General features: G+C 37.4%; 9 protein-coding genes across 15 annotated transcripts in view; 2 read left to right on the top strand and 7 right to left on the bottom strand.

The window, feature by feature from the left end:
• The window catches only part of nedd4l (NEDD4 like E3 ubiquitin protein ligase), a 43,234-nt gene extending 33,743 nt beyond the window's left edge, over nt 1-9,491 (top strand). For all 6 annotated transcript variants that reach the window (XM_079256551.1, XM_079256550.1, XM_079256547.1 and 3 more), the window contains 12 exons: nt 281-346; nt 762-991; nt 2,617-2,738; nt 2,882-2,952; nt 3,188-3,283; nt 3,379-3,452; nt 3,570-3,630; nt 3,843-3,902; nt 4,308-4,415; nt 5,893-5,989; nt 7,491-7,563; nt 7,682-9,491. In XM_079256551.1, the coding sequence (XP_079112677.1) occupies nt 281-346; nt 762-991; nt 2,617-2,738; nt 2,882-2,952; nt 3,188-3,283; nt 3,379-3,452; nt 3,570-3,630; nt 3,843-3,902; nt 4,308-4,415; nt 5,893-5,989; nt 7,491-7,563; nt 7,682-7,784 (1,161 nt within the window). In that variant the 3' untranslated portion in view covers nt 7,785-9,491. The remainder of the gene's footprint in view (nt 1-280; nt 347-761; nt 992-2,616; nt 2,739-2,881; nt 2,953-3,187; nt 3,284-3,378; nt 3,453-3,569; nt 3,631-3,842; nt 3,903-4,307; nt 4,416-5,892; nt 5,990-7,490; nt 7,564-7,681) is intronic.
• A 5,524-nt stretch (nt 9,492-15,015) lies between these two features.
• alpk2 (alpha-kinase 2) lies at nt 15,016-26,665 on the bottom strand. 2 transcript variants are annotated; one of them, XM_079256768.1, is made up of 11 exons: nt 26,628-26,665; nt 22,118-24,069; nt 19,550-21,041; nt 19,305-19,452; nt 17,423-17,550; nt 17,290-17,334; nt 16,896-17,194; nt 16,576-16,664; nt 16,269-16,486; nt 16,132-16,180; nt 15,016-16,022 (listed from the first exon to the last, which is right to left on the bottom strand). In XM_079256768.1, exons 2-11 carry the CDS (start codon nt 23,888-23,890, stop codon nt 15,815-15,817), a joined length of 4,449 nt encoding a protein of 1,482 aa, XP_079112894.1. In that variant the 5' UTR covers nt 23,891-24,069; nt 26,628-26,665; the 3' UTR covers nt 15,016-15,814. The 2 variants fall into 2 exon arrangements, with proteins under 2 accessions (XP_079112894.1, XP_079112893.1); XM_079256767.1 differs by lacking the exon at nt 26,628-26,665 and having other exon boundaries at nt 22,118-24,120.
• Nucleotides 26,666-32,504: 5,839 nt separating this feature from the next.
• On the bottom strand, nt 32,505-37,933 carry oacyl (O-acyltransferase like; the record flags this gene model as incomplete). The annotated part of the gene is made up of 15 exons (XM_079256817.1): nt 37,828-37,933; nt 36,764-36,897; nt 36,591-36,673; nt 36,366-36,497; nt 35,976-36,172; nt 35,688-35,900; nt 35,508-35,610; nt 35,334-35,435; nt 35,070-35,235; nt 34,902-34,981; nt 34,709-34,819; nt 33,522-33,645; nt 33,082-33,268; nt 32,712-32,854; nt 32,505-32,609 (listed from the first exon to the last, which is right to left on the bottom strand). The coding sequence occupies exons 1-15, from the start codon at nt 37,892-37,894 to the stop codon at nt 32,505-32,507; spliced, it is 1,947 nt and encodes a 648-aa protein (XP_079112943.1). The 5' UTR covers nt 37,895-37,933.
• Nucleotides 37,934-41,125: 3,192 nt separating this feature from the next.
• Nucleotides 41,126-48,794, bottom strand: znf532 (zinc finger protein 532; the record flags this gene model as incomplete). Its single annotated transcript, XM_079256262.1, has 8 exons — nt 41,126-41,629; nt 43,581-43,710; nt 44,323-44,435; nt 44,524-44,838; nt 44,978-45,140; nt 45,679-45,855; nt 46,050-46,231; nt 46,503-48,794. The coding sequence occupies 8 exons, from the start codon at nt 48,792-48,794 to the stop codon at nt 41,126-41,128; spliced, it is 3,876 nt and encodes a 1,291-aa protein (XP_079112388.1).
• A 13,233-nt stretch (nt 48,795-62,027) lies between these two features.
• Nucleotides 62,028-63,014, top strand: grp (gastrin-releasing peptide; the record flags this gene model as incomplete). Its single annotated transcript, XM_079257036.1, has 3 exons — nt 62,028-62,181; nt 62,636-62,865; nt 62,961-63,014. 3 exons carry the CDS (start codon nt 62,028-62,030, stop codon nt 63,012-63,014), a joined length of 438 nt encoding a protein of 145 aa, XP_079113162.1.
• Nucleotides 63,015-65,030: 2,016 nt separating this feature from the next.
• On the bottom strand, nt 65,031-67,574 carry rx3 (retinal homeobox gene 3; the record flags this gene model as incomplete). Its single annotated transcript, XM_079256739.1, has 3 exons — nt 65,031-65,477; nt 66,858-67,093; nt 67,319-67,574. 3 exons carry the CDS (start codon nt 67,572-67,574, stop codon nt 65,031-65,033), a joined length of 939 nt encoding a protein of 312 aa, XP_079112865.1.
• Nucleotides 67,575-73,325: 5,751 nt separating this feature from the next.
• On the bottom strand, nt 73,326-78,295 carry cplx4a (complexin 4a; the record flags this gene model as incomplete). The annotated part of the gene is made up of 3 exons (XM_079257087.1): nt 73,326-73,553; nt 76,089-76,176; nt 78,132-78,295. The coding sequence occupies 3 exons, from the start codon at nt 78,293-78,295 to the stop codon at nt 73,326-73,328; spliced, it is 480 nt and encodes a 159-aa protein (XP_079113213.1).
• Nucleotides 78,296-80,849: 2,554 nt separating this feature from the next.
• On the bottom strand, nt 80,850-93,346 carry lman1 (lectin, mannose-binding, 1). Its single transcript, XM_079256130.1, has 13 exons — nt 93,121-93,346; nt 92,086-92,240; nt 89,302-89,409; nt 88,963-89,024; nt 88,512-88,611; nt 88,270-88,393; nt 87,889-87,947; nt 87,591-87,723; nt 86,836-87,023; nt 86,541-86,617; nt 81,793-81,955; nt 81,407-81,531; nt 80,850-81,318 (listed from the first exon to the last, which is right to left on the bottom strand). The coding sequence occupies exons 1-13, from the start codon at nt 93,338-93,340 to the stop codon at nt 81,282-81,284; spliced, it is 1,551 nt and encodes a 516-aa protein (XP_079112256.1). The 5' UTR covers nt 93,341-93,346; the 3' UTR covers nt 80,850-81,281.
• An 11,281-nt stretch (nt 93,347-104,627) lies between these two features.
• ccbe1 (collagen and calcium binding EGF domains 1) lies at nt 104,628-139,182 on the bottom strand (the record flags this gene model as incomplete). Its single annotated transcript, XM_079256570.1, has 12 exons — nt 139,069-139,182; nt 138,761-138,973; nt 138,586-138,666; nt 115,690-115,742; nt 115,420-115,554; nt 114,130-114,267; nt 111,790-111,899; nt 110,426-110,534; nt 109,844-109,974; nt 107,835-107,870; nt 105,267-105,302; nt 104,628-104,885 (listed from the first exon to the last, which is right to left on the bottom strand). Exons 2-12 carry the CDS (start codon nt 138,862-138,864, stop codon nt 104,628-104,630), a joined length of 1,191 nt encoding a protein of 396 aa, XP_079112696.1. The 5' UTR covers nt 138,865-138,973; nt 139,069-139,182.
• Between the last annotated feature and the right edge of the window lie 4,997 nt (nt 139,183-144,179).

The following is a 144,179-nucleotide window of genomic DNA, read 5'->3' as shown; positions in this document are numbered from 1 at the left end:
TGTGTCACATCGGGGAAGTACCAAAAACTGCAGGATGGAAGCTGATGAGGACCGGAGTTGGCGACTCATGATTTACATTGATCCTTTTTAGCACTGAGTGAATAGACCAGCGCTTATTGCATTGAATGTTTGAATAGTATTTTCTCACTTGTAAGTTGCAGTGTATAAAAACGTATACAAAATGATTACATGGATTGTGTTACCAGCATACGTCAGACTATTCCCAGGTGTTGTCGGTTTTTGACGATGTCTTCCCTCCTGTGTTTTGTTATGAATGCAGGCCGTTCCGTACTCGAGAGAGTTCAAGCAGAAATATGACTACTTCAGGAAGAAGTTAAAGAAACCGGTAAGAAATTATTCCTGCTTATGAAAATATCTGCTTAATGTGATGCCAACTGTGGCCCAAATATCGCGACTTTGTTTCCTAAAAAGTCCCTTTTGACTTACTTTTGTTTTGCTCAGATATTAAACTCAGTCACCACGTGACTGTTTGTAGCACAAAAAAAAATCATTTCAAGTTATTTCTATGCTGTTAGTTTCACTGCTAAAATGTGGTTTTGATTGAATAATAAAAATAGTTAATGTGAAACTACTTTGCTCTTTTTTACCTTTTGTTTTTTCCTGTTTGATGCCTTGAAATCTATTTCTTTGTTCTATTGTATTGTTTTATTCTGACTTAAACAGGATTATGTGCAACACAAGTACAATTTCTATTCCTAATAAAGCAGAAGTTACAGAATTCACTTTGTAAATGATTTCAGGCTGATATCCCAAACCGATTTGAGATGAAACTACACAGAAACAACATCTTTGAAGAGTCATACCGCCGAATCATGTCACTGAAGAGGCCAGATATTCTGAAAGCAAGACTATGGATTGAGTTTGAATCGGAGAAAGGACTGGACTACGGCGGTGTGGCCAGAGAGTGGTTCTTCCTTCTATCTAAGGAGATGTTCAATCCCTACTATGGCCTGTTTGAGTACTCTGCCACGTAAGTGTCTGCTTTTTTGTTTGTGTTTGCTGTAAATTTCCGTGTGATAGAGAGATTTAAAGCTCTACAGGATATCACTCAGAACAAAGTGTTTCCACAAAGCCAAAGCAGTAAAAGGAGAACAAGCTTTAATGGAAACATCCTTCTCTGCTTATGTATTTGCTTGGCTTTGTATGCATGCTGTTATGTGCTTTTCCTATGAGACTTGTTAAGGTTTCCTTTTACTTTGATTAACTTTTCCTCTTATTCAAAAAGACATCTTTAAACAAAGGTTTCCCACATGTATGACAATGAAAGTGTCATATGTTTTGTTCCTTTTCTTGACATCGTCGTCGGCTCATGACTCAGTTTTCTCTCCAGTTTGCCCACGAGAGCTGTTGAAAAATAAACAATAAACAATTAAAACTTGTAGCCTTTTTAAGTAAACCATCCAAGTTGGTTTTATTACTTTGTTTAAATGTCACGTGCACTGTAACATTTTCATTTTTAAGCCATTTTACAGCAACAAGTAGCAAAGCTACTAATGGTTCCAAGTCATTACTAGAAGTTTTTTGCCTGCACTTTGATTTAATTAAATGTAAAAAATATTTAAACTTGCTTTTAGTGTCTCACAATACTTAAACATGAACCAGATGAGCTTCAAGTACATATTGTGGAGGGGGCTGGAGACATAAGGCAAGAGGTGGGAGCCATGTGCAGACCACTAGTCAAGCTAGTGGCCAATGCAGAGACAAGAGACAGGACAAACAACTCCATACAGACAGGTTCACATTCATGTGAACCTGGAATAAAGCAGGTATAGGAAGTGAGTGAATGAGGTTCCAGGACATAGGCTCAGCAGTATTGGCTTGGCAGGTTCTACTCTGATGCAATGCTTTAACACTTAAAGACAGGCTGACTGGACGCTTGGAATTGTGAGGCAGGTCAAGTTTATTTAAATAACACTTTTCATGCTTGTGACAATTCAAAGTGATTCACATAAAAAAATTAAAAAGCTTGACAGATGATGCAAAGAAAGCATTTAAAGTAGTAAAATACAGCAACAAATAGCAAAAATCACAATAAAGTCATAATAAAATCTTAAGAATCATGAAAAGGATGATGAATTCAAAGTTACTCTGCATATTTTATGAATAGGTATGTTTTTAACCTGGATTTAAAATATCTGCATTTGGGGAAGGTTTAATCTGCAGTCCCAGTTAACTCTAGCAGCCACCTTCTAGTTGAGCTGCAGACATTTTGTGCTCTTTTCAGGAAATCCCATTAAGACCATTACAGTAATCCAGCCTACTGAAGATGTAGATGCAATAACATCACAAGATCAGACATGCAGTAATCAGATGATTTGATTGGCTCATGTTTCTGTTGCTGAAAAAGAAAAACTGTTCTGAATTTTTCAACGGAGCCGTGGTAGCTGTTGATACCTGTAACATGTATGTGGGAATCTGGCCTGAGGAATGTCTGGCCAGGTCAAAGGAAGTATGTGGCAATTGCAGAAATTGCTGTCTGTAACCAAAGAGAGTTGGAAACAAAACTTAATAAGTTGCATGCTATTGGTACTGCTCTGTGATGTGAACATGACTGGATAAGAATCCTTCCTGTGTTCTCTTCATGTGTCTATTCAGGGACAACTACACTCTCCAAATCAATCCCAACTCTGGCCTCTGTAATGAAGATCATCTCTCCTATTTCAAGTTCATTGGGCGTGTGGCAGGAATGGCTGTGTTTCATGGAAAACTGCTGGATGGTAAGTTGCTCGATGCTCTAGGTATTTTTATAGGACTGAAAACATGTTGTGAGTAAAAATCCTCCTGCATGGTCAACATTTAACATTAACATTTTTCCTCGTAGTGCGGTCATGCATCACAGTCTTGTCTTTGTTTTCCGCAGGTTTTTTCATTCGTCCATTCTACAAGATGATGCTGGGAAAACAAATCTCTCTTAAAGACATGGAGTCTGTGGTGAGGTCTTAGTCCTACAGTACCAGTACCATAATATGAATGACAAGTAGTTTATTTGCATCAACAGCAATGTAGTGGGTCTAGAAGGGTTAGTCGATTAAAGGATTTGGTAATTCTGTGTCCCTGAGTTTGGCAGTCAGTATGTGCTCCAATGTTTAAAGCTAAGAATGAAGGCCTACAAGTTCACAAATTAAAGCCAATGACAGATTTAAGCATTTTGTGTGGCTCTCCACAGGACAGTGAATACTACAACTCTCTGAAGTGGATTCTGGAAAATGATCCCACTGAACTTGACTTGAGGTTTTGTATTGATGAGGACAACTTTGGACAGGTTTGCAGACCTTGAATCACTGTTTGTTTTTAGATATAAAGATTATCTGCAACCTTTTTATGTTATTAATTTTTGTATTGAAATATATTTTTCAGACATACCAGGTGGACCTGAAGCCCAGCGGCTCAGACATGGTGGTCACAAATGAAAACAAAAAGGAATACATCGAGTAAGATTTTTTTTGTGATTTAAAAAATATAAATATGAAAGCTATTCTAACAGTGACAGGAAATATACAGCTTTTTTTTAACACATGCTTCTCAATGATTTCCCCCCTGTCATCCAGCCTGGTCATCCAGTGGAGGTTTGTCAACCGGGTCCAGAAGCAGATGAACGCCTTCTTAGAGGTATTTATTTGCAGTGATGATAGTGACCACTTGGGGGCATTGAAACAATATGTTATCAGTTTTGTGGAAGATGTAGAAACATTTTTTGTTGCTAAATAGAATAATTATGAACTATTAGACATGCCAATAACCTCACTGTATTTATGCTTATTTGGATTCACTTTGCTTGAATTGAAAGAAATAATACAGACATGGTTTTGTTTATTTTTCAGGGTTTCACTGAGCTCATTCTCATAGATCTGATCAAAATCTTTGATGAAAACGAACTGGAGGTAAGAATACTTCTTTGGTGAGACTTAATCACTGTTTTTATTGGTTAGTCAAAAGCAAATTATTCAGAAAAAATATTTTGAAGTAGAATCTGAAGAAAAATTGACACAAACCCATTTTCTTATGAAAATTTGTTTTATTCTGTTTTGTTTTATGTATACTGAAATTGAAGCTGTATTGTTTTAAGATATCTCCTTAAACCTTGAAATTTCTCATAATCTTAATGAGCAATCTATGAATTAGGACTGTGATTCACTTTTAAATTTCCAATTTAATTAGTTAGGTTACAGGTTTTGTAGCAGAATTAATTTGAATGTGATATAAATGTATGAAATTATTGAGATGAAAGATGATCCTGTCTGTAAAAGTGCTATTTCCTTTCTGCCTCCTCCTCTGCTTCCGCGTAGCTGCTCATGTGTGGTCTGGGTGATGTTGATGTCAACGACTGGAGGCAGCACACTGTTTACAAGAACGGCTACTGTCCCAACCATCCAGTTATTCAGTGGTTCTGGAAGGTCTGTTTCATATCTATACTTGGATTCTACATACAACAGAAATACACAATCTTTAATTTAACCCTGTTTGCCCAAAAAAGGGAAAAAATAAAAAAAAACAAAAAAAACCCCACTGTGAAATATAAGTTAAAACCATTGACTGATTTCTGAACTCACTGATGTATAAAATACTGTGAGAGTTTCTTCAGTAATGAGTAGTTTCTGAAGCAGAATACTTTCAAATTTTAGGTTTAAATGAAATTTCAGCTGCTTGTACAGAACTGATATTGCTATGTTTGTTTCTCTGAGCTCAGATGTTGTAAATGAGTGACAGGTCTTATCTGCACGTTAGGACCTGGACTCTTTTACTGCTAAGCTTTGCAATTCTGATGTAAGCGTACTGTGGTTTGGTCTTGTCTTGTCAAACAAAGAAAGACCTTTCTTGGATGCTCCGTTATGTTGCTCCAAAACAGGCATAAACCATGTAATTCAGAATTGAGGCTTCGTGTCGGTAACTGACAAGGATTGTCAGAAATTGTCCTATTTTCATGAAGGGATTTTATTTCTAAAATGTATTTGCTTTAATCACAGAACTGCTGTTAATAAGAGATGTTTATTGAGTTTTCAGCTTTTTCCCCTGTATTGGGAGGTTTTTTGTCCACTCTTCAAAATAAAATTAAGTTTTCTTTTGCTTTTTATATGCCTTTTTACAACTTTTGAAAGTAAAAACAATTCTAACATTGAAACAAAATTTAAAAAACTGAAAATAGATATTTAAAACATTTTTTTAAACTATTGATTTTTTGCTTCTTCACGGTTTTAAAAAGGCAAAAAGTTAAAACACTTGACACCAAACTTTATTTTGCGTTTTATTTATATTTCACATAGTGTCTCAGCTTCTTTAGAAGCAGGTTAGTTTTTTTTGTGGAAAGATAAGTTGTGATAAATACTTGTTCCTGTCACTTTTACCTCCACATGAAATGCAGCAGGTTTACCGGCCTCACTTTTGAAGATCAAAGTCTGTTTGGAAGACCAGACTTGTTTGCTGTGTTGAAAGAGCCTGAAGCATTACCTGCCCTGGTTATCATCTTGACTTGAGTGTTCACACACTCACAGACTTCAAATATTCTCATGTTTGAATTGTTTTGATCACTCTTTTTGTTTTTTGAGGATTTTGTTTTTCATAAGAACATAATAGATAATGTTAATAGATAATAATATATAAGATAATGGATTTCTTAGCTCTGCTCTCAAACCTCAACCATTACCATTAATTGCTTTAAACTGACCCACTCAAAACTTGCCTACATTTTTTAAGATTTATTCAAAAATGTGATCCTCACATTTAGGATATTCCAGGTCCGCTTGTCAGCAGTAAAAGCTTTGCATGATTTCGATCACACTGTGATCTGTTCAGTTGATTAAATTATCTGTGTTTTAAGAGAATTTAATTCTTGTCAAAAGTAAGTCATTGAGACTTTATTTCTCCTCATTTCAGGTTGTTCTGTTGATGGATGCTGAGAAGAGAATCCGACTCCTCCAGTTTGTTACAGGAACATCGAGAGTACCCATGAACGGCTTTGCTGAGCTGTATGGTACGTGACCTTATCAGATGACTTCAGGTTCTTTTAATTCCTGCTTTCATAACCATTTTGTCCAGGCTAAGCCTGAACTTTATATAACTGTGAGACAAATATTTCTTTTCTTTTTTTTCCCCCTTTTTTTTTTTCTTTTGAGAAATGATAAACCTCCACTGTTGGTGCTGTAAGAATCTATTTACTATGATTGTACATATTGAAAAGAAGTTATCAATGATATAACAACTGTAAAAGGGGATTGTAGACAGGCACATGCCATGAGCTTTTGGGTTAAGTAGGCAGACAGTTGCAAATTGCGACAGACACACTAATAATCATTTATATTTGTAGGCAGGTGCCAAGTGCCTGCTTAATCTAACAAAATATAGATTGTAAAACACCATTAAAACACTTGCAAAGCTTGTTAACTGATTCCACATCAGTCCACAGATTTTCCCAATATCCTTGATATGGCATGACAACTAGTTATGTAGTTATTTGTTCTTTAAAGTTCATCAGACTAGTTTTTTCCTCAAAAAAAAAAGAAAAAAAGACGTGGAAATAGTTTAAGACTCTCTAGCAGGACCATCATGCCAGTGAGCCTGCCAGCTAGCTTCAGAGCAAAGCATTAATTCACTCATTCTACTGGAACGTACGTAGACCATTAGTATAGTACAGTAATGTAAAAAGGCAGCGCAGCAATCTGCCTTTTTAAGTGAAGTATTTTCTTTTGGGGAAACACTGTGCATGCGCAAACACACATTTTTACAATGATATGAGAGGAAAAGGCAGAGCAGAGTGTGCCTCCATTAGAGGGTGTGTCTTTGACCAAAATACAGTGAGGTAGTTGTGCAGCTTCTCTGCTTGGCCATGAGGAGGTGCTGTTGAGCCGTCTAAATTTAAGCTATGAAAAGCACTAAATGCCATCACTTTCAAATTAATTGGTGCTGCAGGTTATAAGAAATCATTTTAAAAATTATATGAAAAAAATTAAAGAATGTAAAAAACAAAACAAACAACAAAAAAAGCTAATTATTAAAATAGAATTATGTTGTTAATTCCTGTCTGCTTATTGCTGCCTACGCTGACTGCACATCACTGATTGTAGATGACCAAAATTTGGATTGAGACTCTTCTATTGATTTCCAACTTTTCTGTATTTTATTTCTCCACCTTATCATCTCCTTTTCCACAAGCAGCAGGCCAAACATAGGCAACAGCCTGTCCAGAAGCAAAGGTCGCTTTGGTCATGTACTTGAAATACAAACAAATTTCTATGATAACTGAATGAAAAATGCGTGATAATAAGCAAACATTGCTTTATGTACCCGTTCTTCTGGTTTGCCTCTTTTCAACCACAAGATTGTTATTTTGTCCTGGCAGCAGGATGTGGTCTTTACATTGTTGATGAGTGCCATATTTTTTGCCCTGACGAAGGAGTCCTTTTGTTACGGCTGGTTTCTGGCATCGGTGTGGTGTATAACAGCTCCTTACGATCCTTTTCTTTTCTTTGTTCCAGGTTCTAATGGTCCTCAGCTTTTCACAATCGAGCAGTGGGGAACCCCAGATAAGTTGCCAAGAGCTCATACGTGGTATGCCACTGTTGCATATACATGCAAAATTAACAAGACTGCGACTCTAGCTGGTCTTCTGTTCATGTTTACTGTTTTTTTTTTTTTTTTAAAGAGTTAATCCTGTTTTCTTTTCCAGTTTCAACCGCCTGGATCTGCCAGCCTATGAATCATTCGAGGACCTGAGAGAAAAGCTCCTAATGGCTGTAGAGAACGCACAGGGTTTCGAAGGGGTCGACTAAAAACAAAACTACCCATCGACTGCATTTGACAATGAATCAAAATAAAAAGTCACAGGGAAACCAGCTGCTGTAGCAGTTCTGTGCACGCATGTTGTACTGTAATGCCAGAGTATGAGCCACCTCCACAGCACGGTGGTTTGTGACTGTACAGCGATTTGTTGAGCCAATATGCCTATGTCTTTATATCTTTTCAGCGTGGTTAGATCACTCTGTAAAGGTGTCCAGGAAAGAAAGGGAGTGTTGCACTGTCTGAATGCTGAAATCTCTTATCTGCAGGCACGAGCGACAAATGACAGGATCTGGGCCCTGATCCACTGTTTCTTTCCCCTCTACCCTCCTCCTGTGAAAATCTTCAGTGCTGGAAAACACCAATGCATTTCAATAGTTCCTTTATGTACACTATAGCACAGTATTTGAGCACCCTTCAGTGGAGGGGTTTTAGCATGGCCTTAATCTGGCTCCTACATGCACTAAGAAACTGCAATGGCACTATGATCACAACTCTTAAAATCTTAAGACCAACACCAGATTACCTTAGGAATGCTAGCCAATCACATTTCAGGAAATCGGCCACACCCCTCCGTAGAGCCTTCTCCGTGTCATGTGATCAGATATTGCCGCTGCAGCCTTGTAGAATGATGTTTTGTTTTTTTTTTGTTTTTTTTTTTTAGCTGTTAACAGACATTTCAGTGCTGGGGTTTAAGATAATCCCCAAATATGATTTTTTTTTTTTTTTTTAAAATATGTTGTCATCTGGAATATTTTTTTCCTTTTAATAATCATTTGTATGACTCTTACAGGAACGTACTCAGTGTATTTGTACTGATGAACAATGTCCTTTAATATTTTGACAACTATATATCACATGGTTGTGTGAAGTGCAAATCTGACTCGTCTGGGAAATGATTAATGCATATCATTTGTTACAGTGATAGCAAATGTGTTAAATACAATGATTTTTATTGTAGTGCTTTAAAAGCAGCATGAAAATTGTACCTTGTGTTTGCTTTGACTACATATTAATTGGAAGTGTAATGGGTCTGGACGTTGTGAAGGAAAAAGTTCCAACTGGGGTTATTTTCTCTGATTACATTATTTTCATGCCTGTTGCTGTTCATAAATGCTGTAAATTGTTGTTGGAAAAATACATTTTAATTAATTTCATGATATATAAATATATGTATGTATTACATTTAACAGAAGTATTACTGATCACACTAAAATTAAGCTGTGCGTGTGTGTGAATGAGAGAGAAGCTGTGATTGCCACTGAATATAAAACAGCACGTTTCTTACAAAGGTAAAAATGTTCTTTTTTTATGTCCTCTCTCCTTTTCTAACACTATTGAACCTAAAGGGCACTTTATAGATCACTCTGAGGTCATGTTGCCTGAAGTATGTTATTTGAATGTGTTTTTTTTTTTTTTTTTTTTTCCCCTCCCATTGAGAGCACTCACTTGGTGCAATATAAATAGTCTGTAAATCTGGGCTGCTGCTAAGGTAGAAAAAAAAGTGGAGCTGAGACTTCATGTCTTTAAGTTTTTCCCAGTTTCATCCATTGTGGCCTCTTTCTCTGTATATAGCGCCCTTATGTTTCTTCCCTTCTGTGATCTCATCATTCAGACAGACTGACTGCATTTTTTTTAACTGGGTTTTCTTTTTTAATGGATGGGAAAATATAATTTTTGTTAACAATTCCACTTCTTTCTGCAACTCTTTGTGGTTCATTTAACTTCAAATAAAATGAAACTTCTCAGACTGTGTTGTTTGAGTTGATTGAAACTTACTAATGAATGAATCTGGAATATTCTTAGAAGATCCAAACAACTGTTTCAGTCTCCCCAATACTAGAGTTAAAAAGCAGCTAGAGTACAATTTCTGACACTTTTTACATGTAAATATACACTACTCACAAAAAGTTAGGAATATTTGGCTTTCAGGTGAAATTTATGGAAAATGCAATATGTTCATGCTACAGTGATATCATAAAAGTAAGACATTTAAGTAGAAGGATGCACTACTGATTTCCTCATCTCAAAAAATTCATTCAACACAAAAGGTAACAACAATGGTAGTTACACCACAACAAAAAATTTGAACGTCTTAATATCTCGTCATGTGCCCTTGAGCATCAATTACAGCTTGACAACGACGTCTCATGCTGTTCACAAGGCAACTTATTGCCTGCTGAGGCATGGCATCCCACTCTTCTTGAAGGGCAGCCCTCAGGTCATTGAGGTTCTGGGGTGCAGGGTCTCGAGCCTCTATACGACGGCTCAGCTGATCCCACAGGTTTTCAATGGGATTCAGGTCTGGAGAGAGTGCAGGCCATTCCATTTGAGGTACACCAGTCTCCAACAGCCGTTCCCTGATGATGCGGCCTCGATGAGCAGGAGCATTGTCGTCCATGAAGATGAAATTAGGCCTGTGCTGTTCATGTAGGGGCACAATCACTGGATTAATGATGTTATTCAGGTAGTATGGGCTTGTCACTGTACCATTCACAAAGTGTAGGGCAGTTCTGTACCAAGTGGACACCCCTGCCCACACTGTAACACCGCCACCACCAAAAGCTCGCCTGGTGACAACAGTGGCTGATGCATAGCGCTCTCCCTGACGTCGCCAACATCGTTGCCGGCCATCATTTCTGCTCAGTGTGAATCGACTTTCATCAGAGAACAGCACTGAGGCCCACTGGTTCCTCGTCCAGCGTAAATGCTCCCTGGCCCATGCAAGACGATGATGCCTGTGCCTGGTGGTGTGGTCAGGTACCCGTGCAGGTCGTCTAGCACGCAGACCACGCTGATGGAAACGGTTTCCAATGGTCTGACGTGACACTTGGGTGCCTCTCACCTCTCTTAAACGTGCCTGGAGTTGAGTGGCATTCATCATCCGGTTTCTCAGGGCAGTGTTCACAATGTAGCGGTCATCAGCACGGGATGTGGCCAAAGGACGTCCACTTCTAGGCCTTTCTGTGACTCTTCCAGTCTCTCCATATCTCTGTTGCAACCTGCTGATGGCACTCTGTGACACTCCAAGCTCAGTGGCCACTTCTGTCTGAGAACGTCCTGTTTGAAGCATCGCAATGGCAAGGGACTGTTGTTCCATTGTTAGGTGTCGTCTTGGTCTCATGATGTCAAAATGTGAACAGCATGATGAGGACAACTGTTTAAACACCAGCTCTAATTGAACCAGGACATTTATTGGTCAATTCAAGGATCACACACCTGCCGTGATTTTTGCCGTTAAGCTCCTTGTTAGAGAACAGCAACTTGTGCAAAATTTATTGAAACATTTAATAGTTGGACATGAGCATTTAAAAGCTTAGAGAAGATCACATTAAGTTCACCTGTACAGGTTTAAATGCATTTTAGGCTTGTTGTGAAATTTCACCCAAAAGCTGAATATCCCTAACTTTTTGTGAAGAGTGTATCTCGGTACCATTCATTCTACCACTGCAATTACAATACTGAACCGTTACAACTCATTCATAGATTGTTTAGGAGATGGTGTAACGTATGTTTAAAAAATTTGTTCTTTAAAGTTCATCAGACTTTAGAGAATCCTTAAAATATCAAGGAAATCTAATGGAGCATCCCAGTAAACTAAATGGTGGAGCAGAAGCACATACCTGCCACCATCCTTCAGTGATGAGCCCATTCCAGTCCTTTCAGTGACCTCAATAAAATTAAAACCACTACTTCAGAGAAGCAGATTTCATGTTGGGGGGGTGTGGGACATTTCCTAAATGAAGCAAATAAAGCGCATTGTTTTAGTAGTGCAAATACTAAAGCATTGGCTAAAATAAGTCAGCCAAGAAAAGATGAATGAAAATAACATTTTATTCATAGCAGCAATTAGTAGTTGTGTTTTATGATTTATTATTTGTTTTGCAGGATCTTTAGCAGTCAGGTCAGGCAGTGGTTATGGAAGACAACTTAATTCACTTTTTAATTTTTTCTTTTTTTAAAAAATGTTTTCTTTAAAAATAAAGACATAAAACTTACATGAATATAATAAAAAATAAAATGTATAGTATGAAAAAAAATCCTCTCCTAAGAGCCAAAACTTAAATATTAATAATGAAAAAAAGTATTTGAAATGTGTCCGTAAGTTTTCCCAAGCTGGTTTACATGTGTTGGCAAGGATTGACTGAATTAGCGATGTTCTACATCTAATCACTTCCTGCTCTACCTTTGCCAGAGTACTTGAATCTTTCTTAAACTTCAGCAAATGTGTTCTCCCAATAGCCAGCTTTTTAAAAAATCTTTTCTTTATAAAATATCTTACAATCCCACACATGCGTCTGAGAAGGAACCCTATAACTTTCCCACATATGCATCCTGTTGTACAGTTTTGCCCGGACATTAATGAGATTTACAACTTTTTCTGTTTGTCTCTCTGGTGTGTGTGTGTAGGTGCACATGGTGTGGTGAAGGGACCTCAGTTCATTCACACAGGCAATCTAAGAGTTATCAGCTCCAAGGACGAGCAAATAAAAACCACCCTACCTGCCCGGGGACATTTTATCAAGCCCTCGTACCCTCCATCTGGTCACAAACAAATCAAGAGCCAACTCTTCTTTAGTGCTAAAATATTCCACCTGCTCAGATGCTTAAAAAAATATGTAAATAAATAAATGGATAAATAATATCAGAATTATTTATGAATGGCGGGGCAGTACTTGTAAAGGTGAGACTTCAGTGTCCATTTATGTCTCTGTCAGACCTCTGATTCTGGTATGTCACAATAGTGACCTTAAATGATGAGATGTTTGAGTTGTAACAAAAGTAAGATCATATTAGCAATAAGGGTTTTTCTTATTTAAAACATCTGTATTTTTTTTATTATTATTATTTCTGAATGAATTTTAAAGGTGATTCTCTCCTATTATTGATGGAAGCACACCAGTTTCACTACTTAAAAATTTGGTTGGAATATGTGTTTGTGTCTTTTCAGGATGACTGCAAATGATTTCTTTCTAACTTTAATTAGTGATGCTTTAAAACTTGAGCTTAAACATAATAAAAAACAGAAACATAATAACTATTAACACAGTGACAACATTGTTAATGTGCTGTGATGTGGGGCTTATATATAACTGATTGGATTACTTTTATCTCTGTGAAACATTTTTTCTTTAGTTAAAACTGAATATTAAAAGTGAATATTTAAAGTAAATATTTCCAAAATATTTCTTCAGCAGAATTCTGAGTTTGCCACCTAAAAACCATGTCAAGCATACTGCACGACTTTATCAAACTCCGTATTCCAAATTTGATCTTCTATTGGAAACCGTCACTTACGTGATCACATCTGCTGCATTCAGCTCACTTTGAGTGAAAGATCACTTTAAAGGCTCCAACCAGGGTTGCCTTTTGGTCTCCCCCTCCTCCACCCTTCACCCTCTACCTCTGGTCAGGGTCGATCAATACTTCCCTTGTAGCTTATCACTAATATGCAACTGGCTGTTTGTCCAAACTCTGCTCTGTCTACATAAAGACTTGGACGGGACAGTGACTAACCAAAATGTACCACGTATCACCTCATGAACCCCACAGCTGCGGACGCACTACTGGACTTATATTGACTTTAACAAAGACACAAAGGAGCGGAGAGCTGAGAGTTGCAGCAGAAAGGGGAGCAGGACACTTCAGAGTATGAATGAATGAATGAATCTGGAGACCTTTAAAACATGAGGTGAGTTCGGATCATTTTGTATCAGGCCTGAAAGCTTTAATAATGTTTTTTTTTTTTTATCACAATTTTCAAGTAAAGAAACATATCAGAAATTAACATCGTCAGGGATGATTTAAGGATCCTTTTGTCAGTTTACATGTTTTCTGTGAGTTATTAAAAGTAGACACATGAGGCCTGTGTGACACATGGTCTGAATCAACTTTATTTATCGATTATATTTTATAAAACTTAAGCAAAAACTGTTTATGTGGTTCACACAGTTATTATATTCCTTTGCTTTTCTCACACTCACAGTACGTCTCTCGCACTCTTCTACATGCACAAACAAGCTCATACAGCTGCAGTCATCCCCACAATCAGTGAAAAAAGAAAAAAAAAAAAGAAGAAAGGCAACATGACCGGACTTTGGACACATTGAATAAGCCTCAAGTATTTACTTGTCACAATTTTCTCTGAAGCTATCAGCATTCTTTCCACAAAGTGTGATTGTTTTCTACCAGAAAATCTAATAAATACACACAGATAAAAACCAGGTCATGCCACTTTAAACCTTTTTTAAACTTTATTTTCTTTTATCCGTTGTTCTCTTTAGTGACTAAACACATCCAAATGCTGTTTTTCCTTTATTTTCCCAGGTCATCCATCCATCCACCAGCTTGTATTAACCACCTCTTCATCTCCACATCTACAGCCAAACATTGTCCTCCAGAGCTATGGAGTGTGACAATGGTGTTTGTTTTCTGTTTATCAAACGCCATTATCACACTATATAGCTACAGTGCGAAAAGGGCCTCAGTGTATTCCTTCACTTCCTGCTCTGTGTAGTTAATATTCCTCTTTTCACCATGTATCTATTTCTAACCTTCCGTATAATCCATACTTTCCCGACATTCACACTGTAAAGCCTGAACATGTGGCCCCATATGTCAAAGGTGGCAACAGCACGGGACAAGTTACACCAGTGAAGGAGAGGCAGAGATAGAAATAGACATAAAGTGTGTTGAAACATGATGTCGAGCCTCTGAGTGCAACCTATTTATTTTTGCATGTGACGTGCTAATTTGATGCCGGGTTCCTTTGCCTGTAAGAATAGATAAAAACATGAGGGCATTTGTTTCCATGTTGTTGCAATTGCATGTGAGTTTTCAACATGTAAACAGGACATCATATTTATGTTAATGGGTTATATGATTGCACTTATGCTGTCATGCATTCAATAAATAAATAAATAAACTGTTGTTGTCTGTTGCTATGGAGTGGAGTACCACACTATAGCCAATCCTAAGAATTAAATATCATCTAGTGTTCAAGTTTCATGACTGTTCTCAATCTCAGACCTATTACCTCTATCATGTCTGTCCAAGTACAGAATATATGAGCTGATCTAACTTCATGCTACAAATATCAGAAAGCATTTGGTATTGATAAAACCTCAAAGACCTGCTATTTGCACTCGCATTGGGCACAGCCTCAAAATGAGCCTCGTATCAGCAGTTTGGCTCAGGTATTTAAAAGGCAACAGCAAGAGGGGGACAGTAAAGAGACTGTATTTAAATAGCTGGAATACTTCAGAGATCATATTGATGTCAGGTCAGTGTGCGATTACTTTGACATGCCATTCACTTCACATCCACTAACTGCTAGTAGCTTAAACCAGCACAGTGTGGATATCTTAAATTATGCCATACACTTTAAATAAATATAACAGGAATATACAACCCCGATAATATAATCATGCACTGAAAAAAGTCATGTTTCTCCTGGAAAATAAAATCTTTTCATGAATTTTAAATTCATAGTTTCTTTGTGTTTTCCCCCACAATATAAAAGTTCTCTCAATCTTGAGCTCCACTAGACAAGAAGAATTATAATAAAAATAAAGCATCATTAGCCCAAATATACTGTATTTCAATACACAAAAATAACCCACTCATACAGCCTACTTCAGAGACATTTCCTCCAATCAATCAATGAATAAGTTCATTAATTTAATGAACTAACAGCTTGAAGATATCACAGAAGTTAAAAAAAGAAAGAATAAAACATCTGTAAGGAAAAATATTGCACTCCATCAATCAAGCGGTCTAAGACATCACAGTTAATTACTGCGGACAAACTCATTAAGTGTTTCTCAGTATTTATATTATCCCAAGTTAAATAATGACACAAACCCATTGCAGTTCTATTAAACTGATTGCATGTTTCTTCATGTGTTCAGCTCAGATTAAACGCCAGCTGGTTGTGTGCCAGCTTCCTCGGTGATCTGGCATCCTGCAATCCAAATCTGGGAAGATCACCCCCTTTTCTACTAGTCCAAGAATTCTCCTGCTATTATGACTTGCCCTTCACTGTTGAACCGAAAGTCTTTTTCTTGGTTGCAGCAGAGGGTTGGGGTTTAGGTTTTGGAGCAGCTGAAGCTTTTTTGGCCTTGGGCTGCATAGATTTGAGCCCCAGGATCTCACAGTACCTATTACACTGGTGTAAAGCTTTGAACTGGTCAATGAAGGAGGTGGAGCAGTTTCCTTTGAATCCCTTGTAACTGTAAAGAAAAGCAATATTAATTAGTCACTTAGTCTAAATTAGTTTGCAAGCGTATATTAAAAAACAAACAAATAAAAATAGATCTTGAAATGGATAAAAATACTCACCCTTTCTTACAAGTGGCTATTCCTACATCTGTAAGCCTCATGCCCACTCCTGAGAGAAAATCAGAATCATGTTTAGCTCCGTATTATAATTTAAAGCAATCATTTATATGAACAACATTTTTTTCTGTTTTCCTGACCTTGCATGTCAGTAACCAGCAGGTTTCCCTCTGTATTTTGGTAGACCCAATGCTGGAAAGCACAGCATTTCTGTCCTGCTTCAGAGTCGCATCTCATCAGGTTGATCTCTTTGCCATCCTTGACTGAATACTTGACAAAATCACCAATCAGCTCCTCTTCCAGTGTGGCATAGGGGATGTCATTGGATGGGCGGTGAACCAGGTAAATGGGAATGATCCTGAGTGGGTACATGAAGAGGGAGGAGTTTGATAACAGGACATAAATGTGCTGTGGGGGGGTTTACAGCTGTTTAAACGTGCCACTCACTCTGGGATGTCCCCGAAGGCTTCAACAGACTGAGCAGCGGCGGTGTATGCCTTGATGTACTCCCTCGCTGTGTTCTGGACCTGACACTCCTGAAGAAACCAAAATCCAGTTATTAGCTGATCCTCATTGTATCTGGATACATGATGACAATCTTAAAAAAGCCAACAAAACTTTACAGAAATATGAAATGGCTGAATTCATCCTTGTGTGTTCTTTTGTTGCTGTACTATGAAGTAAACGTTCACACAGAAGCTGCAGTGTGAAATGTTCCATTATTGTCTCAGGCCATAGCAACTATATAAGACCTTTGATGTTCTTACCTCCACAGCTAAACTGAAGTTCTTCTCAACAAGCTCGTCATTATTCTTGGTCCCGTAGCTGATAGCGTTGTGCACCTTGAGCACACAGGAGTGTCCTGACACCAGCAGGGGTATCTGGCCTGCCTGCAGCTTGGTCCTGAAAGCTCGCCGATGCATTCCCTCTCCAAAGTGGACCTTTTCGGTGACGATGCTGATGGGATGTTTTTCTCCAAAGTATTGGTCTGAAAGGAAATCTTCTTTGAACAGGAGCTTGGAACAGTGGGCATCCTCTTCCTCACTGCAGACATCCACAGGAGCAGCTGGTAGAAGAAGATACAAACACTGTGTCATCTGCCACATATTTTTGAGGTCGGCTGTGCAAAGCAGTAAAACATCGTCTTAGATCTTCACTCACATGAAACTGTCTTTGGAGAGAGAGGGATGACAATCTCACTGAGAACTGGAATATAATAATAAAACAAAGATTAGTTTTGAACTAATTGTTTTCTTGTTGGGTCATTTTTCTAGAGCTGACATATTTCTTTCACCTTCATATGTGAGCAGGTAATCGAGGGTGACTGAGCTGTGCACGCTGCTGAGCCGACACTGGTACCTGCCCAGGTCTTTGTGAGAAGCGCTGGAGATGGTCACCGACACTCTGCTCTCGTCCCCTGCACTTAATAGACAAATACGTTTTACAAAAACATCCATCTTGGTGATAAAATCATCACTTTGGAGAGAAAATGTCCCATTTACATCACATTCATGAATTATTCTCCAAGGTCACCTTTAGTGAAAAAGTTCTTAGAAGATGTAGGTTTCATGACAACAGAGATGCACGGATTTGGAGAAAATAATATATATAAATGAATAATTTGACATTAATGAATCAGAGTTAATTTCACATACTTTCTTACAAAATATCTTTTACTGCATATAAACTGAAATGAATAACTTAAAATGAAAAATACTTTTATAATCCTAGAGGGACAATGCAAACTTGCAGCACGACAGAAATTTAAATTAATTCAGTAAATCAAACAACTGTTTCTCCATCCCGGTCCTCAGGGACCATGGACCTGCATGTTTTAGTTCCCACCAACTCCAGCACACCTGATGCAGATTAATTGAAGCATACCTGTCAACTTCTGAATTTTAAAACAAGGGAAATTCTTTGGTTACCGTCAAGATGGTTGCAGGGGTAGTAAGTCACCTGTTCCTATATGCAAGCCTACTAATGAGCCATTCATTTGAGTCTGGTGTATTAAAGTATGGATTGGACACATGCAGGGCAGTGGTCCCCAAGGACCAGGATTAAAAAAGACTGGGTTAAACCATCTGACTTTGTGTTTACAATTAGCATAAATACATTTGATAATATTTCACTCATTTTAATTCTCTGTAATTTAAATCTAAACTATGCTGCTGTCTGTGTCAGTGTGTCAGGTTATACAACTTGCCATTTTAATCTCCAATGTCTTTCTTTTACAAACAAAATGAAAAAAAAAAGAAAGAAAAAAAATCCAGTATTAAAAACAACTCATGTTATTACTGGATATATTTTTTGTTTTTTAACCAAGGCAGTGATTTTGAAGGTAGAGTGGTCATGAGAAGTCATAGTGATCATCCACCAATCATAAAGTCTGGTTCCTTCTCCACATGTATATCCCCTTTGCCATGATACTGAGGCTCACATTAATGTAAGTGGAAAGGCTGGAGTTTGCTTAAAAGCTATATATATATATATATATATATATATATATATATATATATATATATATACATATATATATATACATATATATATATATATATATATATATATATATATATATATATATATATATATATATATATATATATATATATATATATATATATATATATATATATATATATGTGTGTGTGTGTGTGTGTGTGTGTGTGTGTGTGTGTGTGTGTGTGTGTGTGTGTGAACTTGAAGTGAACAATTTTGAAGTATTTTATATAAGAAAAAAAAAATCTCTCATGGACCTAAAATTGCAAAATTATTACTAAACCTTTTTCCTCATTCAGTGATTGTGAATTCATGAATATGCTAAATTGGCTGCATACACCACATTTCCCCTTTCTGGCATTGGTTATCAGATCTCCATGGCTTGTCAGCTCTTCCTCACTTTTTGACCAAACCTTGTCCCAGCTGCTGACCTCTCTTTGTAAACTGCAGCTTTTCCAGTTTCTTCAATATGCATGAAATTAAGCTGTACAGCTCCACCTTGCAAGCAACTGGTTCCACCTCTACAACTGTTTGCCCTCTCCATTTAGATACTATAGGTGTTGCTCTGTAGATCTGCAGAAGATACATATTACTAGCTTGTCAACATGATTGTTTGGGATTGCTTATGGACATGTTAGCAAGGTTAGAAAACCCTGTAAGCTAAAAGTTAATACCTTCTTTTGATCTCAGCCAGGATGGTTCCATCTCTACTCCAGGTCACAGTGTAGTCCGAGAAGACAGCAGAGAACTGACACCACAGGCACAGACTCTGAGGGTCCCCACTCACTGACTCTGCCTGGATTGGCTGCACCACACTTGGATCTGCAAAGATTGTGATTTTATCATGAATCAAATCAGTTTACGCTGGTATCAAACAGGAGAAGAAATCTGTCCTGAGTTGTTTGACAAGTCCCCTCACCTTCCTTTGGCACAATGCTTTGTTTGACCACCTCACTGTATGTCTTTTTACGAGTGGCTCCAACATCTGCCTGGTTTCCTTCTCCTTTGACCACAACTGAAGCATCCGTTTTTGGAAGTTTAGACTCCAAAGTGCTGACAATTTTCCCAAACGCATCTCCAGAAACACGTCTCTTTTTGATGGTTTCATCATTCCGGGGACTCGTAAAGCTTTTTGACTTGTGGTCTTTGAGATCTGTGTAATGTTGAGATTGCTCTGCCTGCAGCACTTTAGCCACTGGCTGCTGAGACATTTTCTCTTTGCTAACTGACTGATCAGAGTCCCTCTGAGCTTTCCCAGCTGTACCACACAGCTTGACCTCGAACATATCAATCCTCCCCTTTGCAGTCTTTGGTTTGGCTCCATTCTCCACATTAGCTGATTGCTCACCTCCGCTCTTTACCGTTGTGTTCTGACCATGTTTCTTTTTCTTCTTGCTGTGTGGCTTGCTTGTCATCTTCTCAGTCCCCACAACAGTCTCAATTAGCAGCTTAGCCTCCTTGACCTCAGGCTTACCTGGACTCTTCTCACTACTGTGGTTTTCCCCTGCTGTGGGGTGGCTTTCTTGCTGTTTGCTGGTGTTCTGTACGGAAACAAGGTGGGATATACTCTCCTGCATTTTGGAAGCTTGCTCATCATGATGATGACCAGCTGATTTCTCCTTTTTGGAGCGCGCTTTGCTCTCAGAGGGATTCTTGTGAGTCTTGTGAGGCATCTTCAGTTCAGCCCAGTCAGAAACTGAATCTGTAAAAATGGGTTTCACAGCACTGGAGACAAATGGATCATTCAGATCTAAAGTAATGCACGCAACTCTGTTCTCTTCTGAGTCGATGAAAGGATCCTTGTGAAAAAATGTGAAGTTAGCAAGTGTTCGGCTGAGATCTGTAATCTCCTCCGTTCCTGTTTTTCTTGCAGTAAAGAAACTCTCTGAAATGTCGTCAACGATGGACTCCTGTGTTGGATTCTTAACAGTGCTTATTGTATCCTGCTTTATATAATTCAGCGCGTCATCACCTTCCAGAGATGGCTTGTCAGTAATTCCATCTGGCGTTGGGCAGAGCGTGCGGAGTCGTACGTGATCACAACTAAAGCTGTCATTGAAAGACCTTTTTGTACAAGACTTATCTCCTTCTAAACTGCTGTTCAGCCAATATATGAGGGAGGAGCCACTACTCAGAGGAGCTAAAGGCATAATAAACTCAGGAGCCCCCAAATGTGGCTCTGCTTGACATGCTCCATCAAGATCCGGCCAAGTTTCAGCTGACACGTGCGAATGCAGGTCAGGTTGTGGATCCACACCTGGAACATCTGAGGTTGTCAAAGTGTGTGCAGTGAAGAAATTAGGATCTGTTGTGCACTTGTTGCATTCACAATCAACCTGCCGTGTAGTCACTGAGCCCAGCTGGGGGACACTGTGTTCATCTGTCACTTGACACAATCCATCTCGAAAGGGCTGGAAATTGAAAACAAACAGAATTTACAATGTATGTATACTTTAGGAAATAATAAAATTCTGTAGCTGGCCATTTCTTAAACTCTTCTTATATTCCACAAGTCAAAAACCATGAAAGTAATAGTTTTTATGAAATGCTCCTTTAAAGTCAACAGCAGATTATTAGTTTAAAGGTGGATTCTTTTCTATTTAATGTTCCTGCTCAACACGTACCTTTCTATGGAGCTGGAAGCGGACATCTATGAAACATTAAATACTTGTATATCCAGTCCCAAAGTCCATAAGTCCTGCATTCGCTTCAAACTTTCACTGCTGCAGATTTACTTTGCACACCAACCGAAGCAAGTGAAAAGCAGTATTCCCGGCCCGAGGACCTGTCAGCGTCTAGATCTCAGGTTTTTTAAGGGAGATGTGGTAGGAATGGGTGTGTTAAAGGGGGCAAAAGAGAGATAGAGCAAGGGAGGATCGTGTTTCAGATCTCAGCTGTGCTCTCCTCTCAGCCCTCCACCCTGACACGCTGCAGATGCCTGCTATTATCATTGAACTCTCAGCTATTATTAGATGCCATTTCTGTTCATCTGAAGTTTTCTTCTCAGGCTCTCCTGTTTCTTCAAACACTGATCGTCTGTCTGTCCGTCTTTGAGATGGGAGCCAGTAACACATAATGTACATTGGCTGCAAATCCTGACTGGCTCCCACCCAAAGCAACCTGACAGTACTGGTGAGTTTCACGTGAGTTTGCAAAGATGGATTAGTCCCTAAAGGTACGATAGCAATCACAAGGACAAGAGCAGGAATGTCTCTTAACATTCTGGCAGTGCTTTTAAAATGCATAACAGGGTTGCCAAAATGCAGTCTGTTGCTGTTTTCTTCGGGTGAATCTTTGCTACGTATCTCATTGTGAGCTGTGTGTCTGAAGTGAGAATGTATTTGCATGTATTTATGAGACGAGCACATAAACAGAACAGCAAAATATTCACGTTTCATATCTTTTTACTTATATTTACTAAGTTTTGTCAGCTTCATAATAGCAGAAATAGTAACCAATTAAGGTTATGTAATAGATAAAATCTTACCTTTTTATATGGCAGCTCTGCAGGACGGCTCCAATCTGTATCCTCAGTTATATTCAGTAAAACTGGACGGTCGTCTGCACTAGTGAAAATGGTTGATTCAAAAGACTTCATGTACCCATCAAACTGGGAAAGATCCACCCCACAAGATGAAATGAACATATCATTGTGATCCACCGTGTGTTCTCCAGGAGAGGCCGTTGCATGGGATGAGTTCATGGATGAGCGGTGGGGAGTCGGGTGTTCTTCCTGCTGTTTCTGAGGTTTCTCATCTTTTGTGGTTCGAGCTGGATGACACAAAGGCTCAATGCTTTTGGTGTCTTCTCTGTCATGGAGTTCAGATCCTGCAGCTTCGAGGCACAAAGAGAGACAGCTGTGCCGAGAGTGGATGGAGTTCTCTGGGATATTTTGAGTCATCAGAGGCTGATCCTGGACACCCATAATTTGCTGCGCCTGTTCCTGCTCTGTCTTTTCTAGATCTTCTTGCAGTTTCTCAGACTCTATGTGAGTAGTCACCTCTTCTAGAGCCTGAGTCAAAGCATCTATTTCCGCTCCTATCTCTGTGAAAGCAGCTGTGATGTCTTCTGGTGGAGCCTCGATGATCCCGACCCAGTCTGAGAGTGCACTTGCCCAGCTGTCCACTGATGACCACCTCTCAACTGGTGGCCCCCAACTTCTAGTGTCATCACTCAACCAGCCAATCGTCTTGCTACCATCAGGGTTGTAATCTGACACACGCGTCTGTTCTGAGAGAAAAGAGGTGTCATATGAATCTGAGTGACCTGTCTTGTCTAAAACCTCCAGATCTTCTGTTTCCTCGCTGGTTAGATACTGGCACGCATCGAGCCAGAGCTCAACAGGACTGTCACTCTGCTGTAGATGGTAGGTTAAACTGTCGACCTCTGCATTCCCTAATCTCACATCATTTACGGACATCAAGTCCACCACAAAGGCATCCGGAGTAGGTGCTCTTAATTCTTCTTGTTGGCTCACCTCTGACACACTGTCCTCCATGGCTTGTTCCTCACTGGAGCCATGATGACATTGTGTCACAATGCCTGCTGAGTCACACATCAGGACATGTGTATCACAGTCATGGCTTGCCTTTCCTCCTCCAGTTTGTGATAATAGCTGGTATTCAGAACATGTAATATGTGGATCTACATTTTGGCTCAGGATGAAATCATGTGAGTCACTTTCAAAAATATAAAGGTCAGACACAGGTGCAGCAACTGTATCGCTATCTAAACTATCTGACTGAGGTGACAACGATCTACATAAAGGAGTGGATTTACTGGGCTCAGAGCTGAAGCTGCAGCTGGAAACTGGCTCAGTGGTAAATGGATCGACCAAACTCTCAACAGTCCCCTCATCCCCAGAAGATTCAGGTGTAATAATTCCCTGCATGACCGAGGAGGAGAGCAGAGGCTCTTGTTTTAAACAAAACTCAGTAAAAGCAGACTGGAGTGAAAGAGGATCATGAGAGAGCTGAGATATAACAGGTAATAAAGGTTCTGATGAACTCGAACAGGAATGAACCCTGAAATCATTTTCTTTTGGTTCTGAACAGGCAGAAACTCCATGTGAAGTATTACAGCTGAGTGACTTTAAACTGTCTGAGTCGGGGCTTTTCTCTGGAGTGGAAGCATTTAGTGTCGATGAGTCAGTCGTGTCCGAGAGCTTGCATACAGACAGCAAAACAGAAACAGCATCTGAGTCCTCAGTTTGAGAGTCTGTGAGAGTCTGGCTATCTGCACAAAGAAGCGACGAATCCATCAGGGTTCTTTCTCGTCCTTCTTGAGGTGATCGTCTGAGAGCCGACTCCAGCTGTCAAACAGCTGCTTTGGGACAAATCTTGAGGTTAAGTTCTTTGTACAAGGATAGATTCTTTGCTCGTCTTTTTCCTGACATCATTTCACCTCTGAAGGAATTGCTTGTATTTGGAGGCTGAGTTCCTGAAAAGTATAAAATGTAATCAACCTACATGATAAACTCTCAGACTCGATGATCAAAAGACAATTTTTCCTCTCTGATCTAGCTGAAATAAGCCCCACTATCTCCCTCTAGCTGTCACTTTTTCTGACATGTTTATCTAAGCTGCAGCAGATGGCTAATTCTATGGTGGCTGGGAAGTGCAAAACAAATTAAAATTTCAAAAGATTTCAAAATTCAAAAACAAAATTACATTTTGAAAACCATTTCACAATATAAAAAACATCGTTCAATTTCAAAAACCAAGTTTGAATAAAAAAACAAACAAATTTAAATAAATAAAATAAAAAAAAACCCACCAGAAATGGCACAACGGTAGTCCAGACAAAGATTTCGTGATCATATCATATGAGTGGAGCTGGTATTGTAGTGGTTTAAGCACAGTTCTATTGTTTGGGTGTTCATGGGATCAACTCTCTCTTTTCCATTTTGACAAATCATGTCAGATCATTGCACTTCCTCTTCTTACTGTACCGGTTCCACTCACACTCTTGGACTACAAAATTTAGGTCTGTGCAACGAAAAGATGTCACCACTGTGTTACTTCTGGTGTCCCTCCCTTTCCGTGTAAAGCTGCCTTTTGTCAATTTGTTTCTGGATTTGTAAAAGTGTTCTGCCAATTGTAGATTGTCTCGGCTCTTTTGAAAGTGTTTCCTGAAATAATTTGTTTCCTCAAATTGGAATTTGTTTTCTTAATTCTATTTTGTTTTCTAAAATGTATATTTGTTTCCTAAAATTATAAAAATGTTTCTTGAAGTTTAAATTTGTTTTTAAAAATGTATTTGTTTTCTAAAAAGGGAATTTTTTTTAATCTAAATTTGTTTTTTAAAATTTAAACTTTGTTTTTTTTTTTTATATTGTGAATTAGTTTTTAAAATGTAATTTTGTTTTTTAATTTTGAAATGTGTTCTTTGAAATTTTATATTTTATATTTTTTACTTCCCAGCCACCGTACAATTCAGTGGCAAGTTACATCTATTTCAGGGATTTTAAAAAGCCCCTTCTCACACATTATCACTGCAAACCTTCCTTTTGCTTTAACTATTGTTGCTAAAAAGTCTGTGGCAGATGTAAACTAAATGTTTCCTGCTATACATTGCTGAGTGATAGTAAAACATGTACTTCTTATCAAGACATTAGATTCATACCCAGGTCCTGCATATAGAGGAAAATAACTGCATTTAAAGCATTAAATTGCAAACATCTCTTATTTTAAAATCTAAAAGTAACTAGTAGTTACAATTAGAAAATTACTTTTAATATATCAGATTATTCTAGCTGTAACTTTTTAGTTTTAGGGCTGTGCGTGTCCACATTGCTATGTTTTTGTTTCCTTTCTTTAAAGGCAAATTCAAAATTATATTGTTTAAAAGCTTGTTCAATTTTTATTAAATCCATACTTGCACTGATTGTGATCTGTTTTTATTTACATCTATTTTCATCAAGCGTCCAAAAAATGGGGTTACACGAGCAGAGCATTCATACGAAGTGTTGAAGCGGGGGGGGGTGGGGGTGGGGGGGTGGGGGGTGGTTGCACTATGATATATAAGATGAAAGCCAGTGGCAGAGACACTGGAAAAATACCAGCACATCTTCCCCCATGACCTGCATTTGTCACATTCCTGCTTCATGAAGGACATCCAGCTGAGCGCTCCTGCCTCTGATGTTTTTTATGAAACACTCATCCAAATACCTGAAAGTACCTGACTTACACGAGCAGACGAAACAAAGCCAAATTGCAAAATGTAAAGTTCACTGAATACACTGAAGTACTTTCCTTTAAATGAAGTCTCTTTTTTTATTTACAGTATCTGGTGCAGTAATCACAGAAGTGAATTTAATTTTACACATCCAGATAAATCTACTATTGTCCAGATTATACATTTATAAATTTTAATCATGTTCAGATCAGTAATTGTTTTATGATTTGACAGAAAGGTCACAATCTGCATGGACAAAAAAAAAGCAAAAAAAAAAAGCAATAAAGCTGTCAGCACCTGAAAGCAGTGAAACATAATTTACTTTCCTCTTGACTATTGGTGCCACGATGGATCAATCTTCAGTCAGATGCCCCCCACCCCCGATCCACCACACCCACCCCGTCCTCACACACATCCCGTCTTTAGCTCTTGTATGTTTGTCTGAAAGGTAAAAGCTTTTAACACGGATTTAAAAACAAACTTCCTGAAAATGTAAACTGTCTCAAGAATGTCAAATCGCAAATAAAAAGCTGAAAGAAAACAAAATGTGTTCATATTTGTTGTTCTAAACACAGGACTGAGGGTATGAATGCTTATCCTTGACCAAGTGAGTCATGTGAATCATGCAACATGGCAGAGTTTGCGTCAACCTATCAGCAACACAGACAGCATTTCCCATTCCCAAACAAAGCCACGAAGAAATCAAAGGGCACCTCACAAACAGATCATTACTGATAAAATATATTATCATCACTTGAGACATTAAAACAGTTGCTGCCCGGTTTGTGAAGGGTATTTCCAGTCATGCAAACAGTACGTACCCTTTTCATAGCCGTGTGGTTGGAGATATAGACCTATGATGTAGGACATCAGTATGAGCTAAGGCAGGGCCGGCGGTCTCGGGGTGTGAGTCTAATTTTAGATGTTGTCCCCCCGCTAGTACAAAGTCAGTTACTTGATATTGCAGACATGTGCCGATCTTGTGCATTTAAAACTTGATATCTATATTTACAGTCTTCTCTCATGGATGACCTACTTAATAGAACAGGTTTTTTTTTATTATCATAATTATTTAAGAAAAAACTTTTTGATGGGAAAAGTGAAAACAAAGTGCACAGAAGGATAAAAATTTTATATAAAATTACAATTTAAACTCTAATAATTACTTTTCAGATATCATATTGGCCAATATGCTTATAACTAGTTTAATTATGGAAAAGCGAAAACAAAGGAATTAATCAAAGATGAAAGAATGATGGTTTTGTTTTCACTGAAACAGTTAAATAATGGCAAAATTTATGTCTGGTCAAACAAAAGCTTAAACAAAACAAAGAAAAAAAACAACAACAAAACCCCCACAAGCATAACCATGGACTGTTTTCAGCATGCAGAGCGTACTAATGAGACCAGACATCATGTTGAGACAGTTCCAATTAGCCCACAGCGGTGGGACAATGATCACATCCAATTTTTGACTCTTGCTTGGCTGGTTTCTCATCTCATAGGTGTGGAATGGAAGCAAATCCCACATGGGAATAATTTCCCAATAGTATGATTTGTTCAAAGATTGTGATTTAATTAGGAAGTGCACAGCTGCTGTTTGACGTCACAAAACCTACAATGCTTTTACTTTCTACACTTAGTAGTGTCCACAGGCACTTTGTTAGGTTGTGAAAAGTACCTTTAATTGGCTTAACTTGGACAAAAGATGTGCAACAATTAAAAATAGGACTAATTGGGTCAGAAAACTTTAACACTGACACTCAGGCAGTTTATTAGCAAATTTATTTAATCCGATCATATTAGAATAGCTGCAAAGTACCGTAACTAAAACCAAGGCCAAGAACAGAATACTAATTGACCAACAAAAAAACATCAAATGTTATAACTGCATTGGGGTTATTGTTTGACCACTTTGTGCTTATATAATGTGTTCTTCTTAGATATGATGTGAACAATAACACATGCTGTTCATATAATATGCACTTGGATATGGTTGTTATTATGTCTCACACTTAGATCAGGATCATGGGTATTGAGAAAACGTGTGCCGGAACAATACATAGACAGCTGATGATTTAATTACTGATAACTGTTTGTGGACACTGAAAAGAGACAGTATTCCTGTGTGCTATAAATAATGTGATAGAAGATTCTTCAAGTGAACACATAGACAGCTAATTCAAAGCACATGAAGCTCTCTGAGACAAAAAGGCTTATTTTGGGCTTGAGACTCATTTATCAAGGCTTAATGAATAATTTACATCGGAATTATAAGGAGAAGGGCATCTACACACAAGCAAGAGATGGCAACCAAACATATTGCATAGTGGTCACCCACAGCACTTGTACAAATGGGCATTTACAGACATGTCTGCACAAAATACAACACGTTATTTGTAATCCATTTTCAGCCTTTGCAAAAGGACACATTTACTTAATCTCTAAAATTACATTTAGCATGGGAGTGGTATAAAACTTCTCATCCAACTTATTGCAAGAACATAATATTAAATTTGAAATTGCAAATATTCCCAGGGATGTGTACTATTCAACCACATGTTCATAAGCTAAAGCGTTCGTTGTCTGTTTTATCTCAGTTTTTAAAAAAAAACAAAAAAACTTTTGTTCATTTTATGGTTGCACTGAGCGTGTCACTTAATGGTTAGCCACTTCAGTTCTCTAAGGGAATTTTATCAAGACCAAAGCATTTATTCTTTTTCAGTTACCTTGTCTTTTTTTGCACACACGTTTTCATAAATGACACTTTTATGAGTGAAAGACATATGGCTGTTATATCTTTGTTCCACAACAGGTGAGAGGAGCCCATTATTTTACTGCTTTAAAATCAGCACATTGTAAATTCTAGTTCAACAACAGAGTCCTCCAATAAAACAGCAATGCCTCAACTCTTATTCCAAAATAAATAAACCAAATAAACTATTTGCAGCTACTACATATCAGACAAACAGCGCTAATTTGAGAAGGCAGTGTGAAGTCACTGTTTGTGTGCGTGTATGCGTGTGTGTGGTCTTGGTGCAACAAGAGAGTAGTCTACATCGTGGAGGTCATTCAGCTTCGCGGGTCCCACAGGTTTATCAAGATATTGTTTTAAGGTAAAGGTTTGGAGTTTAGTAAAGATAAGGTTTAAAAATTCAGCCATGATTGTGATAGTTGCAGGATGAGAGGATATGATGCATTTTACCAACAACAACCTCATGATGAAGGGAAATACAGATTGCATTTGCATACACAACAGATCAGTGAAAGCTTTTAATGAATGACTAGAAGAAAACAAACAGTAGACATTGTCATGTCCTCTATTTGTGCCATTAGGTAACACAGTGACCACACCTGTTCTTGTTGTGCCTTGTAAATCTACCAGACATCAGAGGGAATATTATTAGACTACTACTATGTGTCGGAAGCGTCCATCAGGCTTTCTTTCTTTCCTCAACATTATACTTAATTGTACTTTAAAAAGAAAACATTTAAGAGTTTCACATGTTCATGAATCTTTGATTATTACAAATCGTGTTAATCATCAAGGCAAAGCGGCGTTTGTAATGCGTCACCCCCTGAGTCTTCCATTCACTGAGTCACCACACAACACTTGAAAAGGACTAATGATGCAATTGTTGCAGGATGTGCGTATTTAAATATATGAGTTCTTCTCAGAAGTCACATTAAAAAAACATCTAATGATTGAGATAGCTTTTAAATAAGAAATGAGTAATCACCAATTATCTTGGAAAAAAACACCATATATTGTATAGACAAAACAGACAGCATTAGTGTTATCAGTAGTTTTTTTAACCAAACTAAATGTTTGTCGAAGTGTAGCTCTTTTTTCTCACCCAAAATAAGGTGAAATAATCAAATCACCGCTGTTGTGGAACATTAGTAAAACTAACAGTCTCAGACATCTTGAGCATGTTGATATGAGGTTTTAGAGAGGACCTGGCCTCATGGACCCATGTAGTCATGGAGAGAGAAGTATCATCTTACCAAAGCAAGATATATTTGTACACCATGTTGTTACACAGACTGTCTCAGCCTGGCGTCTGCACTATTTTCCAAAGCTACCACAGTGCCAGGTGGAAAACAGTGTCTGCGTAATAAGTGAGATGGCGACACATTTTTACTAGATGGCTAGAAGAGAAAAACAATTAGATAATGCTGGATTAATATTGCACATTAATCCAAAAAGTGATTACACAGTCTAAGTTATGAAAACAGCATGACTTATAGACACAGCATGGACTGAACTTGGAAAGGATGTTTACGATGTCGTGGTCTTTGGTCTTTATTGTGTCAAATATGATAAAGTTTTAAACGGCCTCACAGTAACTTCCAGTAAAATACCTTTGAATTCTGTTGATTTTATTTTAGATAAAAATAACCACAAATGGGTTGTGGTTTTTAACTTTCTGACTAAACCAAGCAGCAAGTAGAGGAAGAGATTTCTTTCAGGCTGTTCACCAGAGATTTGTCAGCGTAATGCAGCTCATATCAAATCAGCCAATGTGATGGGGTGAAAACATAGCATCTTGTCTTGTGTCATAATAAAATCAGAAGCTTTGTTAGGATCCCATCAATTAAGTGAGCAAAATTGCTGTAAAAAGGGTTCAGGCATCAGACCTGTTAATAGAAGATGATTGGTGGGGAGTGAGATATGACTCAGAGATGAGAAAGCTTTTATTAGTGAGGCAGCATTACTGCACTTACATCTTAAGAGTTTTATTGCCTGGTTAAATAAAAGTTTGAAAAAATAAGTAAGTACTACAAAACATTTTTAGTGGCGTAATGGTCCTTTCCAATATTTACAAATTCCAGAGTGAAACTATAAAACTAGAAAAATTGTTAATTGTAATGCATACATGGATAAATCTTAAGTGTAGAAAATTAATTTAAAGAAATGTGGAATTATATGTAGGGATGTGTATCTCCTGCGATGGACTGGTGACCTGTCCAGGGTGTACCTTGCTACTTGCCCAGCGATTGCTGGAAGAAGCTCCAGCTTCACCACGACTGGATGGATGGATGTGTATCTCTTCATTAAAAGAAAAGTCAATAATATATAAGTCAATAAGTTTTCTTTCATTCATTCCTTTTCCAAACTGCTTAGTCTGATTAAGGGTCATGGGAAAGCTGGAGCCTATCCCATCAATCATTGGTTGAGATGCAGGGTACACCCTGGACAGCTTGCCACACCATCACAGCTAAAATTTTTCATTAATATCTGTGTTTTTTTTTTTTTTTTTTTTTTTTTAAATTGAGGAAAAGTTATTTCTACATAAATGGCAAAATTATAATTCAGCTACTAGAAATATTTAAGAAAATATCAGCAAATCACACCATTATCTACATATTTTTTCAGTGTATTGTTCTTGTCTTAAACTCACTCAGATATATCACGAGTATTCAGATCTGTCATATTGCCCTGGTACTTATGCTGCTACTCCCCCCATTGTTTCTATATTTATATGAACACCAAATAACTTCAAAACATTGGATTTGATGGTGCATTGTAGACTACATTAGCACTGGTTGTCTATATGCAATACTTCATCTCACAAGCAAAATGAGGGATACACAGTGCAACACTTTCACCAATAGATCTAACCTGACAACCAGTTGGGTGAGCCATTTACTGCTTACATGAATGGCAACTCTGCTAATTTGGGGCGTATAATTATCAACACGGGGTGTCCACTCTTACATTTTCCTCTGACTTTGACATTGTCCATGACTGCATCATATCTGTAGTCAGACACATACAGCCTGATTTTAATGGTTTAGGACACATTTATATAGGTTGTGTGTAACAATGTAATTTTATGTTTGATGTTAAGAGGATTTCAATTTTTGCTGGAAAAACTTTGCACCTTTCATGAGATATCTGGAATATATACATATTTTAACTGCAGCTTTAATCTGTCACTAATACTATATGGACTTTATTATCAAGTAGCTTTCATGATGCAGATAGTCCTCATTTCTGAACACACGTGCAACTTATTCTCTAAAGGGATGTAGGATATCATGCGATAGTGTGCTTATTAAATACTTTTATAAAAGCAACTATTGTGAGAAAAAGGTTTTGCAGGAGTAGAGCATGAATTAATTAAACATAAATGACTGATCTCCTGTGTAAGTTTATGGATTGCAGCATAAAGGAGACTGACAAAATCATTTTGACAAAAACTGTCCTTATAATTTGGGATATTGAATCACACCTCTACAGGTGTGATTCCAGCACCCAAAGCAAGGAAGGCATATCAGTTGTATTGGTGTTGTCCAATAGAAATTAAAAATAGCATATGCACACCAAAGACAGGTTACAGCACAATGTAGAGATTAATAATTTTATAGTCACACACACTTGTGTTACTTCAGGGCAAAGCAGTAATCAAATCCAGTTTCTCTTTGCACAACCAGGCAAGTCAGTTCTATTCATATGAAAAAGGGACACATGACTCATGCAAACTTTGTTTTAAAGATTGTTAGAACTGCAAGGTTTTCTTAATTTGTCAACAACTAGTACATTGTCACTTATTTATGGCATAAAAATGTAGCCTCAGCAAGTGATAATTTTTAATCATACAGGAAAAAAATTGAAACTAGCAATGGCAGAGAAAATAAATCACAAACAAAGAATAAGTGATATTTAAAGCTTGGTGGGTGCTGCCTTTTCTTTAGATGCGGGTCCATTTCAAGAAGAGGTAGGGCTTCTCAACCAACACAGTGAGGATGTAACTCACCACCACTGTCAACACCAGGTGACCAAAGAACATGTACATCTAAAGAGGACAGGTCCAAAGTGGTTGAAAGATATGAAGAACTGTAAAAACAGCCAAGCTTCCTGGGTTAGATTTAAATGAACAGATTAAATGTTTACTTACAAAATTGATGTTTGTGTAGTGGATTGGAGTCTCTTGCAAGCCATTGTAGAGGATGATGAAGACAGGATGTACCAGATAGCAGGCAAAACTGATGTTTGAAAGAGGAACCCAGAAACTCAGTGATAAGAATGTCTTGATAAAACCTGACAACAAAAAAAAAACAGACATACAAAAATAGAGGTTGTACAAATTTCTTTAAATGCACCAATTTTGCTTTTGTATACCGTTGTAAAGTTAGTACACCAATGATCACAGAAGAAAGTAGTGTGTGGTTTGCATACTAGATAATGTATTGTCACAGGACTCACTACCATGTTGAAAATTATTTTTTTTTGCAATGAAGATGGGATTTAGTTAATCATTACCCTACCACCATAGCCTTCCTCACAGGCCAGAATGATCCAAGTTACAGTCAATGCCCAGAGTGGTCTGTGAAGGCCCTGATACAGAGCATGTGGAAAAGACGGGTAGGTTGGAGTCTCCTTGAGGATGTAGGCCGATCCAACCAAGACAGCCATTAGTGACAGACAACAGAACCAACCAAGCGCTGCCAGCCTCTGGAACAACAACAAGACCAGAGAAGCACATGTGAGAATGATGAAACATCTGGCTGTACCATAAAAGTTAAGATATCATGTAGTGATACTTGAAAGTTTTTTTAGCCACAGAAATTAAAGAATTTCTGCAAAGAAATTACAATAAAACATTAATATTCACACAAGTCCTAAAAGTAGATGAAGAGCACATAAATTATGATCATTTGTGAAAAAGGCAGTATCAAGGTTTGTTAAATTATCCATGTGATCTCACCGTTTGTGTCAAAAGCTGTTTTTTCCTTGTTGTCAGATATATTCCAGTCAAGATGCCTATTAGAAACGGCCCATATCGTGTATAGGGTTTCACATAGTAATGCAAAACATAGCCCTCTGATGTCCTACAACAAACAAACAAACAGAAAAACACTACATTTAAGGAAATCCCCTTGACATTAACATAGAAGAGCTGGCTGGTTCCACCTTAATTTCATGCAGTCTTGAGACTTTTTTTTTTTTTTTTAACATGTGACCAGGAAAATGAAAAAGTGATGAAGCAATTAATCAAAATATGCAAACATCAGTAGAAATACAATATGCAAGGTTAAAAACCAGAGCTTGAGAGAAGACAGACAGACCTTAAAAGACCATTCCCCATATAGCAGACACCTTTGAGCCTAATCAGCACATCTTTTGGCACTTATGACTGAATTTTCTGGCACTGACCAGCATTGTGGAGGCCAGATGTGGTCCAGATGTCAGTAGCTACCTTGGATGTGGATTATTTAATTTTCATTTTGGGGTATATGTGATGTCATATGAGTGAATCTTTATGCAAGAATTATAAAAAGAGTGTGCAAATTAGGGGTTGCAATTCAAATAGAGGGAAGAAAGAAAATGTTTTTTTTACTTCACAATTTTTAAATAGTTATTTTTTTCCCTTCAAATATATAAAAATAATCCATTATACATTTGTCATTTTTATTGATCTTTTTAATCATCTTGGGCATTATAGCAGCAGAATGATGGTCTGGCTACTGCGCTGTTTTTTTCCTAATTGAAAACAAGAAAAATGACGAGCAAAAAAAAAAAAAGTTTTGTTTTCTAGCTTATAGAAGAATGAAGTTTTTTGGGAAATTAGCATATTTTGTTACTCAAGTGTAATAATCAAAAATCTGTTTGAATTGAGTATCAATTATGAATCGAATTGTCACCCCAATAAAAATCAGAATCTAATTAAATCATGGAGTTGTTAGATTCACATCCCTAGTGCATATAAACACGCAGAAAATGTACCCAGGTATAAAGCATTGGCTCTCTGAGAGCCACACATAGTCAAAGCTGCAACTCAAGGTCAAATAAAACTGCAGTTATTTGGGCCAAACAAAATTTACTACGTGGGTGACAAAGTCTGGCTTCTTGGAAGCTAAACAAAGAAATAAGATCATAATAACTGAGATGTACATGGTAGATGGTTCGAAGACTGGCAGCTGCAGGACTGCTGTTACTACAGTACTGGCCACAATGGTCATCAGCAGGAGACCTACTGATGCAACAGCAAACACACCTCTGTTGCTGATAAAAGAGAAGAATGGATAAGATTATATTGCTGGAGCCGATGTATCGTTCAAAATAATATTGAAAAGTGTGGACATACCGTCTGTAAAGATACACCAGTACAGGAGTAGTGGTATAACACTGGAAGTCTAAAGACAGGTACCATGTCCAAGGAATACACTGAGGAGACAGGAAATTAAATCTTGTGAAATCAATCAGCACTAAATTCAAGTATATGCAGCATCTCTGAAGCACTGGCTAAACTTACTATTTCATGGACTGGGAGGAGATTGCTAATCAGCAGTAAGTTAGCCCACCAGTATGCCTTACAGTCCATCATTGTGTCTATAAATGGAAACCAGTAAGGTCCCCATCGGACCAAAGCGATCAAGCTCATGGTTAGACACATAATGAACAGATGCAGTGGCTGAATTCTGTAATTTTAAAAAAAAAAAAAGAAGAATTTGTTCAGTTCCAGATCACAATCCAACATAAACAAATATCCTAATTTTGGTCCTCCAACCAAAATCACCTTTTAATCCTCTTGAATAGATAGTTTGCAACCAAACTGGTGCTCAGTCTGTTCTCAGCCTGGTCGATGGAGCTCAGCAGCGACTTGGCACTCAGCAAACCCCTGAAAACCCAACTCAAATTTACCACTCAGGACTTGCAATATACACTATTGTAAACCCATCATTGTTCTCACCCAAGCAACAAGAAGGTATCTACAGCCAGAAAAACAGGCCCACTGATGGTAAGTACATATAGTGGATTGCTTTCAACAGTTTTCTTCCAGGTTTTATAGTTATCTGTAAACAAAAAGTTGTATTAGTTAAGTATTTATTGATAATCAAGAGATGTACTGAAATTCTTTGCCTTTTCATACCCAGATTGCTAATTACTGGGAACTGAGCAGAGTGGCCACATATGATCCACAACAGGCTAAGAACACGGATGCCATTTAGTGAGGAGAAGCTTCCACCAGGGATGGATGAGGAGCTGCGGAAGATGGCCTGACTGGTAGTTTGCAGAGAGAAGGCCTGAAGGCACCCGTACACACAGTTTCGAGAAACGCACAGTTGTGCAGGGTTGATGTTGTCTGCAGAAAACAATGCTCAGTTAGCATCAGTCTGGACATTAGCAAAGTCAAGTGTATGATGAACATCACACGTACTGTTTTCCTCGGATGTGGTGCAGTTCATTTCACTGCTGAGGGAGCCATTGGTCCTTATGGTTCCGTAAAGGTTGAGGTTACTGTTCAAGTTAGTAAATTCTGCTGTATGGCTGACCTCCTTACTTTGTTCAGACTTTACTATTGCTGTAAAAAGGGTAGCTGCTAGAGGAACTGCTAACATAACACAACACACAAACCTGCACAAGAAAAGAAACCCTCTTTAAGTGAATGGTGGTTGTTTAAAGCAAAAGCACAGTGAACTGGTCACATTGAGAAAATGTGTTTACCTTAAAGATACAACTGATGAGTAGGCCCTACATGTATGTGTGTGCATATTATACATACATACAATATATATAAAAATATAAAGTATTTAGATAATTGACTTACAGGCATGTGACTTCAGATGCATCAGGAGCAATTGTGTCAGATAAACAGTGAGTCATAATCAGCCTCTGAGACGACTGATTGATGAGTATTGAGGGTAAAGGAGGAATGAGGGACCTCTGATTAAAGTAAAGTCTGCCTGTTGAAAAGTGAAAAAAAAAATTACGTAAAAAGCACAAACACATGCAATACAAATAAATACAAAATGTAAAATTTTGTTATGAATACTGACCTGACAGTACTAGATTTTTTACATCCTTTTCCCCGCAGGAGTTAGGAACACAAATTCCCACAAAGTACTGGATTTCACCCTACACCAGTAACAAATGGCAGGAAAACAAAAAAAAAATCATCATCATTACAGCATATTATTGTATTTGTGATGATTGTGATGGATTTACCTGTTCCAGGAACACCTGACAGTACTGTCCAGAAAAGCTGGGACCAATTGAAGAGCGGCACTCCTGTACCAAACCAGGTTGGTTGATATTTCCTCCTTCTACATTGCTACCCATCTTCCCAAAAGCATCATACACTGGCAGTGCACAAGAAACAGACATTTTGTTATGAGCCATGAGCAACATCTAAAATGTTGCTTCTGGATAAATCAGGTGACTGTTTTGCAACACCTTGGCTAACTGCATCAGCTTGTTAACAGCTAACTTAACATAGGGTGCTTAAATAACTGAAGGTGTTGAATGTTTTTAGCCAGGTGCAGATGTTTATTTTCATAGCAATGACCCATTTAATGCATTTTATGTGTATGTTCAATAAGGTTGCATATAATTTGCCTTGCACATTTATCCAAATTTACCAGTGAAACTTTGTTGTGAACAGATAGTTTGACATTTGGTTAATGGAGGATGAAATGAGATTTAAGAGAAAAAAAAAAATTCTACCTTTGCTGTTTGAACATAGTAACACCATGCTGAAATAAGTCTGTCCATATAAATGACAGCCTCAGATGAAGCATGAATGTAAAATTGTTTCTAAAAGAAAAAAAAAAAATTATGAAACTTTTGGAACTAAAAGTATGAGAAAACGGGTGTCTAAAACCAGTCTTGGGTGCATATTTGTTATTCCTTCTGCAAAACACCTGAATCAGATTAATGGATCTACATGTTTGGGCAACATTTAGCAAGTTGTAAAAAGCCATTGAATTGGAATTAGGAGCTGAGAAACATCTAAGATCCCTGAGGATCAGAAGTAGACTGAGGATAAAGGTATCTTCTAGGCCTGAATTTGGCTCCATTGCAAACTTACTCATAATTTGCACTGATTAATGATAGGAATAACTCAGTACATTTAATGTGCTTTAAGTCTTCAATACACTTCAAACAGTTAAAATGTAAAGAATAATTAGCTACCAGAAATCAATTCTGTACAGGAATAAAATCCATATGTGTAGACTGAAGGCCCAGCCTTCAATTCTGGTCTATTAGAAAGTTTTACAAATAAAACTTACTGAGAACTGCATATTCCTTTGGCTTGTCCTGGTTAATTTCCCAGAGAAAAGTGTTTGTATCTTTCATGCATCTTTGTGACACATTGAAGGCCTTTGAATTCTCCAGCGCTGCACCACCTCCTACCAACAACAATAATACAGCCCAGCCGACAGCCATGTCAAAGTCAACTGCATCTTTTAAGGAAGCGCAGTGCTTAAATAACAGAAAGGGACACGTCATCAGGCAGGGAGTAGCATGAAATTCATCTTCTTCAGCTGGATTAAAAAACTCTGGCTTGCCTCCACCTGCTTTTCTACATTAGGTGTGAACAAGATTTAGTTAATTGACAGAACAAAAAGATACAAGCTGATGAGGTCACTATGTAGAAGTAGCATTACTGAAGTTCAACCATGACAATCATCGCTGACCTAAAAAAGAAAATTGTTTAATCAAACAGAGCACCAAAAATGACTTATGAGGTAGTAAGGCTCATTCACGTCAAAGATCAGCTCTGGATTTCCAAAGAGGACAATTCGAAACAGGTGTGTTCATTCATTTGCAGCCAATCAAATGCAGGGTTTTTTTTTTTTGTTTGGTTTTTTTTTTTAAATTATTTTACAAAAAATATAAATAATTGAGTGAATAAATTAACCAAATGCATTTTTTAGAGATGACAGCTTCTATTTGTTTTTTTTTAAAAAACACACTAATGTGTTTAATAAAAAAAAAAGTCAGACCTCTTGAAAATACAATACCACAATAGACTGGTCACTAGAGGGGGGAGTTGTCTCAAAAACCTACATGGAGAGTCGTGATATTACCTAGCAACAGTGAAATCTACAAATACACATACACACAATAATGTGTATATATATATATATATATATATATATATATATATATATATATATATATATATATATATATATATATATATATATATATATACACACACACACACAGTCTGTAAAACTCCATGTCTTCTAGCAGGTTTTACTTGTCTTCTAGCAGGTTTTACTCATTTCAATCTAAATTTCGGTTCCAGAGGACTAAAATGATGGATGTTATATATCTGTATAAAAACATTTTTTGCTCAACTGATGCAGTAGAAATTTGCAAAAAGCATCTGGAGTACCAAAGTCTCACAATTCACACCAGACACCAGTCTATGATATATTTACAGACAGAGACAAGGCAGGGACAGTCAGATTTTAGGAGTGGTCTATACCCCTTTAACTTTACCCTCAGTTCATACATTATAACTGTGACTTGTAATATTACTATTAGGTTTAGGCAGTGATATTTTACATTTTGGAAGGCAGACAAATATAACAATGGCGTAATGTCGCCTTTTACAGTAAATATAGTCATTTTCAACAAGGAAAATGTATCATTTATTTATTTTTCATCCCTTTCTTGCTCTATTAATCAATAGCAGCAATTTTCAGAACTTTATACTGTGCAAAACATATACCAAATTAGGTAATATGCTCAGTGGTAATGCACGTGGTGTTATGTGTTGTGTATGGCATTCAATTTACTGGAATGAGATAATGAGATAACTCTTTATAACTTGTTGAATTTTTGTGCTTTTTAACGCAGTAAAAAATATATCACATTAAAGCTAAATATATGAAGATATTACAGGTCAGTAGAAGATAATAATAATTTAGCTGCAAATATGACAAGTATTATTGTTAATTATTAATTTCTCACTGCCACGAACACCTCTTATTCAAGACAAGGAATGGCAAGATTTTAGAGACTCTAGCATTTAGCAGAAACAGCACTAATAATTGTCAGCAAGAAACCCAAAGTACAATTAACCACAAGAAGATTTTCTCTTACACATCCACAAGGAAGGGCTGATGTCTCATGTGCAGACGACATCAGATTGCTCCTGGCTGGTTTCTTCATTTATTGACATAAAGAACAACTTTGTACACAAGCATGAGAAATGCTAGAAATGGCAGCAGCAGCAGCAGCAGCAACAATACACATTCTAAACACAATTTACAGACTGCTTCTCTCATGCAGTTTTACAGCGCCAGACATTTGTCTAGTCAGCAATGTGGAGAAACAAACGTTCAAAAGTAAATGTGGTTTTCTGGAAATGCTTTAAAAAAAAAACTTAAAATGACATTGAGAGGGTTTTATATTGAACTGGCTAAGTGTGTGTGTCACAGCTTCTCAGCCAAGTTTACATTCAAAGATGTCTTCTTTTGCTTTATTCAGCTGATTCCTGCCAGTGAACATTCATTATTTATTATGACTCCACAGAATTTCCAAAACTAAAAAACAATATTAATATAAATACTAAAAAGGGAAATATGTTGAATGATACTGTTATATGGTTTTGAAAGATGGAGTCATCACAGTTTTGTTTCTTTGTGCAGTAATGACAAGTTTTCGTTGATAATCTGTGAAGATGATGGTTGTCCAAGAAAGAGCAAGTGCCTTGTGTCTTACATTTCAAATATTAATATAAAGAAACTTTTCATAAAGTACACTGTCATCTCAAAGAGCTGCCGTTTGGAATATATTAGGACAAAAATGAAACATTAAGCCAAAAAAGTTTCACAATCTTCTACAAAATATGTTTTCAAACGCAAATTTGGCAAACATTAATCTTTTAAAGACATTAAATGTTCAGCAGAAACCATCCATTAACTTCTTTATATTCATTTGATATGTAAATCATAACTTGATGCATTGCAGCTTTGCTTCCATTTGATTGTCCGGAAATCTTCTTAAATTTTTGTTGCTTCTACTTAAAGTTACTGCATGGATTTGGTTTCTTTGGATCAATTGTTTCAAACATGAACCAAAGTAGTACCAGGGTCTTAGAAAGAAAAAAAAAAAGCTTCAGAGAAAAAAAAACACTTTACTCAGGAAATTTAAAAGCTGAAACGAAGGACCTCGGTCAGGGAAACTTGAAGCTCCCTCAGTTTTATGATCTTCCTAGCACACATTCGTCGGACGAAAGCAGCACTGATTATTCACGACACTGTTGATTATATACATTACATTTTCCAGTCTTAGTGAGAATATAATGGTGGAGAGTTAAAAATAAAGGGCTCTTCTAAAAAAAGTTCTATTCAAGGCCTATATAAATGTCTATCTGTACAAAAACTATCTGGTTCCATTGACTGAAAGACATAAAGGGACTTTGATGTAGGCTATATTAAATATTCTTGTGTGTATTTTGTACTGTATACATATTGTTGGACACTATCTTCATGTATTTACAGTATAACCATAGATATTAGAGGTACCGCAGGTTTAATAAAGTTATGGAATGATTACAAACTCTTTGCCTCACTTTTCGGCTGCACTCAGTCTCTTTGACTTGATGAATGCCATCCCGTGTGTCCTCATGTGTGTATTTAGGTTTCCCTCTGTTTCAAACATCTTCCCACACACTTTGCACTTAGTATTTGGTGTCCCATCATCATTTTCATCTGTAAAACCTAACTGGTTCTCTCTTTGACTCTCTTCATTGTCTTTGCCCCGTCCATTGTATCGGCCGAGACCTTGCGGCTCCTTCAGTCGATGGACGATGAAGAGGTGTCGGGCCAGTGAGCGGTGGGAGGTGAAGCACAAGCCACACTCCTGACATTGGAAGGATGACCTGTCTGATTTGTGCTGGGGAATGTGCTTGTGGAAGGCAGCAATATCCTCAGTGGTGAAGCCACAGACAGCACACTTGTGGATTTTAAGAATATTCACTTTGAGCCTCTTCAACGGCTGTGAGTCAGAGCCCCTGGAGTTCAAACCTGGAGACCCCTCATCTTCCTCTGGCTTCCTTTTAGGACTTTGACTCTAAAGAGGAGAAATAATTTAACTTAAGTAAGGATTTCAAATCAGCTCTAACTTGCTAAACAACAATATAATGAACAAACACACATCATCTTACAAAAGAAAGTGACTGCTTTCATAACCACATACTCTGAATACTAGCTGGTACAGTACAGTATAGTGCAGTGCATACTGCTCACTATGTTCATGTTCTGCACTTAAAATGTGAGCTTGGAATAAGCCATTCATGTTTTTGCACACAACATTTTCAGGTATCAGCATTTAGCTGCATTGAATGCTTGTAGGAGAAATCTTAAAAATGTGCATCTTTATGATATAACTGTTGCATCTACTTAGCTAATGAAAAACAAAAATAAATAATAACTAGAAACAGCTATTATTGAAGTAATAGCAACTGTGAATGCCTATTTGTTGAACTATGCTGAATGATTGAAATGAAATTGCATAAGTACAAGAAATTTTTAAAAAAAAGCACCACTGACATTTTTTTCTAATTGCCCCACATTGGGATTGAACCCATGAACTTCTGTATTGAAGCACACTCACTTACTCACCAAACCACCAGTACTCTTAATTGTACTTTGGAAAAAGCATTCACATTTTTTCCAATTAGCATGGGAACATCTTTTTCACTTCCAGCAGGGTGTAATTAGCGGGATTGCAAAAACATGTGCAAGGTTGAACTAAAGTCCAGTAAAGATGTGACAGACTTTGTTCAATGTGAAAAACTTTTCTTTTAATGTGTTTAAGATTTATCAAAGTGTTGAAATGTTGCAGGGAGGATTGTTGGGACAAATCCTTCATGTTTGACTGTGACATTTGCAAATAAATTCCTTAGCTCCTTGAAGTGTGCAGCTGAGACCAATAGCTCACAGTGAGCAGTCTGCAGAACTGCATGCCATCACACAAACAACAGCTGACAAATGACAACAGAGCTACATGTTAAATGCTGCATTTGAACCAGTGCCTTGTATGTGTACCTTTGTACCGGTGCACAAAATGGACCAATTGCTGAGCTGACTTCCCTTTTGTCCAATCACAGGAGAGGATTTTAACATTTGGCAAAAATGTGAATAACTTGAAAAGTTTAAATGGTAGACAGACCAAAAGTCATAGCATATATCTGAATGAGCTGAACAGTTTGATATTTGAATGGTTGAAGTGAGCCAAAAGGTGTAGGAGAAGTAGCGTGCCAAACATTTTGCAGGAAAGACAATGGGGACGGGAACTTGATGAACTGGACACTGCAAACTGGTGCAGAGCTCCGAAACCCTGTTGAAGCAGTTTTCAGCTCATTATGCAAAAACTGACCAATCGCTGTGCTGAATTTTTGCAAGGTTCAAACCACATTTGGTTGGAAGGACTTTCATCCAATCACAAGGCTGAATTAGTTTTTTACAAAATGCTAAATGTCTCAAAAACTACAAAGATTTGAAACGACAAAAGTCGCAGCACACATCCCCCGAAGGAGCTGCAAGGTTTGAGATGTGAATGATTGAAGTGACCTGAACGGTGCAGGAGGAGTAGCACGGCAAAGTTTGGCAGAATAATAATAAAAAAAATGGCCGAACAGAATCTCAATAATGTGAATGCCCCATGGGGCTTTCACAATAAATACACATTTTTTCAGATTTAAGACCCCTGCAGCATATTGCATAATAGGATGGCTAAAACAGGTCAAATGTGTAATGGAAATTTTCCCAAATAGGTACACCATCTGGGTACGCTACTACCAATTTTACAGTAGTTTACACACTAAGAAGTATAAAATTTTGGCAAAGTATGTACTACCAGTAAAGTATGTGGTTTTGAAAATAATGAATCAGAAAACAAACAGAAAAAACAATTAAACAGTTAAACAATGTGCTTCCCTCCTCAAAAGCACTGCAGCAACTGATAGAATAATGCACTTTCACTGCAGGTACATTGCTTCATACTCTCAGTCTTACTGTACCGTTTGCTTGTCAGGTGCTGTCCCCACATTATTGGTCTTTCCTCCAGGATTTTTAACCCTGTGCACCAGCCGAATGTGTTGATCCAGCAGCACTTTTTTAGTGAAGGGTTGTGTAAGACTGGGGCAGTGTCTGTTAAAGAACAATAACGTACAGTCACAATTATAGCAATTATGTTGTTTTAGATCATATTGATGAATACAGAATGCATATATTTTTATCATCTGTTTTAAAGAGTTTTTCTTAATAATTCTACAGGAGTTTATTGAAGCAAGGGAAGGTTTAAAAACAGCCTTGCTCCTTCTGTAAATGTGAGGACACAGTTTATTTATGTTACAGTTTTCAAGCTCATTTCAAGGTGGCCATCCGGAGTAAGAATTTGATCACATCTGTTCTGACTTCTACATTTTTTTTATTCATAATGAAACTTACTGTCATGTTTTCTCCACTGATGATTCCTGTACTGCTAGTTAGCTGCCCCTTCCACATGTGTTGATCCTGTATCTCGTCGGCATCCCCTGTTTGTGTCCAGGTATTTAAGCTCCTTCCTTACCTCACATCTCAGCTAAACTGTTTGTGGTTTTTTATATCCTCATGTGCATATATAAATATAATTTCTTGCAACCTGAACCAGTTTCAGTATTTGAGTCCTCTCCATACCTCGTCACTTATTTTATGTTGGCTGTGTGTGAAGACTTTTTGAGAAAGTGTGGTTTTGTGAGTGAACTTTGAGTGCATACTTACGGGCAGGTGTAAGCCTTCCTCAGACCTTTGTGTTTGAGACGGTTGTGTCGACAAAGACTGTGAGAGGAACTAAAAGACTTGTCACAGTGTCGACATGGATGTTTCTTCAGTATCTGCAGTTAAACAAGGAGGATATGTAAGTTGGGGGGGGGGAATACCATGGGACATGTAGCTAAATTTTCCACTGCTGTACTTTCAAACCTTGCCATGTTCCCGCCTCATGTGTGTCACAAAAAGCTCCCTCAAGCTGAAGGGGCTGTTGCACTCTCCACATATGTATCCTGAGATGGAAGGGCTCTTTTTGTCGGCTGAACAGTTACTGTTGGTTTTCTTCAACGGGGAAGGTGAAGGCTTTATTTCTCCCTTATCTTGAACGTTGATGTGCCCTCCATCTTTGTTGTTGTCATTAAGGGGGCTAATGCAGTTAGTGCTGTTGGAATTGGCCTTTGTGCTGAGCGGAAGGTTGATACCTAAGTTTGGTGGCCCTTCAATAGTCCTCAGGGTGCCATGGATGCCCTGAAAGGAACAACATAAGCTATAAATCATAACTGAAATCATAATTGAAGTGTGGTGAAACAAAGCAAACATAGTTTCAAATTAATTACAACTTTAAAGAATTATTGTAAATGTAGAGAAGGATATGTAAAATGCCTACCTTAATGTGATCCAACATGAGCTGTTTCTGTGCGTAATGCATGGAGCAGTCAGGGCATTTAAACACAGAAACTTTATGATTTACAACATGCTGATCAAAGTGTGAGTAGAGCAAGGACTGCAGAGTGAACACGGTATCACACATGGAGCATTTATAGATCACCCTGGAAGATAGAAATCCTTTTATTGGAATAATGTTGGAGATTCACAGAGATTATAAGGAATGCTAAAATCTTTCCGTTCACTGCATGTTGAAACCTAAATTTTAAATCACAGCCAAAATGGACATCTATGCAAAAACAGCTGATACTAAGTGTGTCGTCAGCACCACCAATGGTGGATGATGTACGGTAATAAAAGGTTGCCACGTGGAAAAAGACAAACCCATGCTAAGCTACCGAATCTAAAATCCATAAATCCTGCTAAAGAAGAGGCAGCAAGGATGATTTTCCACATAAAATGAAATTGGACATGGGTATTTGGTCACACTTTGGTGGGCTTGTGGGTGAAGGAAAAAGCATGTGTTTGTGTGCTGATGTGTAATTTAATATGTTCAAAGGGGAAAAAAAAAGAAAAAGAACCAAAACTTTTAATTACAGCTAACTGAATGAATTCTCTTTGTATATAAAATTGAATCTTCTTTAGACTTTTTTCTTTTAAGTAAATGTTCCAGCAGATATACAGCAGCATAGAAAAACTTACTTGGGCTCTCCTGCCTTCACTCCAGGATGTTGAGTATATGCATGTGAGTGTGTTCCAGGGGCAGACTTGAAGGCCATGGGGCAGAGAGGGCATTTATAGAAGATCTCACAGTGAGTACTCTGAATGTGAGACTTCAGAGTCACAACATCAGCAAAGATCACACTACAATGGATGCAGCTGGAGAAAGAGAGAATGGAAACGGAGAAAAAAAGTTTTTTTAAAAAAAAGTCCAATTTATATCCCTTAGATAAGTAAAGTCCATTTGATATATATATATATATATATATATATATATATATATATATATATATATATATATATATATATATATATATATATATATGTGTTATATCATTCTGAAGTAGACTCACCGGTAGCCAACTCTGCGTGTGTAATGCAGGCAGTTCTTGGTGACATGTGACTGGAAGTGAATAGAGCGACAACTGGCTCCACACTCAGGGCAGATGTAAGGAGACTTGTGCTGGTGGATTCGATGGTGTGACAGAAAGCTGCACTGATTTGGGAGGAGCATTTGGCAAATGGTGCATGTTTTCTACAGGAGAAGGAGAGGATATGGAACCATCAACAAGCCCTTGTTTGCATTATGTTGCCACTTCAACAATTACACAAAGAAATTACACATGTGAACAAGAAACATTTGGTCATATTTGGTGCAATAGGTCAGATGAAACAAACTGTCTTAGCAACATGAAGAATTGTTATGTTTTGCTTGACTATTTATTTGTGTCGTATATCACCTAAATTGTTCATCAATAAAGCATAATACCAGACAGCGAAGCAGTTCACAAATCAGATACACACACCTGACCACTGGACTCTGGTGCTTGTTGATAGTGCATGGCTAGTGAGCTGTCATCTTGGAACATTTCATTACACTCCAAACATTTTAAGCTGTGCCGGCACAGCTTTGATGCATCATCTTCCAAAGGCATAGCTGCCACAAGAGGAGCACTGCATGGAGCTGAAATGACAGCGACTTGATCTCCACAACTTGCATTTTTCCCTTGGGTTTGACCTGCAGATGCCTGTGCTTGAGAGGTAGAGGTGGTGAAGGTGACAGCAGATGGCCCAGATAAATTTGATGTACTAATCATCTGATCTGCAGGGATGGGTTTCAGGATTAAGTGTGAGCACTGCATGACCACCCCTTTGTCTTTATGGCCTCTGGCATGAGACAAGAGGCTGCATTTGTTATAGAACACCAGACTTTTGGCACAGTGGTTGCAGGTGACCTCAATTCGCACACTACGGCGTTCGTAGTGCTGGGTCAGGCTTTTCTCAAGAGCAAATGAATCTCCACACTCCAGGCACTTGTAGCCCCGTGAGGGTAGAGAAATACAGGCTGAGGTTGGTGGAGTGAGGTTTGGGACATACATTGGAACAGGATTCATGCTGCTCAGGACTTTATTGAAGGCATCCACCACAGAGCTTTGAGAACTAGTGAACACTTGAACCCTTGAGACCTTCTTTGAAGCCTGGCCAGGGAGAACTATCTGTTGTTTGACTTGTGCTGATTGTTTCTGTGGTTTTTTGGATGAGGACATGGCCTGTTGCAGATCACAGGCAGCAGAGGACACTGTTTGAGGCAGGAGATTGAGGTTACTAAGATGGACTGTCTTTGACACAAGTTTAGCATTTGCTAGAGTGGATGCAGGTACCATGACAGTCTGTTGCTGGATAGCATTAGCAGTTTTCAATATGGCACTGCTGGCACTTTGCACTGAAGCTGCAGGGATGACTGTTGCTTTTACTGTGGTATTGTTTGCCAGCTTAAGGTTAATAACTTGTGAACCAGCTGTCTTGACTGCTGAGACTGGCAAGAAAGCTGTTGCCACAGGCTTGATAGTCATCTGCTTGGTTATTTCAATAGAAGAACCTCCACTAGTGGTTACTACTGTAGCTGGTAGTGAGGACCTTGTGGACGATGAGAACATTGCACCAGTCGTTGCCATGACACATGGGCTATTCTCTCCTTTTTTCATCCCTTCAGGATCAAACTCTGGGAGGACTCTTGTAACTGTTCGTTTGATCTGTCCAGATGAGGTTTTGATGGTTTTAATCCTCACCTTTGGAATGACTGGGGTGGTGTCTGGATTTGAGGCAGGGGAGCCTTTGTTGCTGTTCTCACTGGTGACACTGGAGGGGCTGTCTGGTTGCTTTGTTAACAGCTTCTTTGCAAACTCTAAGGCTGACTCCTGCTCCTGGGGTCTCTCTGGAACCTTGGGATTTTCTTTGGTCTTGACAAATTCTATCGGTGTCGTAGCAAAATCCAAAGCAGCCAAGTCTCCAACAGAAGCCTTTTTGGCACTGAGTGCTGCTATCGCTGCTATGCAAGATGAAAGTTTTGTGGAGGACTTGGCTTTTCCTTGGGAGGTACTGGACACCTCAACAAGCCCCGGTGACTCTCTAGCATTGCCGCACTCTTGACTGTGAGACTTGTTGACCGTATTCTTGAAGTTTTCTTCATGTATAGCTGATGGAGAGTGATTATTAGATTTACAACTTCTTTCTTTTTTGTTTGCTCTTGGTTTAGATGCACAATCCACAATGGGAGATTTCTGGTCCTCAGTGGACCTGATGAAAGTCTGAGTTCTCTGTTTTTCCATCGGATCATCTACCTCAATTTTTTCGTCATCATCAAACTCTTCAGCACTAGAGATTGGGCTAAACTGATTGAAGGTAGATGATTGTTTATTCGCTCTATGTCCCTCCTCTCTGGGAGTTTTCCATTCATTCTTTGTGTAATGAGCACCAGGTGGTACAGTGGACAGGGGACCGTTATGAAGTCCATTGCTGACAGAACGTGATTGGGTAGGAGAGTTGAAATGTCCATCTTTTTCTGATCCAGTCCCAACATGTTCACTTGTGTCCATGTTTTTAATGTTTTTTACAATGACACTAACTCCAGAATCAAGTGCATTTGAGGAAATGTGGGAATCTTCTTCACTGGCAGGCATTCCACCACTGGCTTGTTTTAGTTGTCCATCATGTTCATCTTGGTGTCCAGATTCAATAGCGGCTTTAGGATCCACCATGTCAGGGATGTCGAAGGCCGCCAGTAGGTCATCAAAATCTGGCGTCTTCATATCTCCCATGTTCCTTCTCCTGTCTTTATGAGGAGGTCCCTGGAAACACATACATGGGAAAAAAATAAATTATTTTGCAGTTATTGCAAAAAGCATGCGCTATAGCTTTAATTAACCTCGAGTGAATCTGATTCAACAGAGTTTGAAGTAGTCACGCTGAAACATACAGATGAAAACCCGTTCCTTTCAAAAGTCATATAAAAATAATATATATATTAGAGCTGTGACGATATGCTTTTGTCCTGATTCAATTCGATTTTTTTGGGTGCTGATTCGATTTAAATTGCGATTCTCACAATATTGCTGACTTTTGTAGATTAAAAACCACAAAAATGTATGACCCCTTTTTTTTTTTGCTCATAATTTTTCTTGATTTCAATTAGGAGTAAACAACACGGTAGCCAGATCATCATTCTGCTGCTATAATGCCCAAGAAGAAAAGTAAAAAAAATCAATAAAAATAATAAAAATGGCAAAAAATTCCAATGTGGATTATTTTTACTGATTTGAAAAAAAAAAGATTTTTTTAACAAAAAAATTGATTTTAAAATTTTTAAGAAAAAAAATCCCGATTTTCGATTAGATTTTTCCACCCCTAACATCTATCATGTAGTTATATGTCTTGATAAAAAAAAATAGAAATATTCACTTTCATAGCAATCTGTATCTTTCTTAAAGTTTATCTTATACGCACGCTGGCAGAAATATTTGGTCCTCTAACATTAATTTCCAAAGGCAGTCGAAAGTTTCTATGATGAAGAGTTTCATATTAAATTTCAGAGTAATCCTGACAGCAGATGTTTGTGTCATGGTGCAGATTCAGATGTTTGTTAAGCTCTGATGGAGACAATGATGATCATCAGCCCTCTTAAAACATTTGCAAATACAACAATTTAGGCTCCATTGTGAAGTTAATTTATTTAAATGTACACCATATTCAAACATAAATTACAAAATTGATCCCAAATAAGGCATTGAAACATAATTTCTGACTATTTGAAAAGCAATTCTAAGTCATAGCTGGAGTTACACAGATCAATATTGATGGTATCAAGATGTGCCCAGTATGGATGCTAATGATTTATGTATCTGCCATTGATAATGCCTATGTGTGTTGAAGTTTTATGCTGAGAAATGAAGGCTGCAAAAAAAGTTCTCTCTTGGAAAAAAAATCATAGTTTTTTGATGAAAAATAAAAACGCAAAGCCAAAATCATAGTCTGTATGTTTAATATAAATTCCTGTCACTACAATCTATGTTCTTGTATTTCATAGACTGTAGACTAATGAAAATTGTTGTTCAATGAATTTTTAAATAATGAGTAGATCAGACACTAAATGGATTAAGCAAGTCCATCCATTAGCTATATGTGCTTTATCCACTGCTAGGTCTTGATCCAGCTGAAGCACATCACAGCTGCCAATGCTTGAGAGGCAGGTACCCTATGGACAGGTCACTAGTCTACTAATGCTTACATTCACACTATTTCTTGGGAATAGAATAAACAACTAACCCAACATGCATGCTTTTGGAGAGAAGCTGGAGTACCCAGACAGAACAAACACACATACACAGGGAGAACATGCAGACTCCACACAGAAAGGCCCCAGCCAAGGTTCATTCCAGAAACCGTTTTGCTGTAAAGTGACAGTAATCCACTGTCTAGTTACTCATAAAGAATAATTACAATGCCCAGCAACACTGCTGGATTTTAAACATAACAACCTGTGTGGGAAAGATTTTGTTATATAGAAAAGTAATTTGGGTTTAAGCAAAAAGCAGTTGCTTAGACTTTTAGCATTGTTTTGTTTATGTCATTTTTTACACAACTTTCTTTTTAAACTTATCGATGTCTTCCTGTGTGTGCATCTCTCTTAGTACTGGATTCTTCTTACTGTCCAAAACATGCATGTCAGAATAATGCATTGTTCTAGACCCTTGAGTGAGAGTGAGTATACATGGCTGTTTGCGTCATTTGTCTATGTGGATGAGAAACCTGTTCACAGTGTACCATCGCTCACCCAATGGCAGCAGGGAAAAGCTCCATCCAAAATGGATGGATGTGTTTGATGTTGCTGTTAGAGCTTTCCCAGTGAGTCTATAATGGTCTATCAGCAGTTTTTTAAGAGAAATCCAGAGGCTGAAATTATTTAACCACTTCACCATTCCCTATTTTAAATGTTCATTCATGCATATGGAATTTTTGTTTTTATCAACTATTTAGTAGCTTTACACACCAATACTCTCTTGTTAAGTCTTAAAGTCGTTTGACTTTAGGCATTTAAACTAGCGCTCACACCTTAGGTTTAGGAACGGGATCTTCAGTCAGAATCAGATTCAGAATCAGAACCATTTATTGTAATTGAACCAGCGTCCTGGTACAACAACATTTATCCAGTACAACCCATTCAAGAGCAGACATACAAATACATATAAACATAAACAGGATAAGGCAGACTGAAGCAGCTGCTTCAGAGCAGTGCACCTTTTGATGCAGGAGGGGTAGAAAAGATAACATGAGGAAAAGAACTCTGGTTCTACGAGCCACTGTTTTCCTATACCTAGAGATCCTAGGTGTAGGAAAACAATCAATGTTGAGCCTAAAATAAAGCCTCCCACAAGGTCTGAGATATATTAGAAGTTAGTTCATTTTTCAAAGGAAAACGATAATAGACCTTTCACCTTTACAAATTACACATGAAATCTGAAATATCTTATTTTGAATATTATGCTGTATGTCATTCTTAGTACAAAAACGAATGATGTTTGTGAATGTTTCAATCTTTGCCATGTTATGATACTCTAAGTTTGTGACTTAGACATGATCATACTATTTTTGCTGCTGTAGATTGTCTCTCCTATGCTGATTTTAGGTGCTCATAATGCAGATTTAGCTGAATCACAGGAAAACATTGCACAATACATGCTGGTATAATCTATAAGCATGTTTGTAAAAAGGTTGATCTAATCACAGGGAAATGGACACAATCTCGACAGGGTAATGTGTAAGTGTTATTTTTTTTCCTCCGAAGAAAAACACAAATCCATGAAGCTGCTTTGCTTGTATGTACAACTAAGCCTGTGCTGCTGTTTGATCCAAATGTATGGCAACCACAGCTGCACACACAAACCCACAGTTGATAGCATCCATTTTGGTTTCAAATGCAAAAATGCTGTTTCATTTACTACAATCATGAGTTTGGCATTACATAGATGGCAGATGGAATGAGACTTGTTATGAAGGGAGAGGGCAGACAAAAATTGCAGTGAGGGTAGAAAAAAAAAATGGCTCCTGAGCTGTGTGAAGCTGCAGCAGGGAGAGGGAAAGGCCTGGTGGAAAGAACAGCAAGTCTCAGCCACGACAGCAAGACCAGTCGGACGTAAGAAGTAAATAAAGGTTTAATGTAGAAAAATAAGAAAAATACACAAGAGAATGCCTGTCAACAACAGTTTAATGCACATGCACTATTACAGTATGTAATATACACTCTGTAAAAGGCAGCTATAATCTAAGTAAAATGTATGAAAATAAAAGGTGGAGACATGCAAGTGAATCAGCAACTCCTCACCCTCTTGCCTCCGTCTCTCCTCAGCCACTAGCAATTCCTTCTTTCCTTCCTTCCTTCCATCCTGTAACAGAGTCACAACACTACTAACCCACAAAAGCCATTTACCCCACCCTGCCTGAAAAAAAAAGTCTTCCCAACCAGGCAAAGGCCCAGAATACGGGTCAGGTTACATCCAAGGATCTGGTGAATAATGGTGGTCCTGGTAAGGATCATCTTCAGTCATTTTCTGCACCATTTGCAGCTCTGAGACATAAACAGACACATAGATCATGCTCCTCTGTGTGTGTGGGTGAGTGTGAATATGTGAGGCAGGCTCTCAGCTGCAGATTCACAGACTCGCAGCCAGCTACGTCCCCCCCTGCCCTCGCTCCTTCCCAAGTCTCCTTGCTCCTCTTGCAGTGAGCCATGCTGCGTAGCCCTCCGACATTCAGTCAGCAGTGAGCGGCAAAAGCGTGTGTGCCATGATAGGCAGTGTTTCAGCTGTTAAAGGGCTGCCATGGAGCAGCCAGGGCTATCACTATCCCCCGTAGAGCACAGACACGGCATTGTTCCTGTCAGCCCTCAGTCTGCCTCAAACCGGTTTCAACTGGTTCCGGTCACCCAACATAAAGCCCTGAGCTGCAGCACGGCCTCAGAATCACACAGGAAGAAGCCGTGTGCCCACCTCCCAGGAAGCACTGCAACATTTCTCACTGAATTTGGTGAATATTATTGACATGAATTTGTAAACAGGGAATATATTATGTATTACGTTGGAATTACATCATGAAAACACAAATAACAAGGCAAAGGAACATAACATGTTAACTTAAAATGGCAGAAACAGCTAAAAAATATAGGTTTAACCAAGTAAAGAACAACACTAAACCTTATACATGTTTTTAAAAGCCAAGACTAAATGATGTGCAAATGCACTTGTTATGATGAAAATGAATGATGATTCATGCACTGCAAGCAGGAGGTTTAGGTATTTGTGATGGTTGTAAAAACTCAGCCTAGGCCTGTTTCTAACCCTTTTCCCTCAGTGCTGTCACTACAAATATCACAGTGGTCACTTTAAAAGCCACACACCATCATGTACCCCCCTCAAGTAGCTTTAGACTCATCCCTTTAGTGTAAAAACAAAGAATGTAGGCACACCACAACAATCTAACATGATCAAATTCAGCCATTCATGCACCTCCCTTACTAGATTTTCATCAAACACACGCCACTCTGCCCCACCTACACCTCCACAGAGACGCACATGAACATAAACATGCTCTGTCATGCATATATAGAGGTAAATATGGCATACCCTTGTCAGATTTTTTTCCACTCTGAGAGATAATCAATGGGAGAAATTCTTCCTGTAGAGGCCTCAGCACCTGCCTATAACAGCCCCAACCACTTCAGCCTCCATCCTTCTCCTTCCCACCTCCCCTTCTCCCCCTCTTCCCTTTCCTCCTTCACTTCTAGATTTTAGTTCCAGTCCAGGCCTTGCTTTCTCCCGAAGCCCCTGCCACCACCACCACCACCTCCACCATGGCCGTGCATGAAGGACGGATGGAGAAAAGGGGCAGTGTTCAGCAGGCGAATCAGGCCTTTTGTCTCAGTCTGTGCAGTGGGGTGAGGGGACTCTCCACTCTGGCTCGGGAGCAGCAGCAGCTGGTGCAGAGAAAGAGGAAAGAGAGGGAGGGAGACAGAGACAGGGGGAGGTGGAGGAGACGGAGACGAAATGGAGGACAAGGAAATGAGCCGAAGTAGATGATAAGGGCTTCAATTTTTGCATGCTCTTTATTTGTTAGGCCTTTAGCTTGGAAAAATATCATTGCAAGATTTGTGCTTGAAAAGGATTAACAAACAAGTCCAGCAGCATTAAACAATCGCGAGCATAACCAATAAATAGCCGTTCCCAGTGATAAGGCCCAGCTGAACGCAAAGGTCATTGAATCTCCTGCCTGCTTTTGTGTTCTTTAAGATGGAAGAGCAGAAACATGGGAACCAGCTGCCTACAAAATAGTCACATGATAACATGACAAATATGCAATACATAAGACTTTTGACATAACAGGATACAATTTACTCTCACATGTAGTAATTTCACTCCATCCTTTGGCAATTTTCATCTGCAAACATGAACTGTATTCACCTGTGTTCTTCTAGCCTACATGCACTGAAAGAACAAAACAAGACAAAAAAGCACGTATGAGCAAAATGACCTTGCAAATTCATATATTTTATAACCTACCTGTAAAGAGGACTGCAGAGAGACGTTTTCAGTAGAAATAGTCTGACTCTCATAGACCTGCTGCCAGTCCTTTTTTCATCTTGGAGAGCTACCAGTGGTAGCTAACAATGCTGCAGCCTAAGCTCATTTTCATTACTGTAACTTACTACACCAGGTTTATTCACCTCATCACACACATGGATATTAAAACCCTGCAAGAGCTGAAGGTCAGCATGATTGTACACATGATAAAAGGCCCTTGTGGTGTCTCCTGCCTGTCTAAATTATGACGAATTCAGTGCAGGAGGTTGCTCCCCACCCCTTTCAGAGTCTCATGACGTCATGCTGCTTCCATTCATTCTCTTGTATAAGAGGGGCTGCTAAAATAGCTAGTCAGTTTTTTTTCTTTTTTTGGCAAGATACATCACATCACATCATCAAGATACATCACATCACATCATCAAGATACATCAAAACCTTACCATTGGATATTGAAGAGAGGAAAAAAAAAACATTATTGTTTGCTTATTTCACCAAATATCAATAAATGACAAGTAGATCATTATCACTGACATCCTTTAAAAGTAATCAATCTCTTTAAAATAAATCAAGAGGTCTATATGTTTTTAAATCACCACCATAGCACATCATATTATATAATCAAAAAGTACAAAAACAAAAGCTTAGACATTAGTTTTATTTATTTATTTATTTATTTGTTTAATTTTTTGCCCCTTTTCTCCACTGAAAGCAGCCATTCCCACCCTTTCCCCAATCTGAAGGGGAAAAGGATGCATCCCACCACAGACCTAGAATTAAATTTATCCTCATATCTGTCAGGAAGCTCCAGATGCCCAAGTTAATACTTTCATAGCCAATGCTTTACAAGAACATCATGCTTTTCAACAAAACATCTTTACATCTTAATTAAATTAAATGTATCATTTTGGAGATATGTGTATATTGTGATGTACAAAATGAAACTAAACTCATTCATAGCATTTCATTTTAATGATGGAATATATTCAGTATATATAAAGGATTAAATTGATCTTAAATAGGAAAAATATGGAGACATTAACCCTTCTAGAGGTTAAACTTGCACTACGAACACATGATATTTTAGTGCACTTGTACTTTCTGGTTAAAAGGATACAGTACTTTTAAAGCAACAATGACAATATGAAGCAATACACCTTAAAATACCTTTACTGCCTTCCAGGAATTTGAAGAGGGAGCTGTCAAATGATTTCACAGTCAAAACAGTGATGACAAGTAACAATCACATAATGGAAAACCATTTATTTTAATTGACACTTTCCCAGTGAAAGACCTTCCTTTGATGTCTCTTTTACTTTTCATAAAGCTGATATTATTAAAATCATGAGAGCATCATCAGACCACTTAATGTATCATGTGAAACTGAAAAGAATAAATGAAATGACTATAAAATAGAAAGGTCATTATTATCACAGCTCAAAAATAGAAAGCAATCCTTTATGGGGGTACATTTGTTCTTTAAATATATTAAATTGCCAAAAAGACATGTCGTTTCACAACTGTTTTCACACCAGTTATTGACAAATGAAGATGTCTATGTAGATTGAATTAAATTAAATTAAACTGAATTCGCTTGATTTTTTTAATTTCAAAGCAAAGCACAAAGTGCTTTACACGTTTGAAAACAGCCCAATCTCTACTTCATCCCCCATCTGCGCCCTTCCCCACACATACACACCCACACACATCAGACATCAGTAAATGAAATAGCGTCTCTCTCCATTGTCATGAATGTTTCATATAATGAATTAGGATATTACACATATGGCATTTACACTTAGTCATAATACTTGACTCATCATTTTGCAGCTGAATCTTGTCTAAACTCACCCCACAGCGCCATCTGCTGTTTCAAATCCTAAAAAGCAAAAAAATCTCTGATTACTTTCGTAGTTTGAATATTTCCTTCTTTTTCACTTTTATGAACTGCAGCGTGTGTACTTCTGGTGAGTAATAGTTCAATTACTTGAACATTTCACCAGCTAATTACTCATCAAATGTGCTGAAAGCCTTTACTTTGATTGGTTTAATTGTGTTGCCTGATCATTTTCTGTCCAGGGGATCAAGGTGAAGCAATCAGGCACAAGAGGCTGTCTGCAAAGTTATGAGTTAACTGAAAACCTTTGTAGTCTCTCATTGTGCGGCCATGCTAAGTTTATACCTTTGTGTTATTAAGAATCGTGTATCTCAAATGGGCATGGATACACATTCCTTTTGTTTCTTTGGTTTCTTCTTCTTTTCTTTTCTTTTTTAAAAATCCTGTAGTTTCCAATAACAACAAAACAACAAATATTTCAGATGGCACTGTGCAGTACTTCCTACCTGTTGCTGCCCTTTGAACATAGGTGACTCATCCTGCTTTGTTAAGGTCATCCTTGGATAAGGATGTGATATGTTTCGAGCCATATATACTCTCTGATATCCTGCGGGGATGTGTGTAAGGTTGTGACCTGACAATACCCAGAGGAAACCCTCAACCTTTTCAACACAAAATGTTACTTACTTGTGTGGACTTCGTATCTGCTCGCATCTTTCCCTGGCTACTTGTACGTCAATAACGTCATGAAAGGGATCAGTCAAGTATGAAAATTTGACACAGACTCATGCTTGGGTGCCTCATTGTGAATGAGGACTGCTTAAGTCACATTGTTGACCTTTCCAGAAGCCCAAATACTCTGTAAAATACCATTTGCATAAATGATTTGGACCGTGCATCATGGGTTATCAGGTACTCCTTTGTTAAATCAATGTAAGTGAGTCCACAGCAGGTGTTGTCAGAGGCAGAAACAATCCTCATCATCATCATTATTAGTGACTATTATTGTATCTTGAATGAGCATTTTAATATATTCATGTAAAACTGATGTAAGTACAAAACAGTAAGAATTAAGCAAAAGAAAAGATGGTATAAAAATAAAAACTGCAAGAGGTCCTAAAATGTTTCTCATGTTGGATTATTATACATTATTATGAGAATCATGATTTAAATCTAGTGTGAAACTAATATGAAAATCCATCATGGACATCTTGAGTTCTTAGCTGCTGTTTCTAAACTAAGTTCTAAGGTGAAAAGGAAGGAAAGTATTATTTAGAGTTTATTGATTAGTCAGCAGATGTGTTCCAGCACCAGGTGGTGTACATTTTATAAATTCTTTTGTACAGATTAATAGTTGGTGTAGATGTCTGCAGTCTACATCTATACTCATCACGTAATTTGTGGAACCAGGATTTAGCCTCAGGAGTCACTCTACTGTTTACCTATTGGCTTGCCAGTGGAAAATGAACATTTCTGTGAGCCTTTAAACTTAGATTACCTTATTTTTGCATGCTCTTGTACCCAGCAGGAATCCAAAAGCCCAGTGTACTAACCTTTCCTATTTATATTTAATTTTACATCATGAAAAAGGCACATTTAAAAGATGAACAGTTTGAGTCTTTTATACTTTCAAACTGTTTATAATTTAACTTCTAATTTTATAAGACTTTCATTGGACTTGAGAAACTTTTGGTTTTGAGATACAGCACACATTGACAGCTGTGTGTCAATCACCAAAAGCAAGAAAGTTTCAGAACATTGAAGAGAAGACTTGGTTTCAGAGATCACATTACAGAAACATACAAACATCTCCCATTACAGAATGACACAACACTTGGTTTGTAAAATGTTTCTTTTTGTGTGTGTGTGTGTGTGTGTGTGTGTGTGTGTGTGTGTGTGTGTGTGTGTGTAAATGTTGATCTGTTGGCTAAAATGTTCCATGATCTCTGTTGGGTTTTTCACCACACTGTTACAGTAAATCTTCTAGCAGGGTACTATCATTAGTATTGTATGTTATAGTAATTAAAGAGGTACTCCGGCGATGAAGGTGGGAAAACTAATAGGGTATAAATTTAAAGTGAAGGGCAAAAAGCACAGAACCCTGTAGAAAAAAAACTGTTTGTGACTAAGAGAAGTCAAATTAATGACTGTTCACAATAAGGTTTTAGTTTTTTTTTTTCTTTTTTTTTTGCTAATATGACAACACTACCTCAATGTATTATATCAAATCAGGCATATTTCCAGTTTCAAAACCACTTTGAGTTCATTGTTTTGGCTTTCAGAAATCTTGATTCTCTGAAATCAGTCATGATGTGGATCGGACTGACAAAGAGCAGCTATAGAACATGTTCATCACAAGAGCTCCATACTAAAATACGGTATATCCTGCTTTATAGTCTACCTTCTTGTGAGGTCATTCATATTTTGCATGATGAGTGTTATGTTGTTAACTAGTTATTATGATCATGAACTTGTTTAGAAAAATTTTTCTGTGCAGTGTCATTTTCACAGAAAAAATAGAACCTGACACCTTTACAATAATCAGTGCGGTTTCAAATTTAAGAAGCTTCATCTGTAACTTTTAGCAAATAGCCAGCTTGATTTTATACAGCGACTCCCATTCAGAGGTGTATTATCCAGGTGCCATGAAGTAGAAGTCCTGCAATGTTTTTGGATCTGTGCATTTTACAGATTTCTTCCCAGAGCTGTGTCCTTTTAAAACAAAACAGAGAGCACTTTCTAATCTTTTACTGGAGTTAACTATTTTTTTATTGCTTGTTTTTATTTCTTACAGAGTGACTGCTTTGTACTTCTAAAGGTGTTGACCTGTTGTGACCAGAGTATTCTGATTTTATGATTTTTCTTTCACTTATTTCTGTAATTTTCTGTAATCCTTTTTGTGTTAGTCCAGTTTGTATTGTCCTTTTGCGCCTATTATTGTGTTTTAATTTTTGTTTGGATGACCTCTATTTTACTGCAAATCAAACCTACCTTACCTTCGTGTATCAATAAAGTGAACTTTTCACCTTTTAATTACTGGTTATAATGTTAAAAAACTGGATGTTTAAAGGGTTTAAAGTGAGAATTTAAAAGTAATGTATTTCTGTAGTAGGTTTAAAATGTGAGGTCAACATGTTTAGTGTGTTTGAAGGAAGGGTAGTTCTTACAGTGTGCTTAAACGGAACAAAATGCCATAATGCTTTTCTAACTTCAGCCAAGTCATTTTAAACCCATCGACTAAAACCAAAGTAAGTTTTCTCTGTACAAGTACTTCAAGAGGTCATAGTGTGGCACTACTAGACCCATCACTAATATCATACATACATGTGAAGATTTTGAAAAGTCTTTACCTAAACAAGTGAACTCTGAAACACCAGATAATGTGCTGGAAGTCGCATGTTTTAGTTGTGAACTAAAGATTTAGTAAATCTTGCTGGATCACTGTGCTCAAGACTACAACTAGACTCCTTCTGAGATCTTTTCTCATCATGCTCCAGGTGGTTAAGGGAAACAAAAAATTACAAAACCAACTCAGAACAAAAAAGACTGTAAATTATGGTCTATTGAGACAAATAAAATGTGTCTGCTCTGTCCCCCTTGTTTAAAAGAACCAAGATTATTTTCTTGTGAAAATCCATTGATATTTTTTGTTTTTGTGCCAGATGTGACCAAATTTAGAGAAGAAGACAGAGCTGGAAGGCAGTCCTTGAAATCAGACTTGACTAAAGGACATGGGTTCACTCTAAGTGTGTGCTATAAGAAACACACTAGCTGTTACCAATGACTACTACTACTACTAATAATAATGATAAGAAGAAGAAGAGGAGGAAACAAGAAGGAAATATTAGGATGTTGAGATGTGAAAAACACTGACTTCAGGCCGCTCAGACGGACTTAAATGGTAACATGAGGCACTGAGACTCATTACCAGCTTACTCACGATTGAGTGCTAATATTAATTGGATGTCTTTATGTGCTTGTCATTGGTATGTGTTCATATACAGAACCATTTTGGGTATCACTCCATCCTATTTGTCTTGTCGGGAAGATAAGGATGAAGTCACAATTTCCAATCTATGGATGCTCTGCAATTTGTAATCCCCAATGTACAAACTGAACTGGGAAAGAATGTAAGTATGTAGCTTATCAGCACCTAATACTTGGAATAAAGGACAATCCGAACTTCTTAAAACCCTTGTTACAGGTTTTTTTTTTTTTTTTTACTAGTTTTGTTGACTGTGGTGAAATCATTGCAGTCTGTGTGCACATGTTTTATGTGAGAAAGTTTTAACATTGTCCATGTTCTGTGTTGTCTACTGTCTTATTGTAACTCCCTGTATGCTGCTGCTCTCTTGGCCAGGTCTCCCTTGGAAAAGAGATCATTTATCTCAATGGGACAAATAAAGACTATTGATAATTAATTTAATTGATAATTAATTAAACCTGAAGCTACACACTAAAACTATTATGATTTTATGTCTATAAAACAGTGGAATAACATAAATAATATATTTTGGTGTAAGGGCTGCACAAAGGTATTTCTCTCTGAACATCCAATGTTGGGCTGCTTTGATTCAAATGAATGACTTGACTGATTAAAATTGTGACAGAGAGGTCATGATGATCTTGCAGGACACTCATCAGGTCCTTTTTGTGAATACCTCGAAACCCACACAGACCACAAGCATGTCCAGCTGTTTCTCAGACTGAAATGCTGGTGGTTTATTGTGAATAACTACATTTTAAAAAAACAAGGTAAAGTCAGGCTCTTCAACTCTTTTGAATGATATTTAAAAAGAATAAAATATCCATGTTGAAGGGATTAATGCTACAGGGCAAGCTTAGAATAAGTACATTTCTTTCTTTCATTTTGTTTCTCTTCTCCCCTCCATCTGACTGTCTAACTGTTGTGGACTGCAATTTTTTTTTTTTTTTTTTTTTTTTTAAACATTTTTAACACTCCTATCTCAATCAGCCAACTATAGATGCTTACATTTGTATTTACAAGATGTATTCCACCCCACTGAGTTTCTACTGTATCTCACCTCACCAGAAAAAACCTAATCTACTAAATGAAGAGGAACCATAGTCTCGCTTTAATTGTTTTTTCTTTTCCTTTTGTTTTGTCAGCAGAAATATTCAGTTGTAGTATTTAAACAGGACCATTTAACCGTGTTACCTCAGTAAATAATCAGCATATTCTGCTTCATACTTCCCCATCTCTTGCTGGCTGAGATGGAAACCAACAAGTCCCGTCTATCAGCGTGAAGTGATGCAGTCACCTCCACATATCTGGTCGAACATCGGCGAGACCTGATCATGGACTGCAAATCCTAATTTGCCGTTACTTTCTCATATTGGCGGCGGTTGCGTGGCACTGACGTACAGCTGTGTCAGGAGGGGCATTTAACTTTGATCATTAGTCATTTCTATCTAAGGCATCAGGAGGGAACTTCTCGTCGGCTTCTCGTCCGTCCAATCAGCGTAAACATCTACTATGGTGGAGAGTTTCTGAACTTATATCAGCTGATTAACTGCTACTAAAGGATCATTAGACGTGCTTTAGATCTGGTATTTGTTCTCATACAATGGGCGGAGTGTGCTTGTGTTATTCGTGGACTTGCAGACCGCTTTGGCCAGTTTTTATTATCCTGGCTGCAATACCTTGTTTCTTTCACTGCTCAGAGAGTCCTGCAGCAGTTGTTGGAAAAATGTATCCTCGTGGCAATCACTGGGCAGTAGGTAAGTTAAATGTACATTTTATAGTAAGCACATTATTTTTAGTTGAATGGACTCCTTGTTTATTTTAATATCTGGTGATATTTCTAACCAATCATACAAGGAGGATATATGTTATATGAAACTGATATTAACTCTGAAACTATGCAGTCTTTATTGTACTATCTCGTTATGTTGAAATGTAATGTTTTATTTGTCTGACAGCTCAGAAAGAGCATTATGTCTCAGTCTGTTTGTTTGTTCCACAAATGAAAAAGTGATCAATCTGGTCCAGCATGCTAAATTTAATCAATTCAGCAACAAAGAGAATTGTTTGATTTAATACTGAATTGTTTTTTTTAAACCATATTCTGAATATCTAGAAACAAAAATGGGATTAAAATGGAAAGAATAAGCTAGACGACAAACAAAATGACTGTACAGAGGTTAATGCATCTCATTGTGCTTGGCTTCACAGGTCATTTAATGGGGAAGAAGAGCATTAAGAGCCAGCCTGAACGGCAGGAGTCAAACCTAGAGAGGGACTACCTCACACCCTCAGAGTCAGTCAGGATCTCTGAGCTGGACCGACATCAGAGACCAACAGGGGCTCTGCAACCAAAGAACCATGAACAGACAAGTCCTCGAAAGCTGCTTCACTTCCACCGCAGCTGGAGAGAAGAGGATAGAGCAGAGTATCTCCAAGAGGTCAGTCTGTAGATTTAGCCCTCTATACTTGGGACTGATTATTTTAAGTGGTTAAAAACTTAATGATGTTTTTCCATTTGTTCGCTGTTTTATAGATGTCAAAACTGCTTCTTCTGGCTTTGAAGCTGCAGAACAACGGCTCATCCTGAATGCAAGAAAGAAGGTGTTTTAAATAAACACTGTTACTGACTTCTGTAATCACATATGAACACTGTGTATATTTTTCTGCTGTAAGAATAAGCTGGAATTGTCATTTTAAATCATTTTACATGCCCACCTCACAGTGTTTTGACTGCTGACTGATCTGAGAAGGCTGAGTTACATACGCTGAGAAACTGAAATAAATGTAACGTTGTCATAACTGCATTGTGGATGTCAGATCATGCTTTCCACGTCATGAGTTTTCTTTAAATATGTGTTGTTATTATTTTATAATATAGATGATTATACAATGAAAATAGAACTGGAACCTTTGAGTGTATAAAGTTGAAGGATTTTCTGATTTTGTTGTCCTGTGGGGGGATTTTTGTTGGATCAATGTTTTTTTCCCATTGACAAAAGAGTTAATGGAAATCAACACAAAGTCTCTGTAGAGAACATTTTATCACTTGATAGCAGTGTTTTCTTCCATGATGACAAAGCCACATGGTAACCAACCCTCTGACAGAGATGTTCCATTTTCCTTCTGCATTAACGTGAAGCTGATGCACTAAGTATTCTGCACTAACCAGTTGGTCCACTAGGTGGTGCGCAATGTCAATTATTATCTGTTGTTGCTTTGATTGTTCCGAGAATCTTTCCACTACACTGTAAACACTACCACCATTACAGATAAAACATGTCAACAAATCATTATAGTTTGACTATGGCTTTTCACATGAAAAAGAGAGCATCACTAAAACTATAACCCAATATTTTGTTTGCTTTAGATAGTTGGATGACTGATGGTCAGCATTATTTTTGGCTCCCAGTGAACGTAACTGAAACAGTTTGGTTTAACATGTCTCTCTCTTAAAGCCAAAGGAAAATTTTTCACTCTACTTCTCTTTACTCATTTGTGATGGATGATTGGCCAATGATGGAAGAGCAAGTCACTTTCACCCCATTAGGAGTGTAATCCCAGGAGGGAATGGGAGGCAGTTTACAGGAATTAATAAGGACTAAATAAGTGGGAAGAGAGACTCCTTCTCTACAACAGAAACAGGAGGTGGAGGTGTTTAAACCACTTTAGTGTGACAAACTCACCATGTTTAATCATGTTACTTTGAATGAAATGGTCAGTAGCCTATGACAGCTTAGAGATACACTTTTAGCACTTATGAAAAAATATAGTTGATTATAAAATCAAAACTTCAATCAATTATGCATCCACAGCTTTTCATTTCAGGTCAGATATACAGTAATATAGCTTCCTGAAGGTTTTATTCTTCTCCTCATCAAGCCACCATCCACCACTGAGTGGTGCTACACTCACTACATCCCACTTTGGTATGTGCCAAGTTTGAAGACCCGATCTACGGACAAAATGACTGATGGAGCATAAGTCTCGACATAAATGTGATCTTAGTAGATAAATTACAAGTAATTTATTCTTTTCTAGATTTTTTTTCTTTGGCAGTGCATTCATTCTTGACAAACTCATATTTTACTTAAATCCATCCAACATCATAAACTGATTTAATGTCCCAAGCTGTTTCGGAAAACTAGAAAAGTCATACATTTGTAGAGTGATTTTTAGATGTAAAGTTTATTCTTTAGAGAAAATAATGACATTTGTTACATTCTTATGAAAAAAGGTCAAGAATCTGATCCAGAGTGAATGATTCTCCATCGTCTACAGGAATAAAACAGATACTGATGGCTACCAGTAGAATGTGAAGCTGGAAACATGGGACGGGGCCGAACTTTACAGTAAAAATTTACAGCGATAACAGAGATGAAGAAAAACACCTGAACACAACAAGGAGTTAAGGAGTTCCAATCCTTTACAGGAATGCCACAGCACATTTCACAGCTTTTCAGGGATGAAGTCGTGAATCCTGGACGTCAACCGAAGTTTTTGCTCTTTAAAAATCCCAATTTACAATCCCATTAGCAGGCAGCTGAAGCAAAAACCACCAACATGCGGATTTCTGGGTCCTAATGTCCATGAACTCCACTTAGCGTCACCATGTCTTCCCAATAGACTGAATATGTTCTTTGGCCTTCATTCTCAAAGAGGCAATACTGGAGTTCCTTGGGTCAGCTGAGCACTGGTATGCTGGGGCCGGGGGGCACATAGAGCCGATGTGGGGCAGGTGAGGATTGTGTCCCAGTGCTGAGGAGCTAAATAAAGAGGCTGGTAAAGAAGAGGACATAGAAGGGGGAGGTGAAGGAGTGTAAGTGCCTGGAAGGTTCTGTGCGCTGCTGATGAAGCCTGGCAGGGACTGCAGGGAAGCAGAAGTGGTGATGGGACTGGAGAGCCAGGGATCTAGTTGAAACCCAGAACCCAGGGAGGTGGGAGAGCGGCTGAAGGAGAGCAGAGAGGTAGACGGGGTGTCCTGCAGCTTGATGGAGCTCACCTCCAGCTTCTCTTGACGCCGCCACTTGGCTCGCCGATTTTGGAACCACACCTAAAAAGCAAAACCAGAACTTTTTGAGTACTTTTATTCATAAAAGTGGGAAAAAGACTTCTCAACATTGTAAGAGGCTTTTCATGCAAGATAATATAGGTTTTGTTGATCGGTGTATATAAAGCATGGCAGTGACTGCAGGCAATCATGACTGACTGTTCTAAAAATATATGTTGTTTTGAGGTTTAATTAAGACAAAACTTAGCAAAAAGAATATTTCTTTTGCAACCAATCCAGATTTCTTGATAATTCAGTTCAAATCAAGACACAAAAGAACATATATTTGTTTTTTTCTATGGCAGCATTTTTTTTCCCCAGAAGTAAATCTCACACTTATTTTACCAATAAAATAAGTATTAAAAAAGTTATCATGCAGGGATGCAATGTAGACAAGAAAACACATATGAACACATAAGAAAACACATATGAGCCATAAACATACAGATATTATGAGTGATACACCGCAGAGCTTAAAATGTTGTGACATATAAAAATGAAGAATATCTAAAGCAGTTCATCTAAATAAATCATCTTAGTTATATCTTTATTTTGTCATTTTGTTAAAACAAAAAATGTTTGAAATGTATTTACTGTAGACTTTTTGATATCTATTTTATGTTATTTTTAGTTTTGGGTTTTTTTTCCTCTTGATCTTTTTGTTTTTATAGACTTTTTATCAAGTACAAAAAAAAGCCTAAATTACTTTGTCAGGATCTGCTCAAAGTTATTTAGATTCAAACAGAAAATATGAGTTCATTCTGGGACATCCAGGTACAAACAAAGGTCATCACCATAATCAGACAACTCCATCGCAGGGAGTTTGTGATGATGCCTTCAAGTTGTTGCTGCTGCTCTCACTTAAGGAAAACTAAATGCTAAACTAAACTAAATTATGATGATGATGATAATAATAATAATAATAATAATAATAATAATAATAATAATATTTTCAGTGTTTGTTGAACTACTGGTGCTCATGTAGACCACTGTTTTTTCTTTGTGTGAGCTATAAATGACAACATAAAAGCCTACCTCTGCTTCTTTGGACAGGGTTGTAGTAGTTTTGTAGGCAAATATCTGTTGCATAGATTCCTATTTTTGGTAGGTACTGAGTGCTATGGTCCTATGTGCAGATGTGCGCGCACATGCACAGTTTGTTTAAGTTTCATTACGTATAGTGCTTATTTCATACACAACTGCAGGGACAACAGTGAACATAAACGAGCCGCAAATCCATGCCTTTTTTTGGGACCAAAGTTATCGGAATGTGAGTCGCACATGTGTCTATAGTTACTATTTACCTCCACTGGGCCTCCAGGCAGAGTATTTTTCCTGAACATTATCATTTAAAAAAAGAAATTAATCATTTCGGGGACGTACCTGGACCCGGACCTCCGGCAGGTTGACCTTCAGGGCCAGCTCCTCTCTGCTGTACACATCCGGGTAGTGGGACTTCTCAAAGGCCTGCTCCAGTTCGTGGAGTTGGAAAGTGGTGAAGGTGGTCCGGTTCCGCCGGTGTTTCTTTTTCTGGTTTTCGTCGTCGGACAGTTTTCCGTCTCTGTACGGAGAGTCAGGACACACCGAGGGTTCACCGGTGCTGCTGCTACAACACACACCTGCCGAGAGGAGACATGGTGAGGACTCAGACAAACACAGTTTGGGCAAAGTTTTTGGTTCAAAACTAAATTCTGCAAGCTCCAAATAACTCTGATCCAGTTTTAAAACAATCTCAGCCAGCTTTACAAAAAAAAAAAAAAAGAGAAAATTTAAAATTCAAACCCAAAATACACATTTGAACTTATCTATTTGCACACTTTACTGCAAGAACTGAATCTACTCACTGTCACAACTGTCTGAGTAATGACTCTTCTTCATTTGGGTCCCATTCCCGCTGCGTTGGGAATCTTTCCCCAGAACTTTTTCTGACACGCTGTAGGAGGCTGACTTGTGAAAGATGGTGTCCTCTTTAAATCCCAGTATGGCCTCTATGCTGTGGATCGTGGACGGGTTGTTCCCCGGACACTGGACGGAGCGTGTGGAGGAAGACGTGCGCTCATCCATCATCACCACTTGGGAAGTTGATCCAAGAAGCCACATTTGTTGATAAAAGCCTTTGGAAAAAAATAATAAAATAAAAACCAAGCAGAAAAAACGCTCTCTGAGTTTCTCCCAGACTTTTTCCCCACCTTGTTTCTTGGATTCTTGAAAACTTACGCGCAAAGTGCACAGATAGTCTTCCTCAGTGGTTGTTGAGCGTCTTCGAAGCCGGCTTTTAAAGTAGTGCTTGCTGTAAGACACCCTCTCCCCCCTCCCGCGCTCGCGAGGCACCCCCTGCTTCACGTCAGAGAGGGGAGGTCCTGTTAGATTTGGTCCTGCAGGATTTAGGGGGTAAACGGGGCGCCCATGCAGCCAGCAGCCTCCACGCCCTGCCTAGCTCCTCCCCATCCAAGTGCATCAGGCAGTGCTGGCTCTGAACCTACTTACATAAATCTTAAAACCATCTTTCCACTCCTCCAGATGTCATGTTCATGTCGGTCTGTGGAGAAAAAAAGAAAAAGAGAGGAAGATTAGGCCCACAGATTAAGGTACAACAAAATCATAATTACAAGATTTCTGATGAGGACAAGGATTGCAAGATGACAGCTTAATATTTAATCAAATCGTCAAGATATTGTTGCCAAAAATGAATGGCCTTTATATAAAGAACTGTTTGTTTTATTCATCAAGAGGAAAGACCAGTTCAGTTCCTGATACATGGCGGATTGAAGTGTAACCTGAATTCTTTATTGACCCCATTAAATTAATGAATGAACGTATACGTGTAGCAGAGATTTTACTCCTCCTTTCTTTTTCCAAACCTTGTCTTTTAAGTGTCAAGTCAAATAGGTTGACAAAGCACAAACAATAACAATTTGAAGCTGTGGCCACTTAACAGCAAACAAAGGTTGACAGCAATGTGGTAATCCTGCTTAAGGGGATTACATTAGTTTACTCAAAAGAGGTAAAACCCCTAAAACTATTTAGCTTTTCCTAATTTAAGAAGTTGACCTTTGCTTGCTCAACAGAGGAAGTAGGATTTGGAGAGATAGCAGGAACCTGAATGCCTAAAAACTCCACAGCAAATGGATGAAAACATTTTAAAAGCTTTTTCTTGTCTGTGTGTTTTAAAACACTATGTTGTTTTTTGTCATGGCACACACACACAAGGAGGCCATCATGATAAATGCAAGCTGCATATCATAACAGTTCCTGTTCATTTTTATAGTTTTTAACTAAAAACAAAAAACCCATTCATTCTGACTCGGCAGAAGATGGCAGAACTTGGATATTTTAAAGTGATTTTTAAAACTAATTGTAAAACTGCTGACACAGTTTTGCAACTTTTGTCCTTTAATCTAATTTTAAAAAATAAAAAATAAAAAGGTTTGTGTCTATATTTGCATAAATAAGACAGGTAAAAAAAAAAAACCAAAAAAACCATCAGCTAAATGTGTTTTTGAATTTGGGCCGGATCAGTTCCATGAGTTGGAGCGGGCTCCATGGAAAGAGAGAAAAGTTTCTCAATTAAAACTTAAGTGATTTTTTTTTCAGTCTGAAATATTTCCAGCCTTAAAAATGATTATGCCGATAGGTTTTCTGTAGTTGGAGCCCAGCAAATGCTGTGAAAATGGTTAGGTAGTTTTATTAGTAATAGCTGCAAAATGCCTTACAGATAAACTCAAAGGGGATCCTGAAACATTTTGGCCATTTTTCTGTGTTAAGTTAAAGCTGCTTGGTTAGCTACACCCACAGCTCTGAAGACAACACCAAAAAGGTTCCTTGAGCTTCCCAAACTGGACTTCAGAAGAAGTTCCAGTACTTTTTCAACTGGGAAATTTGACATTGGAGTATAAATGGAGTATACCAGTATAGCTGGGTGCATAACTGTCCCAGTTTGCTTGTTGTTATTGTCTGTTTGTTGACAGACTTAGGCAAATCTATCAAATGCCATTTGGCTGAAAGTGTAAGCATAAGAATAGAAAAGCATGTCAAATCTGAATACAAACTGGAATCACATAAATTAGAATTAGTTAATGACTTCAATAGCTTCCACCAAAGTTATTGCAAAATAAAGTAATAAAGATGATATTTTCGGGTGTGAAGTTTTAATTACTTACCCAATGATCCTTTAAGAACTGTAGCTCATTCCTTTGATTGAGTCCCTCAATTTTTTACCGGCTCAAAGGAATATACGGTTGTCTGAAGAGCAGCCTCATGATGTCCTGTTGCTTTGTTATTTCAATAAAGTGATTTAATTGATTTCTTAATTCTATATTCATTGGCGTGTGCCTAAAGCTGGAAGATGTGTTAATTATCCAAACACGTTCCTATATATAAGATAGGCCCCCTTTTTTATTATTAAGTTGGGGTTTTCTGGCACCCAAAACTTTGGTTCTATGTAAACAAAATGTCCTGTTGCTAAAAAAAAAAAAAAAAAAAAAAAAAAAAGAATGCACCTCCTCTCATCTCATTGTAGATGTGGCCTTAATTTGAACTTTCACAAAAGCTCTGTGCAGGTAAAGCCTTGCGGACGCCTTGTGCTTTTTGGGGACCCTTTTTGAAGGTAGATCAAAAAAAAGGAAAACATGTAATAATAATCCATCCAACATCCATTTTCAGATGCTTGGAGGCAAAAGTATCTGTGTCAGCTGCTATTAGGCAAGAGGCAAACTACACCCTGACCTGATCACCAGTCCATCACAGAGATAAACAACCTGTCGCACCTTAGTTCATTTCAGAATAATCAGTTAACCTAACATGCATGTTTAAGCACCTGGAGAGAGGACAAAGTGCCTGAAATGAGAATGCACGAGAGAACATGCAAACTCTACATCAGGGGTGCCCAAGTCCGGTCCTGGAGATCTACCATCCTGCTGTTTTTAAGTGCAACCCTTCTCCAACACACCTGAATCAAATAAGTGGCTCGATAGCAGACCTCTGCAGAGCTGGATGACATGCAGAAGAGGAATTCAGCTATTTGACTCAGCTGTGCTGGACAGGGGTTTTATCTAAAGGTTGCAGGATGGTGGATCTCGAGGACTGGACTTGGGCCCCCCTGCTCTACATAGAAAAGATCCAACTGAACCTTCCTGCTGTGAAGTGATGTACAAACTACCACACTCCTCATTCATTACTTTCAGATAAGATAAGATAAGATAAGACTTTATTTATCTCACAGTGGAGAAATTCACTGTGACATAGGCTCTCAGAAACAACAAGGAGGGTGCAAATAGTAATGAAGCCATTCCACTCGTTTAGTTTCAGATAAGTTTTCAGCATGTACTGATCAATGGGCTGCATGGTGTTGTGATGATTATCGCTGCCAACTTAATGCAAGAATTCTTGTTAAAATATCAGCTGTGTGAAGTTTAAATGTTCTCTCGCTGCCAGCTGAAGCACTCTCCAGGTACTCTTCCACCAAAACTAAAGAGTATATGTCACTAATTTTTTTTAAAAAAACAAAAACTTTTTCTGAAGAAATCTGGCTGAGATTTTTGTGTTTTTAGAAAATCTTGAAAAGAACAACTTGGGTCATTATTTTAGGAGGATGATGATATGTGCTTGTGTAATTGGTGATTCTAAATTGAAAATAAGTGGCCCATGATTGTTCATCTTTGCCATGCTTTAGTAAAGCAGCAGCCTGTTCAGGGTCTTACCTGCCTCACTTTTGGTGGTCGCTGGTGAGCCAGAATAGTAAGAAAATTGGTAATTTTTTGCTTTTTCTTAACTCTCCATGTATTATCCTGAAAACTTAAAGTGAAGGCAAGTCTGTTTGACACGTTTCATCCAAGAGGATTCTTCAGTCTTAAGTGATCAGTGGGGACAGTTTGTTTTATCATGTGAACCATTAAATGTATAATGTAAAATTTACTATTTCAAAGACTTTTTTTTATTGTATTTATGAATGATCTTAATTGTCAATCCTTCACTTTAGCACAGCCCTTTCAATAATTTATTGGAATATGTTGCATACTTTTATATATTCTCCATCTTAATCATTTCATGTCATTTGCAAACTTCATGGCTAAAGTAGTTTGCCTTTGACAAAGTATTTGTCCATCACTGGACTATGCTCAGGATGGGGGATTGGATCAACATTCAATTCAATCTGCTGGTTTTCCTTAAGTAGGCTATTTATTATAAATTGGCATAAATTGGTGTTTCTGTAAAGGTCCCTGAGATGACGTTGTTTTGAAGTGGTGCTATACAGATAAAACTGATTTTAACTGAGTTTTAGATAATTTCACTATTTCATTCCTTTCAGAAAATTGACTATTTTCTGAAATTTTTTCTTACTGTTTTTTTTTTATCCAGTTTTACTGCACTACCTTATTTTTGTCAACCTCTAATAAACATGAAAAAATCTTTTAAAAAGAAGAAGAATGAGATCTAATACTTCATGACTATTGGAAGAAAAAGAGACAGAGGGAGACACTGCGGACACAGACTGACAACCTTGGCTGTGCTGATCCTATTAGATGTAATCTCCAGACTTGACAAATCCGCAGCCGTTCAAACTTGGTCTCCTGTGAAACTTCGGGTCCTCAGGCTCCTCCACTCTGATTTTCATTCTACTTAAACTTTACCAACTGTTTGGATAATGCCCAATTAAATTAAGACTTATTCCCTTTTTCACTCTGTTATCCCTGATTTGTGTAAATAGGATTAATTTCAGCCATCTAATGCAAAACACTGCATGCCTGCACAGCTACATTCCAAAGAGACTGACGCGTTAAAAATAAATAAAGCAGTAAAAAGGCACCAAATATTTGAAATACAATTTTATATATTAAAAAATTCTATCTACATAAACATTACTTTGTTTACATTTTCTTTCTTGTATATGAAACCCAGATGTTTCATTAATAGTTTTAATCACTTACAGTTTAATTGGCTTACACAGAGATTAGTGAGAACATTTGTGTCAAAGCTGCACATGACAGACACATGAAGAAAATAACTTTTAATGAGGTCTTTTCAAGCCCCACAGCACAAATGACTCATCATTTGTATTCAATATACATCTTTATTTGAACAATACATTTGTGTTATCAGCCTGAACTTCCTCCATGTGTTTCAGGAATGCTTCTATACACTGCATTTTATTTGTGCAAATCTGCAAATGTCTCTGCAAATGTTTTTTTTTTTTTTTTTTTTACCACTGAGATGTATATGTCAAAACTTAAGAAGATCATCTGCTTTGTAGTAACATCGAAAGAGAGGGACTAAATATCATGATTAATTCAAACACCACATACAAAAAAATATCTAGAATAACAATGAGACCAAAAGGAAAGTTGAAATATTCAGATAGGATTGGTTTTCTATCAGCAAATTGTGGAATATTTTTATTTATTTGACAGAAAAACACACTTTTAGAGACTAAACTGTCTCGTTTTGTAACAAACAGAGAGAAAAAAGTGAACATTATATCACACAGTGTTTGGGGAGAGATGCATTGTCATTAAATGGGTAAATCGTTGCCCATTTAGTGAACTAGCAAAGTGTATCCTTCAGTGAATGCAAACTGTTTCACCCAACATAACACCCTGTTGGGGTGATGCTTTTTATTATATAAGGATGAAGCATTTATTGTAAAAGTGAATACTTAGTAGGCCTTTTTTCTGTGTGATTGAATCACAGCCTCTTTAAACACAGCTTGGTGTGTGGATTCCCCAAGTGGTGAAATTATAATCTTCATTATTATTATTATTATTATTATTCATTTTAATTCTTTTTTTGCCCCCATACTTTCTCTTCTCTCATCTTCCTCTCCTTTACTGATACACATTCACCCTCCTTGGGTATTCACATGACAGAGCACTTCTCCTCTGCTTTGCTCTTCAGCTCGGTGACTGTGGCCGAGGCCTTCTCCTTCAGCTGGTCCATGTCCATGTTCTGCAAGTTCTGAATCTGGCCCATGAGGGAGTCCTTGCCCTCCTCTTCGGTGGCATCCTCGTCCACCATCTTGAGCAGCTCCTCAGGCACGTCCACGTCGTCCCCAGCCATCTCAATCATGTTCTCATCCTGCTCGCTCTGCAGGAAAGAAAACACTGTGAGAACCCAGTAGCAGGGTGAACCAGTTTTTACTTTTAGCTGTTTATGTGGAATTCCACTGAATCCAGTAATGAAAAAAAATAATATTTTTCTAGTGTTTTCCAAACATATTTGTTCATATCAATATATTCAACATCTCAATGTGAAACTGTTCCTATTGGAATGGAAATCAGTTTTGTACTTTGTTTATAAAAATGATTAATTTGATAATTGACAATTCTGAAAACTGCAGTAATGTTGCATTTTGTTGCAACGCCTCTTTCACAAGTGTCATTATCATTATTATTATTATTATTATTATTATCATCACTGTCTCAAAGACTGAAGGTTTATGGACGTTTGTTATTCTGAAGAGTAAACAACCTTCCGGCTGACGTCCAGGCTGTTTACAGGATTAACGTGCATCCTGGTTGCCTTGTCTCCATAGCTGGATTCAATCTGACAAACACTGTATCAACTGACGATGGATTATTGAAGAACATTTTTATTTTTATTTATTTGTCTGGCTCCCTATTAGTTTACAGCCGATAGCTTCAGCTATTCTTCCTGGGGTCATTTTGTTAACTACAGATAAGATTTACAAGTATATATGTTCATATTCACATATTTATATACATATACTGTATACATACAAAAACATATCCACACATACATGCACATGCATCTTCATATATATAATGCATATTATTAACATGCGAAGAAAAAATAAAAGGGATAAATTTGCTGGTTGTATCGGAATTAATTACATATAATTACATTAATTACTCCCTTAATTGAACCCATTTATATCATTAAAATAAACTGAATTTGATTTTAAATGATGAGAAGACGGTAACACAAAGAAGGCCACAAACAAGTAAATTAAATCTGAGATCTGTTTTAATCCACATCTAAGTACCAACACTTTGGGATATACCTGTTGTCTATGTTTTTGTGAAGCCAATATGTTTTCCCTTTTTACTATGCATATACCAGTGCAAAGAAAGGTTTTTATTACTTTAGAGAAAGACTTTATGAAAACCCCTTTTTAAAAAACAAAACCTACAAATGCAGTATCTGGAAGAGTGGTTAGATCTGACTGTACTGTAACTACTTTAAACTTCAATCTGGGGGATTATCTCAGACCTAGTTTAGCCTTTCCTATCAGAGCCTCAACCATAGTCTAAAGATAACTTCTGTAGAGTTGCACGAGACCTTAATTCCATTAGATGAACAGAAACCTCCTGCTTCTACTCGTATCGCTCCATGAAATGCAGTTTCTTTTCTGATTCACACTGACATCAGCTATGTATGTTCTCATCTATTTAAGTCTCAGATTGAAGGACTCAGCCTTATGGGGTCATTTTTATAGCCTTTTCTGTAAAAAAAAAAAAAAAAAAATCCATAGAAAATGAAGGTTTCAGCTCTAACAAAGCCACATTTCTTTCATCCTCTGATGTACAATGTAAATATCATTGGGAGAAAATAATTAGGTTTTTATATATAACGTACAGCTCAGCATATTTTGAGTTGTCTGCTTAAAAAATAAAGGATCAGGGACAATAAAGGCATCTATCAAAAGAACTAAAAAAATCGACAATACTTATTAGAAAGCTATTGGAAATTCTTCCAGTAGCCAAGGTAATCTCTGGACTCAAATTATGAGCCTTTTCTTTTCTTTTTAGTTCATATATAGAAAATTCTAGAGGTCTTTATATATAAATGTCTTCAGTGAAATCTCTACATACCTTTTTGGCTCCTTCCATGACAGTTTATTTTCCTGTCAAAGTTCCTTTGAAATCTTGGACTTGTGTAGTTTAGACCCTCCAAAGCAAAAGCTGCTGTTTCCTGAATCCAGTTCACTCTGCCTGGTTGTACCTAATGAGCCGGGAACACCTGCTCACCTGGCATTTGGCTTTCTAAGTCTCAGGAGCAATACGGGACATAGAGGCTTGTAGACTTCAGCTGAATGACTTGCTCGCTAATCTTTGGCATGGCGGCCGCCTCCTGTTTTCCAACCTGCAGCTGTTAGATTAAGGTAACCTGCAGGGAAGCCCTTCTACCTGCCCACCTGTCAGATTCAGTTCAGAATCAGTCTTAAGCATAAGATTATTCTATACAATACAAATGATATTTCAAATGAAGGAACAATTAGTGAATTTGTAATAAACTAAAATATAGTTTTTCAATAAAATATATGTCCACAAGTTTAACTCTTCCAGTGACTTTCTCGCAATATCAGTGGAAGCTGGTGTATTATCTCATAAAGAATAAAAATATAGATAATCATTGTATAGTTGCTTTTCAATCAAAAGTTTTTTTTGTTTTTTTCTAAAGAAGAAAACCATTTGTATGTTCTTATGAGCAAGTGCAGAAACTGTCATCACTTTAATAGCTAAATATGGTGTGTAAATTGTGATTTATAAGTAACCATGTCAGCCATTGTGTATTTGTATGGGGTTCAATAATATATGGAATGACATGCTCTTATAAGTTCCCGCGCAGCTGTAGGGATAAAAGCTGTGAAGTGTTTACCTTTGGCAGTCGGTATTTATCTCTGAGGCACACTCTGAGTGTTGCCCTCTCTGCCTTTTTGTGTAAGAAATCTGCATCTCTTTCCATCCTGGAAAGACAGAAAAACAATATAATTAGTACTGTGGCCTTTACTAGTCCTCCCAAAAGCATCTCAGATCTGCTGCAATTAGAATATTGCTGACTTACATAAGTTTTCTTTCACTAGGTCCATATATGTAAATCTCATATTTCAAAAATATATGACATAAAATAGTTTCAGCACATTGGACATAGTTTCATACCAGTAATTTAGTATATTTTTGTTTAATATACCACTAATCCATCTTGTCGTGTCATTTCAAACTGCATTTTAGAGGTTCTAATAGTAACGTTAACAGGTCCTGCAATATTTCCATTAAACGCTGATATTTTAAGAAATCTATGTCTCAAAAATCCATTGTTTGGTCAAGTAGCCTTTAAATGTTTCATTTCATCTCCTCCAGATATCTGTCCACACACCAGGAGACTGTAGCTCATTAGAGGGATTGTCCTGCAACTGAAGATTACCAGTTCCACTCCCACTTTGGGACAAGTTCACCACAATGTTCTCCAATTTACACCTTATTTGTAAACTCATGGAATAAAAGCACTTGCTGAAATTATACATGCAAAGCTTCTGATGTATACAAAGGAAACGCAAAGAATACATTATGATCACACAGAAATGGTAAGTGACTACAAAAGAAAATGCATTTCATTATATTTAATTTCTAAATCCACATTTCCAAAGGTGATTTGCTGAAATAGATATGATCACTGTTTTTAGAGAGAGACGTGGTATGCATTTTCCTGCATTCAATACTGCCCTCGTGAACTTTCTCTCAGCCAATTAAAGATGGGATTATTGTCCCAGACTGAGTCAAGTAGATTTGAAATTAAGCCAAGACATCACAACAAAATTATAGTAAAACAACAACAACAACAACAACACAGTGCAGGTTTGAAACTATTTTTTTAAACTGTTTTTACAGATTTTTGCAAACGCTTCAGTCAGTTTTTCAAAGACATTTATCAAGTCCTATTCAACAACAATTCAGTTCATAAACTGGTTTATTTTAACTGAAATGTGAAAAAAAAACCACATTATTATTCTATGTCAACTAATGAAACAGTAACATTAAGTACAAAAACATGATCCTGGGAGGGGGGTGGGTGCGTGGTTCTTTAATCTGGTTATGTAATACATGCATGTATGAATCTACCGCTTTTCCACAGGATCTACTCTGGTTAAACAAAGTCAAATCTGTGTTTATCACTTGTTGAAAGCAAATATTAGTCCATCTGATGTTTGAATAGATGAATCACATTTAGAAAAAATGTAATTTTTAATCATTTAAAATGTAAATTTGAATGCAAATTTAATAATAATTTAAAAAAACTGTATTCCTGCAGATACATGAAAGAACTGATTTCAATAGATGTTTCTTTCAATAAAAGAAGAGTGCAAACTTTGTGTGTTTATGTTCAGGAAGTGAGGAGTTATAACTACACCTTCACATCATTTTCCTCCCTTAACTTGACATTTTAGGCTGTAAGTAAAACATTTATTTTAATTTTTCCATTTAGATTAGAGAATTTTACAAGATATCAGTAAATGTTCTTTGTGCAGACAGCGATTACAGATTATGGGAGATTATTGCTCCTGGTTGAGCACTATATTTAGCATCACCGGACTATTATGTGGAAAAATGTGGAAAAGAAAATATGCCTGATGGTTGTGTTGCTTCTGCTGTGACCTTCAGTAACATATGCATGTCTTTAAAAACCCACTTGATCCATTGCTACTTCATTAAAACAGGAAAAAAAGTAGACACAGAGGAAGTTGTGGTTATTTAAGTTTGGGTGTAAATAAAAAAAGTTAATGTAGATGTTGAGATTGCAAGAGAGAGGAAAGAATGGAGGTGATGAAACAACACATCAAGGTCAGATAGTACACTCTGCAGCCATACTGCTTTCCACAGGCCAACGGCATCAATATGGATGGGTGTTCATGTTCTTACTTACTTTTCCTCCACCAACTGTTTTTGGTACTCTTCATATTCCTCGCGTGTCATCCCTGCTGCTTTTGCTGGATCTGAGGGGGTGGCCTCCTCTTCTTTGTCACCTCCACCACCAAGACCCATTCCTGACAGGGGGTTCCCAATCATGCTCTTGATCAAGAAAGCCATCTCGAGCTTACGTGAGTGTTAACTCTGCGAGGACAAGATGCTTTTTGTGTGGATGAAAATGATACCGCTCCTCTTCGATTTGACTTCCTCTAGCTGTCAAATCCAGCGATAGCTCTCTAGCTAACCTGCTGCTTGTCTATAGTCAAGGACACACTGACAACAAGCAACAGACATACACACACAAACACACACACACGTTTTGCCTCAGGGCATAATCTGGATTTAATCCTCCCTGCTTCAGTATACTAAGAGGCAGATGGCCTGTTTTCTCTATTTTTAAATCACAAAGATCTTTAAGGTTATCTTTAGGTTGGATAATTTGACACTTTGGGGTGTTATTTGGTGACACTTGCTGAAAATTTAGGAGAAGAGTTTTTGGGGGTGGGCATCTTCACTTTTTATCAACACGTAGGCCGTGATGCTTCCGCCCACTGCTGCCTAATCATATTAGTGAAGTACAGGCCAGCCCATGTGCAGCTAACACTGCTGAGAGGAGAGAGAGGAGTGGGATTATTGTCCTGTTTATCCCCATGAGGCCACCCTTCATGCAGTGCTATTGTTCAGAGAGGGCATGATTGACCAATGATGCCTTTCATTTCATTTCCTCACAATCACAACATCATCTCATTACATTTGATAAGGAAGGAGTGCAATATTTTATTAAATACTCCAGCATTTTATTAATGCTCATCTACAACAAATATAGTCCTGAAACCTGTAAATAAGTATTTGTTTCAAACATTCAGCACCATCGCAGATCTCTATCGCTATCCCTTCAGGATGACTGCAGAGCTATTTGATTTTTTTTTTTCCCAATAAAAGATGGATTCAAACAGTAACATGTATTATTGTTACATAATACTAAGCCCAAAGCAAATGGTCTTGTCTTTGCATGATTTTACTAGTTGCTGTCAAGGAGAGATTTAAATTTATTGTTCTTCATATTACTTTCTAAACATTAAGATTTTTGTTCCATTAATGTTTAGTAGGTTCAGGAATTAAAATGTCACTTTTTTCTCTTTTATTTAACCGGATAAGTGATTAGCTTTGAATAAGTAGAAACTAGTTGGTTATTCTTACAACAACTGTGTTAAAACACATATTGTAAAAATGCACCATATAAAAGTCCTCTCCTGGCTTTTCAATGTCCCAACCTCTGTGCAAAAAATGAGAAAAAGCAATATACATATACACACACACACACACACATACAAAGCAAAATTAATAATATTGGGAGGAAAATTTACAGCTTCACAGTCTGAACACATTCTGATGTGGTTTTAATCCAGTATTTGAAGCCAGTGTCATTCACAGTGTTATTAAGTAAGGACCTTTTTCCCGAAATATCAATCTTAATAACCATCAGTTGGATTACCATGAAGTTTGTTTAAGATATTAATCCCCAAAGCCATATTCTTTCTTCTTAAATTTAAAAGCACGGGTTCATTATGGTGAGACAGTAACCAGCAGCACTACAACAGCAAAATAATACTACACAGTTCAGTTGTGGCGCTTTCCTCTTAAATCACAGTGTCATTTTTAACAATCCCCAGTAAAACTACAAATTTTCCAATATTATCTCAGAAAGGAGAAAGATGATGTCTGTCCCTCTAAATTAAAGTTTAGAGGTTTTTTTTTTTTTTTTTTCTCAGTCTCATCCTGCATCCAACCAAAGTCCTAATTTTAACTTGTTCAGTACTTTGGTTCTTAAAAACCAAGAACAATGAAATGATGACTTCATGGTGAACATATGTAACACTGCACATCTGCATATTGAAAGATGTATGACAGCATCAACTTTTAGTTTAAATCATCTCAGCAACTAATTTCAGAATTGGAAAGAAAGTCTGTGTTTTTACCAGATTTCTGAAAGATCCGTGTGACAAATATTCATTGGCTGTTTCCATAGGGTAACTTTAAAATCTATTATTCTACAGATTTAACACTTACTGTGTGTTAAAAATTTTGAGATGAAAAATTCTGTTGAAACATTTATTTATCCTGAGAACACAATCATGCTTTTAACCATTTATAAAATGTTTACATATTGCTTATAAACACAAGTAGCTATCCACATAGATTCTACACATTACTGTAAATCTTTACTGTAATTACTGTAACGTTTTCTCTGGGATGGATTATTACATGGACAAATACTGAACTTGATTTCACAGGGAGATGTCATTTATTCATTTTCTTAACCACTTAGTCCAATTAAGAGTACAGGAAGCAGGAGCCTATCCAAACACTCATTGGGCGAGAGGCAGGGTACACCCTGGACAGCTCGCCAGTCCATCACTGGGGACTTGTGTTATAGCTGGATTTTGACTTCTTTTTTTCCACTCATATCATGAATTAAAAATGACCATGATATGGGCAATAGCTGCGCCTATTCCAATGGAGAAATATAACCATTAGGCAGTAGCCTTCTTACAAATCAATGTACTCTTAAAAAAATAAAAGCTGATGCTGGTGATGAACTAGCATTAGTGTAAAAATAAAGAGACGTCACAGAGTCATTTGTGTCAACCATTTATGTAAATTGTTCAGGTAGAGCGCATGTCAGATTCTGACATGTGTGACTCAATCAGTCAAATATACTGAAGTTGATAGTTGATGTCTGGGCCATCAATATTTCTGCAGTATTTTATACAAAATTGCACATTTCAAAACACAGGTCTTTTGTTGGAGAAACAATGAAATTGTGGCAGATTTCAGCTTTTGAAAACAAGCTAAAGATCTGACCAACCAGTAAATACTGTAGGGAACATTTTACATCGTGTTGGAAATCCATAACAGTGATTCTTACACACATACTTTCCTGATCAAATTAAAAAAAAAAAATCTGCTGTTAATTAAAACAAACTTCCTCAACTAAACCAGCATTTTTCAAGTACAATAACTTACAATCGAAAAAGAATTGAACAACAAAAATTACAAAAACGGACATTCTCTCTTGAACACGCTTTTTGTTTTATAGATGTCATCAAAAGAACTTCTTTGCTGCTGCTTCTTGTTGACTTCTACAAAAAAAAGGGAGAGAAACAAACATGTCAGAAAAGGATTTAAATAGATAAGCATTAGTTAAGGACGTAGAAACTCTTGTCTTACTTGTACATGATGTAGCAGAAGAACAGCACTGACTGGATGACAACAAATATTGCAAAATGAACAGTGGATAAGCAGGAAGGCATCGGCGGCATCTCGGGGCACTTAACAACTTTCTCTGCAGGATTCTGAAAGACAAAATAAACAAATATTAATTACTTCTCAAAAGATGTCTACTTTAACAGTTTGTTCACATTAAAATAGTACTGTTTTTATTTAAGATTATTTCTATCAGAGCAAACAACATCTGGATGTTTGGGGGACAATCTGACAACTGGACATGTAAAGCAAACAATCACGCTGACTGCTTTAAGTCCGGAGACACAGCCACTCATATCTAAACCACATGATGAATGGCTCCAAATGAGACTTTACGAAACGATCTTCACCTGAACATTTCGCTGGACAAGGTGCTCCATGTCTCTTTTCACTGTGTGCAGATGTTCCTTGATGTCGTTGAAGTGCTGAATAGTCTCATACGTCCCCATACCAGCTGTATTACCTTGATGCTGCGCAGAGCCAATCTGTTTCAGTGACTCATAGAAGGAGTTTCTGCAAACAAGGAGGACACACAATTACTGAGACACTGTTACAAATGTTATAAACCAGAGCTCCTCCTGAAGCAGTGTTATAAATCACTGCTAAGTGAAACCATGCTGGTCGACTTGGTGCATAGTAAATATGCTGCATGGTGTTGTTTTACTATCAGTAATGGAAATTGTCCGTCATTAATCTTTTAATCCCTATTCACTGGAAGATACATCATCGTTAAGTTTAAAAAAAAAAAAAAAAAAAAGGTAAATTACCGTCTGACAAAAGAGGTCATGTTTGCTAAATTAATCCCTTATAAAAGCATCTTCTTACAACAGATTACAAGCACACTAGGTTAAGAAACGGAGCAGAAACTGTCTGGATGATCTCATACTTATGCGATACAACCTATGATACTACGGGCTAAATTAAAATGTTGATTAGTAAATAAGAGCTGAAAACACAGTTGTGCTTCCTATAAATGTACAATACTGTTAAATGTACTTAAAGTTAAGATATTTTATATCATCCTAACTGGAGAAAAACCGTGTTGAGTTAATTATAAATCTAATAATCTACAGTGAAAATCTTTTCATCCGTTTCTGAGGTTGACAATGTGGTTAAAACACATTTTACTGCATTTTCATGCTGAGTCAGTGAAGTGAGCATAAAGAAAAATATGTTTGAACGAACACGATCTGCACATGCTTTGCATTTGCTTTAACGGCTTGAAGTATAATTTCTTTTTTTATTTTATGCCGCTGGCTTTTCATGGGGAATACTGGTCTGTATCTCACAGTTGTCTAGGCTTCTGGGAATAGACATTTCTGTACAAGGTATGTTGAAGAGTCTTAGAAACTGCACTTATTATGAGGACAAGAAGCTGCACAGAATGAAATAAATAAATCTTGTTAAATATTATAAATAAACCTGTTAACCAGTAAAGACCTCTAGAAACTGCGCTTCATCAAGAATCAGACGAAGACTCGCGTGTCCAGTCCACTGGATCATCTGTCCCAAAGATTTGTGTCACAGGGCCACAACCGTGTTGCTAATGAAATCTCTATAAATAAATTCCCTAAAAAGAAATGAAAGTAAACGATTCTCAACAGCTGCAGCCGGCGTCACTCAACCAGTGATTGAACTTAAATCTGCACTTTCACTTACAATTTTCCATCATACATGAAATTTAAATACATTGTAAAGCATCTCAAAAAGAAAATAAAGACGTCTAAGCCCAGATCACATTTCTCAACAAAATGTAATTTCTTAAAGTTGATTACTTGCAGGGAGGAACCAATAAGTTTCCCTTATCATCTTAAACACATCTAAGGCGATTAGGAATGAAAAAGTGAATTGACAAGTGAACAGAGGGACAGCTATGCAAGCAGGAAGGCCCTGGGGAGGATTGTCATGAGAAATCAATTGGAGAGAAACCATGTTTTGCTTGTGTATGACAGATGTATTTAAAGACTACTAATCTGATAAGGACAAAATGGTGCTAAGATGTGGCCTTTTCTTGCTTCGCCACATGGCCAAGGTCTGAGACAGGGATGACATATAAACAAAATCTAATTTGTTTCATGGTGAGAGAGAAAAAAAAAAATCTCCCTTGAGAAAGTAAGTGAGCATTTATTAAAGCCTATATCTAATCTCCATCTCCTACGAGTGACCCATTTATGAGCAGAAAGCCCTCTTTGTATGTTTAGAGTCTAAGATGAAGTCCTATCATAAACTCTGTTTAAAAGACGGGTCAGGATAAACAGAAGACTTAATCTACCAAGGAATACAGATCAGTCAATCACATTAGCACATTAGGGGGCAGCGGCAGCCTTTTGCAAGTGTCTGAACTGATTTACTGTGCCAATCAGCTTACTCTTGTGTCCCATCTTATCTTAAAATTGCCTCTCTGCTAATATGCTTTGTTAAAATTGAATCCTTAAAGACGCTCCATCTTTGCATGCTGGCTGCATACGATCAATCACAGCATTTAGTCTTCAGTTCTTTCATAAGTAAAATGAGTACAGGTCAAGGACTCGGGAGTTACGGGTCAGCAGTGTGATAAAGAAAATCATAAACGTCATTTGAGAATGGATGTCTTGTTGGATTTAGGGCATACAAACAGCTTGGTTCTTTTATGCTACATGAGACTTAGAGATTAATGTTATATAAAATCAAGTCTTTAATATCTTGTCATTTTGATTAATTCTTGATGCAGATGGTGTGTTAAAAATTAACACCCATAAGTTGTCATTAATGGCTAAACTAACAGAAACCTCTTAAACAGTTCATTCGGCCTAATGGTCATATTATTATTTATTAATTTATCCGTCTTAAGACTAGATGTTTATTAAATAACTTCATCAACCTAAGACTAATTTCAAAGACTAGCCAAGCTAAAGGTTAACAAGCTTTTACAGTTAGTAAATGGGTCCCAAGACTAGTTAGATGATCCATAAATTCATTATTTGAATTATTTGCAAGGCTGAGGAAAATCCAGACGCTAATCTGATTTCTGATTTTGAAGATTTCTTCCTTTAAATCTGTTGCGTGCACTGTGACTAAGTCCTAAAGCAAGTAACACAAAAGCACAAATGTCACTGCCAATATACAAGCTCTAAACCGCCAAAATTACTTTATATTCACTCAATCAGGCTTACTTACTGTAAGTACTCAAATCAACCAGTCATTTGAGACTTTGCCTCAGAAGGCACACATGATAAAAAAATCTTTTAAGCTGTATTATCTTTGCATCAAATATCTGTTCATTCTCTCATTTGAGAATGAATAAAGAAACTACTTTAAAGTTAAAGAAGAAGATTACAGCTTAATATTACTATACCTTTCATACGATAATATCTACAGCAACGACACAAATTCTAGTTCACAGTGACGACGTTTTGTTGCGTTTTTGATGTGCCGACACTCATTTGTTTGATTACTTCCAGAGCTGTATCTGACGGCAATCAAAGGAAACAAGTCTTGCCAAGTTTTTGTGGTCAGTAAGCACTTTGATTTCTGAGCCACTGAAATTCTGCTCCCTGGTCTTCCTCTCAGCTGATGCCGCAAACTGCTCATAAGCAGCCTCGTTACCACTTAACAGCCATGAGATTATTGGATTAACCATTTATGGGCAAATGCAAGCAAGTTTGATCAGTAAGTGTTTTCCAAATGCACTTTGAGAATGTGAAGAAATGTGTCCCATCATTTAATAAGTCTGCCTTGTGTGTGTCAGTTCATTCATTCAGATGTATTTATCATGGATTCTACACAACACTTCATCAATCTTCCAGTCTTCATCACCTGATGTCGACAGAACAAAAAAAAAAAATTAACCCCACACGGTCATCTCTCCCATGTATTGATTTCTTTCCTTTGAGGGAATATACTCCTGTAAAGATTTCAGCAGATTTTGGGGCAATCAGGAAGCAAAAATAAGAAAGTTTAAACTATTTTTTTCAGTGCACCGTCACTGGGAACATGAGTTCTTCTGCTAAATAGAAAAAAGAAGAGGAGCTTGAAGTGCCATCAGCGACACTGGGAGAGATACTGGGAATGATGTGCAATGCTTTTCCACCAAATTAAATTAGCAGGAAACATGCCACACTCCTAGACTCTTAGGCCATACAGACTAAGACGGTCGGCAAAGTGGTGAAAGTAAAGTAGGAGGAATTGCAAGGATGGAGTAATGTTACTAAGAAGCAGCTTTTAACTTTCATTTTTGCTTGGCTTCGAGTTTCTCTGCATCTTTCTATTGAGACTCTTCACTTGTGTCACCTTCCAGCACTCCACATGAACTGATCAGCTCATTCTGCCAAAGAAAAACTCAATGCTTTATTATATTCAAAGTAATCTGTGGAGATTTCAAACAAACCAGGCTTCCTGGTATCCTTCAACTTCCTGTCAGTTTGTCATTTTCAGTAATTTGTGATGCAACAACTTCCCTTCAAGGATTAACAACTCATCATTTAATTCGTCTTAATTTAGTTCATTTCAATTTAATGAAGCATCATTTACTTCCTGAGACAGATTTTCAGCATGAAGGCACATGCAGGGCCACAAGTTAGTCTGCTAAATATCTAGACACCTCGCCAGATGTTGCTGCTTTTTGATTTTTAACCTTTTCACTTTTTCACATTCTGCAGAGGATCCTGGTTAATCTGACATAATTAACATTTAATCAAGCAAATGGAAATTTCCTAAAATGTAATTAATCTTTTCCACTTTACCATGTTCACACTGCAAACACACACACATCAACGCAGTGAACTGATGTAACAGTAAAACTAAGTCAGTGTGATGATTGTTCCATAAAGCAGGGGGTTTTAGCTGTTGTTTGCTTGTGCTTGAGAGAGAGTGTGAGTGGGAAGTCATTAGGCAGTGGACTGACTTTAGAGAAAGCTGTCGCAGCAGCTGGATTATCATGCTGACCAGCACCTGCGATGTTACAGCCATGACATCCTGAGATTAAATATGGTTTAAGAGATTATTCTGGCAGGATTTCCCTTGTTTTTCTCAGATATCAGGGATGTCTCTTTATGTTTGTTGCAAAAACAGCTAGTTTTAAGAATATGCAGACACACACAACACCACAATTGTTGCTTACCTAAGGTCATTCAGATTTCGAAGAACTTCTTGTTGTGTGGCTACGACAGAACCCAGCTGCTGACCGGCTAAATCCACCTAGGAGAGAAATATGGTTTAATAACCTCAGCCTTAAAATCTCCAGCATAAACTTTGATAAAGAAGTCATTAAGATAGTTTTTTATGACTGTTTTGGTAATCTGCAGGAGTAGGAAGAAAACTCATCAATGCCTGCTTTATTTAAAGCCAGAGCATGGATTTCTTTATAACCCAACGGCATTTTGTACGAGTCGATGTCTTGGTGACATTTAGCTCACCTGTCCTGATCCAGCATTTGCTCCTTTCTTGGCAACCTCATCTGTGAGAACGGAGACATATCGCCGCTGCTCATCCAGGATCATGGCGAGCTGTCGGTGAAGCTGTTTTATCTCCATGTGAATCCGGTTCTGACCTTCAAACACCTGACGGATCTCCCGGTCATTCACACTTTCATACAAGTCATCAACTGAGATGGAGGCAAAATTTCCAGGGGGAAGAAAAAAAAAAAAGTAAACAATTTGTATGTACCACGATATATATATATATATATATATATATATATATATATACACATATATATTTATATTTAATTCTGATTTTGTTTGGGTGCCGATTCGATTTAAATTGTGATTCTGACAATTCTTCGATATTTATGATTTTTGTAGATTAAAAACAAAAAAAATGCACAAAACTTTTTTTTGCTGGTCATTTTTCTTCATTTCATTTTGGAAAAAACAACACAGTAGCTAGACCATCATTCCGCTATAATGCCCAAGAAATACGTAAAAAGATCAATTAAAAACAATAAAAATTACAAAAATTTTATAGTGAATTCTTCTTATTTATTTTTAAAAATTATTTTTTTTAACAAAAAAATCTATTTTAAAATTCTGGAGCAAATAATTCCAATATTAGATTTTTCTATTTGATTTCCCCACCCCTAATATGAATAAAACAATGCTACTTTGATCTAATTTATTTAAGGTATAATTTTCCAAAAGCTTTGGATGATTAGATGAGACAGAAAACTAACTTGGCTCTCCTTGGACATTTGGGTGCTCCTTCTGAAACTCCTCTTTCTTTTTATCAAGCTCTTGCTGGAAGTTCTGAAATTCCTCCTGGTACTTGTCCTTCTCCTCTTTAGGAATCTCAGATTCAACTGGGGGCTTCAATAGGAATGACACACAGACACACACAAAAAGCTGAAGTGAGCTCCACAGAGGCTGTGAGGTTTGTAGCGCTCACACAAACATAAATCTAGAGACAAATAAGGATGTAAATGACACACACTGGGGCTGTCAGTATAAAAAACACAACAGAATGGTAATTACCGGCTGCTGGCCTGGCTCTGTGAGTCTGAATAACAAGAAGGACAGAACATCGTGGTCATCTGATGGAGGCAACAAATTGTCAATTAGAAATCACAGACAAGAGAAAAAACACAGAAACATCTAATTTACGCTAAAACATTACCAAGTGTAATGCCTTTGTAAATACAGAGTATTAATCTGATGAAGGGTTAGGATTATGAAAACATCATGTATTAGTGGAGTGTATTCCTGACATCAGACTAGAGAAAGACTACTTTTTGTTGAAAGGTCAGTCAGTTCATCTTCTTTAGCTTATTTTAGTTAACTAATTTTGCCTGTCAGATCATTTTAATAAATTAAAAAAAGACTACATTGATTTAAAAGCAGGGAATAGCTCTATACCTGCTAAACCACCAGTAGCAGCTGAAATGCCAAAGAAGCCCTCGGCAGGAATGACCATGTTATCCACCTTTGTACAGAACTCGTAGTCTTCTTTGTCTGGAGTAAAACCATTGTTGATCATCACCTGAAGAGGAGAATAAAAATATTCACTAAACATTGTGTACCACACCATAAGATTAAGTCTTATACATGTCTAATATGTACAGATTTGATGCATAAAGGGTTAGCATGTTTTCTCCTACCGTCAATGTCTTTTTGTAGTATGTTATTTTGGCTTTGATGGGATAAGGTTTGTTGCGAAAGTCTCGTAAACATGTACCCAGGGCTTGAGTGGAGCCATCGCTGGATGAAAACAAAGTTTTAAGAGGAGAAATATGACCACTACACAACAATGCTCCACATAAACGTCATTCAAAAGAAGGAAAAGTGAAAAACAAAGTTTATAAGATAAGTGAACAACGTAATTGTTTCAGTAAACCCTTATAGTGGAAATATAAACACGATAAACTCTAAGACTAACCTGAATGGCATGGAAAAAGTGATTTAAAGCTTTCACTCGCACGGGGAGATTAGGAAAGATAAAGGATTATTTACTTTCCAAGCAAATATAATCATATTTTCTAATCTTCTTTAGGTTGAGGAAATATAAGTTGCCGATGACAACAGAGAAAAGCAAAAGAAGTGTTTACTTACTTTTGGTGGTCATAAACAAGTTTACCATTGTTCCCCACAACAATTATAGCTGGGTTATTTTTCTGGAAGGACAATGTGAGAACAAAGCAAACACTTTAATCCTTTTGTCATCAGAAGACATGGAGTGGCTTTGCTTTTAAGATGATCTCATTTCAAACATTAATCCAATACCTGTGCACAAATAAATACAGATATAGCTGTCAAATAAAAACATGAAAGATCACAAATGTTTTGGCAAAACAGTGATGAGCCGTTATATATTCAACATGCTTCCAATTTGAGACCAAGAACCGTTTATTCAGTGTAAAGAGTCATGAGAGATGTGAAGCTGACACAAACCTTTCCATCATTGTCAAAAGAGTCAAAGAAGATCCCCACTCCATTCCACTGATCCGCAGCACCATACACCGGACCGTCAAGGCCCTGCGCACTGGTGAACCACACCGCCTGTTCAGGAAAAAAAAAAAAAACGAAAAGAGTTGAAAAAAACAAGGTTCATGTGTCATGCTTTACTGAAAATTTTTATGATGGCGATTATTTGACACTGAAGCAGGAGAGAAGAGGTCTTAGCAAACACAGTAACAAAAGAAAGTTTCATCCATTGTACAACAGTCATATGAATATGGATTCCAAGTCTCAGGTATGTTTTTGGCAAAGAGGTTCATATAGTCTGGACATAGTTTATTTCATTCAGTGATGAAACATTCGCCACTGCTGCGGTAATGGTGGTGGATACAGGTATACCAGCTGGTTACTCCTCTTCCTCTTTAACTTAAACACAACTGGTTAAAGAACACTTACTTGGCACTGGGATACACTCTGGAGGTAAAGCTGGAAAAGGAACACTAAGGGCAGGATTTACTCTAGCCAGAGCAGCTGAACCAGTAAGAAAAGCAAGTGTGACCCAGAAAGAGAGCAGAGATGCAGGAATCCAACTGCTGGCTGATGCAGCAACAGGAAATCAGCTATTTTTGTTGCCACATCTTTACAGAAACCTAACTCCATAACAAAACCTGTTGGGCAAACTGTGGTTTGCACCAACAGGGCACAGAACTCAGGAAGGTCACATTGTTAGCACTTAATGCTCCGTTTAGGATTGTTATATTAAAATTTCAAAGTTGTCCAATAATATTTGCGTTATTACAGACTGCAGCTAAATGTGAGGTTTGGTGGATGATGCTCTTTTGCATATGTGTGTATGTGTGTGTGTGTACTAGAATATCAGCCTGATTTTTTACCTTTAATATCACCATTGTGTTTGATGCTGCTGATTATATAAATCCAGATGAAAATTCAAAACAAGACTTTGATTTTACTTCCTCCCAGCATGTTCTCATCCCATGGTTCCTTCTGAATAATATTTCCAAGAGCTTCTCACAGAAACTTCTCATAACTTACTCAAAGCTGATCTAAAACATAAAAGCTGTTTAAATGGTTTCGTCTTTGCTACATGACTGATTCTACATTCAAGTGAGGCTGTTTTCTCCCACAGCTGGGACAGAGGAGCAACATCTGTAATAATTTCACTGTTCCAAGTTTATTTTGTGTCGTGGTTAACAATTAAATATCAAACACACATAGTTCTGTAATACAAACAAAAAAAACACGTATTGTTTCATGATTTTATCTTTTTTTTTTTTCCCCCCAAAATCAGACAAGGTTAATTTGTGGCATCTTCACACAGCCTCTACCTGTTTTATGATCTAGGGGAGTTTTCTGCTCTTGTTTAGAGGAAGGTGAGGTCTTGACAGCCAAATGAAGTGCCTGCAGGACTTAACTTGCTGCTTTTGGAAATTCCTGATTACTCTTTTATACAAATCATTGTTGATGTAAAACAAAAGAAAAAATAAAGTCACGTGCTTTATGTATTGCCTCGGATATTTTGGCTGAACTTCTACACTGAAAATGTCCCAATACAACCATTATGTTCTTGTTTGAATTCTCAGAGCAGGCAGTCTACAAACATCCACTGAGCTGCAGTTTGCACTGCTTTACTCTTTCAGAAGAGGAGATGACCAGTCTAATGTTACACTTTCTAGTGAGACATCCACTGAACATCCAATAGTGGGATGTGGCGCAACCCCTGCATCCCAATACACCCGATGGACTCTGCTGTAAGTATGTTGCTAGCCTGGCAAGCCAGACTCTCTCGCTGTGCCAGCTTAGAGTCTGGAGATTCACTCGCATTAATGGATTTCTAGGGCGGGACAAACAAGTGTGGAGTGAACCAATCAGTACCAGTCAGTAAAGCGGCAGCCTACAATGTCTGGAAGTGTTCAGTAGAGAAAAAGCCACAGAAGAGAATAAACATAACGTGCAGTACAGAAGACAAAAATGACCTATGTCATTTTTGCTGTAAAAACCTGAGGCTACATGGTGTTATTGGTGTTTCTTTTTGAACCTAAATGCAGAAATAGTAGAAAAAATGAACTCCCGCTACATCCCTGCGCCACCTTGAATGTTTTGAAGAATATGTGGCGACACAAGGCAAGAGTCTCCTCAGATCAACCAATCAGAGTGGCCGGTTTGTTTCAGACCGATGCAAATCTCCATGAAGGGAAGGGACTCCAGACTGAGTAGCTCTATACTGAATATATAGAGCACTCCAGTCTGGCATTCCAGGCTAGTATGTTGCTAAATATTAGACTCAAATTAGGAATATTAGAATTTCTATCAGACTCAAAATGAATCTAGTCTACAAAGGGAACAAGAGCGCAGTATGCAGTCTGTTCACAGACACTGCAAACTATACAAAGGTGTTTCCATCTTTGGGGGTGGCTTGTTACACTTCTATGTTGCCTCACTGATTTCCACAAAAAGTAGAACAAAGTAGTTTGCTTACATGACAAACTTTAATACTAATAAAAGTGTTTTCTCCACGTGTAAACTTTAACTAACTGATGAGGCAGAGGAAGCCAAACTTGTTGACCCAACCCAATCTATTGACCAAATAATATTTAAAGTCCACACAGAAATGTCTCAGCTGATCAGTTGGTTTGAACCCAGAAAGTCTTGCAGTGAGACATCAGCGTAACACCCTGGAAAAAATTCCCTCCATAATATTTCCCAAAAAGGGACAGTGGTTTCATAATTAACAAACAGCAATGTTTTAGTACTTCTTACCAAACCGTCTGCTCCCATTCGGCCTCTTCCAGAAACTCTGAAGGTCACCTCCGCCTCCCAGTGTTCAAAGGTGACTTTGTTTTTTGTCCACACAGAACCCCTCTGACTTCTGAGGGATGGCGTAATGCGAACCTGGTCTGCACTTGGAATAGCATCTGGAATGGAGAGAGAGGAAAAAATGTTTTAACAAGATTGTGAGACAGTTTCTGCAGGGCTCATTCTCTTATTTATATTTTAATCCACTAGATAAGCGTTGCTATGACACAATGACCAATCTAAATGAAGGCAATTAGTGCTTAAAAGGAGCTCAGTGTCAGATTAAGGTAATCAAACAGGAAGGGTTTCATTTTCTCCCATTAAAAATACAGAAATAGCAAAATATAAAGTAGTTCTTGTAATTGCGCATGGAGATCATTTTTTAATGTTGAGTTTTGAATGTTTCAAGTGTACAATCACATCTTATTTACTGGTATAAAACTTTTCTAAACTGAACTGTACGACTAAAGAAAAGAAAAACACCCAGTAATGTCATTTTTACCTCTTGAAGGTAAACAGTAACTCGGGGAATTTATCTGTAGACCGATAATAATTGAGTCAGTATCTTGTTTAGCATTTATCAATGCTGATTCATAGTGATGGCAGTGCAATCTCATGCTGCTATCATCGACTGCTCGTGTCAGCAGCTGGACTGTGATGCAAGCAGCCAAAGGCCTGTTTTTTTTTTTTGTTTTGTTTTTTTTTGCAAAAATGCTGTTCATTACTGCAGCTGCAAGTGTTTTCACAAACCCTGGTATTAGTCTGTGTATTTAACTCTTATTTTAGACACTTGTTTGCATGTCACTGGGACTGAAATGAAGACTGGACAAATTTAGGAAATAACAGAGACCGGTGTCGCTTTTAAATAAACCCGATCGGAAACTGGTTCAAGCTGCAAACATGACCGACTTAAGATGTTGAGCCATCTGCAACCCCAAATATAACATCTTTTTACATAACCAATGGCTCTGTGATGTTGACAGCTGGACGCAAACTTACTTCCAGTGTGGATCCAAAACGGGACAGTGCCGTCGCTCTGAGACAGGTGCGGCCCTTTGAAGCTGAATTTGTACTCGAACCGGCGGTGAGGGGATTCTTCTGTGGTTGAGGCACCTGTGGTGTCGTCGGCGATGCTGCGGGGAAATATTAACGCTGTGAGAAAACTTAATATCAACACTCGAGCGTTGACAACCGGGCGCCGTGCTATGGACACCGCCATGTTTCTGTATCACTGCTGACGTAGCGCTCAGTCCACGAGCATGACGGGAAGCCTGTAGGGCCAACAGGGCGTTTTCTCATTGGACAGTCACCGGGTGTCAGCTTTTCCTCCCGCCCCCTTCTCGCGCTCTCTGTACAGCTGATTTTGAACAGGGCCACGAAGACAAGCTGGCATGTGTTAGAGCTCCGTACTAAACACTTGTGGAAAGCAAATGAATAATATGTTCAATAATACCATGATATTCAAAGGTTATATTATGTAATATATCCAAAGTTATCGGTTTAATGTGGGGGCTGGTACAAACAGTTTTAAGATGTGTATAAATAAACATTAAAACCGATCTTAGACAAGACAACCAGTTAACGTGAGATTTGATGCGACATTGCTGGTATAAAAAAAACTCATGTTGCAGCAGAGGGCTGCGGATTAATGCAACAGGTCAGCATCCTCTCTAGGTATTCAGAGAGCACTTGCTTCTTTAGTCTTTAGAGACTATTAAGAGTATTAACATTAAGTATTAATTAAGTAGAATTATTAAGACACACGATATGAGTTACATATGTGAGACCATTGTTAATAGTTATGACATAGAGGTTTTGAAGCAGCACACTTTGTTGCTGCAGCCCAACAAGAGCAGTCATCTACAAGCTGGAAGTGCTTTGAGTGGTAATCAAGATGGAAACACGTAAATGTAATCCATTCTGCATATGAAGAGCATGGCTCATTAATAGTAAAAGTATAACCTTAGATTCAAGATTGTTTCCCACCATGTCAGTTTTACCCACCGCTGGAATTAATTATGTATAAGGAATTGTATGTTTAAAAACTTCACAATGACAGCCTGTCAAGGACTTCAGAATGACACTTAACCCCAAAAAGATGGACTGTTGTTAGTACTTTAATAACTGTACGTTTGCAACATTAAGAAGTGTGGCATCGTGTAGTTGTCCTTGACAGTGTGCTGACCCTTAGAAGAGACTTTGTAAAAAAAATGCCAGCGAAGCGACAAACAAAAAACTGAGCATGTTTCAGATACAATTGTGACAGATCTAAGTATGCAGTGGGATGCTGTCAAAGACATTAATTTTACACATTATATTCATTCTTTGAGATTGGAGACTATCTTAGAATGACTGGATAATAACAGAGTAAACTAGCATATCTTTAGCATTTCTAATGTTTTTCTTAAAAGTGGTGAAACATTTAAAGCCATTCCCCTTAACCCTTTTGGTTCCTGGTCTACCATTTGGTAAAGGTAAATGTGCAGTCACAATGAAAAATTTCTTTAAAAAAATAAATTAAAAAAAGAAAGAAAAAAAAGTGGAAATAAATCCGTCTGAGCAATCTTTATCAATTTGTTTGGGTAATTACAACTATTGTTTAAAATTTTGACTATTTCACAGTCATTCTGCTATTATTAAAATGAAAGCTCAACCATTTGCTTAAAACTATTTATTATGATTATTTTGTCCAAAACAAACATGAAGAGAGAAAAGAAGAAAGTCTCTTTCTCTTGCTTTTTTCTTAGTAGAAACATTAAAGGGTAATAATGAACTTTGGTCAAAATCTGCTCATGTAAGTGGTAACATCCCCACTGCTAACCAGCAGCCATGCTTTGCAAATTCTTATCCAGTTAACAACTTTGAACACACTTCTTTGCAAAAAGAAACAAAAGCCAGCCCAATGGCCCTGCACCAACTGAGCTAAAACATTTCAATTCACAGCACAAATCTTCACACCCAGAATCTATCAAACTTTGGTGACCAGTATGTGGGTACAGACCCATCAGCCTAATTCAGCCAGCAACGATGAATTGCGAATCAAAACTAAATGCTATGGTAAATGTACACAAAGCTGTTACATATATCCATCACACAGCAAATTGCATGTCATTACATGGCTTGTTTGATAAATGAAGTTTCTCTGAATTGTGTTATGGTTTCACACTGACAATGACCACGATAAACCAGCTCATAATTTATGGGCAACTGACGCAAAAAAAAAAATTGATGATTTTGATCCATCCAGGACTCAAAATTAAAACAAGCATCAAATAAAGAACCACAAGCAGTTTTTCCAGACCTCTCAGCTGCATTACTGTTCAGGTCATGAGCTTCTAAAAGGTTGGTGAAAGGTGACACAGTTGTGTTGACCGGCTGCAAGAGCTTTCAGTAAAATCTGAAAGCCTCAGTGGGAGATGGAAGAAGAGACAATTATGTGCTGTTCGTTTTCTATTTAGTCTGATCTGATTCCTCCTGTTGCTTGTGGAGAAGCGGCATCAATGTGATGGCTTGTGATTACGGTTTCAGGAGCAAACTGTAGAACAAAACGAGCTATTGTGGTGACACTAATCTAGGATTTTACCTTTTCTGGCAAATGATCAGTAAATGGCAGAGACTGAGCTGCATGTGTGATGAGTGTGCAATAATGCAACATATTATTTTCCACATCACCGACATACAAGTAGCCATTTCTCCTGCTTGTAAATGATTATTTTTAATGATCTCTGTGGAAAAATTAGGACAGTGCATTAATAAGTAAACACAATTACTGAAAGACTGTAAAAATAATAATAGTAAAAACTTAAAATATCATCAAAACTTCTGACAAGCAAAATAAAATATGCATGAAAAATCACAATTTAATGCTCATCACTCATGAAATCTAACAGATTATTAGTGGATTTAGTAAGCAGAGAAAATGGAGTCTCATCTTTTGTCCGAGGAAGCCCTCATTAGAGTGTTTAACTACAGTCTTTGTTAGGAAATCTGGGATTTGAATAAATAGCAATGCTAATAGATCCATTTAGACATGAACAATGGGAACCTGTAGGATGTTAATGGGTCACTGAAAATGTGAATGCCCTATCACATGAGTCAGTGCAAATATTTGGCCAGTGAATGTAATCCTTGAACTGACAGCAAGTGGATATGTGTTTCACAGTGGGCTGTGTTTACCTGAGCCTTTACCTTTGGTTGTTTCTGATCCTGATTTTGACAGATGATCAACACTTTTTTGACATTTTCTATTTGCCCTCCAGTTTCTCTGTGTATTGTAGGCTCTCATTTGGATTAGCTGAGATTTACAGATCCTATACTGGCCTTTACAGATAAAACAAATACCTGCTGAGTTGTGGATGAAGGTTTTGTTTCTTTGTCCTTGGGGGTTCTTGTCATCTGAAGATGTTTGTGTTACCAAATGTCACATTAGGGGGAAAGAGAGAGTGCCTTGTCACCTCCTGGGGTGATACTATGGCTTAGTTAAATGAAGTCTGTTGCATCATGGTGTTTATTTATACCTGAAAAGCACAATGCAAATCATTATCACATGAACCAAATGACTGCAGAGTCGACAGCATGCTAGGGAAGTATCCTGCAGTTTTACTCACTGTGCTCTTACATTTATTGTAAACATGCAAAAAAACTGGATCAGTGCATGGATTTTTGATCAAATTAAATTCCAGGAGGCCTGATTTCTCAGTAATATACTTGCATCATCATGTTCATAACAGTTAAAAACAGATTTGAATTCTATCAACAAGGATTCAAGCCAGTAATCTATAGTGATTAATGATTATTCCACATCAGAGCTACATAGAGCTTCCCTGCTGTATTATATGTTGGCTCTGTTCTGTGCACCTAGGGCACATACTCACCCTGAACAATGCAGAAGTACTAAACCTTTATTTCAGATTGCTTCAACACAGACCAGTGTGGTCCAAGCAAGAGAGGGCACTTATTGTCCTCCAAGGACTTTGCCACATTCATTTGAGGAGCAGCCCTTTCTCATTATTAACAGACACACTAAACGATGGGCCCCAAACAATACAGAACAGATCCTTTTATGCGCACAAGTGCTCAACATTTCAGCAACCACTGTGTGCTCTCCACCACTCCCTCTTCTTTTTAGATATCTGCACATAAGTGAAAGATGTGGAGGACACAAAAGATATCCTCAACTTTCCTTTTCTCCCATTCTGTGAGACAGGCCCATTTTAAAGCCTTTATTTGTGCAAAGCCTCTCATTAACTCTGCTCATGCTGCCTCCCTCCGCTTGCCATCGCTTAAGTACTGGGTGTTGTAAAAAAGCTACCAATTAGTCACTCATCAGCTCCAATTAGAGGAGACAAAGCCTGAGTAAAGATAACTCAATGAGAGGGAGCGCTGAAGGGGTGAGAGCTGTCTGTGTGTTTTTTTGTGTGTGTCAGTGCATAGGTGCGTGTTTGCGTACATGTGAGGAGCCCGGCCGGGCCGGCACAACATAGTTTTTAATCATTGAGAACTTGTGTCTATTCAGTGAGACCCACTCTCCAGGCTCCTCAGCGGACCCTTTTCTCAGGGCCAAGTGTTGTTATGCTGGGAAGACGGGCCCCCCAGGAGTCCCAGAAAGAGAGCCATTCAATCCTCTCTACCTGTTTGCAGCATGTAAAGCACTTAGGCCCGGGCCGATCTCTCATTATTGTCTCCTTCACTCTCAATACTTCCTTAAACTTAGGCCTGAACAAGAGCAGGTCTTTTCATAGGGGGGAAATAGGGGATGTATGTTAAGGGGGTGCCTTTCGCCTCATTAGAATTGAATTTGCACTGTCTTGTAATTATGTTGAAGGGCAACAATGTATTTTTTTCATCATAATCTTCACTGAAGAGAAGATTTTTGGGGCAGTTAATTTGCTGGCCCCACTGATGCATTAATTAATGAATTAGGTAACACTAATTTTCTCTATTCTTCCTCTCCCTGTTTGTTTCCTCCATCTGTTTCCAACAGTTCTGGGCAGCCGCTTCTAATAAAATTACCTCATTAAGGCCTTTATCGCAACACAGTAACTCACTCATCCATTTGCTATTAAACATTTTCTGTTGACGGGTGTATGTGTGTGTGTGCGTGTGTGTGTGTGTTCCTATTCAGTGCTGCATCTTTTTGTGAGCAGGTCTAAATAATGAAGGGGATGAGTAGGGAGATATAATTAGGGACAAGGGGGCACTTCTGTAAATATTTGAAATCTTTTAAAGCTTGTCTTTGTTAGATGGTGATTAATTACTTCCAGAAAGGATTTCGGAGTAAGTTATGTCCAGCTTATTTAAAAGATTTGCATTGGTCTTTACTTTCAGTTTGTATTGAATCAAGATGCAATCATATAAAAATGACTCATTGTGAACCAAATGCACATCAAAGGGCAAACAAAGATGATTTTTTTTGTGCTGAAATGAAATAAAATATTGATAATAAAAAAGAATGGATCCAATTCTTGGATGTTACTAAAGATTTTTTCTAAAATGACCATCTTACAGATGTCTGTTGGATTTGTGTGTAACAGCCTTCATGCACACAAAGAATTTCCTAAAGGATGATAGGTGAAAATAAACTGAAAGTATCCAAGTCCAGTGTTTTGTCGCTACCAAAAAGCTTAATTCTTCAAGGACTGTGGATATCATTTGTGTATTTAGAATTTATATATTAAATTACACATTGAATTATATTAAATTATATATATGAATTATATATAAAATATTATGTATAAAGAAAATAAAACTCCTCCCTCACCCATCCCCCAGGGTAGGGCGGGTGACTGTTCATCTCTCCAGCTCGGGTTCTCTACCAGAGTCCTGGGAGCTTGAGGGTCCTACATAGTATCTTAGCTGTTCCTAGGACTGCACTTTTCTGGATGGAGATGTCTGATGTTTCACCAGGTATCTGTTGGAGTCACTTCTCCAGTGTGGGGGGCACGGCCCCCAGTGCTCAAATCACTATAGGTACTACTGTCTCTTTCACCCTCCAGACCTTCTCCAGTTCTTCCTTGAGGCCTTGGTACTTCTCCAGTTTCTCATGTTCCTTTTTCCTGATATTTCCATCATTGGGGATGGTTACATTGATCCCTATGGTTTTCCTCTGCTGCTTATCTATGATCACTATGTCTGGGTGGTTGGCCACCACCATTTTATCTGTCTGGATCTGGAAGTCCCAGAGGATCTCAGCCCTCTCCTTCTCCACCACCTTGGGTAGAGTTTCCCACTGGGACTTAGTGGTTTCCAGTCCATATTCTGCACAGATGTTCCTGTACACTATGCCAGCTACTTGGTTATGATGCTCCATGTATTCTTTGCCTGCTAGTATCTTGCATCCTGCTGAGAGGTGCTGGATTGTTTCAGGGGCTCCTTTGCATAGTCTACACCTGGGATCCTGTCTGGTATGGTGGATCTGGGCCTCGATGGCTCTGGTGCCCAGGGCCTGCTCCTGTGCTGCCATGATTAGTGCCTCTGTGCCGTCCTTTAGTTCAGCCCTCTCCATTGATCAGACTTATATCGGCCACTTCATTGATCTGCCGGTGGTACATCCCATGCTGGGGCTTTTCCTCCCATGATGGTTCTTCCATCTCGTGTTCCTCCAGACTCCATTGTCTGAGACATTCACATTCAAGTGCTTCATCCCTCGGTGCCCTCTTCCTGATGCATTCGTGCAGCTTGGATGTTTCATTTTGGATAGTGACCTTGATGCTCACTAGTCCCCAGCCCCCTTCTTTGCACTTAGTGTATAGTCACTGGTCACTGGACTTGGGGTGGAACCCTCCATGCATGGTGAGCATCTCCCGTGTTATGACATCGGTGGTCTGAGCTTCCTCCTTTGGCTAGCTTATCATTCCAGCAGGGTATCTGATCACTGACAGGCCATAGCTGTTAATTGCCCAGATCTTGTTCTTGCTTACTTCTCAGTACTTGCCTCACTCGTTGCAGGTATTTAGCTGTGGAAGCTTTCCCTGTGGCTTCTTCATGGCTCTCATTTGCCTGCGGTATGCCCAGGTACTTGTAGCTTCGCTCCACATCTGTTACCCTTCCCTCTGGGAGTGCAATGCCCTCCGTATGGACACGTGAAGCATATATATATGTATATATATATATATATATATATATATATATATATATATATATATGTATCTGTGTGTGTGTGTGTGTATGTATGTATGTATGGGGTAAAAAGGGACTCCATGACATGTCTGAGTTCCGGAGTGAGAGTTATTGATGAACTGTTGGATGTCAGAGTCTTCAAAGAAACATTATCCATGCTGAATGAACATTCCCACAAAAATGTATTCACAATTGTGTTTTCATTATCATATTGTGCCTCTGTGAACTACATAGCAAAGTTTAATGAATTCACTGAGCACAGTGAGCCGGACGTCCCTCAAAGGAATGTGAGAACTGATGATGACTAAGAGATTGCTGCCCCCTAGTGGCCCAGATGTGGAAGTAGATGTTTACTGCAGCTATGCTCATTTTTTTTTCCTTTGGAAGAAAAAAAAAAAGGTGAATGGCCTATCACATGAGATAATATAAATATTTGGCCCCACAGACATCTTTCTTTTGGTAAGTAGGTTACTTCTATTATCCACCTTAAGGTTGACCTGCCAAATCTGAAACTAAGTTGATACAAGGAAAAAAGATGTAAAAAAAAAAAAAAAAAAGACTATTGACACTAAATCTAAACACAATCATGCATGTTGTTGTGATTACAAAGTTGTTATGGAAACATCAGAAGCATAATTGGCTGTTTGATAGTGTCACCATAGTGACACTTTTTTTCTTTTTAAACAGCAAAACACAAAACTGTAGAAATGATTTGTTACAGCTGATAGAAAAACTAACTTTTGATGCTGAACAATATTTTTAAAAAGAGAAGAAAAACACATTTAAGTACTATGCACAGATGTGATGGCCACTTGCCTCTCCTGTGGTCGTTGATGGATTCTGTTATTCACAGAAAGATGAAAAGATGACATGACCTTGTTTGGAGAAGCTCCCAAGATTTTATCTTTGCCCAAATAAAGACAGTGAAGTGCACATAAGTTATGAGTACCAGATGAAGGCCAGAGGAAAAGACTGAAATAACAAAGTTTATGAGTTGAGAAAAAGCTCAACCTCATTCAAAATCCTTCTCGAAGCCCAATGCCAAGATCGCACCCTCACTTTAAGGAGGCCAAACCAGTTTGGTCAATTCCAGCAATGACCTCATAAACGTTTTAGATGCAACATGGCTCAATATAGTTGGATCATTATTGAGTAGCAAGAAAAACAGAACAATGTATGTTAACAATGTGGGTGAGATGTATTATGAACTGACAGTTTTGTTTTTATTGAAAGCTTCTGTCTGTTCATAATACATCTCACCTACATTAGTAACATACATTGTTCTCAAAGTTCACAAAGTAGGTATGTTGCGATTAGACTGATTGGATATTTAACATATTATCTATAACTTGTAAATGCCAGTGAATCTCTGCATGTGAGAGAGTCTCCCTCTGCTGGAGAATAGTCATATTAGAGTCATTCAGTTGTTCCACTGAACCATCTGGAAGTCACCTGCATGCAGATTATAAATACAATGTCTCATTTTAACTATAAAACCTTTATTATGTTCCTAAGACTTTACCACTCCTTTGCCAAAATTTAATGAATGATTTGATGATGCATTATTATTGTTGATAATAATAAAAAAACAATAATAATAATGATAATAATGATAATAATAAAGATAATTTATTTTTTCTTTCCTTAGTATGTATTTGTATGTAAATATGTGTGTGTGTGTGTACATATGTTAAGGCATGTATATATATATTTCTTTTGTTCCAAATAAATAAACTAAATAAATGAATTAACTAAGTAAATAAATTAACCAAGTAAATACATTAACTAACTCTTGCTAGGCCATTTTAAAAATAGATTAAGAGCTGTGAAAAAAAAGGAACTGGCATCATCTGAAGTGCATCTTCTTTTGAGGCAGTGATAGCACTCAACTTTTTACAGCTTGCCCCTTCTCTCAGAACAAGTATGTAACTGTTGCAGTAAAGTAGATCTTAGGTTCTCAAGCTCTACTTTACTGCAACTTTTAGACGCATCCCTTCTGCAACACACCTGAATCATATGAATGACTTGTTACCAAGCCTCTGCAGAGCTGAATGATGTGAATGCAGGAATTGAGCCATTTGATTAAAGTGTGTTGAAGACATGATGCATCTTAAAGGTGCAGGATAGTAGAGCCTGATGATCAGACTTGGATCCCCTTGCTCTGAAGCATGCAGTCAAGGCAGATTGCAAAAAAAAAACAAAAAACGCAACGAAGTATGGTGGACAAAACTAGTCCAGCAAAAGTTAAACCACAGCTCCACAGTTAAACCAAAACAGAACAGTGGTGCCAGTGGCAACACCCCAGGTTTTTTTGTTGTAGGAACTGCTGAAGATAAAAAGAAAACACAATTGTTGAGGAACAAAAATAAACACCATAAGCGTACAATGCAGCATTCCAATAAACTAAACAGAAAAACCGTACAAATGAAAAAAACGTAACCGGGTAGTCAGAACCTACACAAACAGGAATGTCCTGCTGGGAACTCCTCCAACACAGTCAAAGGTTTTCACAAGTACTTCAAAATGTAGGCCACTTCCAATCACAGAGTACATAAATTTGTCACAAACCAACCATCACTTTCCACCGCCTAACCTCAAGCAAAATGTCCATCACCAAAACGCCAAGTAGAGGGGGACAACCCCCAGCAACAGACAGCTGCTTCCCCTTGATGACAGATGTCAGCAGCAGTTTTTTATCTCCCGGTTGAGGATAGCTTGCTCCTGGAATGGCCAACAGTCACCCAATCGGAGGGGGGGAGGCGAAGGTGTGTCCGTGGCAACCACTCCTGAGCCAGGGAGCAGAACTGGCGTTTGCATCCTTCACGAGCCTCAGGTGTTGTCCATTTCACAGGTGCTTGTAGTAAGGCGTATAACAACACATTGATCTACATTGATATATAGATCATGTTGTAATAAGCTAATTATCAATCTAAAATGCAAACATTTTTAAAAAATCAATACAACCATAAAGCAAACACTTTTTTTTTAAAATGGCTGTATTCTGAGTTTTCCTGGCTTGTTGTTTTCTGTTTATTGCTACTTTGTCTGTGTTATAAGAACAAGTTTCTTATTTAAATACCTGAGCTCAGGAATAAAGATGTTAAATAATATTCTAGTTTCTTTTTCTGATTTTAATATGAATGGAAATTAGTGTTCAGTTACCTGCGGTATAGTTTCAGACCAAACAGTGGATCTCAAACTGAATTGAAATCAGATCATGACTGAAGCAATTTTACTGGCTATTTACACCCTTGACTGTTATCATCGGACTATTCCAAAGGCTGCAAGTCTGATAATATGGAGCTGCAGTAGTATCTATGACATGTGCAGCTCGTACAATAGTGAAGACTCCATCAAAGCTAAAAAGTACATTAAAGCAGAATCTGCTCCCACCTGCAAGGCCTTGCAGACTTCAGCATGACAATGCTAAACCACATGCTGCATCCATCGCAAAAACATGGCTTCACAGGACACATGGCCTGACTGCAGTCCAGACCTTTCACACACAGAATGAAATAAAGAATTCCAGCAATGAAGGTCCAGCATGGCAGCTAATCTTGCACCATACCATTCTGGTATGGTGAATTCATCTCTTGACTCTATGATTTACTCAGTTCTTCCCATGTTTACATTAGTTTGTTGAACACAATGCTAAACATCACCCTGTCCAAAAAATAAGAATAAAATGGTTAGCAGCCCTTCGGTTTTTAACTTCCACTTTAATTTTTTCCAAAATATATATGAACATACTTGAGATCCTGTAACCAATAAACCATTTCCATATTTGATCTTCCTGTTAATCAGTTGAGTGTGGACCATGATGGAAAAGGTACTGAACATAACCAGACCATGGAAAAAATGAAGATGAATGAAGATGGATATGATGCATCATATTACACAATAAAGGTCCATTTCTGTTGGATGCAGAAGACGGACACTCAGACGGGCATATTTCTAAACTGAGCATCTTTTGGAGGTTTGGTTGGTTGGTTTCACTGAACCAGACAAGGACAAAATCACTCTGCAGAACACAAATGGACAAAGTCAGTGGTTCACTTTCTTAGGCGATTAATAAAGAATGTCTCATTCTTTCCATTACGAAAGACAAAACAGTTTTTGGCAGAAATGTGTTTAATTTGCACCAGGAACAATGTGTGAAAATGTCTAAATGTATACAAAAATAATAAATGCACTGGCATAGTCTTCTCATATTTGTACAAAAACAAAACGCGAACTTTAGCATATCGTACAAAAATAAAAATCTATGAGAAAATGGCATACATTTCATGATTTCACGATCAGTTAAATAAAAAAGAAAACATCAATAAAAAACGTCAATATTTACACCTGATGTAAAGTATTTAAAATCAGCCTTCATACATTTCTGCTCAGTTTATTCTCTCTCGTGCCGGTTTCCTCTTTCTGCTCCTCTTGGATCCTCTACCTGTTGGAGGGGTTTCCTTATAGCCCTCCCCCGAGCCTGTGTCCAAGCTGTCCTGGGCATCTCTCCAGCTGTCAGGGGCCAGAGGAATCTCTTCCTCTGGAGAGTTCCCTGGCCGACCGTACACCTTGTTCTGTAGGTCAGCAATGTCGTTGCGGATGTCCGCCATCAGAAGGAGCAGGAAGTCGAAGGAGCCCGGTTGGCCCTGGGGATGAAGTAACGTAAAATATACAAATAAGTCAAGTATATTGTTTTTTAAATTGCTAAAATTATTTATACAATTTTCAAATTCCCCTTTACAGAATCCCTGGAAGTGGGATTTTGTTTCCTACATATCTCTCTGCTTACTTAGCAATCTTAAACATCTTCATCACAACAAAGCTCAAACTGATCAAGACTTGCCGTAACATTTGTTACTGTTAGCACCATTATTGTTTATCAAACAGGCCATTTAGTGTGTGTATCATCAACTGCACTGTTTAACTTTCAGAGTCCCCTGCTTTAAACCCTGTTACACTTGAACTGTATTGTTTTGGATAAAAAGACAACAATAGAGTGGCATCAGTTTGGACAGTCTCTGTCTTACTGGTGGTCCAGCAGGCCCAGGAGCTCCTCTATCCCCCTGAGGAAACAAAACAAATATTTAGTTTAGATGAATTACAGAGGGGGGAAAAAGCATGAGAAGAATTTATAATAATCTGCTCAGGGAATTTTCATACAGCCAGAAGAGGAGGAAGAGAGAGAGCAAAGTGCAGAACGAGAGTAACCACCAAAGCCTCAAAGATTAAAAATGAGGAAAAAGCAAGCACATCATTTTGAAGAAAAGTGTACCATGGAAGATAAATATCTATTTTATTACTGCCTAAGCCAGGTGAAGAAACTTTTTAAAAAAAATTAATTTTCTGCTGAGAGAACAAATCTTTCATATCTTTAAGTTAAATTTTTTTGGATCTCATATGTGGCCCACTTTAGGTTTAGCTTAGTGTTAAGCCTGAAAAAAAGCTGACCTAGCTCTCAGTAAAGTTACAATACTCAACTGTCACCTATGAAGCTCAGTTTAATTTCAAATCCCACTTATTTATTCCCAGAATCAGATAGCTCTCTCTGAAAAGGAAGTAAACAGTCCCAAGACACAAGTCTGTGAAACTCTTGCTTATGGTTGAATTAAATGCAAATAAAATGTGATACTAAATGAGTGTTAGTGGTGCTGGGTGACAAATTTTACCCACTTTCAGACAAAGTCAAGAAAGTTTGACAAGAAAAGACTAATTGCTCGTCTGTTTTGGTTGATTTTTGCCTAAAATGATGAAGATGTGAAAACTTCCAACTGGAACGGTGGTTGAACTGGCTAATTTAGCATTATCTTGTCCTGTATCTTTGGCATAATGATGCATAGATGTGTTCAGTGTTTCCCCTTGAGTTGTTCTGTCCTCTAAGAAACACAGTACATTGCCGATTGACTGTTAGATATAAGAAGAGGTTGTTAATTTCCAGAAGCACAAATTGATCTTGCTGATGTGATTGTTAGGCAGGCTTAGGGTCATACTGAGGCTGTGAGTGTTTTGGCAGATGGTTTGGATTTGTTACTCAGTAAGGCAGATTACCATGACCCTGCAATCTATCCACACAAACATCCCAGCTGAACTAAAAGAACACCAATGTACTGTTGCAATAAGGAAGATGCACATCTTTCCATACAACCATTAAAAAAAAACTGAGCAAACAATGTTTTGAGTGTTATATTTAGCAGCATATTTAGGATCAGGATCTTTGAAACTTTGAAGTTTACATGATTGAATATAATAAACACAAAAATGACAAGTATGTATGTTTTCAAATTTGTTTTTTTGAGGCATCAAAACCATACACCGCTCTTTTTTAAAGGTCATGTTTCAAAGTTTGCTGCATGAACTACCGAAACTGGCTGCTTTCAGTCTAAATTGATTCTGACATCCTGCAGAATCAGGAAGCCTCAGCTTTCCATTTGAAGTAAAGATACAGCCCCTCACTCACAGCACTGCTCACATGCTGTACTTACCACAAACAACAGGGTTAAATCAAAGGTTGACAAGGCATTGACAAGTTTTTAAAAGCTTTCAGCTTTGTTGCTAATCTTAGAATCAATTGTCACATTCACCAAAGATGATTATATTTTATTTTTCACTTAAATACTATCAGCTAAGCACCTCTTTCTGCACTGAGGGAAGATCATTTTCATACTCAGCTGTGGCATATTCAAACACTGCAGAAGCCTGATCAGGCCTGCACGGCCTCAAACAAACCAAATACAATCTATTTTTTTTCCTGCTGTGATTTTCTCTCTATGGATATCAGAAAAATAAGAGAGAAGGTACAGACAAATCTGGCTAAATACAACAAATGTGACAAATGTAAGTATATATTTCACTGCAATAATGATAGAATCTTCTTTGCGCTTCCATAATCTGAGACTTCTGTTGGAGAAAATGCTTTGCTGTGGGCATCTCTAGGAGGTAAATAATCGATGGTAGCTATAGATCACTAGTGTGGTCAGAAAGAAGCTATTGCCCTGCCATGTAGTGTTGTTAATAACTATGAGCTAATCATGTAATCTAGGCTTAGTTAGCTCAAACTGAAAAAGAAAAAAATCTTACCATGTAAAAAACATGATGGCCAGTTGATAAAACCTCACAAGTTATAGCAATAATACAAATAATCCCAAAATGTTACCAGTGCTGAGGAACGTTGCAATGTTGAAACTCATGTTGTACACGAAACTCTACAAACCACAGTTTTGCTCCGTCAACTTGCAGAAACTTGCAGTAAAATAATCCTGGCATCTGCAGGGATAAACCCAGCATGTGCTGCATCCTATTGAACATTTGTTTACTGGCACCTATCGTGTGCTTCACATCCTGTCCAATTCAGATCTCCAGAGAAATAATTACACTACTGGGAAATTTCATTTGATTGATATGGTCTGAAAAAAAGTACTTCTAAAGTTTCTCTATGAATTAAATGTTCTTTATTTGAAGATATGACACAGTATGCTAAGGGTAAAATTTCTGCTGCCTCAGGAGCAGTTTGCTGGACAGATTCACTCTGACATGGAAACTATATTTAAAAATAAACAGAAAGGAAAGATTATTATCTCAAAGATCGCATAGGATCTCACCTTCAGGCCTTCCCTTCCTGGTGCTCCTGGAGGTCCCTGTTTAAAACAAACAAACAAACCTTTAAAAAAAATATGAAAGATTTTCCTGGTTTCTAGAGGTTATTGTTGTTTGTAGATATGCTGTAGCTTTCTAGATGCTTGATGCATAATGTCTCTTAATTTTATCTCCGCATCTCCAAGCCCTTTAAAAAAACTGAATCAAACTCTTTTTAAATGCAAAAGTGTTGTTTTTATCATGCTCCACCGAGAGATTAACTGACGTGCTCCCCGCTCCAGGCCTTTCCTGGAGGAATTTAGATCAATGGCAGAGTCTGCTTTCATCTCTTTACTTGGGATAATCAACTTCAAAGACGTGAACACATTGTTTGGGACGTATTGCCAATATTCAGATCAGCACAAAGCCTCTGAGTCACAAAGTCATAATTTATTAAACAACAAGCAGTCAAACACGTGACCTGGTGGCCAAACCTCCAAACCTGTGCTTACAATCTAGTCCTTTTTTTTTGTGAAGAGAGAACTCCCTCATATGCACTGATTAAGTGTGTAGGCAGACTTTAAATATGACTGCAAACATGCATTCACACTCACAAAAGCTACACATCATTTCCTACAGTGAAAACACTGTTCTTGACTTCATAGTTTGGCTGCTTGCAGCTTGGAATATGACTGATTGCAGGTGTTGATGGTGTGATTTATCAATACCAAGACTGCATAAACATGAGAACTTTAAAAAGTAGAAATATGCCTGAGTGGTCACATCTTGCACATTCTTGATCCTGATCCCACATCTCAACACACAGGCAAGACCGAGCACTGCACAAAAACACAGCAAGCCAAAGAAAACAACTGGAGCTGCAAATGGATTCAGTCCTGTTGTTATTACCATTACATTGTGTCATCCTTTTCACCTTGCAAAAAAAAAAAAGAGGGACTTTAAGAGGGTGTATTTTCTGTCTCTCTCTGGGCCTGTCTCATGATGCAGGGTTACTAAATTATCTGAATTATTCTGCTGAGTAAACTCTAGAACCACATAAAACCCTGTATGGCCTGAAGTAAAAGGAGAATTTCCAGGTCTTACTTCTTTTCTCAATAATTGAGTTTTTCCTGCCCTGTGACTCAAAGCAAAGTCGTACAGCTGAACCAACCAAAAACAAAAGCAATGTGAAGATGAATTATGCAATTTACGTCAACATGTTCATTTATTACAGTAGGACTCATATTAATCCTTGATCAAATACAGTTACAGTTATGCAGTCATTGCGGACATGAAGGTTATGGCAATATTAGTTTTTCAATTATTTTTCAGAGCTGGTCTGATTCTGGAAGAAATTATTATATTATTGTACAATGGATCTTAGAGTTATAGGAATGGCTGCCATCCAATAAAGCTCCCAGTCCACAACTGATCCCTTATGGCTCAGCTAAGGTTTATACTACATGAGGCAAAGTTTTATAATCGGAGCAGACAAGTATTACATTTTTAGGTATTTTTCATAGCTACAACTGGTTGTGGAATGGATGACGCAAATTAATATTAAACTATTGGAACAACCTTCTCAAAGTCCAATTGCAACTCTGACAAAAATAGTCATGAAATCTTTACATTTCAAGGAACTTAAGCAATTGTGGTTGAGAGAATGGTTAAATAACCAGTTTTGGCACAGAAATCCATCCATTTCACGAAGTCCAAAACAATAACATTTTTGGTCTTCTTCTATTCAAGTTTCAGTTTAAAATATTTCAAACCTTAATTCATCAACACTGATATTGATATGATGAGAATGTAGTTAAGATCAAGTGGGCTTCCAGTTTATTCCTGCACTGACAAAAAAAACCATTAGCTAATTTTGACTATCACCATGGCAATCCTGCCTGTAATAAACTAGGTAAGCAAAAAGTAACATGACAAATTATATTAAGCACAAATACTGAGGAAATATGTCTTTACTTGTTGCTACAGCTATCACACAGTGATTGACTCTATGTTAAACTGATACATATTAACTGACCACAGGTCCTCGAGGGCCTCGTTTTATGTGGTACAGGTCTGGTGTGGGTCCAATGGGTCCCATTAAGCCTCTAGGACCTGGTGGCCCAGGGGGGCCCGGCTTTCCCAAAGGTCCTTCTGGTCCTGGATCGCCTAAAAGAATAAGTGCTTAATATTAGAAACAACTAAAGCGAGCACAGAAATAATAGAAACATGACACACCATCATTTATGATTAGGAAATGTTTTTAAGCGGTTACACAGAATAAACATCCCACTGTTGGTCGGCCCAGCTGCCCGACTAAAAACTACAACTCCCTCCCTTTCATTTGACATAACAGTATTAACTGTCAGAGGTGCAAGCAGTCTAAAGATGTTGTTGATCATCATCATTTCATCACACAATCAAATGACTTTTGATGGTTGTCAGTAATCCTCAAGATTAAACATTTCAGTTACACTAGCATGCTAAGATTGCTGAATGGCACCCTTGTATGGATGTAAATAAGTGCTTCTTCATATCAGTTTAAGTTGTACATGTACATGCAGTTCCCATTCTTCTTGTAGAATTTGATGCAGTCCTGTCATTTGTTTGAAACTCTTACCTGGAGGTCCAGGAGCACCCGGTGGCCCTGGTAAATATACAGGTGAGGTTGAAAGTTTCTCGCTGGTCATCTGCACAGGGATGTCTGCACTGTTTGACAGCAATGCCATCTTAGAAAGAAATGTGATCACAGAAGAAAGCCATGGAAACAAAGACTGGAAATAAAGACAAATGCAAACTGAAAATAACTGATGTAGTTTCTTTTTTCTCCCTCATTTGGACCATTTGGAAATGATATAAAACATGCAAATATCTAACCACATGACTCCATTATGAATTTGGTTTCAAAATGTTTTTACATTAAAATCATTCATAAAGATCTGCACTGTCAAACAAGACAGGAAAATTACACACAGGAGAGCCAACATCAAGTAAGATTATGCTAAAGTTCTATCTACTGCCAAAGATGAAAGCTGATCTTCTTACGACACCAAATAAGGGCTGTAACCAAACCAGATGGTGTCCAGGCAAGCCCTCTGCATTATTCAGTATGACCAGAAATATTCCTGCTCTGTATGCTAAGTGGCATCCTTGGAAAAAGTTTGATCTGTGTAACATCATGTGGATTTGGCAGGCCCCGTGGGAAACACATTAAACACCTAACTATGCTGCAGGGCCTAACTCGTGATTCAGAATTCATGCATGATATAGAAGCAGATGTCCACACACAAACACACAAATATACACACATTAAGCAAGGTTGTGGTTCACCTGCTGATTAGCAGGAGCTATGTCAGACTGTGCCCTGCAGCCTTGGACACAGGTGTTTGAACTGAACTGGTTTTAACTTTCCTATGATATGAATAGATGAAAATACACTTTCATATACTTTAAAACAGTATTGTGAGCAGAGTTAAAGGTAGTTTAAGTTATTTTCTTAGTATATGCTGTATGGTAGTGTGTATATACACAGCCTAACTCTGAGGGGCATCTAGCACACAGAGTTGGAAGTAATAGATCATGTGTTGCAGTGGAGGGTGTTGAGTACTGCTGCTGACAGATGTGCGTTCAGATTGGCTGCAATCACACAAAGGAAGAAAGGAGCTCAACTGCTGGGTTTTAGATCAATTTTAAACCAACATAGATGAATGTGCAAAGAAATCAACCTGCTTAACAAGAAATAAGTTGAGCAGACTTTTCTTTTGTTACATCAGGTAGTAAAGTTTGTTAATGTAACTCATGAGAATTGTAAAATCTGTACTTGCTGTTTCGTCACATCCAGACTCCCTAAAGATAGGCTACACATTAAACTGTTCATTTGAATGACTGAATAAACACTGAGTAAAGAAAGTCTACTGAATGCTTCACAGGGTGCTTCTGCTTGGCCTATCTGAAGTCAACTGGAAGTGTCCTGTTGTCACTTACCTTCTGTTTCAGCTGTAGAACGGACATCTTAATCTGGAGGAAATCCTCACATGTGGCTGAGCATGTTTCAGCATTCATTGCATTATCGCACTTCTCAAAGAGATGAACTGCTGGGGAATGAGAAGATGTTCACATCATATAAGCTGCTGGGAAATGCTCAGGAAACTGTCAGCAAAAAGGAAATAACAGGATCAGCACTCTTAGAAAACGTGCACATGTTTTAGGGGCATTTCTTTGAACACTGTAAATTAAAATGTGTTATTCAAAATGGTCAAAGCAGTGTTAAAATATTATTATTTTCACCTGACATTACATCTGGTCTACTACAATACAATACAGTGACAAGTTTCACTACTCTTATTTAGCATTCATGCCAAACTGTATACAGCTTTGAGCTGATTTGACGAGCTTTTGGAAAGCACATATGCTAGCAGACAAAGTGGGATAAGCCAGGAAATTTGGTTCACCACTGAAGCAAGAAATGAGGAATCTTTTGAAAGACTTGTGAAAAAATACAAATCAGGTTTCAAACAAACAAGCTAGGCAGCATAGTATCATCACTGGTAGGTAGTATAACTGATGTTGGTAGTGGTTCTAACTCAGTAAAAGGGCTGGACATCATGAATCAAAATGTATATTTTACTCTTAGGCTGAATGGTAGTAATATTTACCCGTATTTGTGCTAAGTATACCAGTATGACAATGCCCAAAATATTACATTTACACCACACTGCTATAAACTAAAACCTATGGTTAATTTTTTTCGCATTTATTTTATTTTAGAAGTGACAGAGTGCCTCATTTATCCTTTCTCTGATCGGATCACATCTGGCTGTATTAAGAGGAAGCAGGTAACTGGTGTGCAAGACTAAAATATTTGGACAGCTAAACTGAATCAGTTTGGGCCAGTAAAAAATAGAATGATGTCAAAACAAATAGACAAATAATGATAATGTGATCTGCCTAATATTTTTTAGCACTATTTGCTTTAAATTGCTAGTTTTAGCAGTTTTGCTGGACAAAGATGTGAAGGAGGTTGATAAAACTCAAGGGATGAGTTTAAAGATGGGCCACCAGAAAAATTGTACAAAAGCCTTATTACATTATATTGTTATGAATAGTATTATTTGATTTTACATCTACTTTTAAAAAGTACTAGCATAAATTAAAATGTGAATTTACCACCTGGCTCCAGAAACTTCTGTCTTTACTGGACAAAATTCTCCGTTGTGAGACATCAACAGAAAAAAATGGAGTGAGCTCTTCATAAAAAATGTCTTTCCTTTCTGGAAATATCTAGCATTTTATATCACAGCTTGGTACACACCAATCCTTTTTATTATAGACTGGCTCAGGCTGGAAACAGCTGGTGAGTCATTTTAATCTTTACCAGGTCAGATGGGATTTCAAACCTGTTTCCATTCAACCAACCAAACCAACTCGGGTATTTTTCAAACAATAATGGAGGCTTTGTCAACATTTCAAAATTGTTTTCACTTTTTCCCATTTACATGTGACTTAGAAAAACAGAAAGCCCAATTCCTGTCAAATGCAAGACCTGAATGAGGTTGGTGATTGACTAAGAAGGGCTTAGGTAAATTGTCTCAAACTAATCAGTCTTTGGGAAAGCGAAGAACCAAAATCCAACCAACCACTCTCCCTGATAGTGCACATAGTCTCCCTTTTAATTTTTTTTTTTTTTACTTAACTACCCTTTTGTTCACCAGCCGTAATAATACATTGTTATTTAGTCAATAAACAGTTCTGTTTTGACTTGTTTTGTCTCTGTGCTGCCTGTAGGCAAATAGGCCCTGCTCTATATGTGCATATATTTAATGGATGGGTGAAAATGTCTGGACAGTATTTTCTTTTCTATATTACAAAGCAGCAGGACACGAGAGAGGAGAATGATCATATGCACCACAGCTTCTCGCTCTCCAACCTCTACTGAAATGTTATAGTAGGTAACAGAAGATATCCTCGTGGGAGGAAGTAGCAAATCTGCAGCCCCTCACTGCTTCACTGGCAACTGAAAGGTAAAGATGTTTTTATCGACTGGAGCGTTTGCATTTTCCTCACATGTATCCAGCAAATCGGAGAAGCCCAGGAGTCACAGGGGCAGCAGTATGTTTTGGTGACAGAACTGTTCTGACATCCATAAGAGGCAGAGATGTTTAATGATTACCAGGTGTCTTTGTTGATAGTCTACCCCCTTTCTTTTCCTTTCTCTCTTTCTCCCTCTTCAACACACAGATACATATGCACACACTCAACAATAACAATGTGTGGTCAACTCCACATCACTGTCAGACAAGTAAAGAGAAAAAGCCAAACGCTCACCTCTTTCCCCCTTGATGCATGTTTTCCCATCTTCTTCTAGGAAGTAGCCTTTCTCACATTCACACCTGTAGCTCCCCACAGAGTTGATGCAGATCTGAGAGCATGCGCTCTTATTCTTGTCTGCACATTCATCAATGTCTTTATGTTGCCATGCAAACAGATAGATAGAAAACACAGTAGAAGAAAGTTTTTAAACGTGCATACTGTGCATATTTTACTGACAGTATACAGCTTTATTGCTTAATGCAAATCTTAGTGTTAAATGCAAAACTGAACAATAATCTTCAGTGGCCATTCTACAAACAGTGAACATGAACAAATGGTTATTTTATTCACTTTCTATAACCCACATAGAGCATTCACAGTAAATGTAGCCAAACTGGGTCAAAATGGACATATTGGAAACCACATCTAAAGTGTTTAATTTTACATTACTTTATCAGAGTTGGTCTTTGAAGAGTTCAAGTTCACACACTTAAACTATGATTTGATGAAGGTTTAGAGCTAAAGCTGCTTTATCCTGAACTGCTGTTCACAGTAAATGTATGACTTTTATAAATCTTCACAAATCCAAATTCCAAATGACGTCAAAAGCATTCAAATAGATATTGTGGTTGCAGTGATACTCATTACATTATAGCTATGCACATTTTGAGCACAGACACAGGGCTAAAAAGGTTAAAGGTAAAAGTAAATTTGAGCTCAGATTAACTATTATAATATTATTATAAATATTAAAGATATTAAAGATCATCACTGTAGCCCTAAATTTTTATTTTAAAAGAAACAAAATAACATAAGAAGACCATATCAAAGTTGACAGTAACATGCGTTAGTTTTACATTACAAGCCTGAAAAAGTAGAAAGGTGATGCTTTTTCTAAAAAATAGTACTAAATAGTACTAAAAAAAAACATCTCAAAAGTATAAATTTTTTTTATAATTAAAACAAAATGATAAAGTTTTAAGTCAAAACTAAAATCTGCTGTAAGTCAAACTGATCCTCCAACTTATCACATATTTGAGGATGTTATTTATCTTTTCTATTCTACAGTCATTTAGCAGATGCTTTTATCAAAAGCGACTTACATACACACTCATAACCTGATAGGCACACATCGGGGGACAACTTAGGGTTCAGTATTTTGCCCAAGGACACTTCGGCACATAAGCAGGGGAAGCCTGGAATCAAACTCCCACCTTTCCAGTTACAAGCCGACTGCTCTTCCTTCTAAGCTACACCAATGTTCTTATTTAAATCATTTAACAGTTATGTTTAAGATGGTCTCACCTAGACAATAGGGCTTTTCTCGGTTTCTGTGACGCTCGCGGTCGTAGCGGTAGCCGGGGTAACAGGTGCAAACCACTCGCCCAAAGTTGTCCGTACACTGCTGCTCACAGGGGGCGCCAGCGCACACATCAAAGTCTACACAATAAGGCAAACATTGTCATTGTGGGGGAAAAATTAACAAATTTCTCACTAAGTGTTACTGAACACATGAACATTTAGGACAGGACATTCAACTCTAATACAAGATGACATCCAGACAGTTCATTGTACCTTCAGGAATACACTGGCCCAATACAAACTTGAAGCCTTTGCAACATTTCTTTCTGTAAAATACAAAACACAAAGAAAAAATTTATTCACAAGTGGGCACTGATATTAATGAGAGATTTTTGCTTTTCTTTACAGTTGTGTTTGTTGCAGAACTTAACAGAGATGAATATGACCAGACTGCACCCTCTGTTACAGACTGCTGCCTGCAGGTCTCTTTGGAGCGTCTGCCTGTTCATTCATGTCTGATGACACTCGTCTGAATTACAGCTCTCCGCAGAGCTGACTCTGCTCACTGTGTGGTATTTTCCATTTCTCCTAAAAATCTACCTACTGAATCCATCTGTTCTCATCCTCCACTTATCTTAATTCATTGTCCATTTCCAGTTCTATTTTAGCAAAAACATAATTTCCCACTTCAATAATTTCAACTAAATAAATAAATAATCTAAAATAGGCAATTAAATAAATTAGATTCCCTCAGTTTTAGATGTTTGGCTTCACTGTATACCTTCTCCATAAAGACATTTTGTGCAACATTTAGTCAGTATGAGTCATGTCAGCAAGAGATGTTATTCATAACTTGCTCACACTTGAATCAATTTTAAGGAAAAGTGCTACCAGGTGTTTCTTTCTACGGGGGATGATAAAACAATTCACCATGAAGGCAGGAAACAACAGGACAGTCACACATTCTTTGATTTTACATTCACGCGTTACACCTTTTATCTAGCACCACTTATGATGATAAAACGATTCCAAATCAATCAGTATTTCATTGAAACCCACACATGTTAACCACATGGTGGGTCTAATGGACAAGTCAGAGCATTAACTGTATTATCTTTGGAGAAACAGATGCACATGTCGGTATACACAAGGAAATAATTTGGTAATGAGAGTAATTGAGTAAAATGATGGTTCCAGAAAGTAAAAGAAGCAGAATATGTTATCTGTAGTTAGTTAAGCTGACAAAACCCACAGACTGATTCCTTAGATCTCGCTCTTAAAGGACCCATTACAGACATGGAACAAAATAGAAAACAGTCATTGTTAGGAGAAGAATGCCTTGGTTTCTGCTTTACATCGTACTACAGTCAGATTTTCCGCTTGCTATTCCCAATTTTATTTAGAAATCAAATGACCCATCCATAAATGGAAAAGGGTTTCACAAGCACAGAAATATAATCCCTCTAAAACAAAGTAAATCACATACTCTGTGGCTGCGCAGCTCCATAGGGTTTACCTTTTACAGTCGACTGTTTTTACAGTTGTTTCAATGGGTATAGGATATGCAGAAACCAAGTACTTATTCGCTTACATCACAGAATATTTACTGCCTAAAGATGGGCCACAAGGACCTTCCTCACGTCTCTTGAGTCTCTCAATAAAGGAAATTACCCTCCAGTAATCACAATTCAAGTTTTGTGCTGACACTTTATGTGTCACAGTAGTAGTGGTTATATATGAAAAACAATCACCTCTTAGACTACCCTCATTAACTATGACTTTAAATAAATGTTTTGTACCATCCGGTGATTTTTCTTTTGCTGAGTATGTTTGCAGCTGAATAACCCTCATGAACCCTGTTCATGTGGATTATAAATAAAAGGCAATCTTACTTCCATTACTAAGTCAGAAAGTAAAACTATAATGCACTGATAAAATGCAAAAATAAAATGCATGGTAACATGAAGCTCCAGTGTGTTTAAAAGGTCCTTATGTGAAAGTATGAGAACTTTAGGAACACTTAAAGTGCACCTTGAGTTATAATTTATCCCCAATTCCCAGTTACTAAAATAAAGAGAAGTGGAAAAAAAATGACCTAAAACCTCAATCTATGTTTTGTTACAGAAAAGAATTAATCAGCATAATATTTATCAAAACAGACACCTTTTACTACATTCTTTGCTGCAGTTAAGGGTGCACCCCTTTTTCATATTCCAGACTGAATTTGGGCTCCAGTCATAAACTGTATGTAAGGCAGCCACCACAACATCATTTTTTTATTTCTTTATGGATTACTGTATTAAAGTTTGGCATCTTGAGTTTTTGGTGCTAGAAGTTTTCTTATTTGGACAAGAGGGAGCAATGCTGATTCATTTTCTACATCAAGCTTGCTTAACATGATGCTTGGTAACTGTGATTTAACTGCGATAATAGCCTCCTCTGGTATATACTCAGAAAAAAAGAACATATTTTTTGGTTACGCATTTGATTTCCTATTAAAGCTGAACATGAAGTACATCATGATCTGAAAGCAAGGTAAAATATATAGCATGTACTTAAAACACTGATATGTTTCAAATAATGGGATTACTTACATTTGACCAGAAGGATTTAATTACTTGTGTTGCCTTTACTTATCTACATTATACTGTGAGTTCCCAGTGGAAGAAGAATTTATCTAACTTAATGGATTTAAGACTTACATGTTAAATTCCCACAAATCAGTACATGTGTTGGAAAAAGAGGAGTATACAAATAAATGACAGTTTTAAAAAGTGTAACTGATGCAAAGCTACATTAATAGAGTTCACAATCTAACATAGAGGATGATGCACTTGTAGCAACCTGCAGGACACAGTCATGTCAGTTGACTTGTGGATTGCTAGAAGACTAACACATTATTTTTCCAATCTTAAGTGTATTACTTTTCTGTGATTCATATAAGCAGCCTGTTTGCTGTAGTTGACATTCATTCATTCTCACACACACACATACATATATATATATATATATATATATATATATAAATATATATATGTATATGTATTGATTTGGTCACATTTTGCTATATATATATATATATATATATATATATATATATATATATATATATATATATATATATATATGTATTGATTTGGTCACATTTTGCAATGTGGAATAAAGGCCATTGCATTTTCAACAATTCACCCAGATGATTAATGTAAGACAGGTGTCTAATGTCAGTCCTTAATGTTTCCCAGCTCTAACACACTGGATTAAAATTAAATTAATCTTCTTCACAACTTGTTAACAAGTTCTACGTAAGCCACAATCTTTGTGAGGTGTGTTGAAGCAATAAACATTTAAATCTTTTAAGACACTAGCTTTCGAGAAATGTTTGAAATCCTTAATATGAGGTAAACTGCATACAGGCTTAAACCACATTTGTCTAATTTGATTTGTTTCCGTATACAGTAATTTTCTTCTGTTTGGGGTGGAAGGGGCTATAAATTGACCACTAAGTGAGAGCTTACGTGAGGATGGTTTCCTGTGTGATCCATTGCATCATATCACAATAACATACTCATGAAGACAAAATACTCTTATAGCAAACAACTAGCTTAGCTAAATAAACTGCGTTAGCTGAAGAATCAAGAGAAAACAAACATCCATTGTCTGTTTCCAAAGGATCATGAAACAGAAAACAGCATGCCGTGGAAACTGGATCAACTTGGATATATGTTGAAGTTCATTTTTTACTAATGTGTCCTTATTAAATTAGAACAAGGGGGAAATGCATGTTATTCTGCCTTTTTGTCTCTTAATGGTCCATTATACAAACAAGTTTAAATGTATCTGCTTAGAGAATAAAGCTGTGTTTTCAAAGTAACAACATTATAATATTGCATTTTCCTAGTTAATTAGTTACTTTCAAAACAAGTCATTTCTCCTGTTGTCCCTTTGTTAACCTGTTATATTTGACATCTATGAACCATATATGGATCTAAAAATCAGGGGAGAAATTAGATGGTAACAATTTAACCAAAAACAGTTAAAACAACATGGCTAGTAAAGATCTATGTTAATTCAACCTTGAGTGAGGGTCATAGTGCCAAAGTAATAAAACAACACAAGTGGCTTCATGATTTATGTTCTGGAGTTCTCTAATATGAAAGGTCAGACAAATTAATTGCTAATACTTTAAAATACCATTATTGGGTCTAAATTATTTTTTTTATACAGTAAAACGCTAAATAAGTGTTTACAGTACAGACATTTATTTGGAACTTGAAAGCTGAAGTGAGCATGGATAAAATATTAGTGTTTCACAGTAATTATCATCTAATGAACTGTATAAGAACTTTTACAGTGTGCATGGATGTAATAAATTAATGTAAATAAATTTACTATTGCTAAAATTAAAACAAGTGTGTCTCTGCTCAGACAGTGCTATATTTAAACAGCTGTCTAAATCAGTACCAAGGTTTGATTCTACAAAAGCTAAATAGAGGACCAAGTCAGCTTTGCTTACACTATCTAAACAGCAATAACTGATCAGATCCAAATCACTCTCCATGGAGTCCCACTTTGGGACAGCCAATGATTATACTCAGGCAATACAGATAAAGCACTTCAGGCCAAGTCGGTTTATACAACAAAATCCCCCTGAGCTTTGACACAGAACCCTGCAGAACAACGGCTAGGAATAAAATCCTCTCCAAGCTTGTTGTTTGTTCGTGTATTTCATGCAAATCAGCAAACAGATTCAAAACACATGTGGATTTCATTCATATGCATGAGTGAAAGAACAAGATGAAGAGATTTCCCAAATGCATTCATGACACTTTTCTACAAGAATACCAATGAGCAAAGTTTGCAGGGTCAGACACCCGCGCACACAACACCGGCATGTTGTGATTGACATTTACTTTCAGACACAGGGCACTGCACTTGTTCAGTGATCCAAACATCACAGACAATCTGTTTGTTTTGTCACCTGTGCCTTTTTTCACCCAAAGGTTATTTCATTTTGGCAGTGACACGTATCATGTTACAAGGGCCTCCTGAAATCTAGACATAAACTAGTCTGACCTCAGTCACCCAGGGTGAAGAATAAGCACTCTAATCACCTTATAAACATGGGCCCTCTTCTGAACCAACATGGTGCACCATCTTAGTCTTGGTATAAAACAGTAATTCACACTAGTTAAAGTTGAAGAATATACATTTAAACAACAAAACAAAAAGAAAAAAACCAACAAACCACAAAAAAAACAAACAACGAAGAAGGCAAAGATTCAACACATGCAGCCTCACTCTGGCCCTTTTCTTCATTGGGATCAAGTGTGCATTTTTTCCCAACTACCACAGAACTGAAGGGTATCACTCACACAAACACACAGCTGTGAGACGACTCATGCAGTCTTTGTGAGGGCTTATTTTTCTAGCATTGCTGCCAGTGATACACAATAACATGTCTGCATTCCACACTTTAACACATGTTTTCTAAGTGGAGGGGACACGACTTCTACATGCAGATTAACATATTGTTTTTATGTTTTTACATAAGGAAGTGTAACTTATTAGTTAATAATGCAGCCTTTCCAGGTTCTGTGTTCATTGACTTGCATATATGTATGTATTGTGTGAGAGTTTGCTAAGTAAATCAAGCAACTGGTGAAAATCAATGGGTTTGACATTCTTCACATTTTTTGATAGATAACTTACCAATGAGTGTCCTTGAATTTCCCACACAGGTAGAATGCTTAGAGAGGTATAACAAAGTTTTACCCCATTAATGTGCAAATAAATGCAGACAAGTAAAGCAAAGCATCTTATCTGATCATTTACCCCCCACGTATGCTTTAGTGTAAACTGCAAGAAATGAATGCTGCTGGAAAGCAGCTTCATACAAATCAAGCAAAACAGCTCATCATTTAATCAAGACTTTTAAGCAAAGATTTCTAACAGTGTGTCATGAATAATAAAGCCCTAAAAGTTCTGTAAATGTCATTTAATTTTGTAATATGTAGAACTATATAAACTATACAAAACACACATTCATACTAAACCAAGCAACAGGTGCTGGACCACTCTGATGAAAGCACAAAGTCCTACATCTGAATAAATGAAAACCTGGCATGATGAAGGGCGGTTGTGTTTGAAAGGTCACACGAAGTTGCAAAACGTGGATCCCTGCAGTGTGCAAGTCTGTGAATTTCTAACATGTATATATCATTATGTGCTTTTTAGATCTGTCCTTGTTTTTAAATGTAAGACACCACAACAGAAAAAAGAGGGACAATTTGGTGAAAGGTAAATGTTCTTTATTGTTCTTCATCCTGTGTATTAGTATTTGAGGCCAAATGGACACTAAATAAGACAGAAATGAAAAAAGGTAGAAATCACTGTGTAACAACCCATATTCATACAAAAAAGCTTGTATGAATATGTTTCTTTAAGTATCTTGTACATGCAATATGCTGTACAAATAAACTCCCCTTGTCTTCCCTATTGATGTACATGCTGATTCAGATGCAACTGTGCAGGAAATGAGGTAAGAAAACCCTCTAGTTGTAAAAATTTTGAAAGCTTGTAGTGTTTTAAAGTATGGACCAAAGCAGCTCTTTCACGTTCTATCATGAGCTTACATGTTTGGGAGTTTTATAACTTTCAAAATATTTTCTACATCACAGCTATTAAAAGTGGAGTTTTCCATAAATCCCCAGGATGTTTCCATGGTAAAATGCCACTGAGGTAAATACAACAATGGCTTCTTCTATCATTGCCAAGATTCGGGGATGTAAACTTTAGTTAACTGTTGTAAAAAAACGGCAATATTGACACAAACTGCAGTCTTTCTTCTACACTGAGTCAGCCATTGTTCGCTGCAAATCTTTGAAATGCAGAGAATTAAATCATTTCACATGGACGATGTCAACATTACTGGACCTGCATTGCTGCCTCCAGAGGTACGGCAGCTCTGCTGTCAGTGAGGAGGAGGGAAAATAGGTGGGACCTATATAAAATTCATTAGAGACATTCAAAGCAAGGTAATTTTTGATAGCTTCCAACACCTGGTGAGTCGAGAGAGAGGAAAAGTAGCTGCTGAGAAGCTGCTTTAGAAAAAAAGACAGCACACATAATGCTATACTAAGTGATTGGTGCTAATGCTACCATGGCCTATTAAGGTTTTCACTGGCTAAATTAAAACAATATCAGTTACAGTTAAAGTGATATTCCTGATTGGTATGTGATAATGCCCCTGCCCCCGTTCGACCATAGATACCACCAGAGCTACACATTTTTTCAGGGAAACAGTGCAAATTAAGTGCGTTTGCACAAAAACATCTGCTAAATCATACATTTCCTCATCAGCAGTAACTCTTCCCAAATTCTTTTTTAGTGTTCAGTCTCTTGTCAAGGACTGTAGCACACAGCTCATCCAGATGTGTTTTGCCTCTAATTTTAGATCCACAGCCCCAGTGATAACATCCAACACCAAATGTTACATCCAAACCAATGGATACATAAAAGCACAACACAGCAAAATGCAGCACAATCTTGTAAACACAGGCTATTTACTCCTTAATAGCCACCACATCTGCACGCTCAATTTTTTAAGCACTACTTGTACGTATCACCAGAAGTGTACCAAAACTCATTCCATTGTGTAAAAGCAACAATTTCAAATTTCTTTAGATAATTAATAAAATTCAACAAAAGACAATGTTACAGTTATGCAGAGCAAAACAGCTAAAAATGTGTCACTGATTCATAGATCGATGATCTTCTGCAGCTGGCACTGACACGACTTTAACATGTGCAACACTTATCTTGATGGAAACCAGAGCTGAGAGAAATATTTCCTGCTTTGTCAGTGAAGAGGGTAATAATTCTGGCAAGTTAGCAAAGTGACATGAATGATTTTGGCAGGTATTGTGAATATTAATGTTGCTGAAGTAAACGTGCTGTTTGTGGCCCTGAGGAATGCTTCAGGGTCAATCTTTGGACTTTTTTTGGACCACATTGTTGATACTACTTGGACCTTTGTCTAATCGGCTAAAGCATACTGTCTTTGCAGCCTTCAGAAAATTCTTTGATACTATTGGCTGTTTCTTTAGGTGCACACAATATGTTGCCCTTTAGATGGAATAAACAAAGAGGGGGGAAGCTAAATTTATTCTGTTTAGACAATGCCAAAGAGAAAGATGCATTTGTTTTTTCCTTCAGTTAAAGATGTCCACAGTGACCTATTCACTTGAACTCCATTAATATGACAAAATGACACTTTAGCAGCTGTAATGGACCTTGTGCAATGCTAATCTGGATGTAATATCAGTATTCACAGAGAGAAAGAATGATGAAACACACTCCTCTACAAAGTGTTGTCATTGACCTGGGGGAGGGTGTTTGTTTTATGACAATAATAAAGGCTGCAGCAAGTAACAACTATGAAAATGGGTGATCAGATTATCTGATAATAAGCATAATCAATGATTCTTATCTGTTTAGATAAGATGATTGTATGTAATGCTAGACTTTTTCATAGGTTTCTTGGTACTATATGTATGTTGTTTCCAAATGTTGTTTAAAGCCAGCAAATTAAACCTCATCCTATCCAAATATGCCATGATGACTGATGAATGCTGTCCCTTCCAATGTATGAGCAGAGATCAAAGAAAGTCAACTGTAATAATTTGTAAGTCAAACTTTATAACAATAGATTTATCACTCGTCTCTATAATAATCACGCACTATTAACTCTTAGGAGTGTTGTGCTCAGAAACAAATGCAAAAAACCCCAGTCAACCATTTTAATACAGAGAGGCACAGATAAAAACAATAGACCCCTCTGCAGCTTTGGGGTTTCCATGATGCAATAAAAACAGGAGTGGGCTGCAATCTGTAAGACCTCCTAGTTACACATAATGTCCTTAAGAAATAAAATTCTTACATTTCAGAATGCCTCCGTGTAAGCACAGACTGGTTGTCAAGACAAACAGGAGAAAAAGTTAAGCAACAGATTCAGACTTAGACACAACTACATGACATTAAGATGGAAAGTTATGTCTACTTGTACTGCATCCAGTAAAAACATCTCCTGCCTTACAAAAAGTGAAGCAAATACATTGTTTGAATTCCTGGATGTCTCTGTTTTTTCTAAAAACTCTGAACTCAAAACACTTTTGGAAAGATCATTTATCCAGCTGAAAATAGAACACAGAAAATTAATTAATTTAATTTTGTAGTGACAGTCTTAAGAAACAATTCCTAAACCAACACACTCATTCCACAATCAAATGACTTAAGTCATTCCTCATTGCGACCCATTATTGTCAGTAATCACAGTTGTAGGCAGAGTACGTCCTAAAAGCAAAGTAATGTTGGAGAAATATGATTTTATTAGTTGATATCAGTCTGCTTGAGCTGAGCTGTTACTATTGTAGCATTTAACCTCAATCTAAATTGAAGACAAATGGAACATTTCATCGTCACATCCAAAAACAACTCAGCTTCATACCCCGCCACACAAGTAAATTAATCGTAAAAGCATTTTTATTCAGTGTACAGATGTGCAGAAGCTGTTGTTGAAGAAGACAGTTTCCTGTGAATACTATAATGAGCTCTAAACCCTTTAGAGGTTCGCTAATACATAGGCGTTGCTAGGCCTGAGCATGTGGGCTACAGCCCCAAATGTCTACTTAACAAATAAAAAAAAAAATGAAAGTACAGATGTTTGGTCAGTATTTAACACATAGAAATAAACAGACTTTTCGTTTGTCATTCAGTAGCAATGCCTAAAGAAAAAAATATGCCTACTGTATAAATAGCTCACATGTATCAATGGAACTGCTTCGCAAACCAAACCAACAAACAAATAAACAAGCAACAAACAATCATTAAACTGAACTCCCTCCTATAATGGAGTTCAGAGTTACCAGTGGTGCATTTCCAACATAAGACATGAACAGTTAAGGCAAGGCTGCTTTAACTAAAGTATGTATTTTAATAAATCCTTAAGTGGATTATAAGAGCAGTAAATGAGTTAAAGGTAATTATAAAAGAAAGTCGCTCAATGCAAAACGCAGGCAAGTCTGAGACAATACTTCTGAAAAATAAACTGCTCTTTGTGATGTTGTTCCAAACTGTATTGAGGGTAAGAAAATAAATGTGTGTTCAGAGAAATAATGGTGTATTAATGTATGGGTAATGACTGTATGAACTTTGTGATCTAATAGAATAACCCACATACAGAAGAAAAGAAAACAGCCAAGAGCTCAAGTTGTGTGAATTAATCGCTCAATTTAATGCTACTAATTTCAAACTGTATTTTATTCTCATCCTGTTGTTTTGATTTTCTCTCTTGTGACACAATGGCAACAAAAAGACCCAGCAAATAGGGGAAAAGTAGAAAAAAAACGTTCTGTCTGAGTGTGTAGCAAGACAATTTATAGCTGCTGGTTCTATAAAACCCTGTCATTGTGGCTACTCATCTGTTAGAGCAAAAGTTCAACATATTGAGAATTATTCTTATTTGCTTTCTGACTGAATTCGAAGATCAGAACCACTGAAGTATTTGTGAAAGAGATATCAATCTTCATTCTTTTAGTTTACATAAAGAATGGAAAGTAAAATGGTGAAAAAAAATGTCCAGCATACACACAGCCAAGCTGTTTCCCCACATCTCTAGTTTCCAACCAAACAAGCTAAGTGCTACTGGTCCTCTCATCTAACTTTCTGCAGCGAAGCAAAATAATGCACGGCTTGCAAAATGTACAACTTCTGACAAATTTACAGCTTTTAAACAACTAAATGCATTATATTTAAAAATCTGTATTCCTCTTTGACGAGGGGACCATTTTACAGTGAGGACATCTTTTACAGCTTTAAGCAAAAATAAACAGACTAAATCAATAGTCAAGAGATTCACCTGCTTTAATAATATTCAGCCACAGGGAATACGTCATACAGCAACTGAACGATGGCCGTTGTTTGTGTTGCTGAAATAGTGCAGCTTAACGGTGTATTCTTATTAGTTGTGCACGGTGACACATTATTCTGGACCAAGATTGTGTTCAGGCTGCACTTTGAAAAAAAATCGGACCTTTTAAGAAGCCTGTTTTACTCTCCATCAGGGGCAAGAAAATATGGAGCTACATCAGATCTTAGTAGTCTGGTTGATCAGATTGCTATCAGAACTCTAATCAAATTGTCCCACATTTCCCCAGTGAGTTATTTCTCCTGTCCACAACCTACCACAACATCTATTGTTCCATATGCATAAGTGTTGAATGTGTTTACCCATAATGCACTTTGTTTTGTAGTCCCGCTTGAAGCGGACCAACACCAGCGTTTGAAGGCAGACTGCATCTTTGATCTGAATCAGAATGTTTTGTGCATTCACATTTTCCTAAATGAAGCGAACTTTCCCAGCAAACAGATTAGGATTCAAATAAAAAAGCTGATGTGAATGTATCCTACATAAAATAAATAACTCCTCTCCATTTTACCTCTGACATCTGCAATCATGCAGTGCTCCTACAGCACAATCCAAAAGATTTTTGTTTTCCTTTTTTGTTGTTTTTCTAAGACTCTTGAGCCAAAATACTACAAGCTGTCTATCACAGAAGCAGACCATGACTCTTGTTCTCTATGCTGCTTTTCCACAGTGGGGGTTCCCACTTCAAACAAATCTGTTTTGACTCTGATGCGATCTACTAAAATATTAAATATCCTAAATCTTATCATATTTAAATGCATCTGCTTTAATGTCACATTTTAAATTGAGAAACTCTCATTGTCATTTATATAGCCATTCACTTTAAAAGCAAAGGACAAGTGCAAGCTCTGTCTGATGTCTTTGAAACTGACACCTCAGGAAATTATTCAGAGCACGGCTGTCTGTGGGCTGTTACAGTAAACCATCACCAGCACTTCCATATGCTTCTAACTCAAACCATTCTTCTGGACAAAGGCCAGAGCTTACCTTTCCCTGTCAACTTAGGAGGTTACTGTGAAAGCATGCCACTTCCACTTCAAAGAGTTTTGAAGAAATTATTAGTCATTAGATTCCTTTGCTATTATTCACAGATTTTACAGCTCGTTGTGTTAACAGTGCAGAAAATCAGTAAGAAAATAAACACTGCAAGCAAATGATGCAAATAAATTTGTATGAAAACATATTTTCAGAAAAATGGTCCCTGCAGAACTGGAATCCTGAAAGTTGAACTAAAATCAACACAAGTTTATGATGGATTATTTGCAACTAATAGGAATATCTTTCATCTCACTAGGTTGAAATTTTTTTTTTTTTTTCTAAAGACTATAAGGCAAAAAGCAGTTGTGCTATTCTTCTTAACGGGGTCTGACAAATATGTCATATTTTTCGTTCCTGATGATTAAGAAGACATATGAAAAAAATGGCCAAAAGAGGGCTCTAAATTGGAAAAAGAAGCCTTCAGACACACTATTTCCAATTGTGTTCTAGAAATGAGGATAATTAGTTTACCCAATTGACTAGAAATGCATGAAAAGTAATCACACTGGAAGAATTAAATAAAATGTTAGACAGGGAACAGTGACTTTTAATAGTTATTGGGATAGAACCGGGATGTCTGGCATTTGCAACATGTTACAGTACTTTAAACTTTTTAAATGTTTTTGTCCGTACTCTTTATTCACAAGTATTGATATCTTATGGTAAGTCAGGGTGGAATCAGCCAGTGGAAACTTTTCATTTTTAGTCCAGTCATGGAGTAGAGATTATCATGCACTGCATTTCTATGGGTGGTCTAACCTATGCTGCCATATGGGCTTAGAATGTTGAGGAGCATCCAATGATGTATTGATCACCTTTGTTGTCATCTCTCATCAAGATATGATGAAATCTGTTGGCTTTCCTCAACTAAGCTATTTATTATAATTGGCTTAATTTAGTGTGTCTGTTAATTGCCCTGTGATGAAACTGTTGTGAAGTGGTGCTATACAGATAAAGCTGAACTGAATTGATGTCTGCTGTGGATAGACAGCTTGTAGTAATTTGGCTCAAGAATCTTACTTAGGAAAACTGCAAAAAAAAAGAGAAAAAAGGAAACATATCTTTTGGATTTTGCTGCAGATGCCAACACACCAGAAATTAGGGCTGTGACAATATGTTTTTGTCCCGATTCGATTCAGATTTTTTGTGTGCCGATTCAATTTGAATTTCTATTCTCACAATTCCTTGATAATGCTGATTTTTGTAAATTAAAAACATAATAAATGTACAAAACGTTTTTTCCCCCACATCATTTTTCTTGATTTCAATTAGGAAAAAACAGTAGCCAGACCATCATTCTGCAGCTATAATAATGCCCAAGAAGAAAAGTAAAAAGATCAATAAAAACAATAAAAATGACAAAAAAAAGTTATGATGGATTATTTTTATCTATTTGAAAAAAGAATTGATTTTTTCAACAAAAAAAAAAAAATTGTGAAGCAAAAAAATCCCAATTTCGATTTTTACAATTTGATGTTCCCACCCCTACCAGAAATGCTGCACTTAACTGGTGACAGCAGACAGATGGCAGAGGTAATATGGAGAGGAGTTACTTACTTTATTTAGGACACATTCACATCAACAGTTTTTTTTTTATCAAATCTGAGTTTATTTACTCGGGAAGTCTGATTTGTTTGAGCAAATGTAAATGTGCCAAACAAATTCTAATTCGGATCAAGAAAGTTTACTCAGTCCACCTACAAATGCAGGTCGCGGCCCGTTTCAGGAAGACCAAATACCGGAAGCGGACTATAAAAAAAGTCACTTCCTGCATTTGGTGTAGTATTTCATTGTGGACAGCAACCACATTACGGGTCCTCTGCCTTGTCTGTTGTTCATACTGCGCCCATTGTTGCAGTGTATTTCTGCAGTATACTTGCATAAGATGAAATAATAAAATGATGATAGTTCCGTCTCCATGTTTATCTCGGAAACAGTTTTCTTCCTCCTGTGGGTCGTGTCCTCTCCTTTGCTAAATATTAATGCAGCGCCACCATTGGTGAGAATGGGGATATATTATTCTAATGGTTTGGTTTGTTTGATTAAAGTGCAGTGTGAACGTGATCTTGGTTCGCATGGACACACCCCCTTACAACTGAGCCGAGTCTCCAGTCGTACTGAGTCTAGTGGACTATCCTAATGCGAATGCACCCTAAAGTGTTAACAACAATATTTCTGCATTTTCTGCTGTTTTGTTTCTGTTTAGGAACCAGAAAAATCCTGCAAACAAAAATCTGCAGTGATTTGGACACGGATTGGCTCAGAATTTTGTAGGGATTTGTTTAAATATCCGTGCAATATTTTTTGTAAGAAATCATACAAACCCTTCGTGAGAACAGCCTGTCTTATGATACGCAGTGAGTGATGTAACTGAGACGTGTGGTATGTTCACACAGTTGAGGCTTTGTGGTCTTCATGTTATTAAAAAGGTGTAGAGAAATCTTATATTGCCATCAGGGGTTGATAATAATAAAATTTCCTATAATGGTAACTCACGATAAGTAACACTTCTCAATGTACAATTTTCCACAGAAATAAATCGAATGTGTTTTTGTAACTACAGAGAAGAGGACGAGGAAAGGAGGAAGCTACAAGCCAGACTAATTTTTAGCAAGCTGGCACAATACAGCTCTATAGTTACAACATAATTAATACTTGACAGGTGGACAAACACACTGACGGTGGTTGTGAAGATCATTAAAGTGAATTATAACTGACTCAAAAATATTGAAATTCAGCAGTGAAGGACCAAAATCTCAAAGGAGGAAAAAACATCTGTGCCGCAGAAAAAACAAACATGAATCCCTCGTCCACAGTGTGTTATTAACACCGAATGCTACATCTGTTTACAATTTTAACAGACTGCTATATAAATGAGTGTGCAGCGGTGCTAGCAAATCTTTTCCTTTGACAATAACGGCTGTTAAATCAGCTATTTATCATTTTCACTAATGGGAAAATTAATTAATGCTTCAAGTTGCTCAGTACTGAAAAACAATTAGCAGATTAACTTTTCTAGAAGTTCCCGTTTTACTGAAATAGCACTATAAATGTTGATTTATACCAAGTGGAGGATTATCATTTTAATACATAATGCTTTCTGAATTGAGGGGTCTTGGATATACAGAGCAGAGGCATGAAGGGGAAAAAAAACCCACAGCTTGTAAAATACTTATCACTGCATCACTTAACCACTCCAAAACCACAGAGTGACCAAAACGTGACCACACAACTGTTCTCCATGGAAAGAAAACAGATGGATGAATGAGCATCTGCCAACAGAAACAAGAGCAGCCCTTTAAGAAACCAAAGTATCAAAAATAACTTGTTGAGTCATGGTTTACAGAAGGAAAAGTGTCTGTGACATTAAACGATTAGGCTGAAAGTAAAACAGACCACATAGTTTGCAAATCATTTCATGTAAAATGTATGATGAAGTCATGTTTTTAAAAACGTATGTAAAGGTCAGAACATACATTTATAAAAAGAAAGAAAAATGTTGAAATCCTTGTTTTGATACAGAAACACTGAATCACTTCACCATTGTATCAACTCTACCCTGATGAAGTTCTTACCTGGATGGCTGGATAACATCTGAAGTAGTTTAAACATGTCATTCATATGCTTTTAACCTAAGGTTTGTTCACATAATACTGACGTATATTTACGTACAACAGCTAAGTTAATGTAAGCCTAATAATAAAACAACTTAAGCTTAAGAACAAATTATAAAGCAACTGGAATACTTTAAGTCATTGTCTCTACAGTACAGGAAGCAAATATGTGTTTTTATATCACAGCTTTATTTACATAGAAAAAAAATCCCACACTTTGTTTAGTGATGCTATTAAAGTGATCAGGCTGACAGTTTAAAAAAAAACGTGTTTTGAATTATTCAAAAAGGAAAAATGAAAGAATGAACAAAGACGGTATGAGGTATAAAAAGGCATTTCCTTCCAAATTTGAAGTAAGAACTTATTGGACCATTATGTTTGCTCTGGTGTAGGACATCATGAGTGAAAGATATGACGTAGGTAAGTTATTAACACCTATAAATATCTGATACAATGGTGAACAGGGGCTGCATGGTGGTGTGGTGGTTAGCACTGTGGCCTCACAAAAAGAAGGTCACTGGTTCAAACAGTGGTCTTTCTGTGTGGAGTTTGCATGTTCTGCCCATGTATGCGTGGCTTCTCTCTGGGTACTCTGACTTCCTCCCAGCGTCCAAAGACAAGCATGTTAGCCTAATTGGTTAATCTAGATGTCCCTCGGTGTGAGTGTGAGCATGAATGGTTGTTTGTCTTTCTGTGTTGGCCCTGATGGACTGGCGACCTGTCCAGGGAATACCCTGCCTCTTGCCAAATGATTGCTGGATAAGCTCCAGCCTCCCCACGAGCCTTAATTGGGCAAGCGGTTAAGAAAATGACTGACTGACTATGGTTAATTTCATGAAGCTCAATTCTTTAAAGAAATGAGACACAGAGGGGTGTTTGCTAATTGTTGTGCTTCACATCTATCACCAAAAGAATTTTCTTTGACACTAACATGTCCTCCCCTGCCCTGACCATGATCATTGACACCCCTCTTTATCTAAATAAGTGCTAAGGAAGTGCTGTTAGGACCTATCACTTGAACTCATGGCAAAGGGATGGTATAAACAACTTTTCCCCATCTAATCATATCAAATACATATTGTGATAAAAACATGTATTATTACTAAGCAATTATTTGTGAAAGTTAAAAAAAAAAAAAAAAACGAGATCTAAATTAGTCTAAAAAAAAAAAAGAATAATTAATGAGCATGATAAAAATGGCCTTTTCTAACTGATGATGTATTTACATTGAGTTCCATTTTCCAGAACTGCACATGCAGGTGCAAATATGTCCACCTGTGCAAGAGTATTTTTAAAAGTGGGACATGCAGTGCACAGGGGCAGAAAAGGGCAATTCATTAAAACTGTCAATGAGCAACAGTAACCTGACAAAAGAGCAAAGTATAGAAAAGCCCAACTGTAACAATTTGCTCTTCAGCCAACAACAGGCACACAAGAAAGGATTTTCTGTAAATGTAAGCATCAATACTATTGACAACCTTTTTTTAAAAACAAAAATCAAGTTTAATACAAAAGTACAGAACACTGGAGAGGATGAGATCACTAATGTGCCAGTGGTGGAACAGATGGGAAATAAAGTAAAATCAATACAGTAAATGTAACATTTTTAAGGTGAGAAAGCTATTATGTAGACGGGACTCTGGCACAGGAACCTCACACTGTCATTTCAATTTTGTAATTTTAGGGGCGGGAAGCACTTATCTTTGCTGAGGATAATGAAGCTAAATTATAAATACCTATGCAGTCAGTCCATCACAAACAACAGTAGAATGAAAACACAGACTGCTGTCAATAGGGTGAAGTTGCAGGCGTGTTTAGCCAAATATTTTAGTATTTTACTAAGCATCTCATGGTCTTACTTTGACACACAGCAGGATTTAAATCAGATAGACTAGGATCGCTTAACATGGCAGTTGACCCCCCCACCTTTGTGTCTTTACATCCTTTTAATGTTTAACTGTGCGGGAGCTGTCATTGAAGAGCAAAACCAAATGTTCACGTCAACTCCTTAAATCCACGGTACACTTTGTGCAGCAGTCTGCTTCAGTTAACAGGCTTCATATCCTCTTTCTGACCATTGATGGAAACCAGATGTTAATGTCTATGTCTTGACAGGACACTATGCATCATGTGAGGGATGTGCGGTGAGATTAGGAGATAATATCTGACCACAGTCATATAGCTGTATGAGTTATTAAACACATACATTCTATGCTTAGTACTTTGCAAAGGTAAAGATTTACTGCATTTAAATGACAAACTTGCGAATGTGGTAATGTAAATTACAGGTTCTATTCTTATTAGATATTTTTCTTATTACTTCACTTCCCAATGCTGGGAAACTCAAACAGGTGTTGTAAATTTTTTGAGGAATTTTTAATTGGCAAGATTTTCTGCCGGTATCTTATTTTGCATCTATTAATGTTAATTCTGGTAAACTCAGTTTGACTCAAAGGGCTGTGGAGAAACAGCTTGGACTTATTTCATGCTCTTTCTCAGAAAACGTATTGACTTTATCACGATACATTCTTTCCTTTTAAACACTATAATGCAACAGCTTGCAATGCTGTCATTCCTGAAAATAATTAGAGATCAAAATCAAATCAAACTTATTTTTTTAAGGAAACATGGATATTTTGGAACAACAGCTCAAACATTAGAATTAATATGTGGTAATGCAGCATTTATGAGAACGGGGGGGATGAGCACACTGTGAACTACACTGATAAATAGAGATCACCAGCATAGGAGTATTATGCTAAGAATTTTATGAAAATTATGACTTTTCCAGTGGAGGTATTTCAATTTCTTTTCATTCCAAAATAATTACTGTCATATGTTCATGCAATCTTAGCATGAACCAACATTAAAAAATGTTGGAAAACACAAGTATGATAACAGTTTAAAGGACTCAAACCTGTGGATATTTTTTGATGATGAAAGCTGTGCTATGCTTGAGAAACACAGCAACTGATAGAAATATATATATATATATATATATATATATATATATATATATATATATATATATATATATATATATATATATATATATATATATATATATATATATATATATATATACACACACACACACAATTGTAACTACTATGTTTTATATATATATATATATATATATATATATATATATATATATATATATATACACACACACACACACACACACACAATTGTAACTACTATGTTTTATATATATATATATATATATATATATATATATATATATATATATATATATATATATATATATATATACATATATATATATAAAACATAGTAGTTACAATTACAAGTTTCTATCAGTTGCTGTGTTTCTCAAGCACAGCACAGCTTTCATCATCAAAAAATATCCACAGGTTACCACATTGTAATATACCACATTTTTACAGTATTTTATCTCCAAAGACGAATACAATGATACTTTCTTGCTTATTAGTGATATTTCAAATTTATTTTCTTTGATTTATTTTGATGTATTCTATATAATATTTATTAAATAATATATAAGCATAATTATATTATGTAAATATTTGATAAAATTCAGCTGTCTCCTCTTTCTTTCCTAATTATCACAAAGGCAAAAAACTTTCTTTAGTGAGTGGTTAGGTATTGGATGACTCACTAACATCTACTGCAGTGATTTATTTACAAATATATCATCCTCATCCATGAATATGCAAGGACTTGTCCAAACACAGTATATTCTACATTATTTTTACTTTGCACCCCTCCTTTACGAATATCCTGCTTTTCTAAAATGCTCCCACCCCCAAATAATCAGGTTTTGGTATTAAAAGTACATGTTAGGGTTAGAAAAACTAACACTTCCCTTTACTGAAGCATGATGTGGTAGCTTTCTTGAATTACACATTTTTCCAACAACGAATTCTCCTGAGTGTTGCCATACATATGTTGTCAATAAAAATGGATCTATTCTAACTTTCAGCCAAGGAAATTTATGGCAACATCAGAAATGTAGTAGCCAAAGTGGGGTCTGCTAAAATCCCTAAGATGCACCACAGTATATCTTCCATGGAGCTGTGATAACTGGAGGGACGACATTATGGCAACAAAGAACCCCCATGTGTATTTCTTGTTTTGAAACATATTTGAATAGGGACTGGGAACATAACTCCAACTGGGAGGATTATTTCAAGGTGCAGAATAAATTGAAATGTGATGTGAAAAACAGATTCAAAAATAAAAGGCAGCAAGGGAAGTTTTAGTCCACACAGATACCAGACTGAAGTGGTCACTTCACTACTTTTCTGTTTGAGTCACCATGAGAAATGCTATATAAATCTATGACGGATTTAGCAGCAACACTAAAGTGCTTGAAGAAAAGAAACTGAAGTTTACAACAATAAAATCTTAGGAACATTAAAAGGATCCAAACAACCCTGGATGGATCAGCCAAGTGCTGGTGTCATGACTATCATGTCAAACGGCGGGTGAAATGTAATCCTCAGTGTTTTTGCTTTGTAAACCTAGTTTCCCCTGAACTCCAGGGTGGAAGAGCACAAAAAAAGAAGAAAGAGAGCAGAGAACAAAACAAAATGCTTACTACCCGCAGAATTGTTTGGAGAAATAACAAAGCAACAATTACACATGCCACACATCAATTATGTGTAACTGTTACAGCTGTAGAGTGGCAAGACTCACGTTGCCTTGTTCTGCTTCTTCTCCAAACAAGCATTTCCCTTACAGCATAGGTGAGGCGAACACAGCATGCACAATAAATCAAGCCAAATGTAATCAGTGTTTCTCATACTCTCATGTCACCTAAGAAAAGTTGGCAAAAACAATAATTAATGTGTCCCAGTCCTATGATGGTTAACGCACTGGATCTGGCTCTCATCCTGGATTGTCAAGACTAGTAATTCAGTCTAAAAATAGTCGATGAAAGCACAAAGATTTGCTGTTTTCTAACAGTTGCTGTGAAACATTTTTCCTCAAGGGTTCTATATAAAACAGAGTTATCAAGTTAAATTGATAAATGCTAAGCTACTTGTGGATGCCTCTAAAATCTGCAGTGTGGACTCAAATAAAAACCTCTGCTGAGTTATGCTTATTGTAATCATCCAGCTAGCTCTGCGATCGTGCTTTGTGGAATAAACCACAGAGAGAAAAGCAATTACCAGCAGACCAAAGAAAAGAACAGAAACACAAAACCTTACAAAGATAAGCCGTAATGCCGACAATACTGATAATAAACTGATCCCTGAATGATTCGTTGCAAAAACACAACTGCTCTGAAATTATTACCAAGTGGGACAAACAGCTTGCGGCTTATCATTTTAATCAACCCCCTATCTGGTTTAAGCAAAGCGTTATGTCGCAATCCCAGGCATTTGTCATTTAAGTACAGTTTTGGGTAAAATAAATAAATAAAAAAATAGCACAGTTGACATGCACTTTTAACTCTATAGCCTGCAAAACTGCAAATATTAAAGAAAGATTCTGAAATCTGAAAATGCAGAGCCCTGGTGGAGCAGGCCTATAAAACAAACAAACAAACATAAAAATCAAACAAGCATGACAATATCTGTGCAAATGATGAATACTTCCAAAGTTGATGTGAAGCTATACACACACACACACACGCACACACTGACACACATATGCATTACACACACAACCCTTAATCTGTCTGGTAAAAACTACAAATAAATTTATCAAAGCATAAAAATAGTAAAAATGAATTATTGAAAAAAATCATATAAAATAAACTGTTTAATAAGAACATAGAACCCTTAAGCTAAGGTTTTCATGTTATTAGGTAACGTTTCATAGTTGTTTTTTTAAGGTTAAATGGCATGCAAATTATTGCATATTTTTCACAATTTAAACTGATTTGGCTTAAAGAAATCTGTTTACGACCATAACATGTTCCAAGATGCACAACAATATCCCCCAGAGCACCTAATGAATGCCATAAGCTTGTATTTTCCTTTGGCAAGTGTATCCTGCCAACTTAAATCACTGTTGGTTTCCTTTGAAAAACCCCTCTGCCTCCACACCAAGGCATAAAAAGGCTGGTAAACGAATGCTTTTAGAGAAAAATGCTGTGTAAAAAAAAAAAAAAAAAAAAAATCCACATTCATACTATCAAAGTCAAGGCATCATAGAGCTTTTGGTGCCTCTCGTTGACCTGTCAGGACTGCTGGGCAGTCATCTGCAGCTTACACTGTGCAGGTGAACTGAAATGCACCCAGGACACATTATCTTGGCTCCTAACTGCAGCAGTTTTTCTTCTTAAAATAAACAGTGTGGGAAACAACCATGGCTGCAGCCAATAACCATAAACCAACATCATTATGTTAAAACAGTGTTTGAGATTTGAAGATCAAACAGGATGTCACTGAACCATAGCCAGAAGTTTGTTAAGCAAAGCTAAAACAAAACTACACTTGGCAGACTCCAGCCAGGATCTCCAGCAATCTGTCATTGTTTAGGTCTCATATATTTTTTTAAGTGAACCATACAGAAATGGATTTGATATAAATTAAGATCTTTGGCAGCTTGTTTGAAATAAGTTGTATGATATTGCCTCTAAAGTTAGAGCACACATGACACGAATATTAAACATGAAAGGCATGTAAATAAAGCATCACATTCTGACTAGATTTACCCACCACACATGACAACGTTAAAGTACCCCAGAGGACATTATCAGGAAGCTCTGTGAGAAAAGAAAATGATGCAGTAGCACTAATCTTGCTCTTGTTTTAGCTAAATGGTTCGGTTTTCCAAACACACACAGATAAACAAAGATCTGTTTAAGTTTACTGATGTCTGCAAAATACATTTTTGATGTTCCTAATTTGTAAAACAGGATCTTTTCAATAAAGTTGCTTGATGTTTTAGACTTTTTTTTTTCTTCAAACAGACTTTCTTTGAGGACAGTAGTTTCAAATCTTTTGTCATAATGCCTTTGAGGCAGCCCTGACAGAGTAGCTTCTAACACCTTAATCTGCAGCCTCTGACAGGAGTTGTGCTGTGAGGCAATGCTGTGTCTGCTGCGTCTGTGATCTGACATAATTAAAGCCAGTATTGGTGCATCAGAGCATATAAGGTCAATTTAGACAATGTTATGATCCCCTTAGCTCACAAAAACAGGGCACATACGAAATCTATGCTGGTTCCACTATTTCAAGAAGTTCTTGTTCCTATTTATACTACTTCAACACAATTGGACAAGTTAAGTGTATCTTTCAGCCTCAATCAATGTTTAAATCTTATAGATCATATTAACTTTGCTATAATAACTATATGCAATGTTTTTTCTTTTAAAGAAACTTGTTTATCATTTTCGTTTTTTAAATACTATTTTAGGCAATAAAAGTGTAATTTCTTCTCAAACTGATCAGAATTATTTATCAGTATAACTAACAGGTCCAGCTTCACATCCTTTGAGGCTTTTATCATGGATACATGAAACACATTTCTTTTTCTTTTCTTTTTTTTTTTTTTTTTAAATTTCTGATACAACAATTGGAGGAGCATCTGTACCTGTAACATGTCGTAACTTCTCCAGTCGACTTCACGCAGGGGTACTTTGTGGTGGAAATGTTATTTTCAGAGCACTTCTCCCTGTGAGAGGGAGATTGTTGAAGCATATTTGGTATCTTGTAAATTTCTAATATAATTAACATCACTGTGTACACGTGTTAAAACGTAACTATACCCTTCACTGGCATCTTCCTCCTGGTAGGACCAAAGCAAGCCTCCTGAGAAGCACATGCAGGTGACGGTGAGCAGCAGAGGACTCCTGTTGGGTTTCAGCAGCATGACGTCGGTCCGGTCACCTGGCTCCTGTCGACGGTCCACTCTGGAGGCGCGAACCCTCCTCACTGCTTCACCCTCCGCTCAGTAAAGCTGTGAAGCACACAGACAGACCCTCCCATTCACCAACAACTGGTGGTGTTACTTCATTCTTGCGGTGTTGCCACAGAAAGTTGCTTAACTTCATCTTCCGTCGCATTTCCAGCTTACTTTTCTTTTTCTTTGTTTTCTTTTTTTACAAAGTGCGTCAGAAAGCCGACCATCATTTAGCCTACTTTATTTACTTTACCAACACACAAACACGACTTGAGTTTTATGGGTTTCTTTCCGTGACACGTCAAAAATGAATAGTTTAGAAAAGAAGTTATGCTGAAACGCGCACGCGCATGCGAGCACGCGCTCGACGGAGAGGCGCGCTACGTGCCTTCACGTTGCTGCCGCCGCGCGACTGTACGGAAAATTACACCATAGCCGTGAACGTCGAGTGCGTAACCTAAATTAATGCAGTTTTGTTTAAATGAATGCAGATTTATAGAGGAACCAACCTGAAGATTCCTGCAATGCTCAGATTTAGGTGAAATGTGCCAGTTTAGATACACTTAAAGGTTGATGTTTGGATCAATAATAAAATGTTGGCCTATTGTATCAGTTCTAGCCCTGCCTATAATTTGTAGGCTACCTCTTTCTTTTACAACTATTTACATCATGTTTTCTAGGCTGAATAGTACAGTCAGAGAGCTGCAGTCTTATCCCAGAAAATTATCAAGGGACCAAAAAGAAAGGTGAAATAAACAAAATTAGGCAAAAAAAAAAAAAAAAAAAAAAAAAAAGGACCTAGAAAAATAATGCATGATATTATTGTTAGACATAAAGTGGGCAAACTAAGTCTTAAATGAGCCTAAATATGATAGAAAATGAAGATTTTGCAAAATTACCTAAGATGCAAAACAAGCTTAATAAATAAAAAGACTAAATTATTGCATTTAGATGCAAAACAAAATAACCACGCCACACTGGGCGCGAAAGCAACCACAAAGAGAGATTTGTCCCACAATTACTAACAAGACAGAACTTTGGTTGTCCAGCAGCTTACATTGAAAGGCACAACAAAAGTTTAAAAAACAAATTAGTCGATAAAACTCACTAAAAGCAGTGCAAACAGAAAAATAAAAACAGATTAAACTGTGGAATCAGACAACAGAATCAGAGCATAGATGGATGAGAAGGACTGAATATTAATATTAAAGTGCTGGCAGCAGGAAGAAACAGAAGACTAAATCACTCTGTCCTGCAGAGAACTGAGCAACTGCTCCTATGTTGTCCAACACTGCCTGGACCTTTCGCAGTATGCATGTGTTCACCACAGTGCACAGTGAGTCCAGCCTCAGAAACACCACTGAAGAAGCTTGTTTCACCAGTCCGTCCAGCATCCTCTTGTCCTTTTCTGTAATGCTACTTCCACAGTAGACATGAGCAAAAAAGAGTGAGCTCACCACCACAGATTGGTAAAACATGAAGCATCTTGCAAGGACTTCAGTCTCCTGAGAAAATACAGACAGCTCTGTTTGGTAGTCGTAAACAAATTCTACTGTGTGCAAAGTGAACAAGAAGGGAGCCAGAACAAAGAGATTTGGTCAGAATTATATGTTGGATGGTTATATGGACAAAAAAAAGACAAAAATATCCAGCATGAAACTATCTTTTTTTGTTAATGTAACAACAGAATGGAGGTCTTGATATATACCAGAACGACAATTTTAGGTTTCAAGTTATTTCATTAAGTGCCCTATATAAGGGTTAAACAATCAAATGGAATATAATTTCTGAAGAAGCCTCCAGAATCAGTGATCCTGTCTATTCATGACCAGAACATTTTATACTACACTTGTATTAACATTCTGTAGGCTTTTCCATGCATGTTCTTGTCAGTGCAAGTTCATGTCATGTCATGTCAGTTCATAAAATTGGGTCTATGTTTGCACTTCAACTAGCTTTCACTTGCAGGTCACAATCTGTCAGATGTGATTGGATGAGGTACTGGGAGAGATCAGCTGACACTTTAATGGTTAAACTGAAAATTAGGAATGCCTTTTTCCCACTGCTGCATGTTAAATGATGCATAATGTAGCTGAAAATACAGCTGGATAGTTTAGAAGCTTATATCCAATCACTTTGAAAGAAATCAGATATTTCCAGTGGATGCCTAAAACTGAAGATGCCTACATTTATTAATCATGCACTAATTTGATGTATTTTCCTAAAATATTTAGAGGTTATGAAAAATTTAATATGACATGAAATTGTAAAATCCTCACTAAAACAACTAAATGATCTTGTCTTGGATCTAATTTGAATTGATGATATGTGATCAGGAGGTTTTTATGTTAATTACATGGCTACTATTGACTTTTTACCCAAATGTTTGTAATTTCGTTGAATGTTTATAGGATAAATTAATCACTAGACAACTTCATTAAACTATTGTCCTAAGACTACTTATTAAACCATGTAGCAAGTGTGAGATCCATGAAACAATTTTCAAATGAGTATGTTATCAAAATATTTAAAAGTATGAAGCAAATTGCCACCTTGTGTCAGACAACCAGGAATTTAAGTCATCACAAATAAAGTTAAGTGGCTTGCTGAAAAAGAAAAATGGCAGAGTTTATTAATCAACTGAGAGTTCAGATAAAAATAGCAAAAGCTCCAGTGGACAAAGAAAACCTATTTATAGTCTGTATTCCTTTTGGCACAACACACATTTCATTATAGCATGTCTAAATGTCACTGATTTTGTGGCCGGCTGATGAAACAAAGCAATGCTCATTAACGACTGCATCATATGGCTGCATCATAGAACAGCCTCATTTAAACAGATCATTATGATGCATCAATCAATTAAATGCTCAGCGGGGACCAAACTGTAACCTTTATGTTCTGCTAACTCACCTCTGTGCTCACTCAGTCTTTAGGTCAAGTACTCCACGAAGGCGGGGAGAAACCCTACAAGTCTGCTGTTGACCTTATTTCTGAATTACCTTGTCCTTGTCCTTGTGGCCTCCACCTGCAGGTGTGGTCATAGCACCAGCAGTGTTTACCTGCATGTGCAGACCTTATTTAGTTACTCAGGAATCCAGTATGGCATTACAGTGTGTTATATAGCAGAGAAACTGAAGAGTCTGTAAAGGATACCACCATGAAACAAGAAGACTATGGTGTCGCTTACATCCACTGTGGCCGCTTTTCTTCCTCAGAGGTCAGCGAGGTATGATTAAACTTAATGCTGGACATTAGTAACACGACATTAGTGAGGGTGTCTATTCAGAAGGAAGGTAATAAAATCTTTCCATTTAAAATGAAGGGTATTTTTCTTATTGGACACTGTGAACAGTCCCTCTTCTAGTACCATTTAGCAGAAAATGACACCTTGATCCTGTTTCAAAGAGCCTGCTCATGTGTGACCATTTCAGTTTGAGGGAAAGCAGTGTTTCACTGGTCTGCTGGTTTCATTCCTACAGCACCTCTACTGCATGCTCCAACTCTGGTGCAGTTCAGTTTCTGGCCACTTGATGGCCCTTTCAACCAAGAGATCTCACCCCCACCTGCTCCCTCCACCCCCCTCCACACACACACACACACACACACGCACGCACGCACGCACACACACACACACACACACACACACACACACACACACACACACCTTTCGCCACTATCGTCATCGTTGCCCACAAAATGGATGACAGCTTTTAGAAATACCAGGGTGCGTCACGACTCTGAGGTGCACATGCTGTGCCATTTACGTTCCACCTGTTTTGATGCCTCAGCAGCCCGAAAGGCAGAGAAAAATCATGCCTGCAACGGCACAAGTAACCAATTAATGTTGCAGCCTGATACTGCATCAAAGCTTCAGGGCTAACAAACTCACTCACATCTTCTGCCTTAAAGAAATGAAATAATTATCCATGACTCATTAGCCATGTCATCATTTTCTAGAAAACAACAACAAAGGCAGCCTATAAACTCTGTTAGAGTACTTGTGAACTCAGAAGTGATTAACAGGTGTACAGAGACATCGAGTGGCCCCACTATTTGTTTTCTGCTCTCACACTGCAACTAATTCAGGTGGTGTTGTTGAGCTGTGCTGGGAGTTTTTCAACCCTGATGGATTGTTGAGATCATTATTCTCCCACTTAACAAGCAAACTCTTACTCAATCTGTATGTTCTGTGCAGAGAAAAGTGTTTCCTCAATCGGGGAAGCAAATGGTTCCCAAATTAAATCAGGCAGAAAAACAATTAAAGGGGAAAAATGCAGTTGGCAGGGCTTTTGTGTGGGAAGAAATCAGTAATTAAAAAAACAAACAAAAAGTATCTGTGTCTGGACTTTGTCCTGATTAAGGAGCCATCATTAACATCTCAGCAGGAGAGCAGAGTTAAAGCAGCTAGAGGTGTAAATGATTCCACCTGATTAGTTCAAGTAGACTCAGTTCATTTGTTTGGCAAAAGAAAATCTCTCATTGCATTTTGTAGTACGCTGGCGAGCTGTGCAAACAGAGCATGTGCCATGAAAAGTGATTTGGTGTCTTGAGGGTTGCTGACATTGACATGAACCTTTGCATGCTTAATGAATTCCACACCATGCAACACTGCAGCAGTGGAATATACCCAAACATAGTCTTTTATCCCCTCAGTGCTTTCGCACACAAGGGATGGCAATGAGAATGTTGCAGGGAAAGAGCATCCCCGCTGTCAAACTCGCCTTTCTCTGTCTTTCTCTCCCTTCACAGTGCAGCACTGCAGTGCTTCTCTGCACATGCCCAGACAGACTGAGGGAGAGCCACAGCAAGTTTGAGCTCACTAAAAACATTAACAGCCTACATCGTTCACGAAGCCCAGTGTGCACGCCTTGCACCAGGAGCACGTCTAACTCAAAACGGGATTGTTAAAATGTTGTTCACATGGACACTTTCAGCCTTTACTAAAACCTCTCTTTCTTTTTTTAGAGGGCTGGCTGCTGTTGTCTCAAGGTCACTGCTTCTCACAAACTCAATCTGCTCCGCATAGAGTAATACAGGGTCAGTCAAGCTTAAATACACAGCATTATACCACATCTCTTTAGTAATATAATCCCTTACAGATTAAAATCTGTTTAATAATGTATCATTCATTGCTGTTCAGTTAATTGTTTTTCTACCACTGCAATGAAAATATATGTTTTTGGGGGACTATTTTACAACAGGCCACAATTTAGATTGTCTTAAATTTTATTTACCATTATAAATCCTGATTTTAAGATTCTTTTACTTGTTTATAAATGCCT

Source organism: Telmatherina bonti (assembly GCF_933228915.1).
Source record: "Telmatherina bonti genome assembly, chromosome: 17".
NCBI classification, from domain to species: domain Eukaryota; kingdom Metazoa; phylum Chordata; class Actinopteri; order Atheriniformes; family Telmatherinidae; genus Telmatherina; species Telmatherina bonti.
Note: the sequence above shows the minus strand (reverse complement) of the source record. Positions and strands in the feature narration are given on the sequence as shown.

Coding starts and splice junctions, on each gene's coding strand:
- alpk2 (XM_079256768.1), bottom strand. CDS start 23,890: ATGGATTCGTCGCTTCTTTGTGCAGATAGCCAGACTCTCACAGACTCT. Junction 17,195..17,289: donor CTCTCCAAAGACAGTTTCAT/GTGAGTGAAGAT, acceptor TTCTTCTACCAG/CTGCTCCTGTGGATGTCTGC. Junction 16,665..16,895: donor ACTTCAGTTTAGCTGTGGAG/GTAAGAACATCA, acceptor TGGTTTCTTCAG/GAGTGTCAGGTCCAGAACAC.
- lman1 (XM_079256130.1), bottom strand. CDS start 93,340: ATGGCGGTGTCCATAGCACGGCGCCCGGTTGTCAACGCTCGAGTGTTG. Junction 81,956..86,540: donor CGAAATCTGAATGACCTTAG/GTAAGCAACAAT, acceptor CCTTGTTTGCAG/AAACTCCTTCTATGAGTCAC. Junction 81,319..81,406: donor TTCTGCTACATCATGTACAA/GTAAGACAAGAG, acceptor TTTTTTTTGTAG/AAGTCAACAAGAAGCAGCAG.